Source organism: Paramormyrops kingsleyae, chromosome 2, assembly GCF_048594095.1.
Source record: "Paramormyrops kingsleyae isolate MSU_618 chromosome 2, PKINGS_0.4, whole genome shotgun sequence".
Lineage (NCBI taxonomy): Eukaryota > Metazoa > Chordata > Actinopteri > Osteoglossiformes > Mormyridae > Paramormyrops > Paramormyrops kingsleyae.
In genome coordinates this window covers 22,192,740-22,327,299 of record NC_132798.1, presented here as the reverse complement: position 1 = coordinate 22,327,299, position 134,560 = coordinate 22,192,740, and the positions used below count along the sequence as shown (strand labels likewise).

The window sequence follows — 134,560 nt, the reverse complement described above, 5'->3', positions numbered from 1 at the left end:
AGCAGTCAGAGGCTGACAGAAATCACATGCCACTGTTCTGAAAGGCAGAATAAGGGAAAAAAACACAACGGATGAATGGGTAAACGTACAACGGCTGTGATGGACGGATGAATGGGAAACTCCCAGGGCGAGACAAGGGCCCTGGTGAATGGAGGAATGGGGATCTCCCAGATCGGGAGAGGGGCCTACGATGAAGTCATTGAGGGAGCAGAATCTTGGAGGGGGGACAAAAAAGTGCCTCGGGGCCCCCGGGTGACCGACTCCCCCATTTCCACCCTCCGACAAGCTGACGCTGACATCCACACTCGTCTGCTGATACTCTCACACGTTCACACACCTTCACCCACCCGTACGCCGATGCATTTACACTGGGGGTGGGGGGTGGGGGGCGCCGGCCATGCGGCCGGCCAGCATGTTCCGCATATCAAGCTCCGCGCCTGGTCTGGATGCCTTCCTCCACACTTTAAGGACGGCTTTGTCTGGACCTGGGCCTCTTGCCCAGTGACCCGGTTCCACTGCGCCCCGCAGCGGAGCGCCGCTCTGTGCACTCAAAAGCCGGCCACGGGCGCGGCCTGACTCCAGCGAGCCCATGGCGTGTGAGCGGGCCGGCGTGAGACCCTTACACACTGACCAACCCGTATATTTAATGTACTGTTTTCATCTCATTTTATTTCCATGGCCAAGCTAGCTTAGCTAAATTATTCATGCAGATTCATCCCTTTGGTTCTCCACTATGCTGCCTGTCCAATGGTCATAGACAGTAAGAAAGTAGTGTCATGTGTACAGTTCTTTGGTGTGTTTTCTGTTTTTCATAATTATGCAAAAAAAACGTAAATAAAAAGTGATAATAACACATTTAATTTAATCTTACCTTCCTATCGGAAACTGACCGAGTGTTGATGCAGTTATTCGGCTGCATACAGGCAAAACCTACTGGCCATTATTGCCGTAAATGTAGGTTAGACTAGATATTATTATGACCAATATTAACAAAACACGGAAACTACGGAGATTTTTCCACATAATAATATCATTAACTGGCATGCAAATTTTCCTAAATTATAATTATAACAGACAATCCAACCTTACATAACCGAGTCGCGATGAATTCATAAGGAAACTGGAGTCTAAATAATAGGGAAATATTAAGGCATATTTCATTAAAACCACGAGATCGCTAATCTGCCGCCGCCGATCACCTCCCGAAGAGCTGTAAACATGCGGCTTTGTTTGTATGAAATAGCGGATCACTGGCAGCGACAGGATGGGAGAGGCTGCGCAGATCCGCAGATGGCACACGGGCATCGTCAGGTAGACATGCACGTGCGTTTTTAAGGATGACGCCATATTTTCGAATGCATCCGTGCGGAACTGTATGTGAATTAATGCGCAATTTGTTTTACTTTTTCAGTCTTATTATACTGTATATAAAATAAAATGCTTAGGACTTATCGAGATAACCACTACTACCCGTCTACTGGCTGGCAGTACAGTGCCGTGTGATGAAAGGTAGAGAAGACGCCTGCTGGTTAAAGTTAGAAACGTCAGCAGCTGCATCGGCAGATTTACGGTTAAAATTGTATTATAAGATTAACGTGCAAGGTGTGAGTACCGTGCCTTTCCATGTACCCTTGTAGCCCATGGGGCCTTGGCTGTACCCCCGTGACCCTGCACAGCACAAGCAGTTAAAAGATGGATGGATGGAAATGATACCTTCTTCGTCTAGCCAGATAGATTTTTAAACTTTTACCATCTGTTTTGATGAAAGTGGTAAAGATGCAGCTGGGGACAAAGGAAGCACCAGTTTTACACCGAATCTGTTGTGTTCACCTGAGCAACTCAATCCCATGTCAGTATTTCATAAGCATGCAATTTTATTACGTAGAAAATGTATGTTCAAGGCTGTAAAATGCTGCATTAAGCCCCATTTTTTAGGTCAGCAGACATTGCAAAAAAAAAAAAAAAAAAAAACTCAGAAAAACCCAGAAGAGCCCCGAGGACTTTTTGGCATCATTTATCTGGCTGTACTTTTTAATTCAATCTTTCGTAATGTTTTTCTTTATGTATCATTGGCTAAAATCTAATTCTGATACAATAAATACCTTTTTTCTTTTCAGTTTGTATTTACTGGAAAATGGATTCAAGAAATTTGATAATATTTTTTTTTCTCTTGAGAGTAATTACAGGGATTGCGTTATGTATATCACATTACACTGCCTTAAGTGACTAATTATTCAGGCTTATTTTATTATATTCTGAGAAGTCACTAAATACAGCTGGCAGGGCAGCACAGCGGTTAGACCAGGGTTCGAGTCTCTGGCAGGATTCTACCCCTGTGGAATTTGCATGTTCCCCCCGTGTTATGGTGGGGTTTGCTGTGGTTACTCTGGTTTCCCTCTACAGTCTGAAAACATGCTGAGGTGAATTGAAGTTGCCAGAATTATCCATAGGTGTGACTGGTGTGTATGGGCCCTGTGATGGATTGGTGCCTCATCCTGGGTTATTCCCCTAGCTTGTACCCTAACCCTCCATTACAAGTTCCAGATCCATGCATGCAACTGGGATTGGATAAGCATCTATAGAAGATGAATTTATGGATGGTAATCAATAAATACACTTTCATTCCAAATTAAACAAAAAACTGAATATAATTATCTATTAAAAACACAAGTACTTATAAACAACATGTGATCATTTATTGTAGATTAACATATCATAACATTATCATAATATTTTGAAATATAATTAAAAGCAATATCAGAACCAGGACCTATATACACCACAAAAATCTCCCGGAAAGAAAGCGTAATATTGATTTCACAGTATTTTTCTTTCGTCGCATACAAAAAATGTATTATTTCCATGGAGCAATGCTAAAACTTTCACAAATGACAAACTGGTGTGTAAATGTTTTAGGAACAACAGCATATTCAAAATGTTCAAATTGAAGACATCTGAGGGCAAGAAAAGTTGCGTTACATGTCAGTGAAAACTAAGAAGAAAAACCACATGATGTAGATTGCACAATATTGGGTGGAAGGACCTTCAGTAGCAATGGCATTATAATCTTCAGGCCACATCTCCTGCTGAGGGTCAGAGTGAGAGGTCTGACCCTTGGCTACAAACTCTAGCTCCTTCTGGGGAATCCCTAGATCTATTGTCCTGGGGTCTTCCCAGGGGCTTCCGTCCAGTGGGACATGCCCGGAACAGCTGCCTTGGTGCCATCATGGTCCTGAACTGTCTCGTTCGACTTTTCTCCATCCGAAGGAATAGTGGTTCTATTTTGAGGTCCTTCTAGATATATGAAAAGTGCCAAGAATCAGAAGTGTACCCTGCTTAGAATAGGGCTCTGGGGTGATGTTTGCTGACGTGTGCCTGGAGGCCATAGTGTTGGCCCACCGCCTGCATGGAGAATGGAGGCAGGGGTCCCGGCAGCCCCACCTGGGCGTCAGGCATGAGCAGGAAGGACCCCGACGGCACCATTGACACTCCCAGGTTTCTAAGCTTACATGTCAGCTTGCTGGTGTTACTTTTGGCCGGTTCACTCCCTCAGGTTGAGCACATGCTGTCTTGCATCCCAGCAGGTCATGACGGGCTGATGTGGGAAGTGCAAAGTCTCGCCATCCAGCCACCACATCACAGCCTTGCCTTAGTCCTCAGGTTGTTTTTCTCTAGGAGGTCAAGCTCCATCAGCCCTAACAAACTTTCAGGCCACCAATCTCTTCTGAAATGAAGCTTCTGTGTACACAAGCCACTTCATGGAACAGGAGATGCCACCACTGTACTTTTCATTAGGAACTCTGTTGAGTGGCTGTGTTGGTCAGTAGTGGAGAAAATCTACCATATTATTCCATATTATTCTAGTTTCTCCAAAGCCCAATGTCCATGTTCCAAATTCCACAGAGGAGCTACAATGGCTTGTCTTAGCAATTGCTTGCTCCTTGCTGTCCTACCATAAAGATTGCTTGTGTGAAAGCATGTGAATATTGAAGAGTGAGTACGCTTGTGGTTTCATAGTGGAGTTCGTCACTACGGTTCTGCTCAATCTAGAATGGTACTCTGATGTAGACATTGCTCTGGTCATCTGATGTTCTTTCCATTTCTTGCTGACTGAGTAGACCATTCTGACATGCATGGTTTGAACATCTCAGCTCAGTCTTCTTGGCTGAATCTTTGCTTGAAATTCGCTTCCCAAGCAAGGAAGCCCACAGAGACAGATGTTTTTGATTCTCAAATCACAAGAAACTAGGCAGAATCTAGACAGGGGCCACTGAACTAATTGGGTAGCAATTGCTCCAAATTTTTAGGGCACTCATGACTCAGGGGCCCTTTGAGTTATCCTACCACCTCCCCCCCCAGTGAAATCAATTTTTTTTAATCTCAAAATATGAGACACATAACACTCGGAAGTCAAAGCATGTGCAAAAGTTTTACTGCCAGATTTTCTGATAGCGTCCTAAATTTTCCTCCTCAAAAAGGCAGGTGATTCCTTTGCAGATAGTGACTAAATGCAGCATCATGTGGATGAAAAGTCATTAAAAGTGAGTTTGACGATATTTCCCTGCATTCCTTTTGCTTTTTTAACTACGGACACACAGGATTGCTATAAAACCTGCTTTTGATATGTTACATAACTTCTGGCTTTAATCTGGGATCTTTATCTGTTCTGAAGGAGGTTTTAGGTCCATCGGGGGAAAAAAGATTTAAAGAGGGCTGAAAGAAATAAAACACGGTAGTCATATTTGATAAATATTCCTGCTCTTTTCCTACTTATGCACTTGGATTTAGATGGTGGGATGAGGTCCACAGTGGAGTGAAGCAGTAACAGCAGAATGGAGATGATACTGCGATGTTATTGACGTCTCTGCACTTGGACAGATGACGGGAAGAAGCCGGTCCCTAGCATGGCTTCTCATTATTTGCCTGCAATTAAATTCCCAGGGAGAGAAGAGCAACCGGGATCAATAGGCAGAGAGCGAGACGCTGACAGACTAGCGGGGCTAATTGTGCGCTTCTGAAAGCCGCGCATTACCCGTCACCGACGGCAACGGCGCCTGCCGCTGCACCTGCATGGTGACACCATCCCGGTGCGTGTGTGCCATCACGTTAAGGCTCACAGACAGAAAGTGACGAGAAAAATATGAATGAATGAGGCAAACTGACACGTTTATGGGCCACGGCATAAAAATACTCGCAACTGCTGGCTACAGCAGTATCAACTTTACAGTTGCAAAACTTTAGGAAAAAAAGGATTTGCTTTCCCTCATAAAACCATTGGTTACACATTACATAATCTTACATTGATTATATTCTTTGCTCTATATGTAGGAGATGACAGATAACAACAGGCCCTGCTTGCTGTGCTACAGATGTGTATTGTGCCAATTTATACACATATTCTGCATCTGACACTAATTCCCATGAGACTTTTGGAAGGATTTGGCTTGAGTGGTGGTAAGGCAGAGGAGGGGAACAATCAGAGATGGGGGGAAAAAAAGCCTGTTTCAGGCATTAATTATGATGTGGATGAAACGGCCATTGGCTTCCTTCCTGTGAATCTCCGGAATCTGTAGCATCAGGATTAAGTCCTGCTTTTCACTGCTGCGGCATTTGTGTATTTTTCTTGGCAAGTCAGTCCTACGTGTGAACAAAGATCTATTGAGACTGCAGAGTAACATTTTGAGCGCTGTTTTCTCCGGTGTCCTCCTCGCTTCACGCTTTGACAGACGTGAGAGGTCTTCCCCGGAGAAGCGGTTTGTCACCATAGAGCGTTTGCCTGTGAATGCTGACTTTAGCTAATGCCATCTAAGCTAGTAGCTTTAATTAGAACCAACATGCCACATTGGTTTAATGTAATTGAATTCAATCCAAATACACAAATGAAAGATTTACAGCACACTATGTTGTAAAAATAGATACACAAATAGTATTGAACTGTATTGAACTGTTCAACGTTTGAAGGTCATTCCATGTGACCCTGTAACAGACAAGCAGGTAGGAGTTGCTTGGAGGGATGAATGGATATTTATTTCCCATGAAGTCAGCATTGATGTTGATGTCTGTATCGTGATTTTCTTTGCAGTTTTATTGTTCTTGTGGGATGACATTGACGCCAGGCTGAGCCAGGGTCTTTGTACAGAAATCCTGCCCCATTTTCGGTTGGGTCAGGAGGCTTCAGCGTTAAGTGCATGAAACGCGATACGGTGGGAATCCTAAGTGAGACATTGTTTAGCAGAGTGCTGAACTCCATTGTTGGTGCACTTGTTGGGTTTGGACACACCCAGTTAGAAGAGGTCTCATATAAGCTCTGCTTAGTGTCACAGTGGCAACAGACTGGAACGGCGAATGGCCACCCTGCTTCCGGAAAGACAGAGCCTGCACAGGACCAGAGGCGGCGCTCTGGGGGGGTCGCCGCTCGTGCCACCACTGCTGCTGTGTTTGGAACCAGCTGAAGTGGCCCAGTGTGACCAGCATATGGGACAATAACACTTATGTCACAAATACAATATAAACATCTGTAATTAAACCTGTGATAATGCATCAGGTGTCAGAAAACCACACATTATGGAAAAAATGCTATTTTTCCACAACCTAGCAAAATTACACCAAATGTGTAAATACAGACAAGGGAGAAGCCCATTCCATAGCTTCGCCAGCGTGTGCCATCACCCCCAACGGGCTTTATCGATGAACATGCTGCGATTGGAGGAGAGATCCCTTTTCATCGTGTCCTCCCGCACAAACCCAAAGCAGCACCACATGGAAGCACTTATAAACAGAGTAGTTACTCGTGTTGTGCTTGGATTGGTGGTTATCCTAATTGTTCTGGAAAAGAGAATCAAGTAAATGAATGAATGCAAGTAGACATAAGTATGGTTCAATGCGTTCATTAATGATTGCTTGCTTAATGAAAGTACTCCCCTGTTAATGCAGGTGTACTGTGGCTTTGGTGATTTCTGGAGGAATGCTTGGAGAGATTGCAGGCTGTGTTAATAGACTTGGAGCCAGCGGACGAGTGTCGGATTTCCTGTTGGAGCCGGACTCTGTCATGGCTGGGGTGGGGGGGGGGGCAGCTGATGCCTCCATGTCAGCTTCAGAGATGCGTGGTCTGAAGACTGAAGCCCCCTCTGACAGAGTGCTGCCTTTTCCAGTCGTAGCACCCAGACGGTCGGACTGGGGCGCTGCCAGGACACCATCCACGCTGAGCTAATGTGGCTCAAGCCGTAAGTTGCGTAACTGCGAGAAAAACAAAAACAGTCCAAAAAAAACAGAAGAAGCATGAAATCAGAGCTCAGACATTTTTAATTACTCACGCATCCATAGGAAATGTGCGAATGCAGGAATTAATTAATTAACAGCCGGTGCCTGTAGACCACATTACAGCCACGCTTAAATATGTCATGCAATTTATTACAAAAGAATATGTGCAATTTTTGTATCTATACAGTTTTTTATGGCATGACTTAAAACAGTGCCAGTTTGGGGAAAACCATACAATCTGTTTTGCCTTTCAAGAAAAATTATTGGGAACGGCTGCAACCAGTTCGCCTGAGGACTGCGCCAATGCGACGAGCCGGACACTCCGTCACATCCTCATCTATGAGCCTCAGTCCATAGTAGGTGGTTTCATTTGAAGTGTTGAACAGTTGGAAATGGGCTCTTTGTCTTACTTTTGACATAAAAGCTGTTTATTGAAAGCATGTCATATTGTGTGTGGCTCTGTGGGTTAGATGCTGTGCCTGTGATCAGAAGGTCGCTGGTTTGACTCTTGTGGTCGGCAGAGTAATTTCACAGTTGGGCCCTTCAGCGAGGCTCTTAACTGCTTCATGGACTGGGCAACCCTGCTTTCTTAACTGTGAATCATTTTGGTTAAAAAGTGTCTCCCTAATAAATAAAGGTAAATGTTTACGATGAGATTTGGCCCAATACAGTTCATAGATCAGTTGAGTTATACCAAATTTCAGCCCCTCATGGTAACAACCATCATCCCGTCTCGTGTGATAGTGCCATTCCAATCAGATGCTGGGAGGGGACGGGGTTGATGGCGCTGCCTCGGCGAACCTGAGAAACTCTGTGGCGCTGGGGTTTCTCCACATTCTGTGGAGGGAAAACAAGAAAAGTCTCCTAATAAATGGGACAGAAGAAAGTAACGGTCCTCTGAAGTATCTTTTGTAGAAAAAAAGAAATCAATCGATCAATTAATGGGTCAATGGGATTGTTTTGACAATGTACATTAAGCAGTAACTAATTGCCCAATTGTCAGATGCTTTTAGTACCAGATCCTGGGAATCAATAATGCAGTAAGTTTGTTTTCAATGCAGGGGAACACTAATGCAGAGACGGAGCTAAAGGGACATGGAAACGAGGCCAATGTGCACACATGTCTGTGTGTGCATGTGTGGTTTTGTGTTGGGCCAGACTCACAGCAATGCATCACAGCTGTGCCGAAGCCTGCTCAACGGACCGGTCATACGGAACGTCAAGGGCAAGGTTCTGGCCCATTAATAATCAAAGTGAAGATGGACTTTATCATCTGCTAATTCTACAAAGTCCACGCGAACATCTGCTGATCCCATTGAGATGCTCTCCAAGAATCTCAGCACCCAGAATATCCTTGCAACTCCTTTTGTAGGAACTGACAGTGGTTTCCTGACATTTTGGAACTGAGGGAGGAATCGAGTTTCCGTGTTGCTCTTTCATTCTCACAGGGTATTTGTATGATTAAGAGAAGACGCTCTTCCGTCGGCGATCTTCAGCGTGCTCACGCTATATGAAGGAGCACAAACCCTTAACTTCTCTGACGAGATCCCCATGCAGGCTTGGGAAAAAAAACATCCTTTCATGAATTTTTAAGGGCAATAGCAGACCTCTTCCAGTTTATACTGCATTCATGCATTTTTAAAACAAACAAACATAAAATATAAAAGGATGTCATCATGCAACAAATGATTATGTGAAGTTGCCAAACTTTGATTAGCGCTGGGGCAGAGGAATCCTGCCTGCATGTTCCCGTGTGTGTACCTCTCCACTCTGTGGTCAGCAGCATTCCCGGACAGTGACAGATGAAGATGGACGTCACGCGGCCATGGGCTCTTTGGTAAGCCACTGTTGCCACGGTGGCCTATTCATTAGTCCCTCAAAAATCTCACACCCATTCTGGGATCAGGTGTCACAAGCAGAGCTTCCACAAGCAGTTATGAGATTGGATTCTGCCTGCGGTTTGGGCTGACAGGCATTTAGTGGTGCATTGTGGGTACAGTTTAGAAGTAAAATGAGCTGAGATTAGTGTCCTTTTTACAGAACGCACCCTCCCCTAGGACGGAAATCCGTTAAGTATGACTGCCCCTCCATTCAAGAAACAGACCTGAAAAAACGGGAGGGGGTGGATGTGTTTTAGATAAGCAATGCATTTTAGAAAAACAAGTTTTTATGTATGAGTGAACTAAGTCAAAGGGGTTCTTTGAATAAAAGGAGCATGCATCTCTGTGTGTTTCTGGAAAAACAGCATCTTGCTGTGATTCTCCACCCAGAAGAGCAGAGACACCAAAGACCGGCATGAACCTACCAACAGCCAGGCAGAGTGGAACCTAAATCCCAAACCAAAGGATGCTCCCCACCGCCAGTGGGGTGACTTCATTGTGTTGCTAAAGGTTACTGTGATGATCCCCAGCTCCCCAACTTAACTGTGATTTCACCTAAATATAATTTATGTTATCGACAAAAACACAAGCACACATATATTGAATTAACGTCCTAATCAAAACATCCAAGCTTTATTTCATGCTGACAATGGGTCATAAAACGTAGTTTGCGAGTGAATGTGATGCACGCTGTGTACACAGGTAGGCATGTGGCATTGAGATAAACGGAAGGGGAGGAATTAATTTGGTCATTTTCATCGTTTCTAGACATGGTACCCATTCAAAATGGCTTCTGTTTTGCTTATGTGGATCTCCCTGGCCAGTCGGTGGCTGCCATGCTGTCTCTGCATCTCTCTGTTTACCAAAAAAGCCTCCCCCCCCCCCCCCCAAGGAGCAATTTGACCTGTTCTCTCTGCGACTACCCTCATAACGCATAGCATGGCCGACCTCCCTCTCTCCTACAGCATTATGCAGCTAAATTATTAATTGCACTGATGATCAATTGATGCAGCTTTTTCTTAAGGGGTTAGACGGCTTAATAATTCACAAATATGGCGCAGACCTTTATGCACTCTGGTGAGTTCGCCAAGGCCCCCAGCTTCGTTAAGCAGCGCCAGGTTATGCATTTCCAGTCTGATGCAAGAAGATTGTTACTCTCATGTTGGTTAATCCTTTATCCAATTACCAGGTGCGCGCACCGTGAATGGGGCCCTAATGCGAAACATACACTGCCTCGGAAGTGGCGTGTGAGTGGGAAGCGGTCCCGGTCCAGCCTGTGCAGGTGCGGGGGGGGGGGGTGGTTTTCGTTGCTTGGGGTCTTTCCAGCAGAGAGCCAGCTACAATCAGCCTGTTAAAAAAAAAACACAAGGAAGCTTTCCCGTCTCGCTCAGATCCGGGCAGCCGGCGCACGATGGGGATCGAGCCCACTTTTTATACAAGGAACAACATCCAGACGGAATGTCACGCCGGAACGATGGGATACAGACCAAATGCAGAACGGGCCAAAGACTCTGCCACCTGATGCCCGAAAGCACATTCTTTACGTTTTACAAACTCATAGATAAATTTTTATGGTGGTGAGATGTCTGGTTTTTCTATTAAAATTCTCATTAAAAAAACAGATCACCACACACAAAAAAATACTATTTCTGCTTTAAACTGCAATTCCCAGAAATGTCTTGTAATGTCGTTTCAACATGCTGCAACGTCTTAGAGTCATTTCGCTCTATTAGCACTCCCTCAGTACTCTAGCACTCTGACATCTGCTCATAATTAATCATACTGAAATCACGTGACAACTGATTGTCAAAAAGTCTACATTTCATGCTGCACCATCCAGGGTTATGCGGCTGTAACTGAAATGAATGAATGTATTAATGCTCTTAATTGCATTACTAACAAAATGAATAGAAAGGTATTTTACAAAGGAGATATTTAGTGTTTAACACAAATAAATAGACAAACGCATAAATAAAAACCAGCCTTGAGTTATGTTTTTTCCTGTGAAGATGTTTTGTCGAAGCTATACATTTTAGCCTCATTTTATTGCTTTGTAGAACCCTCAGGAGTGATAGGTTGTGTCAGTTAATGCTGTTTTCACAATTTAACCGCACGTCTCTCCAAAGACAAATGCTCTTTCAACATGGAGAGTAGGAATGGAATGTTGAATTTGAGTTGGGGGTATGACTTTGAGTGAGGCCCATAGATGGAGGAGCAGAAAACTGCCTCCTCATCTATAATTCATTTATTTATGCCTCTCAAACCTGTACAAATTACTACAGACTGTATTGTTATATTAATAAAAGTAACCAAAGTGACATTATCTTTCAGCTCCATGATTGCGTTTGGAAAGTATGAGAAATAGCTTGAGAAGCAGACAATTTAAGCTCACATACTAGACAAGATATTTGTGTAAACCAAGGCATTCGCACATATTCACATTAAAGAATATGGTGATCTGTAGCGTCTCATTCACAAAATGTAATTCTCCATGCACCAACAGACTTTACTGCCCAGCTATGAAGTTAATAATATTTTATAACTTATTGGCATTAGGATTGCAATTTGTGTTTCTTTTTTCCTCATCTATCATTTCAAACATACTTCTAGCTAAATACAAAAACAAGGGGACTTTGGGGGAAAAAAACACTGTCACTGAAGATTTGTTTAACAGAGCCTGACATATTTCCACCTACATTCTCTGTCTGATGAATGGCGTGGGGCGGAGGGGGGTCACGGGCACAGAGTTCGCTTATGAAGGCTGACTTCCTGCACACCCTGCTCATCCAGCTCACTCATGTTTTCATCAGGCCTGTGACAGATGTAGCATTTTAAAAAGGAAGCCATTTGATACTGTACCTGCTGTGACATTCCTAGCATTTCCATTCGGGTCTGTGAAGTAGCCTTCAAAAAATGAACTGTGCACTTTGTAGATAGCTTGCAGCACAAAGCCACAAAGTGGATGAACTTCACATTTAATACAGAACTATTATTATTCATGTTGAAACACAAACTATATATAGAATTAACTTAGATGGCAGACCAATGAACTGTATGAACCCAAAACTCTATGTTAGAGACCCCAAAGAGGAACTGTTGTAATACTGAGTACAATTTTAATTGCTGTTATTAGGAATATAATATTATATTATGAGCTACTTTGCATAACAGCGTTGTGAAAAACAAATACAGGCACAATTTTACAAGTGTAAAATTAACTAGGTAATAATTTTGACCCTCCTAGCTTTTACGTGAAATAGTAAAACCTCATTTACCTGTTTAATTCTGAAAAGAGGCTTTGATTTTGATTTGTTTAGCTCGTCTGAGAGAACTCGCAGACGCTGTTTGTGCACGCTTTATTTCAGCTGTCCGGGGCCATCGCCCTTAACTAGGCTGTTCTTTGTCTTACAGGAACCACGCTGACTGAGAGCTTTCAGGCAGTGATGCTGAGTGCTGACAGTGGCGTGAGATGTGTTGGGGGTGGCCCGCGATACGGAGGCACTTGATTTTCTGCAGGACCATTCAATGAGAGGCTTTATGATAAGCAGTCCCGCTCGGCGTCCCCTGCGGGCTGCCATATACCCAGCTGGTTCCCTTCCATGTGCCAATAAAGGGGCCATCACAGATGACCTGTCTGACCCCTGCATTAGACATGTCAGATACCTCACGACTCTCCCAGAGCCTGTGGAACCACTCAGAGCAGAGTCCCCTCTGCTCAAGGAAAGTCACTGCTCTCCCATAAACAAAGTTAATCCGGCCATTTATCCAAAGCTTACCCAAAAAATACAGACATCCCACCTTTCCCAGACATTCTGGGAGTCTCCTGCAGATTGACAGCAGCTCCATGACACCCATAAATGATGTGCAATGTCCCAGAAATCTCCATTTTTACCTGCAGCACCCCCACTGCAACACCCCAGTCAGCAAATTTTACTGCCAGCATCCCCTCTTTGGCTAGAATCTAATTTTTAACACAGTCATACTGTCCAGGCATTATGCCATGATATTTTGACAGAATTTTAAAATTCTGGTATTTCACGATAAAATTGGTCGAACAGGGGTTGAGGTATTTCCAAACAAAAAATATCACAGTATACGGTATTACCGTAATACCAGCCAAGCACTGGCCAGCGCTCCCACCCACCAAGATGCCCCTCGTCTGCCTCCCTGAAATCAATAACCCTGTGGTGGGATGTCTTTAAATATTGGGAACCTTAGACTGGCTTTTAGCTGTAGTTTCAGCTGCCTGAACAGGCATGATATGGATATTACTTTACATTATTTTTACATTATTTAGCATATACACATACAAGTGAGGCAGATAAGACATTTTTAGCACATATGTTTGTTATGCGGTGTAATAGAGGTGTTCTCTTTATGAGTGCATTGGCGCGTGGCTTTGTTTTTGAGACAGGCAGGGATATGCTGGCGAGACAAAAACACAGGAAGAGCAAAAAGGCCCAGAGCAAGCCAACCTGTTTAGCTCAGGACCTGACAATCCCGCAGACCCAGTTAAGCCATCTCCAGTTTTTGACTTGAACCGGATGACTGACTACCCCAATGTCTATCCATGATTTCAATGTTTCTATGCATCTGTTTTGTCATGTACGCTTTGAGGGACTCAACGATTACGGGAAGTGCGTTCCTTAAAAATAAGCTTGGGCGTGTGTCTGGTTGCACAGCATCTGTGGACTGAGCGAGAGACTTGCGTGTGTTTCCAGTGTGAATTCCAGCATGTGTGTGTGCATGTTTGTCAACGACATGTCACATGCGCTGCTTGCGATTTTGATCTCATCAGAGAGTTGAGCCTCTTCCCAGTCAAATAGTTTCCTGTTTAAAAAAAAAAACACCACATTCTGACCCTCTCAGCCCCAAACTGTTTTTACAGCGTTGAACGTTGATTGACACCAGGCCACCTTTTGGGGTCACACAGCAACAAAACTGAGCGGCAGCAGAAAATTAGCCAAAAGCTCTTCGTATTGAGATAAAACAAAAGGTTTTGGTGCATATTGTTAAATTCCTGCTGCCACTGTGTTCACCGGCATGGCAGTGGTACCTGCGCCACACAAACACACAAAGATAGCAAATCATTCTCAATAACGGGGCCTTTGGCTTGCACACACATTGAATCCAAAATCTGCACTATCCTCGAAGCAAACAAGGAGACAATTCAGCATCATTTTTAGCTTTAAATCCCTGTGATCTACCTTCATTTCCATCCATCTACGCATCTTCTAACTCAGGGTCAGGGGGGGCTGAAGCCCACCCCAGGGAGCACAGGGCATATGGCTGGGGGGCACCCTGAATGGGATGGCGGTCCATAGCATGGCACATGTATGTCTGTGAACCATGGGAGGAAACTGGAATAGCTATACATGATCATGCAAATTCCACAGACACAGAACAGACATGGGACGGCCCGTGTTCACGTCTCTCAAGCCAGTCGGCTGCTTTTCCGATTAAAACAATGGTGGAAAAAAAAGGTCTGGAGGAAGAAGGCCCAAACCCGATTTTGTATTCAAGAGAAGACAAACAACTCCTTGATCATTTGCCATTTACATACGCATTGGTGTGTAAATGTATGGACTGTCCACAGGATCAGGTTTGCTATCTTCATGGAGACAGATGTTGAGGAAATGCCATTCCGAAGATCTTTAAAAACACAGGCAAAAAGGCTCCCCTTTTTATTTCCGAGAACACATCGGTTTTGGTTTTCCAGAGTTTGTCTGCGCTGGAGAGAGTGTGTGTGCGTCCGTGTTCAGCTGTGACTCAGCCGATAATCTGTGGATGGGGATGAGATCAGACCGGGGCTGCTTTCTAAATCACTTCCGTAAAGCATGAAACCTGTAATTTAGTGACAAAAACACATCACTGATGCTGTGTGCGATTAAAGGAGAAGAGAGAAGCTGGCAGCGCACTCATGTGCTGGAAAATGACGGAAGAAATACGCACAATGTATATAAGCACAATTTAGGACAGACTAATCAGGGGTGTCATTCAGTCAATTATAGAATACGCAAATAAGGCATAGGACCCACTCAGGAAGAAAAAGGAGAGAAATCCTACCTGAACAAACAAAACATATTTAAGGCAGAATTAGGCAGCGTTAATTAATAAACCCTGACACAAATAGTGCTTTAACAGAACAGATTCATTTTTTGTTAAGGAAGTATTTATTATTTTAAAGGTTTAGATTAATATTATCCTGAGTTCTTGTATTACAACTAGGCGTATTTATTTACTTCAGGAAAAACAGTTCTTCCATGCTATCTAGTGCTCATATCCAGACAAGGCCACTGAGAGACAAATTAACGGCCCTAAATGGGTTCCTGATAACTTATTTGATCTACTTTAAAATGCTGATTTTTCATAAGGTTGGACCAGCTTCTTAACATCAAACACTTTCTCTCCGGAGGCACCAGCCTTATAGAGAAGTCAGCTCTGAAAGCTGACAGATGTCTTTGCCGGTAAAAACCATAGATGTGATTCCTGCTAAGCTAATTCCGTTAGTGGGAAGCTGCGTGCATTATCGCGCTGTGAGGTGTGTGCTTGGAAAACATTCCTCACATTTACACGCGTACTGGTGCGCTCTTACTATCATGCGGCTCCCTTTCTAAGTCTATACCTTCATCTGAAAAACATTTCCTGGCAGTTGAATTGTAGTTTGCAGCCAGATAATGTAAGCTTCCTAGTTGCCCTGCTGGGGTTTGGACCTGCTACCTTTTGTTAGTCCCCTGTAGCTTGTATAGCTTAATATTTATTTCTGGATGTGTTCCTATTAGAGGGTAATACCCAGAAGTACCTTGACAGCAAAGCATTACTGGTGGAAATATCAGAGATGAGGGAAAATTCTGTCGACTTACACCCCCCGGGCTGGGGTCCATAGACAAGCACCGGGCTGGGGAGGGGTGATTGGGGGGGGGGGAGGCGCAGGAGCACAAATGAGGAGTGAGTATTTTGGGCCTCATGTTGCCCCAATAACAGCCTTCACTGGCGCTCCTTATGCAAAGCAGCCCTGGACAGACCATCCCACTCCCTCCGCCAGGCTCACAGGTGACGTCAGCTGCACCATGACAACCGGCGATAAAAGAACCCGAATCCAGGCCTTCGGTGAGGTGTTTAAATGACTTTGGAGAGAATGCTCGCTCCCTCAAATGCGCACGGAAAGGCTTCTTGCTGGATCCCGAGTAGCCAAAAAGGTCTGGTCATTTGTGAACGGAACTAGATAAACAAAGATTATACAATGTGCAGATATAGATTATTCAAGTTAAGAAATGCAGACTTCAGGCCTCCTTTAACGACTCAGGAAAACCATTATTTTGCTCTAGCTCTTTTACAGAAACATATCCTTGGCCTTCAAAGAAAAAAAAAAAAAGAGGTCTCCTGTTACCATGGCAACATGTTCTCAAAATCGGTCCCCCATTTTTCAAATAATGGTGGGTGATTCCTAGAGATCAGGTTTTATTGCATTTATGATATCCAGACCGCACTCTTAGCCACACATATTGCTTTTTGAAGGCAAAACGGAGGCAGCGAGATGCAAGCCTAATCGGAGCTCTGTGTTTAAGCAGGACACCAAGTGCAGAAGATCACTCTAGATCCCGTGTGTGTCGCTGAAGTCCTCACTCAATGTCTCCCTTTGATCAAGTAGCAGTGTCTACAACCCTTGACTGTATCCGACCGATGGAGGTGCTAACAGAAAGGATTTAGTGCAAAGAAATGCAGTTGCTTTTCTGTGAAATTATCTATTTCTATCACCATGTATTATACATTCATCATAGATGTGTCTTCAGATGATTCACCACCCTTCAGATTTTTATTATTAATACACTGTTAGTGTCTTGCATTGCATATGGGATCATCGGAAGTGTTTTTCTTTGGATAGATCACAATCCTCTTACAGATAAATCAGCTTGATTAGAATCAATGTTGTTTTACAGTGCCACATTCAGAACTTTAACTGCTTAAAAATATTGAGGGTTTATAACACAAAAAAGATAAAAATAGAAAAGACGGTTTTTGTCACCATCAAAGTATAATTGAGTGACATGGCATTTAATCTTCTAATTCCTGCCAGTTGAAAAAAGCCCTCCAGCATACGGATGCAGTTGATATATATGGGGAAGAAGACAAGTCCATACCCTAGTTAATAAGCCAGAGGACCAGAAGTTTCCACAAGCTCTAATTAATGTTGTGTCGGCCTGGAGTCCCTGGAAATGACTCCTGGGAGCCCGGGGGCTGAAGAGAGGATTGGCCCAAACCTACCAGAATTCCTCCTCAACCACAGGGTTTCAAGAGAATAAATAAATAAATACCAGGCCCCTGAAATCACCTGTTTAATATGGCTCCCAGATGTTTTTGTTCAGTCTGTCATGGAAGATAGGAGCCGAGGCTGTAGTTCGATGGAGGGAGGCTTACGATAAGGCAGCACGCAGCCCTGCTCTGTAATTTCGGCCTCTCGATGAGTTTATGTCATGTTGAGTGGCTTCATTTAATGGTGGTGAACCCACAGCAGCCCCCCCCCCCCCCCCCCCCCCCCAAGGAATAGCTCAGAAGTCGTTTTTCTGCCTCTGCAGCACTTGCTCTCTTCATTTGTCACTGCTGATGGCACGTGTCCTATTTTAATTCTGCGGCAAATAATATTTTAATGCCAGCTCAATCTATTACAGTGAGTGTTAGATAGCTGTGTAACGTGAAGTTTGCTAGATTTTTCCTGCAGAATGGCCATGTTGGATGAGACCACTTCTAGGACCCTGGGAAAGGCCTGCTTTGCGCTCCTCTTGTGGAAATGTCTAATTAGACTGCATCTGAATACGCTCAGCTGGATGTGAGGGTCTGAATCCCTCTCCAGGTTCCATTAAGAGGAGCCATAAAGGTCTGTCCCTCACTCGGCCCCGGGAGCCGGGAGAGAGGGGGCAACGTGCTCATCAGTGATGATTGGGTGGCTCTTTGTCCTCGCTCTTTGGGTCGGTAAGCGAGGGACCGGTCAGCAAATGAGAGATGGGCTTCGGGAGGTAAGGGGGTCTGTTTATCATTCGCATCATGCATCAAAATTCCTCCGCATCTCTTTGCAGAGTTCTTGCCTCTTTGTGATTGGCCTGCCTCAAGGTTCATTAATGCCAGACCGCGGCAACGCATCCAGCAATTCTGTGCGTAAGCACTACGGCCACCCCTAAAAGCTGATTATCTCACCTTGGAAACAAGTTATGTGCTGATATGTCCCTCAGTAAAGTCAAGCAGTGTGGTTACTTCCTGCAATTAAGACACAAATTGACAAGTAAAAGAGCGCGTAACCAAAAAGTCTACTCTGCAGAAACCACAGTGCTGGCTGCAGTATGGAGCAATACAGCTATTTGTAAAGAACAGCGGTTTTATTGTGGACATTAGAGCTACTCTGATGTTTCAACAATTGAAATAGACAATTGCAAGAATCTTTTTTTTAATCTTTCAGATGTTTCTACAGTATGTTAACTAACATGGGTTTTCATTTGTATAATATGCACAACTTATACATGCTTATGCTTGTGTTTATGTTTGAGCTGATATGGTACAATTTCTGTTTGTAGAGAATAAAAGGGCAAACATGACACTGAATCACAGGCACATGCTTTGTAAATCTGCACATTTTGGCAGCAAGTGAGGATGACTTGATATTTCACTTGGCATGGGACACTCACAGTAGCAAAAAATGATATTGCTGTGAAAAAGTAAAGAAAGGGGAAGCTTTACCTAAATAGGGTTATTCCTGATAGTAGGAAGTTATTGTGCTAAAGACCACTTCACATAATGGTCTTGTATGCTGATGTCCAATCATAAATCAGAGTGACCCCTAGTGGACAATAGCAGAGGTTGCAATGTGAATATGTAGCACTTCCACCGTGGATGACGGATACCAAAATAAAATCTACACAATTAAACTTTATTGAAAATGTTGAAACCATTCCCAGAATAATGTCTATAAAGCATCATGGTTGTATTTTGTTTTGAAGCTCATTAAGAACAACTTGATTTTGGAATTCTGGGGATCATTGCGTGACCTGAAAACCCTCACTGAATCAAAGTTGACATCTGTATGAAATCTTCACCTCGATTCTAGTCTTTTCACGGTTAAGATTCCTTCCCTGGACTATCCTCACTGCTTCTTTGTTCATTAAACTTCTGCAAAAAATTGTGTTGCCAATGTAACAAACAGAAAACCTGACTGGGCTGACCCATGATTCATTTCAAAGAAAGTGATTCCTGCCATGTGGAGCCTGCATGTTCTCCCTGTGTTGCAGAGGGTGCATCTGTAACGTGCCCTGTGAGGGACTGGCATCCCATGCAGGGTGTCCCGCAGCCCCGTGCCCTGCGAGGGACTGGCATCCCATGCAGGGTGTCCCGCAGCCCCGTGCCCTGTGAGGGACTGGCATCCCATGCAGGGTGTGCTCCAGCCTTCTGCCCAGGATTAGCGGTTAGAAGATTGATTGATTGATAGATGGATGAGTCCTGCTGCCTTGTGGTAGCTGATCTATGAGCTTCTCCAGAGTAGTACATTCAGGAAAAAAGGAGAAGGCACCCCGATATGCCCTGATAGGCGATGACATACTGTAAAAGATCAATCATCTTTCCATCCATCCATCTTCTGTACCTGCTTGTCATTTATAAACTAGTATCTGCTGGAATTCAATCTTACAATGTGTTCTGTGTCTGTAACCAGCCTTTCTAATAATGTTTTGTAAATAGTGAGCTTGTATCACGTGACCTTTTTCCAGGGCCCTTCTGAGACAGGCTCACAGAGAGCTCTGGACCTGCTAACTGTTTAGCTGTGTTTACTTGCTGTGTCAGGCTGTTTAAATCACGAGTCTTTATCCAGCTCCCATTACTGCCCTAGAGCCACCCCTCCCACTCCCCCTTCCAGCACATCCTGGCTTGCCCCTATACCACACAGCCTTGAAGGTGAGACTGTGTAGCCCCATGAAAGTCAAACATTGGAAGGAGGGGGGGGGGGGTCTTTTGATGGATGGCTTTTAGGTCCATTTGTCATGCCTTTCTTGTCCACGTGGGAGTCAGAGCTGTCAGGGTTGAGTAAAACCTCCACACGCGAGCAGATATGACTTTGACTAAGGGAGGTGAACTCCCCCCCCCCTGCCCTCCATACAAATCTACAGCATCGTGGGTTTATTCTCTTCCTGCTCACTCAACTAACCCCTGCACCCCCTCTACCTAAAGAAAAACAGACCAAATGAATAAATTTTTAAAAAGGAAACAAAAAAAAAAAGCTCATTGTGCCATATAAGGGGGCTTTTGCATTTATTTCTCATGGTTCTTTGCACACTTCAGCATGGTGCAGTTACAATCAAGTAAAAAGTTTGACTTACTTGTCCTCCTGTGGTAATATAAAGCTTTTAATGCTACAGAATAAAGCTGTGCATGTCTGTATATCACACAACTTCATTCACAAATGGCACAAACACACCTCCAGGAGCTAAACATAGGCTTTCCTTTTCCCCACAAATAAAACGGAATAAATTAGGGACATTATATAGTCATGCACTCACTGTACATAGACAGCCAAAATACATCTACTGCTAAAACAAAACAGCTATCTGGTAAAACGCACCACTGAAGTCACAGATTTTTATCAATTACCCAGTTAGCATTAATATTGAGCACGTGATATACTCTGGAGTGAATAAGCAGATATACTGTAATGGGTAACCGTAATTATTATGGCAACTGCCTGCTATTTATTCAGCAATACTTTTGCCAGAGAAAAACATATAATCAGGACGTGTAACCATTTTCCCACTGAGTACCTTCTTTGCACAGAGGGTTGTCTTCTGATTCTTAGGTCTGTATTCTGAGGTGTGTAAACATGTTATCCTTCTGCATAAACTGTATTAGAAAAGAAAGAGAGAGAAGGCAGATCAATTACTGGTACTACATCCCATAATGCACCAGTAATGGGCCATCCCTAAACACCATTTGGAAGGGAGAGAGAAGGCCGACGTGGAAACGCTACAATCTGAGATGCACCAGAAGGGATGCTGTGAACCAGGGGGGAGCGTGGAAAGCGCCCTCCCCCCCCCCCCCACCCCGCGCCCGGTGCAGGAGCACAGACACCCCCCCACAAGCCCGGGGATGGGACGGAGGGAGAGTAGCTTCCAGACATTCATGTGAATGGGTGCTGCTGTACAGCCTCCGAGTCCGAGAGGTGCTCCTCGTCGCCAGGGTTCTCCTGAGGGTCGGTCTCCTCGTCGCTCTCAGCGCTGTAGTCCACCTCCTCCATGAAGGACGGTTCGTCCTCCTTCAGCACATAGGTGGTGGAACTGAGGGAAGGAGAGGCAAAAACACGACAAAATGAATAGACAAAATCAGGAGGTGGGGGCCTAGCAGATGGTTACCGTGCCGTACATTGCCATGGCAACAAAGAATGCATCACCTCTTAAGTATATGAGTGCAGCGAATGCTGCTTAACACATCCCCATGGCAACCGAGAGCACATCCAAGGCTGGGAATGTGCCACCTTATTGAAATGGCTTATCAGGTGTATCTCTGCGTGCACCCCCTCCCCCAAGGTGTCCCACCACTTGGGGACATGCAGGAGCCCAGAAACCCCAATACCCTCTGATTCCGGAAAGAGCTCCACTGCCGGCCCGATGAGCCGATCCGGCTTCTCGCCATGGTAGCTGTGATTTTTAGTGCCAGTAAAGAAATTAAAATAAGAGACAGCTGGCTTGCAAAATGTGGCTGGGCTCTCACTGGATTAGGTAACATGTGCCAAAGGTCTCTACAAGATCTGATGAACCCCCACCGACAAATAGCATTGCTTAAGGAGTCAGCCTACAGGAGAACAGTTAGGGTGGGTGCTGCAAAGCCTCATCCAGGGATAAAAACAAACCATAATAATACATAAAAACCCAGCCTGCTGGGCCGCCGTGTGGCATGAACTGGCTCAGACCAGCGGCCTCCCTAAAACTGCATCACACCTCCTCAGCTGCATCCACCACCTGACACGATGATGCAAAGGCCACCCCTGACCCCGACAGGGCCGATGATTAACGCCATCTTCCTAATGGTTTAATAGCACAGGGGACCCCGAAATAACGCACTGCCAAGACGAGCACAGCGGCAGCCAGCACACCCCCATAACCCTCAAGAGACCGACGCCATTCTTCGTTGCCGTAACATAATCTCACTCACGCGGGACAAGCGGCACGGCAAGGAGCATTGCCTCCTGGGGTAAGGAGCTAAAATACTCCTTGGGAGGAGCTAAAGTGATTTGGTGCCATTAGAGGGTGACCTGGCAGGCTGAGCATCGGTGATGCGTATGAGAGGCGTCCTCGATATCAGTATCTGCCTCCAAGGATGACGAGAGATATTTGTTCATGGAGGTTTGAGTGGTTCTTAATATTTCATAGAGTACTCCACAATTCTGATGACTCCACCCACCCTAAGCCCTGACACACGCGCTCTAACCCATTAGTGGGACACACATCTTATTATTTTTTTTCGGATCTTTCTACTCTGAGTTCTCAGACACTCACTGACAGCCTGCTCACCCCCGACCGTGAAAGCAGATCGTGATTCCCTCACGTTTAGCTTCTCGGCCTCGCTAACGTACGCGCACTCCGGGGAAATCACGCTGCCTCCTTATCCCAACACAGGACAGAGTGCCGGCAGCTGTCAACACACTCAGCCACTTGGTACCGCGTAGCCGCTCTCCAGGTCTCCACTGGCAGCCCGGCCCAACTGAGGCGTCCCGTGGTGAACTGAGAACAGGCACAAGGTGCATTTCTACCTGTTCTTCCATTGGCAACCAAAATTTGCACAGTGTACAGAAACTGCGTTGATCTTGTGTGTGAATGAGCAGAATGTGTGTCTGAGTTCCATACGAAAAGTAGGATTTTCCATGTGGGTATGTGTTGGGATTTATGCATGAGCACATTTTATATGCCCATAAACACTTTATATTCCCTGTGTGTGCGTGTAACTGCAGTGCCCGTGTGTCCCTTGCAGGAAGGGCTGTCCTCTGACAGGATGATGGACAATCTGGGGAAACCCAACCGGCCCCTGGGAGCAGCAGTACTGGTTCTGATCCAGGAGCTGAGTGAAAACTCAGATTGGGTTTCCCCACATCTGATGAACCCGGGCCGAGTGCAGGAGGCTCTGAGCGTGCTCATGTGCAGGCAGGCAGGCACATACACACACACACACACACACATACACACACGCACATACACACACGCAAACACGTGCATACACACACACACTCCCGCTCTCTCACTCCCCTCATGTCTCATACCCCATCTTGACCAGTCTCCTTCCTCTTCCCCTCCCCTCTCCAGCACCCACATCAGCTGAGAGTCAAAGGCAGAATGGCTGCTGTCTCTGAGACCCTCGTGAGGCATGAGCAGAGGCCTGTCTTTCCCCACGATGTCAGATCCTGACAAGGACAGCAGGCTGAACATCCTGGAAACTCAGGGCCGGTGGACTGTGCTCGATCAACGCCTGGGTGTTTGTTCCTCCAGTCTCATGTCGTATTACTGAATAAATCATGAGCGTCATTTAGTGATATTCCGATTTAACCGTTGCCATTAAGCAGCCATAAACATTCACTGCGCTAAATTTGAAATGACCCAGGAGCTTTGGTCACACCGAGACTAAGAGCTGCCTGCGGGTGCAGGTCACTCATGCTGCAAAGCATTGTGGGAAACGGCTCCTCCCCTCTCCCTGCATAACTCCCACGCAGGACTAACGCTGCTCTGACAACAGAGAGGGTCTCCCTCCACCCACCCACACAAACACAGCAGCGATCTGCCTCTTCTCCATCCACACAGCCAGACATAGCAGAGATCGCTCTTCCCAGGCTAGGCGTCAGCATCACACTGGGCTGCTTGCGAAGGCCGTGGTCGCCATGGAGATGGGGAAGCGCACCGAAGCTGCTGGTTAAGAGTTAAAACGCAGTGTGACTCACTGACCACACCAACCAGGCAAATAAAATCTCAGTACCATGTCAAAGGCAGAGTGACAGAAAAACAGCATCTCCATCAGATAAAGGGAGACATACCACCAAGCTGACACCTAAAAGTCATTAAAAACAAAATCAGGCTTGAAAAAAAAGAATCAATCATGGTAAATTTCAATCCTCCACGTTCTACCCTGGGTTGGTGGATCTCTGCTGGTTGATGACCATTCCATTCAAGCCCCTCCTTGAATCTCTACATCATCCAGAAGGCAACTTAATAGGGTATTAGAGCAGAATTCACCTTTAATTGACTTTTAAATGAGCGCGATGAAGGGATGGAGCATCACATGACCTCAGACATTTGTAGGGCCTATTCGTAAAAGTAGCCGCACGGAATACTTTTATTATCCTGCTGAGTGCATGTCTGAGAGAGAGACTGGATGTGAAGGATTCAGCACAGGGATATCAGGAAGCCTTTAAAAGCTATTTAAAGACCACGCAGGACAGAGTATGGAGGATAGAGGGCGCTAAAAGAGGCTCTGGCGTGTCTGTGATGTCACCCCCTTTGAGCCCCTTCAGTATGGCCTCCCATCCCAGCCTCTGCCACTCCCTCAGAGATACACAGGCAGCCGCAGCCTTCACTGAGCTTCAGAGCTGCGGCGGGTCTTGACCGGCGTGTTTGGTGTTCCGCCAAGTTGAGAGTAAATACGGGGGTTTGCAGGGGATGTGGCCTGAGACTGTGACCCGCTCAATGAGAGCGGACGGGGATCGAACGAGGTGGAAGACTAGCACACGGCACGGCCGGTGTCGCGTTTCCCTGTCGGTGACCCCCTGTCAGGGAGCATGGGCAGGAGGGCTCACCTCTGACTGCTGGGTGGGCGTGGGGTCCCTCTGGAGAAGTCAGCGGATCTCCGCCCCCTCAGTGCCCAAGTGGGTGTACAGCAGCCAGCACCCGCTCTGACACGGAACCAAGGGCAAATGGACCCAAAGTCTGGTTCATAACTATTCAAAAGCTGACATTTCCATCGAAATATCTTGCATTTTACTCATTGAGATATCAAAACAATCACCCGCTTGCCATTCCAGAGCAGCTTTCAGGCTCTGCCCTGCAGGAGGGAGACTGGAGACAGCGTGTGAACTGGGGGCTGCAGCTGACACAACCACCTCCTTGCCCCACAGTCACAGAAAAGAGCAGGTAAGCCGATCTCTCAGTCCCCCCCCCCCTTTCTGCCTCGTAATGGAGGAGTTAGTGGGCCCTCTCGACCCCGAACTGTACTTTACGATCCCGGCAAATCTATATGAAGATCAAATCGATAAACTCCACGTATGGAACAGGATTTCTGCAGACAAAGATTACAGCCCAATAAATCACACTTTATGATGCCTGTTGAAATCCTAAGTAGGTTTGAGACGATTGATCTCAACCCTGAACTCCACACTAAAAAAACCCTGCATTCAAGTGTATGATGTGATGGGGGGGGGTTCTGAAGGAGGGGGTTTGTAGCTCATAACCCTGAGTGTCACATGTTAACATACGTGATGTTAACACCTAGTTCACTAATGTACTGATCACCACTGATCCCAAGTTAAACCAGATCTGAAGATAACAGTATTTAACCCTAATCATTTGCCCAATTGGCCATGATAAATGTACTAAACCATAATTATTTGCATCATTTTAAAGGGAATTAACTATATGAAATTACAATAATGCAGCAATGTGCAGTTAGACTATCTGTTCATCTGCTTGTTCAAATCTGATAATTTATCTCCTTTTTAACCATAAACGCTCTTTCTCAGAGCTGAGGCTGAATTTCTCATTACTTAGTCCTAGTAAAGATTTAAAGGATGTGAATTACACTCCTCGTAATTTCACCACTCAGCACAAACGGCCTGTAGGGGGCGAGGCAAGCAGCCGCGGGCTCCAGCCCACCTGGTGTTCCTGCAGCTGGTCTCGATCAGGTCACCCTCCGCCTCCAGGAAATGGGAGGCGTGCCGGAGCTCCAGGGGGGACGAGAGCCTCTTCAGCCTCAGCAGCGCCACGCAGAACTGGGCTCCCATCTCCTCTAGCTCCCGGGTGCCGATCTGGAGGCCCTGTGCAGAGACACGGGCGCGAGAAAGGCCCGGCCGCATCGTGAGAATGCAGAGATGAAAGCCTGCCGCACATCTGTGTAAACATTGCCTGGAACACCAAGTCGGTGGCGGGGGCAGCAACCGAGGCAGAGGGGACAATGAACCTCAAACCAGGGGGTGCGTTGCGTGGGTTGGGACGGGACTGTCCCAGATAGGCTGTTTACATTGGCAACCAGCATACTCAAATAGACGGAAAGATCCTGCCCGACGTCTGAGAAAACCGGCCGCCTGCTTGGCAATTCCGATGGACAAAAGCCAGTACGGAACTACAGATAATGTGAGCGTGAATCCCTACGTACGGTACGTGCGGGGTAGCCAGTCAGCTGACCTGTGAGCCACGTGCGTCACATGACCTGGTGAAACAGGAAGGACTCACCAGTGCCAGCACCAGGACCAGCTCACAGACGAGAGCCAGGGTTCCGCAACTCTTGCCTTCATCGCTCACCCAGCACTGCGATATGATCTGGACTTCCTCAGGCTTATTTCGGGTTTTAGTGATGTTCTGCTTTTAATTAGTGCACAAGTCCGCTGTCTGACCTCAGCTGGATCCCGGCTACTTTCCCATTCGTGCTGTTTGCTCTGCTTGCTAGCCAGTTTTAATGGTGATATATCCTGTCTAAGGATCATTCTGAACAGAGGCAGTGTGGTCTGGAAGCATTCAATACAACAAGGTCATTTTCTGTGAGAGATGGATTCATGTGTGTGTGTGTGTGTGCGTGCACCTGTGTGTGTGTTTTCTGTATGGCCTCTGATCCGTGACAAATATCAAGCTGAATTGGCGCTTAAATCAACATCCACTGCTAACTTGCCTTGTGTTTCTTTTCCTGTTCCTCTCTCTGCTGTCCCGGAGAACAGGCAAGAGGGGTACAGAACACAGGAAGGCTGTGGTTCTCAGCCCCAGTAAACATTTAATCGTAGGAAGCAGATGATATTTCTCCTGGAAATAATACATCGGAGACCACGACATCTATCCATCTATCCATTTTCTGAAACCGCTTATCCTGTTCAGAGTCGCGGGGGGTCCGGAGCCTATCCCGGAAGCTATGGCCGCAAGGCGGGGAACAACCCAGGATGGGATACCAACCCATTGCAGGGCAAACACACACACACACACACACCACTCACTCACACACCATACACACCTATGGGCAATTTGGTGACTCCAATTAGCCTCAGCATGTTTTTGGACTGTGGGGGGAAACCGGAGTACCCAGAGGAAACACGACACGGGGAGAACATGCAAGACCACAAAATTCTCAGTAAAAATAAATTTAAAACAACAACAAAAAAAGCACCTGTAGCAAAAGTCAGTATGTTCTGCCTTTAAAACCGTAATTTGCCCCTGAAACCATGGGCTACTGAAATGCCCAGCAAAGTTCGGCACCCTGTGTGTCCCTCTGCAGCCACCATACCTTGTACTTGCCCTGGTCGCAGCCACACAGTGTGCTCTCCATGGTGTAGCTCTTCTGAACGCCGATCTCACGCCACACCACCACACGTGCCGTTGACTCCTTGGATTTCTCCACCACGAAGCTGCAGCTGGCCATACTGAAGGCGGGTGCGATCTGGCTCAGGATCTTCGGCAGGGTCTGGGGGGGTGGCGGGGGTGGGAGCAAAAGGACGGGCAGGGTAGCGAAGCATGTGAAGCAGGGCTTCCCCACACGGTCTGCAAACCCTACCAGCCAAGTTTTGTTCTGTGCCACCACCTGCACCCTCGATTTTACTCGCTCACTTGTTGTCACTATTATTAAAGCCTCGGTTACCTGGCTCACACATGTAGCTGGTTAACTAGAACAAGTATGTTGACTAGCTGGGTTGAGAACCACTGATTGAAAAGGTCAGAGCAGCTATTTAGCTAGAGACTGATTTTTCGGAAAGGATTCACAGCATGATAATCCCCCTAGTGGCCAAAACCACACATTACCAGTCAAAAAGGAGCCTGTTTAAACATTGACAAACAGCAGAACACATCCTTCTGAAAACAACAGCTTTCATAAATCTCTTTTTAGTTAAAAGCATGATTAATGAGATGCCTGTTTGGTGACAGGTTTTAACCCATTAGATAACTAGATTACATAGTGAAGATAAGCAGCAGCTGGGACACGAACCAGCAGCCTTCTGGGGACGGTGTCATGTCACTAACCGCTCGGCTAACTGCCCTTTTGTGTTCACTGTGCCCGTACAGCCCCACAAGGCCTGCGCTTTATGTCCCCTGAGCTTTACTGTCTCACGTGACCCTAACAGGGTCTGTCAGCTGACCCTTACATCACATCGCGGTATAGCATGGCATGTCTCTGTGTCCTGTTCTGGTTAACCATGTGTGTCTTTACACTGGGACTTCTGATCAAAGGGACACTTTTCAGGCCTGTAGATAAACTCTCAGCACCATACGGCGGTCGTTACGTTTAGGAGATGCCTCTGTCTGGAACCTAAAATCAGTTTAATATGTACTCTTCAGGAGCAGCACAGTGGCTCAGTGATGCACACAATACACCCCCCCTCCCATGCCCCCACGCCTCTGGTACTGTGGAGTCAATTCCTGCTTCCACCAACGGGTGGAGCTCCTTGAAGCAGAGTCTGGCTCACCGGGATCAGGCCCCAGATAAATGATTACGGGTGAATGTTATCCTTGTTTAAAAAGGATAAGTACTGCATGATGCTCTGTGTCTTTTAACTGCTTTGTCTGGAATCCACAGGCTTTTTACAATAAAATTCCTCCTAACTACAGTGACTTAATAACCAGTAGTTGTGTTGCCGTTGCGTGGACAGGTGTGAGGGGCAGGGCGGACGATGGGCAGAGGGGTGAGAGGTGAGGGGTGAGAGGTGAGGGGTGAGGGGTGAGCCTGACCCTGTAGCCCAGGTCTTCGTGCAGGTCAGAAGATGTGGCGTTCACGTCCGTCTGCCACACGGTCTCCTTGATGCTGCAGCCATACATGAAAACGTTCTTCTTCCGAGAGTGACCGTGGTAATCACAGTAAACCTAGACATATGAGTGGAGGGGGAACAGTGCATTTAATCACAGGTGGGGGGGGGGGGGGGTAGGCTATCCTTACAATGAACAACTTCACAGAAGAATCTATATTCCAGGACATTGAGTATTAAGTTCCAGAATCGTTATCTGAAATGGAGGTCAGGTTTTGGGGGTTGGGAATGATACATACACCTCCACGTAACATGCTGAACCACACACACTCAGCCTTCCTTGTGACAATCACAAACGCCTAAACCCAGGTCAGTTTTTAGGTGGTGGGGGGGAGGGGACTGAGCATGACCCGCACCTACTGGCACTAAACGTCCACAGCTAGGGACTACCTACCCAGAGAATTTGGATGGAAATCTACTTGTGGGAAAAGCAGGCCCCCGGTCACTGGCATTTGAGGCCTATCTGGTCGGGCAGAGGGAGGCCATCCTTACCAGCGGCACCCTCTGGAGAGCAGACAGGTACTGCAGCAGGCCCTTGGCGTGGAAGATGGTGGGATGCAGGTCAGGGTTGGGCCTCTGCCACTGGCGGTTCAGGTCCTCCCCACTGAGAGAACACCGGTGGCTGGGGAGGGGGTTTGAGATGACAGGGGACATTAAGCCTCATGACAGGTTTGAGTCAGCTGGTTAAACAATAAAGTGCAAAATGTAAGTATGAGTACTTGAGTGTTTACAGTTAGCAAGTTTGCTTTGGCTGCTGCCAAAACACAGCAATTATCAGCGATCTGAGTGATGAAGCTGCAGGGATTTCTGCAAGTAACAAATGGAATCAGGCCATCAAAATGGCTTAACCAGCAGCTGCTGGCTACAGTTTATTTTAAGGAGGGGAAATGAATGAGTCAGATGAATAATAACACAACTGCTAAAGATCTTGATCCCATCCAAGTAGTGGGAAACAGTGGAAACACTGTTACATTTACTTTAACTGGCTAAATGAACATGAGTAAAAATGAGTGCCATTAAACCCATTAGTGTCTACAAACAAAAATCGTAGCTTTCCTTTTCCATCTGTCTTTAATTAATAAGGCACAGCATCCCTCCAGAGATGTAAACTATTTATAAAGACGCTTATAAAAGCTCTGCGTCAGTAAGAGCGTCCCGAGTTCTGCAGATCCCTTAATTCACACCAGCAGTGACACCCATCAGTTCATCAGAGTTGGCAAATATGCAGGCGAACAGAAATGAAGGGAAAGAGCCTCGTTATGCTGCTCTGGCCACCACCACTGAGGTCCGACTCTTTAATCAAGGCCTAACGACTTGCAGGTGCTGGGGACACGCCTAAGCTGACGTCCCGAAGGTGCAGACTCACTTCCCGTTGACCACGCCGTCCGGGTTGAGCATGGGGACGATCTTGAAAATGTAGGCCTCTCTGAGGCTCTGGGCCACAGGGCCAGTGCCCATCAGGAACTCCAGTGTGCCCTTCATCACCCAGCTGGCATTGGTCTCGCCGGGGTGGACCCTCGCTGTCAGGAACACGTACGGCCGGTTCCCTGCGTGGTCGGAGAAGACGGGGAGTCGACGGGGACTCCGTTAGCAAGGCTTGAGCAGGAGTTGGTGTCAGGTAAAGGCCAACTACTTTAAGAAACCCATTGTGATGGGGGGGAGCACTCACTGAACTGGCAGATCTGGTCGTTGCTGGTGGACTGAGGCATGGCGGTGATGGTGAGGAGGGGGCAGCTGTTCCCGCCCAGAGTCTCGCACAGGACGTCCTGCCGTAGGTAGATCTGGGGGGTCCTCAATGCCTCCAGCTTCTGCAGGTGCATCTGTGCGAGATCGAACAGGAACTATGCCAAGCTTGCTGGGCAGAGACCGTCTCGGGGGGGGAAGCGGCGGGACATGCGACCAAAACACCAGGGGATGTGGGTTCAGATCCCAGGAAGGGCCCCGCAGGTACTGTACATGGCATTACCTACTCGTGTTATACCTGCCTGTACCCAGCTCAAATGACAGACACGGGCAGAAATGTAAGTGGCACAAGGCACTTTGAAAGAAGATATATTCACAAAGTATTCCTCCATCTGTGTGCCGTGTGCACCCTAAATGGAAAGCATGTGCATGCAGCCTGCCCACCCCCAGCCCGCCAGTGTCCAGAGCCAACCAGCCGGCACAACATGGGATCTAAAGTGAAAGGAAATCCAAGAATCACTCACATGGACGGTGGCAGGGGAGGAAAAAAATGCCAGGATGTTGCAATTCCGCACGACCGCAAAAACGTTTCCATCACTGACTCTCTTCACAAAGCTGGAAACACCCACGTTAAATTATGGTGGTTTCAATTTGCAGAAGCGTAATTCTGCTGCTATCTCAGAGTAACGGGACAGAGCGATGTGATACACGGAGTGGTACGCACTGCAAATGCAGCAAAAACTGGCCGCTATTTACCACGTAGACTGAGTACATGCTGGTGTGACAGTGTACTTTGAGGGTGGCAGTGTTATTTTGGGTGGGACAGAGAGGATTCGCCGGTGCCGTACTTTGAGGGTGGAGTAGGTGTAGGGGTATAACACTGTTACAGTGTTATTTTGGGTGGGACAGAGAGGATTCGCCGGTGCCGTACTTTGAGGGTGGAGTAGGTGTAGGGGTATAACACTGTTACAGTGTTATTTTGGGTGGGACAGAGAGGTTTCGCCGGTGCCGTACTTTGAGGGTGGAGTAGGTGTAGGGGTATAACACTGTTATAGTGTTATTTTGGGTGGGACAGAGAGGATTCGCCGGTGCCGTACTTTGAGGGTGGAGTAGGTGTAGGGGTATAACACTGTTACAGTGTTATTTTGGGTGGGACAGAGAGGATTCGCCGGTGCCGTACTTTGAGGGTGGAGTAGGTGTAGGGGTATAACACTGTTACAGTGTTATTTTGGGTGGGACAGAGAGGATTCGCCGGTGCCGTACTTTGAGGGTGGAGTAGGTGTAGGGGTATAACACTGTTACAGTGTTATTTTGGGTGGGACAGAGAGGTTTCGCCGGTGCCGTACTTTGAGGGTGGAGTAGGTGTAGGGGTATAACACTGTTACAGTGTTATTTTGGGTGGGACAGAGAGGTTTCGCCGGTGCCGTACTTTGAGGGTGGAGTAGGTGTAGGGGTATAACACTGTTACAGTGTTATTTTGGGTGGGACAGAGAGGTTTCGCCGGTGCCGTACTTTGAGGGTGGAGTAGGTGTAGGGGTATAACACTGTTACAGTGTTATTTTGGGTGGGACAGAGAGGTTTCGCCGGTGCCGTACTTTGAGGGTGGAGTAGGTGTAGGGGTATAACACTGTTACAGTGTTATTTTGGGTGGGACAGAGAGGTTTCGCCGGTGCCGTACTTTGAGGGTGGAGTAGGTGTAGGGGTATAACACTGTTACAGTGTTATTTTGGGTGGGACAGAGAGGTTTCGCCGGTGCCGTACTTTGAGGGTGGAGTAGGTGTAGGGGTATAACACTGTTACAGTGTTATTTTGGGTGGGACAGAGAGGATTCGCCGGTGCCGTACTTTGAGGGTGGAGTAGGTGTAGGGGTATAACACTGTTACAGTGTTATTTTGGGTGGGACAGAGAGGATTCGCCGGTGCCGTACTTTGAGGGTGGAGTAGGTGTAGGGGTATAACACTGTTGCAGTGTTATTTTGGGTGGGACAGAGAGGTTTCGCCGGTGCCGTACTTTGAGGGTGGAGTAGGTGTAGGGGTAGTGGTAGGCAAAGTAGCAGACGTCGTCCTTGTGCTGAAAGGTCACAGTGAAGGTCATGGTGTAGTAGGACTTGCCCTTCTGGCCCCCTGCTGCAATGGAGCTCCGGGAGAAGTGGTTCCTGAAAACAAGACACATCCCGGTGAGTTCCAGTGATAAAAACAATATCATTGTGCACGTTGGTATGGGGGGTACAGATGCACCGAGCTTTGAAAATTCATCCTCAAAATTCAGTGATCTTATACTGCCCCCTAGTGGCTAAGGGAGACTACTGGGAGGCTACATTGGGAGAATCTGTGAAAATCATTAAAGAAGGGCTCCCAGATGTGCAAAGGGAAGGTGGGGGGTTATTAAAGGGTAGCGGTGGGGCCCCTGCTCTGCTCTCCCTCTCAGCCCCCCCCCCATCCTTGTTGGGCTGAGACGGGGCCTCCCCACAATGCTGGCTTTTGTCTTAGTCAGGATGACCACGCTCTCCCAGGAATTACTGCAGGCCATCACTCGGCTCTCCTCGTTAGGTTGAGTGAGCAATGTGTCTGCATCTAATCACTTTAGTCTCGGCGTCTGGCGTCAGGCAGGATTACGGGCCGGGCGCCGGGGCAGGGGGCAGACACACCTGGAGAGTGTGACTGAGCCCGGAAAGACGGGTCGTCCTACCAAATCGCACTGTGGCCGTCAGTGTCTCATTAGTCAGGGGCCCATGGTCTTGGAGTGCACAGGGGGGCCTCTGTCAGTCCCCCCAAGCAAAAGCAGACACGTTTATCCAAAGCGATGTACAATTCAGATTGGGGCTGCAGCAATTGAGGGTTAAGGGCCTTGCAGATGGTTAGGATGACATCACTCTGCCAACCCTGTGATTCGAACCAACGATCTTCCAATCTCAGGCCCAGGGTCCTAACATGCTGAAGCACACACCACATCCAGGGGGCCCAGGCTTACTTGTAGTAGCAGATGTCCGTCCCTGTGCGAACCCAGCATGGCCGTCCATTGATGGCTTCCCGGACAGAGTACATCAACACCTGCATGCCTGTGGGGGACAGTCAGGGACAGGCGTAACACACATGGAAGGGGGAGGGACACCAGTCAAATCTCTCGGTGCAGCATCTGCAAAGCGCCATGAAGGACAGAAAAATGAGAGAGAGGGGCAGCAACGATAGAAATAGTAGGCCGACGGACAGACAGACAGGCAGGCAGGCGGGTGGAAAGACGGACAGGCAGGGAGGCAGGCCAGCGGACAGGCAAGCAGACAGACTACCGGACAGACAGGCAGGCGGACAGACAGACAGGCAGGATGGACAGGCAGGCAGACAGACAGAGACACACAGGCAGAGACAGACAGGCAGACAGACAAGCAGGCGGACAGACAGGCAGGATGGACAGACAGGCAGACAGACAGAGAGGCAGACAGGGACAGACTAAGAGGCAGCTAGATACGTAGACAGGCAGGCAAACAGACCGCCAGACACAGTGGCGGGCCGGTTTAATGACACGGGCCTTGGTCATTTGGAAGTCTGTGTCAGAGGATGCTGTCCCAGGAGAGCTCAGTGATGGATGCTCTGCCTCGGACACCAGATCAGGCCCCCCTTTCCATAAGGTCATGACCCCTCATGGTCATCATCATTAAACAAATGCACTGAAAGTCTGTGCCTGCCGAGCGCAGGCCCTCCCCCCTCCCCCCTCCCACCACCCAGCTTACCGTAATTAAATTGGCTGTTGGACTTCTCGCAGTTGATGATGTTGAACCGATACGGGGTGCCAGCACGCATGCTGCTCACCTCGAAGTAAAACCACTGGTGGTAATGGTTGCTGTTGATATCCGAGTTCAGGATGAGGTCATACTCAAACCTACAATGGCATCAGCAGCGCGCATCAGCGATGGCAGAGAATGCAGGACCACAGCTTTTCTTTTTTTTCCCCACATAAGTACTCTTCCAGTGAACAATAGAATTACAATATAGCGAGGAATTATGAATCATAAAGGAGCGATCCCACTTGAACTTTATACCCACCCCCCACAGCCCCTCGCCAACAGGATTTGGCTACTGATTAGAGCTGCCGCGATTGGTCGACATAGTCGACGATGTCGACGCAAAAAAAATGTCGACATCGATATCTTTAATCAACACGTCACTTAATATTTTTTTTATTAAGTTGTTTTAATTTCTCAAAACACGCCAACCGTTTTCCAGCTCTGTCCAACTTGAGTACTGTCAGATTTTGCAGTTTTGGATTTTATAATTAGGGAGTGTGAGTACCCGTGGATAATATTTATCTAGGAAGCTATTTCTCATTTACGTATGCTACAGTAAGTAGCCACAACAGTGTAATACTGTGGCGTTGAGCAGACCGAGGCAGACACTCGCTTACCGGGAAACATAGTCTCTAAGAAAAGAGCCAGCCTAAGTCCAGAACACGTGGACATGTTGACGTTCTTACACTATAACACAGAAGTCTGACCACCAGATGGATAGACGGTTGTCTTGCACTGTAAATGTGTTGCACTTTAACTTTTTTGCTTTGAAAAAGAGTTTCGTGGAATTTTGGATGTTAGTTGGAGTTGCGCTGCTGATGTTAAAATAAGTGCTCTTATTTGTTTATTTCTTGTTTGTATTTCTTGCTGGAGTTGTCCGTTTTACAAACAGACAAACAGTTGTCTGTCTGTTTTTCTTAGAGAACTTAAATGCCAGTACTTGACCACAGTATCGTCTAAACAAGCTGCCCTGTTTAACAGTTATACTTTGAAAAGGGATATATATCTTTTTCCAGTTAGAGATGCACTCCTTGCTGAAGTGAGCCCTCTTTGTTTGTTTGCAGTTATTGATGTTCAAAATATGCTGAATATAGAGCTGAAGACATTTTCCAAAATTATTTTAAAGGCTTTTACAGAAACTTTCTTAAAATCTGCACAATACTGTGAAAGATAAAATGTTTTGTGATAGTGGAGTGCACAGTGCAATTGTTAAAATAAAGAGAATTTAATCATAGATTAATCAAAATAAAAATAGTCGATAGTGGCAGCTCTAGTACTGATGTCTAAAACCAGACCTGGGCCCCAGCCCCCCCCCCCCCCCGCCAATCAGAGCCTTGTAAACATGCACACTGCAATCTTCATGAAGCAGAACTGTGTCCCTAAGGCACTCCCGACCCCTCCATCTTTAAAACAGGAGTGGAACCTGTACCTTGTTAAAGTGCACATGCAATTCATTAAGATCCATAATAATAAATAAAAATAAAAGCGCTCGTACTTCCTGACTTGGACAGCCTTCCTCAGGTTCCCAGACTCAAACAGGGAGTTGAATTTCAGACATTCTCCATCATCAACCACAGGACAGCTGGAAGAGAAGAGGAGGAATACAGGGAGGAGGTGACAAGGCCTGGGTACGAATCTAACGGGGAACTGATGGCTACACACGTCTTGCCTGCTCCAAAGCACCTATAGAGAGGCAGAGAGAGAGAGCGAGAGAGAAAGATCTCACCTCTGCAAATCCAAATCATACACCACTTTGTCCAGGATGTCGTTGGGGTGAATCATCCTCTCGATGTCTTGGAAGATTTTTGACCTACAAAGAGGAGTCCTCTTAACATACTACATATGCCAAGGGCGTATGAAATCCCACGATTCATTACCGCGTTTTACAGGAAGAAGTCTGCAAAAGCAAATGTACTCCATCTCAGTCAACAAACTAATCAATCAGTGACTTTGACAAGTAACCAGCTAACCGGCTGACCAACCCATCAACCCAAAATCCAGATGAAGATCAAATTGGCTTCACCTCTGGACCCCGTAGAGTCTCTCCACGATGTGCTCTCGGTACGTGGGGGCGATGTGCCCAAAGTAGTCTGGGTAGGCCACCTCGGAGTACTGGGGGACGGACCTGGTGTCCTTCACCATCTCGACATAGAGCTCGGGGTCATGAAGGGGCAGCAGGGCGGCCGTGTCAGGCACCTCCAGGACAGCCTGGTCCCCGGACGAGTGCGAGCTGCAGTCATCCTCGCGTTCCACCTCACTCTCTGCCGCAGGCCTCTGCCCATTCGGGGCCGCACCTCCGTCAAGAGCCACGCGGCCCAGCTCGCGCACCAACGCCTGCTCCAATCCCTCCCCCGGGCGCTGGTCGAGGGCCCTGTCTGCACACTCCAACTGGACCAGATTTGAATCCGAGGGTGTCATATCTGGTGCAGTAGGGACCACAATGCGGCTGAGGGACTTCGACGGCAGCGATGGTGTCTGACATGGGCTGCTGCCGTGAAAGTGATACCCCTGAGAGATAGAGAGGGAGAAAAGATGGAGGAAAATGTCGCAGCACCCCCTGCTGGGCAACATAATGTACAACAGGAATACAAATACAGAAAACAGAAATACACAGAAGGATGAACCACTGCCACGCTCTCCCCCCTGCAGGGTCCCATCCTTCAAGGTCCTGTACCTGAAAGTCCTCCGAAAGCTCAGAGAAGAAGCGCTCGTACATCCGCAGCTCCTCCATGGTCCGGCTGGCCTGTTCCCCAGGCCGCAGCTTGTTAAGGTCTGTCTCGATGTCGTCGTTCTGTCGTGAAGGTTGGGGGGGGGGGGGGTGTAATCACCAGCTTGTGCAAACACGAGTAAATAAAAAGCATACTATTACTGTTCCAAATAGAAGTGTGCAATCATCTGTATGCGTATAGAATATCATCTGTATGCATGAGAAGGCAAGGGACAGTTCAAACTGTATAGCCTATTATTTAGCTCTTAAATTGCCACTGTATGTGTATCATACAATGGAAAACTTCATCAGTCTTTCAATTGATTTAGTTTACAGTATTTCTTAATCATCCTCTTTAAAAACTTTTGAGTGTCTATTAAAGGTATCTGGGAAGTTAAAAAGCAGTGTTTTATAACTGTAAATGCAAACCGGTCCGTTAAACAAAATAAAACAAACAAAAGCGGGAGCCGCGGGGGCCCATGTCACGGGTAAGCGGGAGCCACAGGGGCCCATGTCACGGGTAAGCGGGAGCCGCGGGGGCCCATGTCACGGGTAAGTGGGAGCCGCGGGGCCCATGGCACGGGTAAAGCGGGAGCCGCGGGGGCCCATGTCACGGGTAAGCGGGAGCCGCGGGGGCCCATGTCACGGGTAAGCGGGAGCCACAGGGGCCCATGTCACGGGTAAGTGGGAGCCGCAGGGGCCCATGTCACGGGTAAGCGGGAGCCACGGGGGCCCATGTCACGGGTAAGCGGGAGCCACAGGGGCCCATGTCACGGGTAAGCGGGAGCCACAGGGGCCCATGGCATAGTACACAGTGTGAACAACAGCACTGCTTGTATGGATGTGTATTATGGTTTTTAGGGACATCTTGAGATTTCTTGGGGCAGTTTTGCCCTTTGCCTCAGCTAATTTCCGACGCTGGTGCAGGGTGAGTATGTGCGGACTGAGGTGCCGGGACCAGAGGTCATGAGCGGTGGGGTGATGAAAAGGGTGTCAGAGATGGTGAGACGGGGCACTGACGACAAGGTCAGGTGATTAAATCAATGTGATGTCACTATAGCTATATGAGCTACACACCACTCATGTGGACTCACACAGGAGAGGGTACTCTAGCTAAGCTTAGCTTTTTAACTGGAGACGACTGAGGGTCTGGCTCACCTCCTACACAGCGGAGAGTTTATCCCAGCATTACCTGAGATTTTAGACTTACTGTGACTTTTCTTTCAACAAAACAGAAGCTCGGAAACAACATTTCTCTGTTCAGTTCTGTTTGCTACAAATTTCATAGCTAATTGGAAATGTTTTCTACACAAAAACATACACAAAACTCAATGGAGAGCTCCTACTTATTGTAACAATGTTCAGTTAACATGCCTTGAAAATAAACGGTGATGGAAATTGGCAGATCAAAGGAGGAAGGTCATTACAAGTGAGGCCATGGTTGTGGGTGGAGTCACAGTGGGGGGGCATGGCAATGTGTACAACAGCAAGGCAAGGCACCTGCAAACAGCAATCCCTGTCATCCTCTTCGTTCTCCGTGTCATTCTCAGTGTCGGCGTCATCATTGTCATCGCTCTCATCGACGACGTCATCCACTAGCAGAGACACAGGGACAGGTCACTCTGGGGTCAGTGCTGGCCACGAGCGGGCATCCCCCAGAGCACTGCGTGCCGGTCTGCGCTCTTAGCAGAAGGGCAGTGGGAACACAGGGTGTAACCTAACTGTATATTTCTCTGATGTGCTGGGTGCACAGTGTCAGGCTAATATTGGATTTCTACTGTATCATGGTGTCATCCAGCGGGCAGAGAGTCCATGCTGAAAGACAGAGAATGATTTCAGGGCTGAAGCGCTGAAAGGCTTTTCTGAGTGAAAGAAAGGGGGCGCCATAGAACGCAAACAGGACTGCGAGACATATGCCCACTAGTGTGATTCACAGAATCCTACCAGTGACCGATTAGCTAGTTCAAGAGCAGCATTGAAAATAATCATTTGGACTGTTGTCTTTTGGACAACAGACACTCAAACATGGTTTGAGTTCCTGACATCACGCAGAAAGTCACAGGAGCAGTTCCTTGGTGAGTACTCATTTAATGAGCTGTGCAGCGCCCCCTACCTTCGGGTGGCTGCCGGTACAGCTGGGCCACGGGCCCCTCAGCGGGTACATGGGGCAACCGGTACTGGAAGACGCTCTTGATGGTGGGCACGGGCAGTCGATTCTTCGGGAAGCACTTGCGCATGATAAGGCTGGAGGTGTTGACGAGGGGATCCAGCGTCCGCACGGGAAGGCACTCCTGCATCAAAGGTTAAAGGTCAAAGGTAATCTACACCCAGGAAGGAAGAGAAAAGAAAGTGTGCATTGCTCATGCTCACGGTGGATGTGCTGTAGAGAATCCTCATCCCGTCAGCGTCGAGGAAGGCCTTCCGGCCCAGCTTGATGTTGGTGACATTCCGGATGCATCCCAAGATGCCCTTGCGGATGTGGGCATGCCTGTGCCTTGTGTCGTTACGGTGCCAGTCCTGGTAGATGGTCAGCAGGGCAGGAACATAGGTCCGGTCCACAGCGCGGCGGGAGTTGGCTTCTGGGGACAGCGAGGGGGGGGGGGGTGGGGGCAATCAAGCAGAGACCTTACAGAAAGCACAACGTAATCTATTTGCTGTTAAAAGTGTATCACATATTTTTAAGTTTATTTACTTGCCACAGTAATAAGTTCATACCCAAAAATCCGGTACCCAATGTCATCAATGATCTCGTTAGAGAAACAAACCCTTTATTGACAGAGCTACAATGCTAAACGCTAATAAGCCCACGCATGGGGGCGAAAAACAAACAGAAGAGTCTGATTAAATTCAGAGAGAAGCACAGATGTGCGCCACTGAGGAGCTTTGGAAATCATCAATTTGGAAAAAGTCCCTGTCCCAGACTCACTGGATTTCAGCAGTACTGTCAGTGTGTCCAGCACCACCCTGTCAACACAAAGAGGGACACTTAATAACAGCCAGGGCCTGGGCATGGCACTGAACATCATACATACACACGCACACACACGCCGGGTATACCTATCCTTATGGGGACCGCTCATTCACTTCTATGTGAAAAATACTAACGCTAACTATGACAACCTTAACCCCTACCCTGCCCTAACCATAACCATAAGTAACCAAGCAAAATACAAGAGTTTTTGCATTTTTAGTTTTTTCATAGCAGTCACTGATTTTTATAAAACCGGTTCCCATAAGGGAAAAAAAATTGATATTTAATCACGTTATGGGGGCATTGTGTCCCCATAAGGTATGGTATACCCGCTCGCGCATACACACACACACACACACACACACAATCAATCACACGTAAACCCAGTTGCACTTACAGATGAGTGTAAATCTCTCCTACACACACACACACACACACACACACACACTTTAGCACACTTTTAGCACGTACTTCTGAATGCTGGTGTTCTTCTTACTGTATGGCCCAATTATTTTAAACAGAAGCTCCACAACACCGTTTTTCCCAAGAGACACTGCGTTCACCGCTGGATGAATGAAAGTACACTATTAGTGGCCTGACTAAAAATACACAGCATCTACATCAAAACACACACAAGGTCTATGTTAACATTCAGCGTCTATATTAATTCACTGCAGGTCAACAGTAACATGCAAGGTCTACGTCAACGCACACGGGGTCTATGTTAAAAACATAGATAAAGGCACGCTGCAGACATGCAAAGCATGTAAACATTGAAAGAGACTAAAGGCTCGAGCACTCTCATGTCGGCATGGACCACTGGTGTTCAGCAAGGCTCCCAATAGCCGCAGTACTCACTGTTGCTGGAGTAGACCCTGAGAACCTGTAAACAAGGCAGGAGGAGTTTTTGGTTCTGTAAGTTCTGCTTCAGGAGGTTCACGGTGATGTTGAGGGCTCCGTTCACTCGCGCCTTGACGCCAAACTTCTTGTCTGCATGAAGGAGATGGTTCATGAGCAAAGGGGGAAACCCGATTTGTTTAATAGGTCTGGATCAGTCCTGATACCGATCTGAGATTGGTGCATCTCTATTTAAAAGGGATGGCTAGGTACACAAATGTAGCAGTTACCTCATCACAACCACTAGGTGGCAGTGTCTGTCCAATTAGGCAACACCAAACCTGGGGCCTGTATCACAAAAGCAGAATTTCTTCCTTTGCCTTTAACTTGTTGGAGTTAAAGTAGCCTGAGTTAAATATAAGTGAACAAAGATAATGTCCATTTAAACTGGGGTACCTTAAATCTGACAAGTGATCCGGCTCAGCAAGAAATCCTGCTTTGAGATATTAGCGGTAATGCTAATCTGGGCAAAGCTGATGTCCGCCAGAGGGAGACAGTGCCTGTTCCATCAGGGCACATACTACAGTCCTCCTGTTCCACGGAGGAAGGACACGACCCTCTCGTACCTTTGGGTCCCACCTTGGCGAGGATGGAGTGAAGCTGCAGCATGAGTTCCTCGCTGGGAGGGACATCCTTACTGGCACTGAGCAGCAGCTGAAGCAGGATGGCCGTCCCCCCCTTGGACACCAGCACTCCCACCCTGTTGCCCCCGCCTGCCAGACAATAACGGGGAAAACAAAATGCAAGTCTTCCAGTAGTCAGGTCTCCAAGCACCGACAGAGCAATGTCCCAACAGGTAACAGTGGGAAAACGGAACTGAACAGGAAAACCAAGCAGAGAAAGAGAGGGTAAGAAAGGCTGCGGGGGGCCTGGAAATGATGCACAGGGAGGAGAAGTGAGAATGATCTCGGTGTTTTCATTTCATTAGCCGCTGCAGCTCCAGCCATATACATTTACAATTACTCAAGTGATCAATCTCAGTTAATGAATTATGAACTAGCATAACTGAGAAGGATAACCCCGGATACTCTGCGTTTGATGGGAAGCTGGCCGGTGAATGGATGGATAATAATTAGCAAGCCTCCAACTGGTTTACCATAACCTTTATGGGTCAAGGCATTCTGCTCACCACTGGTTTGCCAAATACTAAAACAAAAAACCATTTCCTTACCTACGGAGACCAGTTCATTTAGGATACACAGGATGTTCAGTACGGTCTGGAGATCCTGCATGTTCTGCTTAAGAAAAACGGGGGGGGGGGGGGGGGGGGGGTTAAAAGCTTCAGGCAGGGGGCCCGTGAAGACACACAAGGAGGTATCGAAACGAACAGCCTCCCTCCCTCAGTCACACACATGCGCGCACGCAGACGAGAACGAGTCCGTCCTGCAAACACTACATCGGACCCAAGCTGACAACCTGATCTGAGATCAATCTGCTCAGGTGTGTGCTTCCTTTAACAAAATGAGGGAGCCCCTGCATTACACGGCAGGTGCCGTTATGTGTAGAAGTCACCATTGGACTGGCACACGGTGCTCCGGGCTATTTTCAGCGCGTGGCTGAGAACACACTCACCTCCAGGGCGGCCAGGATCACCTCCATGCCACTCGAACCCTTGGCCGTCATCTCCTTCTTGGTCTTCTCTGGAAGACGCAAAAAGGTGCAAGTTAGCAATTCACAGGTACTAGACATGCAGTAGTGGATCATGCGCTTTAGCCCACAAAAGCAGTATTTTCAGGTACAATATCCCCGCAAACACGGACAATATGTTCGCTAATACTGTAAAACGACCGCTGATTGTTTTTTACATTTAGAGCAAATTCAAACCCATGTTCCGGGGGACTAACAAAACATATTTACTGGTTTGGACTTTGTGTTCTGTCTGATTAGGGTCAGGGTAAACCTTCCAGAAAACATGCCACCCTGTGCTATTTAAACAGCGTGAGAAACTCAGAATTTCATGGGGCAGCTTTTCTGGTCTCGAGGGATTCCCCGGACAGCTCGAGCTCCCTAAACTCAGCAGTGAGTTCCCACTGTGCATTACGTACCTAAATACACAACTCCAACTATCGCTAAGCTAAAACCTGGACCAGGATCCCCAAAGCGGCCAAAGGGCCACGGTGTCATCACCTCTAAACCGTCGGGTGGATTTTCTTCAGCTTAAGCCATGGACGTGGGGCACAGCACCAAATACACTCCCATATGCCAACACCTCATCTATTTTCCACCTTGCGGGCAATGGCAATAAATCTCCGGGCTGCAAAAACTATGGGTAATTCAGCCTGGTAATTTAGAGCGTCGTAAATAAAAGCCATTTGGAAACAGATCTAACCACGATCTGCGTCTAAGCTGGAAGCGTGAATATAACCTCTGTAAATCTCCTGTCACACTCCACCTCTAACGGCGTCTTTACGGAGAAAGCAGAAGCAGTTTGATACCGAGCCTTCTGATCGCGGTCACCAGCCTTCTGATCGCGGTCACCAGCCTTCTGATCTGCTCACCTTGGGCGCCAAGCGGCTGGCTGCCTGGTACCCCGGCAGCCCTGGAGGGGCCCGTGCACCCTCCACCGCAGTAATCCATGCCAGCGGAGAGGGTGACACCGACTGGCAACTGTATTCCCGAGCCGTTTTGGGCATCGCATGGTTACGCCCACCCCGGAACGCAGAGGTCTGTAAACAAGGGCTGACTGACAGGCCATCTGCAGAGAGTCCACTGGAGAGAGGGGGCAAGGAGAGCCAAAGCTCCCCCCTCCTATACTGTACAAAGATGAAACCTTCTCGAGAAGCACCTGTTGGAATAACCTAAAAACCCAGATAAGTCGCTAATTCAAATCCCAGGGTTGCAGAGTGAATTCACTCTGCTAAATTAGCGAAATGTCCTGCAGTGGCCTTGCTAAGGACTAGGGGTGGGCACTATGACCTAAAATCGTCATCACGGTATTTTTCACTTTTTGGATATTGACGGTATTATACCACGGTATCACTTTTTCCAAGTTTTGGGAGGAGTCCCTTTATGCAAATAAAAAATATATATTTTAGAATATATTAAGTACACCTTAATTGCTATTACAGTTTGGTATGGGAGGTCTTTTTTCGAAAAGATATAAAAAGTGACATATAGTGAAGATATAAAAAGTAACGCCAATGGAATGACAAGCTGCTTCAACAGAAAAAAATGCATTTTACTGTTCATATCAAATAAAACGCAGGTTTGCTCATTTTGGTCAGCTGGCTTGAGTGAGATTTTCAATTCCAGATAAGACTGCACACACATGCACATGGTTTTACATGCAGTTGTATTTCCTTGTAAATAGTTTGTAGGGTTTGCAAACTACCTCAATGCTTTTGATGTAGTTAATTTTAGGTTTATAATCTAATAATATAGATTTGCTATAAGATTTTCTGTGAGCATCTGAAAGCACGAGTGTCACTCCAGGTGTGTGTTGGCAACCCTGAAAACATACATTTTTTTGTTTCACCTGAATTGATTTGTCAAAAAACAAACTTTGATGAACAGGAAGTCACCAATAAACTATGTCTATTTATCTAGCATTTTTAAAAATACATACTGCGTTTGAAAACTTTACAAAGCTTTACAATTTCAGGACAGAGCAGCCACTCTATTAGGCTTTTTGACTGAGGCGTTAGATTTGCTGCTGTTATTAACACTAATGACACATTAGTGCAAACAAAAGAGCTGCGTGCACCAAAGTACGTCATGTTGGCGGTTAAAGGAGTCTGACGTTCACTGGTTTGTTAAATGGCGCTTCTAGTGTTAACGGAGTAGTTCTGCCTTTTTCCACGCGCCTTGCATGAAGGCACTGCCGCATATATGCTGATTTAGCAAATATGTTTTACATCTTAATTTGCTACTATATATACATAACCGGGTTATTTTCGTTTAATATGTATAATTACACAAAATCTGTTTATTTTGAATTTGTTGATTTGCTATCAAAACACGGCATCAAGAGTGTGGTTAATAGAAAATTCACACAACACAGATAAACCGGTTACATATACTATAAAAGACAAGTATTCAGATTACAACTGAAGCTTTGAAGAAAATAAAGTGCTTTATTTTCCATAAATAGGATGGTATATAATAGGGCTATTGACTTATTGGGTGGTATATAATAGGGTTAATGGTATAGTGCAATCCATGTGGTGGCACACAAGCACAGCAGTAATGACTATGACAGCGGTGTATTACTCAGCCCTACTCAGGACCTCACCATGGGGCGTGGGAGGGCTTGCAGGAAGAGGGAGCTTATAGCACCATGGGGACAGTATCTGTCTAACAGCATCAGCAGCGTGGCTAAGGACCCCATGATGCGGCAGGGGGGGGTCTTACAGCTCAGTGCGGACAGTATTCAACAAACAGGATCTGGCAGAGGGGTTGAGGGTTAACAACAGACCCAGTTAAATGTAAGCATTTTAAAACCAGCTGCCACCAATATGGGACAGAATAATCAGGGTGGTGGTGGTAGAAGGGGGAGGGGGGTTTCACCCAATGGGGCTGTAAGCCAAATATGCTCCGGTGGGGTAATGTGGAGCATCCGGTTACATCTGATGCAGTCTGACATCAGGATACTGGCGATGGTGGTCACGCTGTCCCCAGACAACCTCTGGGTGGTACGACAAAGCGGGCCAAACGCAGCCCAAGGTCATCGCAGCGACAGAAAACACAGGCAGCGGCTCTCCCTGTACAGGGTTCGTACACTTTTTGATTTCCGTAACTTTTTCATGACTTCAAGCTAAATTTCCAATAATCGATTCAGAAACAGATTTTTTTTGTTCAGCCCATTCAGGAAAATGTTCTAAGTTGTTACATGATCATCATCGCATGACACCGTTACAAACAAGTACTTTGTGTAGAGCAGCGATTCTCAGGTCGAGGCAAATGCTGAAAGGGTCACAAGGCAGAGGTGGAAAATGTAAGCATTTTAAAACCAGAAAGCTCCTGTGCTGTTCCACGATCAGATTTCCCAGCCCAATCATAGAATTAACCTATATAAACGGTCTGTAAATGTTTAGTGCAAAACTAGTGAACACCCAACCAATCCAAGAAGCCAAACCACAGATGCTTAATTTAAAATTCACTGGCACATCCAATTACATCTGTAGGCATTGATTGGCGCAAACTACAGACTGCACTGCATGGCTGATCATAGCGTTAATTTAAACCTACGGTATATTTGATATAGGGTCGTGACTGAGCTGTCATGGTAAAAATTGGGTTGCAGTGCAAAAAAGGTTGAGAACCACTGGTGTAGAGGAAGCAGATGCTATGATCTTGCATTCATCCTTTGGATATGGATGCACCTTCCAGTGCATATGATTTTACAGATATGCATGTTGCTTTTCTCTCTTGTTCAGACACTATCAAAAAAGTTGCATAGTTTCATTTCTATCTGGTCTAATAATGGTGAGCTGAACAATTATTAACCACACTAGACATTTTCAATAACAACAATAATTATTGAGTTATAAAAGTTAGTGCTAAAAGACTAATTAATTGGGCATGTAGTTATTACCCTAATGTGACATAAGCCCAATATACTGTACACATCGCGAAAGAGCGATTTAAGTAATGCTATACTTAACAATAATAATAATTCCATGAACAACACCACAGTGCACTTTTCATGTAAACATGTAGAAAGGAAGGTTCTTGGGTGTGTGTTGTAGCTGTTAGCATCTGCATGGAATTATAAACTAGAAATGACTTTATACACACACACGCCTTTATTTTCACACTGACTGATTTGAACTTTACATTCTGTATCTAAATTTCTCTGCTAGCTTGTAGTCACAGCAGAGCATCTTTTTCACAGGTAGCACATTAAGTGTTTATATGCGAAATGCACTGTGGCATCTCAAAACACCACACACACGCACAACTGCACACACATACACGTTCATGTCTGTGTTTTGTACCATCTGACATTTAGGCTTCATATGGTCTTTACACATTCTACTCTTCAAGTTAACAATAATTGTTATATATAAAAATATTCCTTTTAGCATTGTCCACAAGACCACACATCTGCAATAATAATGACATTGACACTGACCACGCACGCACGCACGCACGCACGCACCTTTTTTGTTTATAGCATCTAATATTTCAACTTTATACATTCTACAACAGGTTGGGTACCTTTCAAGATAACGTTTTATTTCATTCTGTTGTGACACAATTATAATGCATATATCATGCTTATGTCACATCAGGCCAATTTTAATGGCATGCGTAAATTATTTGTCTCTTTGCACAAACTTTAACAACTTTATGGTAAATTTACACAGATTGTTACCTTTTATTTCACTTGTTCCAATTCAGACATATTATTCAGCATATCAGACAAAACAAGGAACCTCCTTGTTGAAATTTTTACAAATGTTGAGTATCAGTGGTTGTGATTAAAAACTAAAATGTTATCATGCGGTAATAAGAAAACAACAACACGAGACACGATATAGCAAGAATTAATAATGCATTACAGACTGAACCATTTGCCCCTAAATGGAAAAATATTAGCCTCAGTAAATCTTAATACTGAAAGACCTTTTTAACATGTACATTTGTACTGTGTTGACCCAATTTAATGTCACCACCAATTTCTAAACGCATATTTTAATGCCAATGCTCCATAGGTAAGGGCCGTGTGGAGACGTATTTTCTCTCGTTTTCTGTCCCGATGGCCTTTCACAGTCACAACCCTGCCTGCATGGCGGTGTGCGGTTTGCAACCCTATCTCAACAGAACTCAAAGAACAGCGACTAATATGTGCATTTTTAGCCCAGGTAACAGTCCCCACACTTCATAGTCGACAGAGTTCAAATCTTTGCTCATCAGTCCTTGTTGGGCATTATTTTACATTAACATCAAATCTAAAATAAAGGTTTCCTGATCAAAGAGTTACTGAAGGCCAACTGTGATTATGAGTGAAGAAACGTCTGGCTTCAGACAGATGCGCTGGCTGTCGGGGGATTTAGCAGCATTCCCCCGGGACAGGCTGGGGGGGGAAACCCGGTTCCCGGACCGCAATCTTAGCACCAGCTAAGATGGGATCGCCATCTACTGCAGGCAGGGCCACAATACATCACAGGGGATTAAAGGGAGGCAGATGGGCTCATCAACCGTGCTTTCGGGAACTGCGGACAGGGGGGCCAAGGCAAAGCATTGTGGGTACCTTGCGTCTGGATGAGGTGGAGGATTTTGCCAGTGACGTGTCGAGCCATCTCGGCATCACCCGGCACAGCCTCCCCATTCATCCTCTCCAGCTGGCCCAGGAGCATGACGACCCGCGAGTTACTGGGAACTCTGGGGAGAGAAGAGACGGAGACTGCAGATAAAGAGAGACACACAGACCCAGTGTCTGACGTGACAGTTCATCAGTTCAATCCCCACCAACTGCCCCGCCCCACACCAGTGGGGGGTACGATACACATCACCCCACCCTGCCCCATTGGGGGGGTCCTGAAAGCACTGACAGCCCTGCCACACCAGAGGGTCCAATCAGCATTAATCACCCTTCCCCACCTCCGTTTATGAGGACACGCCCCCTCTGGGCCCATGAGCCCAGCCCAGACCACTGGGGGCCACAGATGCTGCCTGCTGATGGATAACCCAGAGCAACCAGAGGAAACACCCACTGCTGGCACACTGTGAACCCTGCAGTTTGCTCAGTGTGACCGAGACCCATTATCAACATAACTGCCCACGTGCCCTTAAAGGGGCACAGGGCAGAGTGTGATGGACACTGGTACCCATCTGTGTGTAAACACGGCTCTGTCTGCTTATGTGGCAGGGTCATGCCAGTCGTTACCTCCCGCTGCCCCCCCCCCCCCCCCAAAATACCCTTGTCAAACTGATAGCGGCTAAATTCAGACGACCCAGAGGGGAACACCGGTGCTATATTTTTGCTGAAGCCTTCATTAATGCCAGCAGCACGTGAGGCGTCCGTAAATAACAGCCTGTCACGCTGGAGCTGCCTCCAGCTGGCCCCCAGGCCCCCGGCCTCCCCCACACAGGGGGCACAGCTCCTGTGAGAACCCCGAGAACTGAGGGCCATGGAGGGCAGCGTCCTGCATCAAACAACCCACGGTGTCTTAAGGCGAGGACACAACCTGAATGACGGCCGTCTCATAAATACGTAATACAGCCGAGGGAGACATGGAGAGGGCCAGGAATCCGAGGCACTCCAAACGTCCGAAAATAACCCATCACTGTCTGCAGGCCAGAGAGTCGGGGTTCTGTGTGTGTGTGTGTGTGTGTGTGTGTGTGAGTGAGAGGATGGGAAACACTGCTTATTAATGGAATTAAATCCAGATTTATTTTGCCAATCTAGTCACTAGATACTGACAGACGTTAAAAATTAATCCCATTAGTAGGCAAATTAGTCAGTACAATTATGATATCAGTGTCTGTGCTGGCATTGACGTCATTGTTTTGTTCCATAAAGAATGAGGGGATGGTATTTAACTACAACAGTGATATGTGACGGTCAAAGGCCACCTGCGTATTAAGCGGAATGCAGAGTAATACGGCAGTGTTTATGTCGGCGGTGCTTGTACTTCCTGCCCCCTACACCTACCTGCCCCTTTCGTATGATGAAGGGGTCGCTGGCCAAAACAAAAGAAAACGGCACCTTTGAGAGAGGCAATCCCTGACATCCTTCCCCACATGGCCGAGCGACTTTGTCGTTCTCCCTACACCGTCCACTTTCCCAAGTCCGCTGGCTGATTCCTTGCTAAATTATGCAGAAACCCGCGTATTGATTCCATCCCCAAACCCCGGAGCAACCTGCTCTCCTTTTATCTCACAATCAAACATTTAACAGCTGATCTGCTTCCAAATTAAGACACTCTGCATTTAGCCCCCCATTTTTGGCTTCCATTATTCCCACCCCCCCCCCCCCCAATAACGGCCTTTAGGTAAAGTGTAACTCTCACTGAATTTCAGAAGCAAAAACATCAAACATGGCCACACAAACAGGGACAAGGCGACCAGTCTAACTTGTTATCCAAGTGTTTGGGTTCCTTAACCTTGCTGTGCTCAGATAACTCCAAGGTCAGCATGGAAACTTCCTTAACTAATCACTTCACAGCGAAAGCTCCGAAGCTCCTGCCATGTGCTGTCTGTCATTCATTGGTGTCTAACAATTAGGAACCAATAAGATGTGTCCACTCTGTGACTGACAGCATACTATTATCCCGCCCACTCTGGGTTATCAAAGCTCCCATCTCTGCCCTTGAGTGTGTTATGCAGATATCTGACAATAGGTGTGGGTGGTAGGATTTGGAGACTTGTTCGGCAGCTCGTGTTTCGAATTCCTAATGAGTCTCCAGGATCCGATACAAGTAAAAAAATGTCCCATCATATTGAAGGCGCTTACTTCACCTCTTAAACAGGCTGCCCCCCTGTAGTGGAGCTGCAGACGCTAGTGCGTGACGCCCCCAGAGGCTGCGCGGCCCTAGGGCGGTCACATGACACCATATTTCAGAGAAACAACTCATACCCAAGCAAAGCTTGGCTTCATGTACTGTTCCACACTAGGCGCTGATGGCTGACAGGGACGGCTACCGTGCATGTGCTGTTAAATTATTTATGGCAGGGGAAATGAAAATGTACACATGGCAGGAATGCAGGCGTGCCTGATGCAGCTCAGGCATCCAAACGCTCCCAGACCGACTGCAAACAAACACCCCCCCCAACAGCCAGCCTTGAAGCCTCCCTGGCAATTCAACAAACTGTCATTTTACAAGATGGGGGGGGGGAGGGGGGGAGGTTAAGCAAATCAAGTGCCAAAGAAACTAATAATCATAATAAATCACTTACTAAGGAAAAATGTTTACATGAGTAATAAACTAACGCTCCAGATTCCTCAACGACTCGCTCATGGCACATGGCCACGTTGGCATGAAACCACCTTCAAATAAACTTCAAATCCCGTCTGTGCTTCTTGTGCTCAGAGTGTATTTAAAAGGTTGTTACTGCAACACAAAGCCTTAGGAGCAAAGCAGGCAAGGCGAGCAGTGAGTCGGCTTTGAGCATGGACTGAATCAACTTTGGAAGGTTTACACAGATAGGAACTACAGAGAGTGGGGTGGGACTTGGCTTGGTGTACCCAATCTGAGTAGGTCAGCAGCTACCACAGACCCGCCGACCTTACTGACTGAACAGCCCCTTACCAACAGTGCCAGAAAATCCTCCAATAGGAAATGTCCTTACTGACTGAACAGCCCCTTACCAACAGTGCCAGAAAATCCTCCAATAGGAAATGTCCTTACTGACTGAACAGCCCCTCACCAACAGTGCCAGAAAATCCTCCAATAGGAAATGTGCATGCGGTACAGTCCCAACAATATGGCCATGCTGACTGCAGTACACGTGTGACCTGAACCTCCGCTGCCTGATATTCTCAATATTCTGCGGGATTTGGCATTGATAATTTTGTATGCAAAATTCAAAATTCCCTCAAAAAAACTGCTAACAGAGAGCATCAGTGTTGCAATGGTGTCTGTGCTGAGAAGCTGGGCAGCGGTATACAGTAGCAACTAAAAGACACAAAAAGGCAGCCAAGCAGACTTATACACACACTGGAAAAAAATTAATGAGACAACACAATCGGAGTGCAAGCTTTGCACTTAAATGCACAGCCTATGTTACTGTGGACTGGCGGGTCAAACAACTGCACACACCTGTACCTTAACTGTTCCTGCACACACCTGTACCTTAACTGTTCCTGCACACACCTGTACCTTAACTGTTCCTGCACACACCTGTACCTTAACTGTTCCTGCACACACCTGTACCTTAACTGTTCCTGCACACACCTGTACCTTAACTGTTCCTGCACACACCTGTACCTTAACTGTTCCTGCACACACCTGTACCTTAACTGTTCCTGCACACACCCATACCTGAACCATTCCCGCACACACCTGTAGCTGAACCGTTCCTGCACAGCCTTGTACTTGAACCATTCCCATATACACCTGTACCTGAAACGTTACAGCACACCGCAGAATCCACTGCCACTTAAGACGATGAGGGGAAATACAGTTCTTACCCTTTTTCGGTAGTCATTTTGGGCTTATTCATGTCTCCCTACGATCACTTCGCCATCGCTTACGGCCTGCAAAAAAAATCAAACAGTTAAACACTTTACGAGAACAGCACACATTATCACCACCATCTCCTGGACATTTAGTAAGATGGTCCAACATATATCTAAATTTCACTTGTTACTGGTACAGTTGTGAGAAAAGTTTTACAAACTCATTGGGGTTATCTGAACTTCTGTATGACTAGCTCTTAAAATGTGACCTTATTTTTATCTAAGTCATAATAACAAAGACAGTTATTTAACAAACACACACGACACCTTACACCGCCATATCTTTATCGAACAAATAATTTAAAACAAGTTAACTGATGAAAAGGTTTGTGAACCTGACTTCATAAGAGGGTAACTGGAGTTTTGGTAGTTTGCTATTCAGAACAGAATTCTGTTCAAGTGAAATTCGTCCTGATCAAAAACGTTGTCAGCAGACCTCGAAAGAAGAGCTGTTGAGGCTGACAAGGTAGGACAGGGTCACAAAAGGATCTCTAATATCAGCCCATGGTCAGGCAGATAGCTCAAAAATGGAAGCAATTCAGCACGGTTGCTGTTCTCCCGCAAGGTCAAAACGTAGAGCCCTCAAGAAATGTAAAAGCACTCTAGGGTGACAGCTAAGGATCATCAAACATGTCTTGTACATTAAAATGTCTGTAGGCATGAGATTACATAAGAATAATACTGAGCAGGAGTGTTGTTTTGGGGGGTGGGGGTGGGGAGTTACCACAGAGACCATCACTCTTGCCAAAAAGAAACACTGCTGCCAGCCAAAAGGCCCGCAGCACTACTGGAACAATGTTTGGTACCAGCACCAAAACCTCATCCTAACTACAGGAAGGTGGAGGGAGTAGGATGGTGGAGGGAGTGTAATGGTGTGGGGTCACTTTGCGGCCTCAGAGCCTGGAAGGATTCCAAGATGTATGAGAAAATTCTGCAGCGGGGTATCAGTAGCTAGTCAACAGCCAGGCAGCTTTAATTTACAACAGACAAGTCAGAGTCCTGACCTCATTCCCATTACAATGCTGTGGTGTGAAATGAAGCAGGCCTTTCAAGCAGGATATCTCAAAAATATACATCACAGTTTCATATACAGGAATGGTCCAAAATACCTCCTAACCATTACACAGGTCTGACAAGCAGCTAAAGAAAGCATTTGCTGGAGGTTGTTGCCAATAAAGCCAATAGGAGATCACATACTTTTTACGATCAATGACCATTACTGTTTAACTTGTTTGTTGAACATGGCAGTGTAAGATGTGGTCTGCTTAGTTTGTTAAATATCTGTCTTAATTCATTATTTTGACTTAAATGAAAATTAGTTCACATTTTATTAAACATTCGTGACGAAATCTAGATAATTGCTAACTTTTTTCCTCACAAACATAATTTCACAGGATTAACGAATGACGAGGATTTACGAATATCTGATAAACAAACAAACCGAATCTCACTGTGACATCAATAACTCATTTATATTTACTGAGAGGGATACCAAATTTTGGAACTGTTCACAGCTGTCACTTTTTTAAAATGCCATAGTCAGCCAAAATTCTAATAGCAAAATAACAACAGCATTGCGTTTTACTTGAATCCCCGAAAAAGGAAGTAATTAGACACAATATCGATTGCTTAATTTTAGTTAATTAAAACATATTTGCAGAAATTAATTTCAAGTCCAGATTTAAACGTAAGATCGTTGTTTTTAAGTAGTTTCGCGGATGAACACAACATTTAGTAAATATACCGTGCATTACACTATACAGATAGCCATTTGATTTCCAAAACCCACATTAAACTGTTTTTTGGAAATATTTATCGAAATATTTGCATATTTGTATTCATTCGTGTTTTGGGAATATTACAGCTTCTGAAACTGACCACGATGCCTGCTGCTCGAAATATCAAGCAACCCAAAAATAACAACATTTTTTATAAACCAACAATAAAAGTCGTGACTGTTTCAAGCCTTCAGGCAGCAGAAAAACAACGAGTCCACGTAATTCCCGCTTTGCATTTCAGAAACCGAGCCGCTTAAATGCCCGTTTAAATGTCCCCAAATGCCTTGAGCGCCACTAAGCGTTACGCCCCTGGTAAGTGAAGGAGTTGGCGGATAAACTGTCACCTCAGCCGGGCCCGAAAATCGCCGTCAGGTCGTCCTGACACGCAATCACCGCAATCTGAGGGTAACTTAGGCTCACTAGCTCGGGAGCATAGCAAGGGCTGTACCTGCTTGGCATTTCACCCAGCTGCCCATCAAGCTCAGTCAGACAGAAATCAGTAAACACACGACTGTGCAGACGAGTAAAGCAGGGATGCATACGAACCGCATAGGGAGGGAAGGAAGGAAGTACCGTCACATTAAAGGTAGAGTTTTCGCCCACCGTACACAAGAAACTGCCGCGATGTTACGATACAAACACTCCCATTCCAAGAACGCTCGCTGTCAATACATATCAACGCGAGACTTTGGTCACTAATGAATTATGGAATATGTGGTTTCAAAGTTACAATTTCTCGGCGCTTAAATGTGACGTACTGTCTGGGGATTATGGGAAAAGATGTTCACGGGTGCTATTTCTACCGTTCAGTTAACATATTGTTTGTGGTATTGGGCACAACGACTCCCACAATGCACTAAACTATGGTAGATTATTTTCTTGCCTCATAGTGCCTGTCGTTTGTTGTACTGTGGATTGTAGAAGGGGTCGAAGCAGCTACAGAACAGCTAGCTTGGTGCGTATACGAATATTTATTGTGTTATTGATCGCATATATTTATCCTATTTATGTCGTACGTAAAAACACAGTGATTCTTATCGTTTCGTCAAACCATTGGAACAGTAGCAATAGCACCACGAACATCATCCTGTTGGCTGTCGCATTAGACTGGTCAGTTAATTAGCTGTTAGATTATTCTGAGAACCGTGAGTTAACAGTAAGTGTTTTACAATGATAAAATAATCAGGTTAGGTAATCTGGTTTATAGCATTCAAGTCTGCTTCATTTCTCTGTTTTCTCCTTACAGTTCTTGGGAAGGACCGCGTGCTCGCACCAAATTAATAGCTACTAAGCTGTCAGTTGTTGCGGTATTTCTTTGCAACAGACTTTGTAAAGATGCAAACTTGCATCCTTTAGATATTGATATCAGTCTTGTCTTCGCTAATAACATTTCCTTAGTTGGATTGTAAACATACAAGTAGTTTCACGATATTTCTATAACAACTGCCAAATACCCGGCTTTAAAGTTTTATATAATTACCTTTTCACATTTTCATGCAATATACATTCATACAGTATCTAGTTATTCCTATATTCCGCCGTAGTGAAACATTTACACTTTTTTCTTTGGTTTTGTCGGGTGTTAAAAATAACAGTCCATTTGTTTCTGCTGTACCACAAAAATTATTTGGTAACCCTTTACATTAACTTCTCCTTCATATTGCCTGTATAATGTATTCATAGAACATTAAGTGCACCTACATAACGCAGTCATTGAACATTCATAATTTGTAGCATGTAAGTATATCTTAACATCCTAACAATACCTTGACAGTTTTAATATATATTTATAACAAACGTTATATGATAATAACAAAATTCGACATTGTGTAATCATAATTTGTGTTATTAAAGTATATATAAAACTGTTACAGTATGTTAGGATGTTAAAGTATACTTACATCTTATGAATGGTAAATGCATTATGAAGGTGCGTTGAATGTTCTATGAATGCATTATGAAGGTGCGTTGAATGTTCTATGAATACATTATGGAGGTGCAGTTAATGTAAAGTGTTACAATCATTTAAATTCATTCCTGACAACAGTATTTTTTTTTAATAGAAATTCATCCATCCATTACCGTGACCGCTTATTCCCCACTGGGGTGGCGGGGGGCCTGGAGCCTATCCTGGGAACCAACCCTGGGCGGGAGCCAACACACCACAGGGTACACACACTCACAGGGCCAATTTAGACTCACCAATCAACCTACCCTGCTTGCTTTTTGACTGTGGGAGGAAACCAGAGCCCCCGGCAAAAACCCATACGAACACAGGGAGCGTGTGCAAACTCCACACAGAAAGGACCCGGGATCAAACCCTGCACCTTTTTCCTGTGAGGCAGCCGTGCTAACCACTGCGCCACCGTGCTGCCCTAAATAGAAATTCTTATTTGTAAATTGTAATTTCTTTATTGTTCTGTTAGAATGTCAACTCGTATATAAAATAATGCATCTGGGTTATATTAAACTTCGCTTTGTTGATACAAAATTCTTTGTTGCTTTTCACCTCCTGACAGTGGTCTTCTTGTCGGTCAGAAATACTAGTTCCTGTTTTGCCAGTGAACTTGATGGATCTGTTTCCAGCTCTCGCCATGGTGATGAAGTCATCGATGGAGGAGGATGAAGCTGGCTGGGGACTGGGTATCCCAGAAAAAATGAAGAACAATGCAAACTGGGTGGACATCACTCAGGACTTCAAAGGGGCCTGCAAAGGTATAAAGTGGTTTAAGGGTGGTGACGGTTAGCAGCTGGTGTAAAGGTATAGGATCGTTTGACTGGAGGGTTCCTCTTTATGCTGCTCTGTTTGTGTAAGCTAATGGCTGCTCAGGGGGACTTGTGTTGTAGTGGCAGTGACCTGAATGTGGCTTTCCCGTGGGAAATGCTCTTCAGAATATCAATTCTTTGCTGTTTCTTAAAACTGAGCATCAGAGCAAAATAATTCCAGCAGCTTCCCAGCTTAGTTTTTTCTGGCATCCCGTACTTGCTTTCATTTCCCAAAATGGAAACGCTGATGCAGCCCTCAAATCATTAGAGTTCCCATCGCCTGACATCCTGACAGTTATCGATGGTCTTTATGTAAGTGTCATACTGCACCATAACGTGATTGTTTTGTGTTCAGTGGATTTGACAGTACGTTGTTTGAATTCTATTTGTTTTTTTTGTCCAGAGCTCAATCTTGGGGAGCTTCTTCATGACAAACTGTGAGTACTCTGAATCTCACATATCCAGGTGTGACCATGTAACTTGTGTTCAGTCCATCTTGCTCAGTTTCAATTAATCATGCATTGATAAAGTACATGAACAGTCAGCAGTCTTTTCTTGGCAAAGAACGTACTCTGGGCTGGAGACTACCCAAAGGCAAGCTGAGCAGATGGTTGCTCTTAGGATCCAGTCTTTGTTTTTCCAATCATATGTTTTAGTTGAATAAATGCATTGGGAGGCAGGTGTTGGCCTTTTGTAGACAGTGTCTGCTGGTGGATAGACGTCAGAGTTAAAGCTCGTGCCTCTGCTCACTGGCAGCTTCGGCCTCTTTGAAGCCATGTCCGCCATTGAGATGATGGATCCCAAGATGGATGCCGGCATGATTGGGAACCAGGTCAACAGGAAGGTCCTGAACTTTGAGCAAGCAGTCAAGGTGTGGCAGCCACTGAAGTTACTTTGAAAAGTGGATGATAGCCACAACAAATGATTTTCTTTACTATTTTCGTGCATTTAATTTCACCTTTGTTATGTTTTTTTAAATACATATTTCTAGAGTATATATGCCACTGATGGTCTATTTTAAGCCATTTTAGTCCCAGTTTTTGTTTGGTATACCTTAGCTATGACGACCTTGCATATTTTTTATGTGGATGACAGAACACAAACTTTCACCATCTGTTAGGTCAAATTTTACTTCCCTATAGAAATCAAAGCAGGTGTCAGGAAATGCCTAAACAAATTCCTCACTTCTTCAATAGGATGGAGCCATCCGAGTGAGCGATCTGAGTCTGCCCGAACTCATCGGGATTATGGACACCTGCTTCTGTTGTCTGGTTAGTGTTTCTGTGTGTTATTTTATATTGCAATCGGCCCTCTGTATCCGCGACTTCCCTATCTGCACGTTCAACCAACTGTGGATCAAAAAAAATTTAAAGATTTAAAGAAAGAAATTCCAGAAAGTCCCAAAAGCAAAAACATGAATTTGCTGCCCTTTGAGCACGGCGCTGAATCCATGTGAATGAAGTGATGTGTAGCCATACCCTGCCGTAGCCTGTGACCAGGTACAGACTTTTTTTCTTATTATTCCCTAAACAATGCAGCATTAAAGCTATTTACATTGAATTAGGTATTATAATTAATCTAGAGATGGATACAGGAGGATGCATAGATCATATGCAAATAATACGCTGTTTTATATAAGCAGCTTTGGTATCTAGGGGGGGGGTCCTGGAATCAATCCCCCATGGATACCCTGGGCCGACTGCATAATTATAAATGTAATTTCGTTTGATAATTTATGCTTGTGGTCTGACTTTCTTCCCTGTTGGTGGAGAGTCAGGAACTGTCTAGAACATTATTGCTGAGATGCTATTGGTCACTACAGATCACATGGCTGGAGGGCCACTCCCTGGCTCAGACGGTGTTCACCTGCCTGTATGTCCACAACCCCGACCTCATCCAGGATTCGGCCATGAAGGCTTTCGCTCTGGGTATCTTGAAGGTCTGCGACATTGCCCGTGAGAAGGTCAACAAGGCCGCCGTGTTTGAGGAGGTATATCCAGAGAGAATCCTGGCACCGTCATTCCTGATTCCCCTTTTGAGGCCACCTGCCTGTTCTGGCACCGCTGATGCCAAGACATCACCATCTCCTGCTGCTTCCTGCATGCTCAGCCTCACATCAGCCTCATGCTCCCCTTGTCTATATGTCACCTCAGTTCTGGTCTCATTATATAATGCTAATATTAATACAAGGCAAACGCTAAAATTACCCATTGGTTGGCATCCGACAGCACAGCTTCTATTGATTGGGCTTACGGAGGAGCTGTTTAATTCATGCCTGGATTCATTCTGTTATGCAAGTTTATTTCAGTCTCTGGTCCACTGTTCTTTATCTGAGTATAGAAGATGTACAGAAGAAGTACAGCAGTATTGATTGTTTCAGTTTATTGTTATATAAAATGTATACTTTACATTCTGTAGTTGCTAAGCAGGCTGTCTAATCCTCTAGGCTAGTGTTTCTCAATCTAGTCCTCGGAGACCCCCAGACAGTCCGTGTTTTTGCTCCCTGCCAGACAGTCCGTGTTTTTGCTCCCTGCCAGACAGTCCACATTTACAGGAGCTGGGAGGGAACTTAAACACGGACTGAGGGTCCCAGTGGACTGGGTTAAGAAACCCTGCTATAAGCATTGCAGCCTTCCAGTCTTTGTGGTTGTTTAACCATCTAAAATCTTTTATGTTTCACAGGAGGATTTCCAGGCGATGACATACGGTTTTAAAATGGCAAACAATGTGACTGACCTACGAGTAACAGGTGATCTTTGCTTTTCAGCTCATCAGTGCAGAGTTTTATGGAGTTTTTCCACTGCCACCAAAAACCAAGCTGTACTCACGCCCTGCTTAGTAGCGTGAACAGACCGAGCTGGTGCCAACACTACAGTCTTATTGGTTGAAATGCAGGGAGATACTGGTGATCTGCATCGATATGCATGGATAATCTGAAGGAAAAAAGGGGCATATACTATATATTGTTCGTTATTAGTAGTATCGCACATTGTGATGTATTGATGCATTCCTGATAACTCGGAACTTGAAAATGTCCAACCACCTGCTTAAAAAAGTACTATAGAATAGCTGAACGGAATGGGATTCATAATGCAATTTACACAAACGAATGTTAATTCTGCTAGCTCTTGATGCTAACATAAGATAGCAATTCTCACAGACTTGCTAGCAGAAATTAGTGCATAGTAAATCATGATGTGCATCGAGTGAACAGTAAAGAGGCATCTATTCGGTTTTACATCACTGTCGCTCTCCAGCCCAGGCAGTGCCTTTACTGAGCTGATGCTTCTGCAGTGGAAAACCAAAGTTACTTAGAACAAGGCTGTAACTAGTGTATCTTCGTGGTAAGGCTTGGGGGCGGCTCGGTTCCAGTATGCCAGTGGAAAAGCACCATTAGTCCTTGCTCAGCCCTGGTAATCAGTCTGATTTCATGGTGATTGATATACACTATATGGACAGAGGTACTGGCACACGCTCTTAATCACTGAATTCAGGTGTTTCATTCACACCCTTTGCCACAGGTGTATAAAATCAAGCACCTAGCCATGCAGTCATGGTTACGTACATGGATGGGGGAGTTTGGTTTGGAAGAACTTAACTGGCCCACACAGAGCCCGGACCTTAATCCCATCATACACCTTTGGGATGAACTAGAATGGAGATTGTGAGCCAGGCCTTCACATCCAACATCAGTGCCTGAATTCACAAATGCTCTTCTGGATGAATGAGCAAACATCCCCTCAAACACGCTCCAAAATCTTGTGGAAAGCCTCCCCAGAAGAGTGGCAGCTGTTATAGCTGCTAAGGGGGGACTAGCTCCATATTGATGCCTGAGGATTTAGCATGGGGTGTCCTAAAAGTTTCTTTAGGTGTAATGGCCAGGTGCCCCAATACATTTGTCCATATAGTGTATAGTAAATAAGTATTATTACAATTATTATTAATTTCATTCTTTAATGATTTTTTTCCGATGCAATTTAGTTATAACTTTGTATGAAATGGGCTTTTTGAGGTTTGTTTAGATTAAGAACTGCTGTTAAGTTTCCTTGAGCCCTTCTGGGTCAATTCTCAGTAGATGTAGATTCTTTATTTGTCACATGTAGTTATAGCTGCTACAACATACAGTGAAATGCTTTTTCTGGCAAAAAGTCTTCCGGCTGTGCTATACATACAAAAGGAATAAGTACTTATTAGTGCATGTAGTATATATAATACACATAAGTATACATATCATTGCACTGTGAAAGTGTAACTATAGAGTATAAATTGCACTGTAAACGGATTGCACTGTGAAGATATACAGTACTACTGTAGACTGTCATCTCCTTTGGAACTGTGACATTTATCATGAAGTCCATTTTGACGTGTAATTCCCTGAGCAGTGCAGCCACGGTCAGTGTTGTAATGTCTGCACGCTCGTTTTCAGGCATGCTGAAGGATGTAGAAGACGACCTGCAGAGGAGAGTGAAGGTACACTCCGTGCCCAGCAGCAGAAATATCATCAAATCATAATTGCAAAATAGTAACTGTTCATGTGCCTAATGGAGAGATTCATAAAATACTTTTATTGTATGAAGCAAAGTGCTTGCTTGTTGAGGAGAATGAGAAGCAGCTCTGTTCGCCGTTCCTGGGCTTGGGGTTCATGTGGGATTGCACTCACAGGAATTAGACTAAGTGCAGGATTGGATGGTTAGCCAGCTGTGGTATCTACAAAGGTGTCCTTTGCCAGACACTGACAGACAGGGGTTAAGAGTTAAGACCCTAAATCTGGTGTTCGCTCCACTTAAATACATCACAGAGCACCTCCGCCCTCCCATTACTATGACCCATCACATTGCCCTTCTATAATTATAACCCTTAATTCTGTACTTTCTCTTCAGTGGACCGTCCTGCCCCAGTTGTATCTTGCCATTAAATGCTTCACAATCCTGCTCAGTTGCCTGATTATTCTGATGTTCCCCCATGCCAACCCTACCCCTCTACCCTCCTCCCTCACAGAGCACACGCATCCGCCAGGGTGAGCAGAGGGACCCGGAGGTGGAGTTGGAAGTAAGAGGCCATCTTTCTTCCGGTCTGTCCTTTCGGCCGTGGGGATAACAGAGCCATAGGAAAACAGGGCTGGGGATTTTCTGTTGGTTTCTAGGAGAAAGACTAAGAAGAACAGAGAGCCATTCTAGCGATGTCTGGCGTGACCTATGGGGGCATTTCTCTGTGAATGGGGGCGGCTGGGTGGAGGTGCCCAACAGGTCTGACTGGAAGGTCCCTTATTACCGATTACAGTCTGAAAATGCTCGTGTACATTCTTGCCAGAGAGCTGATGAAAAGTGACTTTGGATGCAGCTTCTCATGATTTGAGTAAATCATCTTGACTTTGAAAGCTCATAAATTTCGAGTTCCTATTCGTAAATTTCAACTGGAAAGCCCCCTGAAGTGGAATTCTACACAACCCTCAGCTCAGAATTCAAGATGGCTGCGCCCTTTATTAACAGAAGTTAAAGCTGTAGTTTTATACTGTTTGTTAGCACTTGCATCTTATTTGTGGCTCCTTAAATCCGCTGCGTTGGGTGGGCTAAGGCAGTCCATTTGATGTGAGTCATGCCCACCGGTGTTTCACACCTGCCGATTGTGTTCACGCAGCACCAGCAGTGCCTGGCGCTGTTCAGCAGAATCAAGTTCACTCGGCTGCTACTCACTGGACTGATCGCCTTTACAAAGAAAGAGGTGAGACCCCGTAGTCACCCTGACAGGGACCAAGGAACATTAAGGCAGGCATAGCGAGCTGGGGCCTCGGTTCTACAATAAGATACATTATATCACTGTATCTCTTTTGTTAGTGTTTTTACTTAATTATCTTAATGAATTACATTGTTCAAAAGAGGTTAAGATAAAGTATTAGATAAATGACCCTTACTTGCTACTATGCTTGCTGATTAACTCCTGGGTCTGTATGGCGGTCTCTCTAACCCACAGTATGTGGGCATCTTTCCATGAAGCCAGTGATTCCTATAGCTCTGTGTACGGATATGTCACATACGTATACATAACCTTCCCTTTGGAGAGGAGTAGGTGTCACTCGGGTTACGGTGGCTGTTCCCGGGTGATGATAGCGCTCCTCTGACTGTTGCCGAGCGCCGCTTATGAGCAGATCTTCGCTTCTGTCAGACCAGCTCCGTGAGCGAGGCCCAGAAGCTGATGTCCCAGGCGGCCGACCTGCTCCCCGCGATCCACTCCACCCTCCACCATGGAGTCCAGTCGCAGAACGACACTACCAAAGGAGGTTTGGGAATCCTCCAAAACTGACACATACAGGTTCTGTGCAGGGTATTATGGGTAACACACAAGGTGTTATGGGTAAGAGAGGGTGTTATGGGTATTATGGGTAACAACAACTTCTTGTTAAGTCTGTGATGACCACCTCATGGTCCCTCCAAGTCTCTCATCTGGATGCTTCTCATACGGTGGGGTTCTGTTCTATTTGCAACCTGGTTTCCCTGTTCAGATCATCCCATAATGATGGGTTTTGAGCCACTGGTGAACCAGAGGCTGCTGCCCCCCACATTCCCCCGTTACGCCAAGATTATCAAGAGAGAGGAGATGGTCAACTACTTCAGCAAGCTGATCGACCGCATCAAGACTGTGTGTGAGGTCATCAACACCACCAACCTGCATGGGATTCTGGTAGGCATTTTAATCGGACTCATCACAGTACCCCAGCTGCCAGTCAGGGGGGTGCTTTCCGGATCATTCTCTGCATCAGGTGTTATGAATATACTTCTCTCTATATAATCATCATTATACTGTAAATTTGGGTTTGTGATGGATACTCATCAGGTGATGTAGGAAAGCATTTGCTGGTACAGTGCCTCACCCACCACATGACACTCTTCATACTCATCACTGATGGCATTTTAGGGCCTGTAACTGGCTTAGTGTGTGTGATTCCGATTGTTTCAGGATTTCTTCTGTGAGTTCAGTGAGCAGTCGCCCTGCGTCCTGTCCAGGTCCCTCCTCCAGGTTGGTGTTATTTCTAGCAGCCCTCAGCCCTCCATGGTCTCGTTTTGTGGATGCTTAGTGTTGCTCATGTCCACATGGTGTCATGCTGATGTTCTCGCCAACCATATATGTACATTACATTGCTCATGTGGTCAGAACTATTTTTAGGAAAATATGGGTTGGTTCTGGTGGGGGCTGGGGTGCAGCTAAAGTGTAAAAGCTCAGTTTATGCTATGTGGGTAAGCTGTAAAAGCTAACGCACATGTATTTTGGTATGTACGCATTCCAGGTTAAAGACAAGACGCTGAGCTCTTTGTTTAAAATCGCATTTCTCTTTCAGACCACGTTCCTGATTGATAATAAGAAAGTGTTTGGGACCCATTTAATGCAGGATATGATGAAGGATGCCTTGAGGAGCTTTGTAAGCCCCCCAGTGCTCTCCCCAAAGTGAGTGGCCCCAGCTTCTCTCCGCTCGTCATCACTGGCTGACTCTGTGCTGCCTCCTTGACTGGCTCTGACCGCCCGTGTCCTGTCAGGCTGCTCCAATCACGCTTTTCCATTTTCCCATAGGTGCTGTCTGTACAACAACCCCCAGGCCAAAGACTACATCGACTCCTTCGTCACTCACTGCTCCAGAGTACGTTCCGCGCGTGACCATGTGCAGTGTCTTTTTCTTGAGATTGCACTGTATTTGGATTTAAGCTGAATTCTGCACGATCCCTGGTGCATTAAACAATGCGTACAGTAGTGGTGAATAAAACCACAAGATTACTGTCGGCTGCATGGGGGCTAATCATGTCAGGCAAATTGCAAATGTCTGAGCAATTTTTATTTGGATTGAATTCTGATCACTGATTCGTTTAATTTTTCTGGGCTAAAATGTCCAAAAATGATTTTTTAGAGCATAGCGTACCTCATAAGACAAATTGTATTACTTTCTTAGAAGTGAAAACAAGCCATGCTTGTGTCCAAAGATAAAACTGAAGGGAATGAAATGTACATTAGGATGTAGCACAAGAACCACATTCTCTTGCAGTGTTACAATTTCTTATCTTTTATTAATTCGAACCCCAACACATGTGCTGACTGAAAACTGAAAACTGCTAGCTGCTTGTCCAGTAAACAGGATGTATTATTTCATGACCTTATTCAACTTCATATGTTTACTAATTTTGTTCCATTAAGGCTCAGTGATTAGCACTGTGTGTGTGTCTATGTGTGTGTGTGTTCTCTGCTTGTTGTGCCATAGTTAAAACGTAGTAAGGAGATTCTCCTACAGCCCATAGCGTAAGTGTGACTGTGCACCCAGTGATGGGCTGGCATCCTGTCCCGGAGTCCCCGAGTCCTGTGCTGCTGGGGACAAACTGGATGTTTCAGCCAGCGAGCTTCGCATTGCCTTCGAGATGCTGGCAGTGACGCAGTGTTGCATGCTGTCCTTCTGCCCGCAGCCATTCTGCAGCCTCGTCCAGATCCATGGCCACAACCGGGCCCGGCAGCGGGACAAGCTGGGCCACATCTTGGAGGAGTTTGCCACATTGCAGGACGAGGTGCGTGTGTGTCTGTCCCCCCTGCCTTCCCGTCAAGCCCGCCCCCCCCCCGTGACCCCCCCAACGTCTGCTCCCTGTCCCCCAAGGCCGAGAAGATGGACGCTGCCCTGCACAGCATGCTGGTGAAGCAGGAGCCCCAGAGACAGCATCTGGCCTGCCTGGGAACGTGGATCCTGTACCACAACCTACGCATCATGATCCAGTACCTGCTGAGCGGCTTTGAGCTGGAGCTCTACAGCATGCACGAGTACTACTATATCTACTGGTGAGTACTGCTATATCTGCCAGTGAGTACTAACTATCTGCTGACAAGTATCAGATGTGTCTCCAGTACCTCCCAGAGTTCCTGTACTCCTGGCTGACTGTGTGTGTGTGTGTGTGTGTCAGGTACCTGTCGGAGTTCCTGTACGCCTGGCTGACTGTGTGTGTGTGTGTGTGTCAGGTACCTGTCAGAGTTCCTGTACTCCTGGCTGACTGTGTGTGTGTGTGTGTCAGGTACCTGTCAGAGTTCCTGTACTCCTGGCTGACTGTGTGTGTGTGTGTCAGGTACCTGTCGGAGTTCCTGTACGCCTGGCTGACTGTGTGTGTGTGTGTGTGTGTGTCAGGTACCTGTCGGAGTTCCTGTACTCCTGGCTGACTGTGTGTGTGTGTGTCAGGTACCTGTCGGAGTTCCTGTACTCCTGGCTGACTGTGTGTGTGTGTGTGTCAGGTACCTGTCGGAGTTCCTGTACGCCTGGCTCATGTCCACGCTGAGTCGAGCAGACAGCTCCCAGATGGCGGAGGAGCGAATCCTGGAGGAGCAGCAGAAGGGCCGTAGTAGCAAGAAGTCCAAGAAGAAGAAAAAAGGTGAAGTGTCTGGGTGGATCCCCCCCCCGGATACTGCACTCATAGCGTGATGGGGCGCCCGGGATTATCCAGGAGCAGGAAATGATGCATGATAGATGAAGCAGTGCACCCCCTAGGGGCTGCTAAGCGCACTCACACACTGAACCTCACTTCCATTTCCCTCCCCCCCCTGGATAGCGCGTCCCTTGAGCCGCGAGATCACGATGAGTCAGGCATACCAGAACATGTGTGCCGGCATGTACAAGGTAACGTGGAGACGGTGTTCCCGACACGCACGTTTCCGTGTGTGCTCTCACACATGCCGTCCCACACGCTAAGGCTGTCCCTCTGCGCAGACGATGATTGCCCTGGACATGGACGGGAAGGTGCGCAAGCCCAAGTTCGAGCTGGACAGCGAGCAGGTCCGCTACGAGCACCGCTTTGCACCCTTCAACAGCGTGGTCACGCCCCCCCCTGTGCACTACATACAGTTCAAGGTACTGAACCTGCACCTCAGATGCGTGCTGACCTCCCTCTGAGATACCTCACCCTTCCTTCCATTTGTCTACCTTCTAATCACTTATCCTGGTCTCAGGTCCCAGGGGAACATCATAGGGCATGAGGCTGGATAGTGTCTCCTTCATCCACAGTGTTATTTAGCCAATGACACCTTTCACAGTGACGTCCCTGTGGTTTGCCTGAGTGTTCACAGTGATGCAGATGTGATGAGATAATCAGCACAGTGTTTACTGAGGTTACTACCAAACCCTCTACTGATTAATGACTACCCTGCATATCTCTGTGTCCCCCCGTCCAGGAAATGTCTGATCTGAAGAAGTACAGCCCTGCACTGCAATCAGCAGACCTGTACATGGCGGCCAGTAAACATTTCCAGCAGGCCAGGCTGATCCTGGAGAACCTGCCCAGCCCTGACCCAGAGGTAGGCCTCTCTGCTTCATCCATGGGATAGGCTATTCCTAAATGGAGCGTGTTGGAAATTACACTGGGCAGTTCTGTAAATGCATGGTTTAATTTGCCAGATTTCTTCAGAAAAGGATGTATGTGAAACATACTTCAGGTTGAGTTTTCAAGTGAAAAAAAAGAGTGCAGTACTTAAAATTGAACAGAACGCAAGACTACGTTTTCTATGCCAGTGCACTGCCTGAGATAATACACGTTTTCACCAAGGTAAACAAAGATATTCTACTTGTAAAATCTTATCTCACCAAGACATCATATGTAAATACAAAATTAAAATGAAATGTGTATGAATTGGCAAGCAAAGGGCCATCATGGAGTGTTCTAGGTTAGGTTTCAGGTCATCATTGACTACTCTACTCTGGTGAGCTGGTCAGGTTGGTTGAAGGCTAGCGCATGATTATGCGGTAATCATTCTACTGGGTAACTACTTTTCTCTGATTTTGGTGTCAGAATTCTAGCAGTGAGTCTAAAAAGCATTTCAAGTATTAGGGTTGTACCTTTTGTACTTAAAATTAATTTATGTTCAGCGTACATAGTTTTTTGTTCTTAAATTTAAATAAAAGTTTTATTTAATCCTTTACATTGCCACTTCTGCATCTCTTCCACCAGGTGAACAGAATTCTCAAAGTAGCTAAACCCAACATCGTGGTAATGAAACTTCTAGCAGGGGGTCACAAAAAGGAAACCAAGGTACAGGCAGCAAACAGACAGTATTCCATCCTGCATGTAAACAAAGCGAGAGCTTTGGTCATGTTGTTGCACATGTTGTTACTCCCAGAATCCACAGGCATTGTCATGTTAGCATACCGTCCAGCTTGCAAGCATATTCATTACATCGTTACATTCTACACCCCCTCCAATAGTATTAATGTTCTCTTCTGAAGAGCTGTAAATAAAAAGTGAATTTGAGCTTACAGGATTGATTTTGAGTTATGGATAGTGTTTTATGGGGTGCTTGGCCATAAGCTATACAACATCTCTCCAGTAGTGGCGTTTCCATTGACCTACATTGTGTACATTTTCAAGATGCAAACCGAAACACTGTTAATGGAGGCATTCAAATTTTGGTAATTTTGCAAAAATGTTTTGATGTTTGCTTTAGGTTGGCTTGAATTCACAGAATTGCCATGGAAACAGAATTTGCGAATTAGTAGTTTGAAGATGAAATGATAATTAATTCTTCTAGCTCCTGGAAAGTCCACCCCACATCGAAATAACCAGAACTTAATCTCTTGGGATGATAAATCCATGAACGGAGAAACACGCCCTATTTGTAGTTTCATTTTGATAAAAATTTGCATATAGAACTTGATAACGCCACTAGTAATTTACTACACAGGCTGGGCCTCATCCTCTCCATGTCTGGTCTAACCGCTCCCCACCTTCTCTGCAGGCCCTTCCAGAGTTTGACTTCTCAGCGCACAAATACTTCCCAGTGGTGAAGATCATCTGAAGTGCGGAGGGGGATGTCGGTCCTGCTGGTTCCAGTGCCCCCACCCCCCCCCCACCCCACCCCTGCAGAGGAGTGGGAATGTGCCCAGGGTGCCTGGCCCGTACTCTGTGCTCTGTCCCAGTCATCTTTGGTCACTGGATTTCCCCGCACACCAATGTACTGTCCAGCGAGACGCACTGCATCAGTTAGCTGCGAGTGCGAAGCAGACGAATAAAATGTGATGAAACCAACGTGTGTGTGTGCGTGTGCGTGTGTGTGCGCGCGTGCATGCACACGCACGTGTCCACAAATGAAATGTGGCTCAATCGGGAATAAAGCTGCTCCTTGTCCATGAAGCAGGTACAGGGCCTCTCAGGAAAATGAAATCAGCTGCCAGTGGAGTGGAAAGAAAAAGGATACAAGTTGATGGAAGACTGAGCTGACATTGTATTTACCTCCTTAATCAGCTGGGATTTTTATTAAGAAAAATACCATATAGTTATACTGCTAGAATTACATACAGGGTATATAAAAGGCCTGCACACCCCTGTTAAAACAGCAAGTTTTTGTGATATAAATAAAGAAACCAAGATACATCATGTCAAACCTTTCACTTCTGTGAAATCGCCATCTATACAAATAAGGTGGAAAAAGAAGCCTTTTAGGGGGGGGAAATATAACAGGATGTGGCTATTTTCAGAATCAATTACATTCAATCACAAGTTAAATGGTAGTTGGCATACAACTGCCATCAATTAAAGCGACCAACTTCATATGAAGTTCAGCTGTTCCTGTAGTATTTTCCTGACATCTTGGGTCCATCCTACTGAAAAAGTCATGGCCCGCAAAGAACTTGTTGAAAGGTATCAATTGGGAGAGGAGCATAAAAGAAAATTCAAAGTATTAAATATACCATGGAGTACAATGAGGACAATCAACAAGTGCAGGAATTGTGTCACAACAGTGACGCTACCGGGAACAGGATGATCTCTCCAAAAGTGCTGAGAAGACGAGAAGAAAACCGGTCAAGGAGGCTGCCAAGAGGCCTACAGCAACATTACAGGAACTGCAGGAATTTCTGGGAAATACTGGTTACTTCTATCATGTGACAACCAGCTCTTGTATTCATGTCTAAGCTATGGGGTTGGGTAGCAAGACGGAAGCTTTTTCTCACAAAAAAAAAAAAAATTCAAGCCTGGCTAAATTTAGCAAAAACATATATCTAGTATCTCAAATCCATGTGGAAAAATGTTATGGTGTGATGAGACCAAGGGTGAAGTTTTTGACCATAAAATTCAAAAGGTATGTTGATGTTTTTGTACAAAACATATCATCAAAAGGACACCATACCACGGTGAAGTGTAGTGGCGGCAACATCATGCCTTGGGGCTGGAACTGCAGGGTTGGTACCTTGGGAGGCATTCGTGGGCCGTGCCCCCCCCCCCCTTCCTCCTTCCTCCCCAGCACCACCCACTAAGGACACCATCTTTTACTTAATTTCAATTTAATTTTCTAATAAACCCTTTCGTCCTAAAACAAGCCAATCTTCTGATCTCTCCCGAGGGCATGGATATGGATTGTCTGCTTACCCACCACTTTTGCTCCCCCACCCACAACAATTTTTACCCTTGTCTGGGGCTGGGGAGTATATTGTTTTTTATTTTTATTTTTAAGGTATGTCGATATATCTTCCAAACAAGATGACTTCTGCCATTAGGTTAAATTTTACAAATTTAATTTTTATCTTGAATCACAAGTCAAAAAAACCTGCCATTTTAACAGGGGTGTGTATGCTTCTTATATACACTACATTCATCCTAAGGAAAGTAAGTTTTAAAGTTTTTTTAATTGAACCATGTTTTACACCCACTACTTGTTCTTATGAGCTTGTCTGTGAAGGGCAGATTACTGAAGTTTTAATGGGATTCAACATGCCCTAATTTAATCCCTGTCTGTTCTGTTTCTTCAGATCAGCCCTAGTGAGTCACCCCAATCTGAGAACCCATTTCTCCTTTGGCAATGCCTGGTTTTACCCACGTAGATTAACCTGCTCAGTCAAACTCTGCACATGAACTATCGTATAGTTCCAGGACTGTGGCTCGGGCAAATGGAGCAAGTGAGGAGGGGAGTGGTGTGTGTGAGCAAATTCCCCCCCTGAGTGGTGACCGGTGAACTCCAGCAGGACAAAGAATGGCAGAAATGAACTGTCACATGCTTGCAACTTGTATTTTATTCCTGCCATGTCTTAACATGGCAATATAATAACAAAAGAAATCATCAGTCATCTATTTTATTTTATAGACTTGAAACTAGAAGAAAGTGACATTGTGACAAGTCTTTTTTTCCCCAGTTCTCAGCAAAAAGAAAAGACACGATACAAGATTTCCAAAATAGTATCTAAATGTAGAAATCATCCCGTGATCCCTGCAATGCTCAAGAACGTCTCTGCTGGAAGACAGCAAAGCCCCAAGAAGCAGAATTAAGATCGCTTTCATTCCAAGAGTTTCACTATAGTAACCAGAACTGCACCACATTCCTTCGTTCCAGTGATGTGTCACGGCTATAGAACTGCACCCCATTCCTTCGTTCCAGTGATGTGTCACAGCTATAGAACTGCACCCCATTCCTTCGTTCCAGTGATGTGTCACGGCTATAGAACTGCACCCCATTCCTTCGTTCCAGTGATGTGTCACGGCTATAGAACTGCACCCCATTCCTTCGTTCCAGTGATGTGTCACGGCTACAGAACTGCCTAAAATCTGGTCCATCTCATTTATCACACTATATATATATACACATATATATATTTTTTCAAAGAACTTGAAAATCTGCATACTGCTGCTACATCACCAGCTACCAGCATCAGTAAACGTCATGCTGGAAGTCACTGCAATAACTCATTCTTTCAAGCCATAACTCAAAACAGCAGGTGCTGGATGCTAAAATGTAACTATGAGTTTGATTCTGTAAAAAGATAAAAGATCTCTGAATCAGAAATCACTGAACATCCATTATGACCGCAGAATAAAAAGGAAAAAAACCTTCAAAATGAAGTGTTAATGAAAATAACACATAATTAACCTCAACCAAGTTAAATAAATAAACGATGACAGAAAGGCAGGAGTACAGCTGATAACTGGAACACATTAAGGCGTCTTTCTGCTACTAAGAGCAGTCATAGAAAAATGGAAGTTATATAAATTCACGATAAATTCAATATTCTTTCCATTGTGTTTCTCTATACATCCTATTGACCACAAATATCTAATGTGTTTTCTAAAACAATAGAGTTTCTCATCTTCATAGTTAAAAGCAGTAAAAACTGAATTTTGTCTATATTTTAAAAATACATTCATGTTGGCAGCCCGGAGATTGAAGGCAATGCACAGGTCCTACGCAGGTCCTCTTCTTTTTACAGGTTGTCTTCTCTTCCATTTTGAGCCTTTATCCAGAACTGCGATGTGATGGAGCAGCTGCCCGTTTCGACTCAATACGATCCAGCCCCCCCCCCCACTCCCCCCCAAATCTGCATTCCCAACTGCTCCTGCAGTAGCAACACATTATTTAATGATCATAAAAATTCATGTTTCCTGGAGTGATCTACTTCAAAAAAATCTGTGGGTTTTTCTGCCATAAGGACGGCTTCACCCACCAAGTCACCGCATACCTGAGGAGGGCAAATCCTTCACTGCCTTATCCGTTCACCTCGGACAGCTCAGCCTGCTTGTCCGCCTCGAATTCACCTTCATTATCGTCATTGCCGTCGTACTCTGCCAGCATCTCATCCATTTCGTGCTCTAGGCGACCCGGTTCTTTACCTGGGATTGGGAGGAGAGCCCATTTTCCCCGAGATCTGGCGAGGACCCCCAGCAGCCAAAAGGAATATCCCCCCAGGAGATGGCCCTACCTGTATTCCCAGGGAGCTGGGCATCCATATCCCTCATGCCAGCACTGGGATCCACCTCGTAATACATTCCATCATCTTCCTTGTTCATCCTTCCGTTCTCCACAGCTGGGGGCCAAAACCAGGAAATGACATCATTTTTAGAGTGGTGATGTTTCTTCACCCAATAGTAAGATCAAAGTCAAAGTCAAAATGAACTTTATTGTCATCTCCACCATATACAGGTATACAGAAAGACTTAATTTAAGAAGTATACATTGTGTAATATTGGGTAATGTGCAGTATTGTAGTGTGTAATGTAATCAAAGGTAGAAGCTGAGATGTTATGATGTTGTGGCTTTTCTGGGTCCTACAGCAGTTTCCTACTCACATGAGACTTTGGAACGGTACATTAAAGGGGACGGGGGTCTCACCATCAGATGTAAGGTCCGCTGTATGCACATCCAGGACCTGCGGCTTGTTTGTTTCTGTGTCATTGGTTTTAGGGTCCTTTTTCTCGAGCTCCACGCCCACCACATTCTCCTGAGGAGTCCTGTCCTTCGCCTTGTCCTCTGGCCTGGCAGGAGCCGGCTTGTTGTATGTAATGGTGTCCTTCTCAGACTGGGATGCATCTAAAACATTGAATGAATCGACTAGGAATCAACAAATATTCTTTTGGAAATAGAGTGACAGTATCAAAGTGTTACTGTGGTGCGTGTCAACCTTCTTAGCGTATTTGAACAGTGTTACATAGCGATGGAAGAGACACGTACAGCGTCTCAGAGCCACCACCACCCTGGGATCGATCAACAGTACTTTTGTTACACTTGTGCCACTCTCTGGTGTGGCATTTCTCTACAGCCTTATGTAAAATTCAGGGGAAATGCTGCAGCTAATCAGCAGCATGACATAAAGGAAAGAGGCAAAACGGCATAAAGTCATCCTGCAAACAAGGAACTCGTTGTTTACCATGGTCCACAACGTGGTCGGCGTCCAGCTCTGTCGGATTTGGCTTGGTCTGCTTGGAGACTTGGACGTCTGTCTGCTCCTGGATTGACTGCTTCTTCAAGTCATCCTGGCCCGTTCTCTCCACCAGCCCTTGCTGTGCTCCCTTAATCATTTTAGCTTTTGTGAAACCAGGGGAGGCCTAGGTGGGAAGGGAACACAAAACAACTTAGTGCCAGAAACAGACGACAACATAGACCCATTCTAATTACTTGAACACAGTGTGAATTACATCACACAAATAGCGCCATGCATAAGACGCTAAAAAAAGCAAATAGAAAAATCCTAAAGAAGTCTCACAATTATCGCAGTGTGTGTTTGGGGGGGTGGTCCTGAAGGACAGTGATATACAGCATTGATCTTGGGTACTAAAACTCATTTGGCAGCATATGATGGTATGAAACAACCGTTTAAACTGTAAGTGATACACACAGGATGGAATTAAACTGCCCATCTGCACAAAGGCAGGCAAGTCACGCTCTCACATGTTTCAGGTATGGGCAGAACCTAAGCATGAGGTACCAGTGGGTGGAGGGGGTGATCTAGAGCAGCAACGGACAACAGGAGCTACCTGCAGGTGGCCCTGGGGGGCCGGGGTCTCCTTCACTGCCTCCGCAGCCTCCGGCCTGGCTGGCACCTCCTTTGCCACACACTCCTCCTCAAGCCGGCTTTTACACTGCGTCCTGGCCGATCAAACACAGTGCGGTCAGCACAGAGTCAGAGACATGGTCACCGTAAAGGGGGAGGGGGGTTACCATGATTCCAAGGTTCTGAGTGAAAGGGAAGCTAAAAAAAATTGATACATAAATGATAGGTTCATATTCCACCTCCCATCTTAGCACACTGGCAATGAGTCACCCATCCTGAGCCTTTCTGACCCCCGTATACGGTTTCCCCAGAAATCTGCAGCCCTCAAGGGCCCAGACGAGCAGAGAACGGGCTACCGGTGTGGTCCAGGCTCACTCACAGATCGTCGGACAGTTTTTTATCCATGGTGCTTTTATTTCTCTGGCAGTCTTGGAATTCCTTCTGCAGTTTCTCCAGATTTTCAGTCAGAGTGTTATATTCACCTGTGGAGAGAGAAACATGACACTGAGCCAAGTGAACTCAGAGGGCATTTGTCTAACCAGCATTCAGAACGGCAGGCACAAAGGGTCACGGGTCTTACTTTTCTGGCTCTGGATTGTCTTAGCGCTGGAGGAGATGTTGAAAAGCAGGTCCTCCTGGGGAAAAAAAAAATCCAGGATTAATTCCAGAGCGGGGGGCATTATTTGCTTGTGAAAACCTCAATACCAAAGCTGTAGCTACAGAATTACAGCAAACACTCTCACAGCTTTATATGATGGACGCCGGCTTTTCGGCCACAATTTGATAAACAAATTAGTAGTATGCCTAAAATATTAACGAGAAGCGGACTGTTAAGCCCAAAAGTCAGTAATCTGTATAAATTCAGCATATGCTCATGCTTATTAAATTCAGTTAGCGGAGCCACATGCAACACAAGCGATTAGAACTGAGGTCGCAGTGTAGGGAGGGACAGATCAGCAGCCGCGACATCTATTAAAAGAGGAGATACAGTACTGTGGTTACACAAGCTACAAAGATGGTGGCGGTGTGGCGGTACATTTTGCAGAATAAAGTCGTCACGTTTTCTTTTTGTAAATATAGCTCATTTTAATTATTTTCTTCATTGTCTGTTTTCGTTTCAGTTTTACAATAACAACACTGGTCCCAACAAGCCCAATGCACACGAACACCACTGGCACCGTCAATCCACATACAATAAGTCCAGATTTTAGCCTAAACATTTTCAAAAACACTTATTCAATGTAGATTCGAAGGTAGAAGGCAGAAAACTTTATGGCTTTAATAATAAGTGTTTTTAGCAGCTACAAGGACAGAAGATATTAAAACGCTCTCCATACTAATGGTAATTTGATAAACACGAAAAGAGAGCCTTTACGGTGGTTTTGCTTATTCTGGGGGTCCGGAATAGCACCTGTGTGTTTTCTCTTCAGGCGCTCGTGCATAGTGCTGGTGCCCATGCAGTATGCCATCGAACTCAGCACAGTGTAAAACCAACATTTTGTTATGTGATTATTTGCACTACTCCCATAATTACATAGTAATATTAAAGGAAAACGTGTTATAATGAATTCTAGCATTTTAGAAATCATAATGGTAATTTCATTAAAATAAGAAAAATTAAGCGTTGATTTAAAATACTGACATCGAAGGATTTTCAGCGTCGACATCATTGACTACTTTGACTAATAGCAGCCGCCTACAAGAAAACAACAGCAATAATGGGAGGGGACTGGATTTAGTCACGTCAAGTAGGGCTTTATTGTCACACCATATTATTTACACTAAAGTCACTAAGACACAAAATAACATCCGCGGGATCACAGTGCTACATATATACATAATGTGCATGGCCAGATAGGACAATGGAGGGTGGGCAATTATGGAAGCAGCAGAGTGGTTTGTAGGAAAAATTATAAGTAAATATCAAAGATAAATAAAGGAGTACTGGCAAAAGAGCAATAATGCAATAACTGTCATGTTTTTTTGCCATTTGCACCAAGTGCTGGAGGATGACATTTGAATCAAGATGGAAAAGGGAGAATTTTCAATGTCAATAAGACACCGGACCACACTTAAAGAAACAGTATTCTCAATTCTTCAAGTTGGGAGATAATCTACAATTCTTTGAGAGGAACAAAACTCAGACCAAAACTAAACCAATACTGAGTGCTGTGGCTAGATAATACAAGTACAATTTCCTTTTCATCATTATTATTAGCTGGAACAGATTAAACTTTCTAACAACTACCAGGTCCTCATAAGCAGGATCTAGCACAAGACTGCAGGCCATAGAAAACAATTCAGAATTGAAATGTTTACATAGCTAATCCTCAGTAAACGACACTGATGTTTCAGAGGATATTCAGCAAATATTACACCCTGCGATAAAAGGAAGTGAAGCTGATCTCCTCGTTTTATAACCATAATTCTTCTAAAAGGAGAGACACCCCCAAATTGTATGTAATTACAAATGCAGACAGCAGTTTGTACCCATTCACTGGCCCGGTAGTCGTTTTTCTCCCCAACAACAGTTACCATAGCAACACACCACAACTGGGAATTGGGCAGCCAGGTACACAGAGCATGATTCTGATGTAAATAAGTAGAAGATAAACAGCCGTTACAGCCTTGGGGACATGGGGGGTCTACATTAAATGTATTCTTAATGAGTTGAATAATTAAGGCTCATTTCTTTGCGGCTGAATTAACCACTGTATTTGTTGCACGACCGTCTCTAGCACCCACAGTCCATGTATGATGGAACCATTACATTGCTCCAGTAGCCAAGGAAAACCTAACAGCAGTTTTTAAGACCACTGGGTGACACACCGATCTACTGCTGGCTTGCAGCCGACCTGCTGCACAAAAGCAAAAGATTAACAGCACGTTTGGACTGGAATGCTGTAACTGATTTTTTTGGACAGATGGCATGTGGTTGAACATACAGCCAGGCGTGACAGGACGGGTTAGAGATTCATAGTGGCATGGAACGTCCTTCATGCCCCAGAAATTGCAGATCCTGCTGGCTGCATTTAACAAAGGTTCCTGAGTCTTGCCGTAAGCAGGAACATCGATGGATTAATGGAGAAGTGGCATAGATGTACGCTGGCAACAACATCGGCCTAACGCATTATGGGAAATATCAAGGCTTGGTTAAATGCCCCTGAGCTTTCACACACCGTTTGTGTTATTTAATCCTTGCAGACAGTTTAGAAAGAGGGCCTCCCAGAAATGAGTCACTACAGTTTCCAAAAGTACAGAAAGTCCCAGCAACAAGACAACTCTGAATGAATCAGAAATGCTTACCAAGATCTCACTGTACCTATTCCTGCCTTTTCTCCGCAAGAGTCACAGAACATCAGCATCTTTTATAAACCACCAGCATCCCCAACCTTTTCTACCAGAGATCAGTCCTCGGGCTGCAATAAAACAATGCAGCTGAATCAATAATGCCCAGAGCGAATGGGTCCAATGCGTCTGCCCCCTGCAGTACCTTCTCTTGCCTCCAGGCTGCAGTGGCCACCTCCAATCTGTTGATGTGCTGGGCCTCAATGCGGCCTATCAGCTCATTCTGCCTCTGAAGCTCCTCCTGGAACTCCTTCTTCTTCTGCTCCACCGCCCCCAACTCCACAGACATATGCCGCGCTTTGGCCTGCAGTTCGTAGAGCTTTGTCTGTTTGGGAAACAAAGCAGCACCTGAAGCAAACTTCCGCCACTGACAGGGCCTGTCGTTGAATCCCCGAGCAAGTTACCCGGGCTGTTTGGGTTCCACCATAGTAATAACGTCTGGCATTTGCACAGCAATGGGTGACGTCAGAACTATTAAGACTAGTTTAATCATTTCTGTGCAACTTATATTGTTGGCTTGAGCGGGAAGCTATTAATGAACAGGCAGTAAAGGATAAGTTTTGTTTTTGCCTTTAGAAATTGCCGCTGGGAAAAAAAAAATAAAAAAAATCTGGATTCAAAATTTTAATTACACTGGGAACACAGTGATGTCTGGGCATTATCCTAAATTATGCCCCTCACATGCCACATGAAGGGAAGAGGAGTCTATGTCACTAAGTTGGATTTTTGGGTTAAGAAAACATCTTATTTAAGGTAGTCTGGGCTAAATGTAAGTGAAGGAAGGTAGAATCCATCTAAACTGGAGCACCTTAAGTCCGACAAGTTTTCTAGCTAACCAATAGACAGGCCACTGAAACACTCAACCCTAGCTGTCCGGGTTGGTGTAGAGATCAAGAATCAGGTTCAGACTAGTTTGTGTTTTTTTTCTTCTGTTTTTTAACGGATGACATGTGGCTAAGAATGCAGCCGGGCTGAAGGTGGGGGGGGTTAGCGATTCAGGGCAGACTGAATGTCCTTTCTGCATCAGAAATTGTAGATTTATTAGATTTACTGCTGTTTGTCGCAGGTTTATTGCTGGTGTAGAGGCTAAGGATGGGCCCCTGCCTAGCTGAACACACTTCTCTGAGCATTTGCGGTTAAGCCCTCAACATTCTTGGGAATCCTTCCATTTTTCTTCATTTGCTTATAATATGATTAGCCATTATCAGTAGGGACTTGCACATTCTGCACCGGATACCTTGCCATGGGTGCTGAATATATGTTTTAAAAGTTTCCAATACACCCTAGAGTAGCTTCAGTGAACTAATTCTGTGGAATAAAATACGATATACATTTAACAGCAGTAACATCAATAATCTATATCTAAGGACATGTTGGACATGTTAGACATTAAATGTTGTTTTACTGACACAGGTTAACAAATACCTACCCAACTTTGCAAGTCTTTAGACTGTATGTGTGACCTCTGGATAATGTGAGAATACCGTTTAATGTGTTTCCACAACATTAGTTGCAAATTTGTTCATTATTCATTAACTGCATGAAAGCCCTAATATTTTATGAGTTTTATGAAAAGTGGGCTATCAATCACCTAACAAAGCTCTACCAAGACAAAAATGTCCACATGAACCTCTATCAAAAACTGCTAAATTATAGTATGAACTATTAAGCCTAAACACAAATGCTGTTACGGCAGAAGGCAATTTGTCGGCACTGCTTTCTGTCTGTTGGCGCCACTCTCGGCAACAACGAGTTATTTGATGGACTCTGTTGGCAGATAAGTTAAAGGTAGATAAGTTCTACATTTGGGTTTATAGTTCATTTTCAACTTCTAAATATCGCAATGCTATCTTTTTCTACTCTCATTCAGCCTATTCAAAACACGCAATACGTTAAAACTAGTGCTGTCAAATGATAAATTTTTTTTAATCAGATTAATCACAGGGTTCCTGTGGATTAATTTTGATTAATCATGATTAAATATCATTCATTTTTAATCTATATTAATCACATTTAATTTTGCATGAGCAAACAGACTCAAGAAAAAAGGGAATATATATGCACTTAACATGTTTATTGAACATCTTGAACATGAGTCGGATGCATTCCATCTGCCACAGAAGTGCAATACCATGGACCCATATCAAAAAGCAAGATTTTTTGCTTAGCCGGACAACTTGTCGGATTTAAGGTACCTCAGTTTAAATGGTCTTTATCTTCATTCGCTTACAATTAGCACAAACTACCGTAAATCCGACAAATAATCCAACTAATCATGAAGTCCAATTCTAGCCCGGTTAATTGCCATTGTTAGCAATATCAGTTGATAACACATTACGTGCGGTGCTTTACATATAAAACTCTGTAGCAACACATCCACAGATAAGTTGGACGGTATAGCGTGTGCGACCGATTTAATGAGCCACAAATGAGAAGTAGTGCTTAAACAGTATAAGACTACAACTTTCACTTCTGTTGATAAAGTGCGCAGCCATCTTGGATTCTGAACTCGGGATCCTCTGTGCTGCTCCGAGATATTTCTCGGATGTCCGAGAAACACCAAGAGCAGAGAAACGGGAGCGCATGTAGTCACTTCCGGCTTCAAAACTCCGCAATCCGACTCGGAATACAAGTTCCGAGGGGAAATGGAACGCACTAAAACTACCCGAAATGGGTTGACAGAGACATTTCAGTGATTTTGAATCATTCTGCACTGCAGATGGGTTAATTGCGTTAAAAATTTTAATCAGATTAATCATGATGATGGATTAATCCGCGTTAACCCGTTAATTTTGACAGCCCTAGTTAAAACATAATAAAAGTTAATTGGTTATTGTGTACTGAATTATGTACAATGATGTGGCTAAGCGATGGGGTAACCTTTACAAGTAGGGGTAACAGAGGTTAAATGGGACATATCTACGATATATCTAATCTCGCATTATTGGGTGAATCCATCAACCCCAAATGTCTTCTTTTAAGATGTACAGTGGTACCTCAGTTCTCGAACTCATTAGAACTAGGATTTCTTAAAATTCAAACCAACCAGTTCGAAAAAAAATGACCTACAGCCCGATTTGAATCTCAGAAGTCAAACCGTGAATGTCGACCTAAGATAACTTGTACGCGCGGGGAAATGAGTCACGCAGCACGTCTCTCAGCGGAAACAAAGGGTAAGACTTCAGTCTCAGCCTCGCATTCGCTGTGATAGCATCGTGCATGTTTACACTACCTGAATACATAAATTTAGACAGTAAAAATACATTTAGACAATGATAGACAGTAACAGTAATTATTATATAATAAAATATATTTAAAAATAAAGATCATTTAATCATCATTTTAATATTAATAAACCATTAATACGTTTAATTATAATAATATTGTTTTGCCGATCAGGGACAGAACGGAGACAAAGGCGCAGATGTCATGGTATCGGGGAATACGGGGTTTAATTACAGGTAAGGCAGGCAAAATGCACACGGACAATACAATGACCGGACTGGGGAAACAAACTGAAACGTGGACGAAATACAGAGGACTAATGACAACAACCAGAAACAGCTGATTGCAGGGGGATTCCACATGCGGTTAACGAGGGGGCGTGGCACACGGAAGGAGCGGACAGTCGGAGCAGGACACATTGTTTGGATACATTTACTTTCTTACTTTACAAATTTCTGTTTTGATAAATGTGCTTAGATGTGCTTAGTACAGTATATGCTCTTCTTGTTTTATCCGGTTCATTTTGTGTTTAAATGCTAAAAAAACATATTTAGGTGTACATTTTTTGGGGCCGGGAAGCAATTAATTGGTTTTCCATTATTTCTTATGGGGAAAATTCGATCACAACTCGAACGTTTTAAGATTAGATCCAGAGTTCAGAATGGATTAAATTCGAGTTCTGAGGTACCACTGTATTTGCTTTGTAGTTGTGACGTGGTGATATTCTTGTTCTGCTTTGCAATACTGACGAACATCGGCATTCTCATTCACATTCACTCTTTACTTGGGCCCTCATCTTGTACCTTCTGCCATACTGTCAATTAATTGAGGAGGAAAGCTTTAATTGATGCTTTTTAATGATCAAATAATCAAGGTGAATCAAGTAATCATGACAGCTTGATAAAGATGCAAAATATATTGATCAACATACCAATTTTGCTGGCTGATATTTTAACTTTATCAATGTTCATAGTCAGCAGCACCAGAGCTAAAGACAACTACTAAAATAATGGAGATGATTGCAATGAAAGATTAGCAATTTTCTGTAGTGGAAGATGAGCAATTTTGTCGGTTCATTCACAACTGCTTATTCTGAAGAAAAGGAGAATATCCCATTTTCCTCTGGTGTAACTTACAATGCTATATTCAAATCTGTCTTGGGTGAATTTTAAAGAATAGGCTGCTTTTTGTAAGATCAATAGATTTGGATGTGCGGTACTTTTAAAACCAAGTATTTTGGAGTAGTATTTTATTGACTTTTACTTTCACTCAAGTTACTTAAGTATGAAAATTGAGTACTCTTCCGGCCATTCACAAATGCAATTAATTCATTCAATAATTCAGTCAATAATTTCATTGTGCATACTGAACTAATATTGATGTACCAATCTGTACACGGCAAATATGTGTAGGCTACCTTTCCAACCTGTGTGTAGCTCTAAGAGGCACTACACCCTCGAAATCTTCAAAAAAATTCACTCAAAACCACATTGCATGGTTTTCCAGAACTAATAATCAGCAAATTATTCAGACAGTTCACGACAATGACCATCACCAACACCGTACGTAACTGTCACCAAAACGGCCTCAGCTTAATACTCACCTGCAGCTCCTGGTTCCGTGAATTCGACAGCCAATAGTTGAAACCCAGCACGATGATGCAAGTGATGAAAGCACCTATCAGGAGGGGTGGTGATCTTCCACCTCTGCGGCTGTTTCCTAAAGCTCCCATGATGTTGAACAGTTTGGGTTGGTGGCCTGCACACATATTTACATATATGTAATCGTTTTATTACCTTGTAACTAGTCTGTAGGGCTGGCAAACTACCCCAACGTCTTTGATGTAGCTAATTTTAGGTTTATAATGCAATACAGTAAAATCATCTTATAACGGACTTCAAGGGACCTGGCAAAACAGTCGGTTATTACCAAAGTCCGTTATATCCAGAGTTGCTGTATGCCCAGAACACAACTACAGAACCCCATTTACTCATGCCACACCCCACCAGACACACTTGTGGTATAGATTATTATATTGTACATGTAGTAATCCAACTTTACCTGACCAGATGCGTGACTATTGATAATCATGCCTACGTATCTGCGCTGGATATCACTGGCACGCCAAACGCTTTGTAGGCGGAGCTGCATGTCCGTTATAGCCGAACAAAACTACAGCTAAAAGCGGCCCTGGGACCAAACTGTTTGTCCGTTATAAGCGAAATTCCGTTACATGCGAGTCCGCTATATCCGATGCTTTTTTTGCATGTTCTTAAAGGCGCCCGGCCTGGACCAGCGGACCTCGTCCGTTATAGAAGATATTCCGTTAAAAGCAAGTCCATTATAACGGGATTTTACTGTAATACAGATTTACAATAAGACTGAGAGTCTGAAAGCGTGAGTGTCACGGCCGGTGCGTGAGAGTAGGCAACCCAGTCAGCCGCCCTGGGGGGCCCCCTCCCAGCTCCCCTCCCAGGTCCTGGGGGGCCCCCTCCCAGCTCGGGGCCTCAGGCCATTACTTGCCCTGCCTGTCCTGTTGCTGCGCCTCTGCTAATATTTAGTCAAAATATTGTGTTCAGATTAAATGTAGCTATATACAGTGAATGGAAGAAAAATAATTTAATATAATTATTTAATCTATCATTATCTAGGCAGGTTTCCCGTTTGAGCAGGGCCCCCTGGAGCGACGGATCTGGGTATCCCTCCCAAATTGACATGCCGATCCTCTGATGAAATATTAGAAATATAAGGTTCGTAATGCTTGATCGATGCTCTCATCCGAATCACATTCACAGTTAAAACTAATTAAAATCTTTACGTGAGACGTGATATTCAGCGCGTTTCACTGGGAGCATACCATTTAATATGCAGTAAGCTTTTGTCATTAATTTCACATAGTATTATTGTACGTTTCGTTTACCAACGTTCAGATATACCGGCTTAATAAAATACTAGGAAAGCAGTGACTCGACCCAAAGGACCCGTTTTCCCGAAACAGGTTCCTAATGGGAGCTGGTGAGCTACCTGCGAGTGTTACTTTGGGGAAACCCTCAACATCACCGGGGCGCCCAGGCGGACAAACAAAGCAGCCCCTACACAAGCCGAGGCGCTGGGCTAACACTTTCTCATCTCCAGTGATGCATGCAACATTATAATAACTAATTAATTAACTAAACAGTGATTAAAATGATCAGCGAGATGATATCCCGAACATAGAGATTAAAGCTCGGTGCCCCTAGCCTACACAGTGTAGCAGGAGAGCATATCTCCTACCATAATCAATAGCTTATTCTATTGTAGGTTGGCCACCGAGCCACTCCGAACACCCCCTTTATTATTCCCTGGTGCATATCGGTTCATGCATACCTGATTTCAGATATTTGAAGACATACATGAGGTAGGAAGAACCACCACCAGTAAAACTCTCTTTAGATAAGTCAGACTACTTACTTCAGCGGGGAAAAACAAGGAGATGGCACCGGATCGAGTTAAAGTAAAATGTCCAGATTGTTATTTCGATCTTCAGCTGGTTAAAGGTTCTTATAAAGACGCTACAAAGTACCCATCATAACATACAAATACGGATAAAGCCACCGTGTTCAGCTCTAGGCAGCCGAGGGAGCGGACAGGAAGCGTGCGGAGGAGGGGCTACGGAAGTTAACAAAGTCTAAGCCGGCATCTCAGGCCCGGAAAAAGCCGCTCAGTCCACCGAGGAGAAGCTCTCCGACCGCCGAAGGGGCCGCCAGCTGACTGGCAGGCGATCTGTTTGTTTAATCACAGAGCTGAACACTGAATAATGGCGCGAAAGAATTATTTAGGCTCCAAATGGCTTTTAAATATGCGGACGTCAGAATTCGCAATTAAAATAACCTCCGGTTTGAAATTGTTGTGAGATTATTATTGGGAGTCAAACGAATATTCTATTGTTTTTCTTTTAAACGACGACACAAACCCATAAATCCAATACTAGACATCCAGATGCATATAAGACATACTTGAAGTTAAACAGAGAACAAATGTTTTATTATGCACTATAAGATGTTGACGACTTGATTGTGTTAACAAGTGTAATAAGCTATACTGACCAGTTGTAATTTGAATGGTAAATTAACAAGCTATTAAGTTAGAAAAACATTTGGTGTTTGTATGGTCCAACCACTGGATGGCATGCTCAAGCACACATATATACATCCATCCCATCTATTTTCTAACCACTTATTGTCATGGCTGGAATGGACTAAATAAGAAGTGGGGCGCTTTGCCTTTCCAGTCAGCATCAGTCATTGTTGAAGTGTTGTCATACAAGTCCTGATCTGTGTTTAGTGAGATATTGGTCCATTCTTTAAGAAGAAAAGTCTCGTGCAAGCAGGGGAGTAGCTAGACATTCTGCATCCCCCCCCCCCCCTTACATTATACAGTGGTACCTCAGAACTCGAATTTAATCCGTTCAGAACTCCAGATCGAATCCTAAAAAGTTCGAGTTGTGATCGAACTTTCCCCATAAGAAATAATGGAAAACCAATTAATTGCTTAATTAATTCCTGGCCCCAAAAAATTTACACCTAAATATGTTATTTTTTTAGCATTTAAACACAAAATGAACCGGATAAAACAAGATGAGCATATACTGTACTAAACACATCTATACGGTGGCCCCTAGAGACAAAACACACGCAAAAGAAAAAGCAGAAACAAAATGAAAATGCGCAGCAAATTAAAAAAACACACACAAAAGAAAAAGCAGAAACAAAATGAAAATGCGCAGCAAATTAAAAAAACACACGCAAAAGAAAAAGCAGAAACAAAATGAAAATGACAATGCCATCGCCCCTGCATGTTGGGACAACATGTAATTTCCAAACAAGGCCAGGGATAGGTGTGAGGATACGACACAACCACTATTATTTTTAATCTTATTTCCTACTGACAAGCCGAGTCCCAGTGAGTCACTGACTTTGCTTTGTAGATATCCAGCAGAGTTGATGAGAAGCAGGGCCACACAACACTGTCTGTCACAGTAGGTCAAATGCACTTTATGGACAGTGGGCTATGAATCACCTACACAAAGTTCTACTAAGACAAAAAATTCCACATGAAAACTGTTAAATTATAGTATGAACTATTAAGCCTAAACATAAATGCTGTTATGGCTTTTCCACCGCAACAGGTACCATACTTTTGGTATTTCAAGCTGTTAGTTTTCCACTGGCATAAAAACTGGCACCGTCACTGAATGATACCACAGCACAAGGCGGGGAATTTTGCACTGATTTAAAAAATGGCTGTACTATATTATAGGGCTGGATGATGTGCGATATTAATACCAGCATCACATTTTATGCACATGCAATTTTAACATCGCTAGTCAGCTAGATTTCTACATCAGGCTTTTTCTTACCTTCTCTTCTGTACAGACATGGAGTGTCTGTGCAGGGAGTTTAAGTTTCAGTAAAACATTTTTCTCTGTCACAGGAAAAAAAATCTTAGCAAGTTTTGCAATTTTAATTATTATTCCTTTTAAAGATTATCTAGTATATGTTTAAAAATCAGTTTAAAATTGACCTCCTCTGCTTTTGCATGAGCGCTGCATGCATTCTCTGATTGTCAGTTTTGGTGCATGTTTGGCTCTGTCCCAGGTGTCTTTTTTCCATTTGGCCAGCAGTTCCCACTGGCCATCCTGTATTTTGTTCCCCTGGGACCGCGAAGGGTCAAAAATAAACAATTTGGTTAATTGGCTAATTTGGTTACGATTCTCACCTGCTCTGCATCGTGTCTTGTTAGCTGTGTATTTAAGTGCCTGTTCTGATTCTGTTTAATCAGTCATTGTTGTTGTTACTGTGTTAGTAGCTGTGGTTGGTTTCTTAGCTCTGTTCCCTATCCCTAGTCGTGTTTATTGTGTGGTTTCCTTAGTTTGTTCTATATTTTTTTCCTGTTTGTTTTTTGCCCCTCATGGTCCCATTATTTTGTGGTTTCCCCTTTTCTGTTCAGTTCTGTTTATCAATAACTGCCTTTTTTGGAGCTGCTCTGCAGGTCGTCCCTCTTTTCCTGCTTGCACCACGCCCTGCTGTAACACTTTTCAGACTTTTCAGTGAGAGTGCTCTGAAATTTAGGATTCCCCCTCGATTATTTTTATTTCAGTTTTATTTCTACTGCAACACCCTAACACAGAAACACAACAACATGTGCACACACACTCAGTACATAGTGCCACTAAGCAGCAGTTACAAGGACATTCAATGTTACACATGAGACAAGATATTAAAATCATAGTATTCACACATTACAAATAAAAATTCAAAAATAAATCTCAGAAATTTCTTGGGGGTACTATGCCTCTCATAAGGGTGGCTATAGCACCCCCAAGCCCTTCCCTGGTGCCACCCCTGGCACTGAGAACCCAAACACACATTACATTGCATTAAGTCAACCAACACATAGGTTCTTCTGTAATGTTTTTAGCTCAGAACAAGCAAGCTGTGCTACATGTGTCATTTGTCAGGCTCCATACACTATTAAATGGCAACGAAGATACTTTTGTGCTTAAAAATGGTTCTTTAATCAGTATGATATTTTTAAATAAATAAGTTATTTGTTTGGAATGCTTAACTGAGTTAGACCATTTTTTTAGTACATTTGTTTGGTAACTATGATCATAATAGGAATATTCACATTCATTTAAATGACAGATTGGTTGCCAAATATACAAACCGTTAGAGATTACAATTCATTGTTAACATCATTGTTGACTTTGTCCCAGAATTATTGTGCATTTAATTTAAAAGCAAACATTTTAATTTCATAATTGTCAGAGGTTTGCTGAAACACAAGAACTATCAATAGAGCTCAACATTTATGCAGTTAAATATTAATTTTCTGCTTCTATAAAAGGGCAGTTGGTCTTTTGCTGGCTCTATGTTCCAGATGAAAGGAACTGCATCTCGGTGTTAGCCATGGCTTCCCTGATGCTGCCCACCCTCTGTTTGAAGATGAAAGGGAAGGCATTTTTAAAGGACTTTCTGAAGTTGGCCCCCATGAAGGCATAGACGATGGGATTAACCGAGGAGTTAGCATAGGACATGCAGTGAGCCCAGATCTTGATCTTGTAGAGTGCGTAGTTTTTGCGGAAGTTTGGGTAGAAGGCTTGGTACAGGATAAAGAACTGAATAGGACCCCAGCAGACAGTGAAGAGCACCACGATCACTACCACCATCTTGGAGATCTTGGCACGCACTGCCTCTGACCTCTCTGCCAGCTGGAGGGAGAACAGGATTAGTACTCTCATCTACTGGATCAATAGTACTTTATGTCCCTCAATCAATCAGTTAAACTAATTCAATTCATCTTTCATACAAATTATTTTAATCACTAAAAACACACATTGAGGCCATGCAGGGTTAGAATTTGTTATCTCTGTTTTACATTACTGATTAGAGTTCTGTCTATTTCTGTCATTCTGGATATCTGCTTACCTCTTTATGGATACAAGGCCATCTTGATAATTTATTCTGAGATATTAAATACCACACCCACGTCTGGTAACTTTTCAGACAACAAATAATTGTCTTTGCAAAAACATACTTTGTGTATTCAGTGATCATCATCAAAAGAACAAATCATTCAAGTCAGCCATAATGAAGTCCAGACCAATGGGGAGAGCTGGAAGCGAGGGTCTGCTCACCTGATAGTTGTTATCAGTGGGCTCCACCACTGGCTGGCCCATACGCTTCAGCATGAAGGCATAGCAGAAGCAGATAGTCAGGAGGGGCAGGAGGTACACGGCCAGGAAGGTGTAGAGGATGAATGCTTGCTGATGCAGCACAGATGGAAAGGACTCGGTGCAGTATGTCTGGGGGCCAAACCAGTATCCAACATCAAGTTTCTGGTACATTGCTACTGGCACAGAAAGGACAAATGACCCTGTGGAAAAAGAGAGAAGAAATTAATCGATCATCAAGTGACCTTGCAGAAATTTAACCTGGGAGCTTAAATTCATTAGAACCCTACTGTAATTGCAATTAATAACTATCGTTAAAAGCAGTGATGGAACAGAATATTTTTTGCTATATCATAGCATATACTATTTTACGAATTTATATCACTTCCTACTAAATCATTGTGACGGTTAACTAATATGTTGGTGTTAACAGATGTTTTATCCTGCATTTTATTAATTTGCTCAAGCTTTAAGAGAAAGTTTTAAGTGAACATTTAAGTGAACATAAATGAGGTGAGTTAGTGCCCAAAAAATAACATGCATGTCCATCATCAAAGGAGTGAACAATGCTGTATTATCATAATCATTCCTGAAAATGATAAACTAAAGATCTGGAAGCCTCTGGGCCATATTCTGATCAATTTGTCCACATGGAATAAACATTACATACAAGATGAAGCTAAGACATCAAGTTGAATGTCTATTTGTGCCCATTTGCAGGGAAAGGTGAGTACCCATCCAGATGCCCAGGCTGACAGCCATCGCCATGCGTGGGGTCCGATGGCGGAGGGACTGTAGGGGGTACACTGTCACGTAGCAGCGGTCCACACTCATGGCAGACAGAGTTATACAGGTCGCCTGCACTGTCACCTGTCATCAGATTGAGACACCAGGAGATCCTCGCATCATCACTATGTAGGGAAGCAGGAAGATGCAAGGATGGGGTGGGTTGCCATCCCTCACCTGTTGAATGTAGTTCACCAGCCTGCACATGAAATCGCCAAAAACCCAGCTGGGCAATGGGTAGAGTGTGGCAGTGAATGGCACACAGCACACCAGGAATATGATGTCCGTTGTTGCCAGGTTGGCTAAAGAAGGATTCAGAAGAGCAGCAGACAAACAGATAGCAATGGTTTACAAGAATTCTTCCATTTCTGTCCATCTTTCAGTGCTTATCCTGAGCAGGGTCACAAGGGGCAGGAGTCTATGCCAGGCAGCAGAGGGCATAAGGCTGGGGTACACCCTAAATGAGAATGCCAGCCCATCGTAGAGCACTTTGTAGGTGTCACTTAACCTAAATGCAAGTCTTTGGACAAGGAGAGAAACTGAAATACCCTGGGGAAACCCAATCAAAATGGGGAAACATGCAAACTCCACAAACACACACACACACACACACACATCAGAGGCGGGATTCAAACCCCCGTCCTTAGAGGTGAGAGGTAAAAGTGCTATGATAAGCCAATTTTAAACCATTGTACCCTGAAAGAATGTAAAATGAAGAAAATGTGCCACAAATTATATGCTGTTTACATCTCTTAGAAAGAGCATGCTTCTGGAAAAAGTTGTATTTTTTGCCATCACTTTACGATATTTGGAAAAAAGGAATTAAATTTAGTTTGAGGATGTGCATGCATACACAACTTCAAGAATCTCTGTACCAAGCTTAGTGAAGATTGTTGGTTCTCAGAGGACATCACACTAGTATGATGGTTCAAAATACATAAACTGTGCTCTCATGAGAAACCAGGTTCGAGCACTCACCTATGTAGAAATTGGTGACTGTCTTCATCTGCTGGTGCTTGGTAACCACATAGATGACGAGCGAGTTTCCTAGCAGTCCAAGCAGCATGATGAGAGCAAAGAAAAGAGGCACGAGCCAGGCATCTACTAACAAAGGGGGGCTCTGTGGTCCGAGGACAGCAGATGCGTTACATCCAAACCCAGGTAAACAGGGAGTGCCAGACGTGCCGTTTGCCAGTTCAGAGCCAGCTGGAATTGGGTCCACCATCATGACATCTACAAGTCCCAGTGTCCCTGCTCTCCCGAGCTTCTGATCACTGAGGTGCTGTCCAGCTATAAATCCAGGCAGAAGGCATCACAAATACCATCTGGACTAAGAGCTTTGGCACTGGGTCTCAATTACGTAAGATGTTAGTTCTGTTAGCCAGGAATGGGTCAACCTCTGGCAGTAGGACACAAATAATAAAGAAAGTGTAAAAACATGGCTGGCCACTGACTCTCGTTTTTCTCTCTCGTTTTCCCTAACCCCCCCCCCCCCCTCTCTCTCTCTCTCTCTCTCTCTCCTCCTTCTACTGCACTCTTTCCCTCTCACTCCCCATCTCATATTCTCCTTTACCTTCGGATTCTTAACAACTTTTTCTGGTGAGCTATTTCTAATTTGCATACCATTTTACAAAGATGTGTATTTGCATTATTTTCTACAATCTTTCTCCAGAGGAAATTCTGTTTCTATGAGTGCAAGATGTTTAGAAGGCAGCAATTATCCCACACAGAGAGGCAATCAAAACTGAGGTCACAATGACACTACATTATGGGTCTGTTTATGTTTCTAACTGTGATTCACAACCTTTCAAAATAACAACATTGATTAAACTCATTTAAAATTTAAGTGACACACATGCATATTTCATGTTTTAACAATCAATTGCATTGTTTTTTGAAGATATGTGTTTATTTTTTTTGAAGATGTGTGAAACAGGTGATGTTAAATGGGGACAAAATCATGTATAGTGTATAAGGAGGCTCCAAAAAAGGCCTAGCCCTCAAAGAGCTTGGATGGGTCGAGGCTTGCCAATCTGCCAATACATACATCAGCAAATAGTCCAGCACTTTGAGAACAATGGTCCTCAAAGACAATTCAAGTAAATCTTATTTGTATAGCACATTTTCACAATATTACATTGTACCAAGCCCTCAGTGAGCAAGCCAGAGGCGATAGTGGCAAGGAAAAACTCCCTAGAAGGTGGAAACTTTAGTAGGAACCAGACTCAAAGGGGGAATCCATCCTCCAGGGGCCAGCAGAGGATGTCCAGTGAACAAGGTGGTAAAATCCTGATTTACACAATTCAAATTTTAAGATTCGAGTCTAAATGCTGAGGGCAGGCAAGTGCTGGTGAATATGGGCATGGGGAGTCCCTGAACATCAGCACTCCAGTTCCACAAGGAAGTGTGAAGCTAGAGTGACAGACTGACAGTTCAGTTCATCCAAAGCCAATGGCACCGATCCCCACCCAGCTCTACACCTCACACTATAGGTCTAACTGGGAGTGAGCAGTTAGCTAGCGTCCCTATAAGCTAAACTAAACAGGTGTGTTTTTAGTCTAGACTTGAATATTGAGAGTGAGTCTGAATCTCGCACATCTGCTGGGAGACTATTCCACAGCTGCAGAGCTCTGTGAGAGAGCTCTGCCTGTCATAGTTTTTTCGACTCTAGGTATTAATAGATATCCTGCTCCTTGAAATGGGTAGGAATTTAGGCATTTCACCCTCTACAATAATAATAATAATAATAAGTTTTATTTATAATGCACTTTTCATTAAAACAAATCTCAAAGTGCTACAAAAGTAAAATCAGCACATAAAACACACAAAATCAGCAATAAAATGCTCGTTTAAAAAGGTGGGTCTTTAGGCCACATTTAAAAGTGGCTACATTCTGTGGTGCCCTCAGATGCTCTGGGAGGGCATTCCAAAGACGAGGGGCAGCAGAGCAAAAGGCCCGATCCCCCATTGTGCGGAGTTTTGTCCTTTGAGTTTTAAGAAGGTAGGTTGAGGAGGAGCGGAGGGAATGTACGGATGTCTGAGGAGTGAGAAGATCCTTGAGGTATGTAGGGGCAGTTCCGTGGAGACATTGGTAGGTGAGGAGGGAGACACAATATAAGTAAAAGATTGAAGGAATCCAGTCAAATCTCACTGCATAAAAGGTCAAGGCTAAACTCCACTTCTGAATGTATGTGATTTCTGATCCCTCAGATTTCATTAAACATCATGCATCAGTAATGGATATCATGCATAAGCGATTGCTTTAAGACGAGATGAGAAGCATGGCTTCCCTCATAAATCTGCCAAAAAAATTAAATTCATCAATGCATAAATGTAAATTCATTTTATTTTGTGATTAAAAGTGTTATCTATCTTACTAACTGGACCACGTTTCACAGGAGCTGCTTTCACCAACATAAATGCTAATTTTCCCTTTGAAAGCAGGAAAAATACAACCCATTTAGATCGTGCTTCACTGTAAATCTATGGAAGATTCATGTACACTTTTTCTAAATGAAGAATAAACAAAAGCTTATTGGTGAATATACTTTAATTATGTGTTTTGTAGCCCACCTGGACTCAAATATCAAAGATGCGTTGGTTGCATTCTTATCAACGAGAACAATTCCATGATTACTTGTGTCCCAAGTTTGTTCTTGCCAGGTAAATTGGGCAGAATGCCAACACTCTTTGCATTCCCAGTATTGAGAAACACCATATGAGAGCTCCATACATAGTTATTGCTTATGGAATGTTGATTGGGCAGATAATCTTGCAGTCAGCTAACATGCCTCCCAAAAACAAACTTGGGATGCAATGAATCATGGGATTGTGTTCGTTAGCAAGGATGCGACCGATGCATCCTTGATATTTTGGGTGGGGTAAAATCTACATCTAGGGCTTTTTACTGGTTCTTGAGTACTGGAACTGTACTTTCCCAATGGAAACATCCATGCTGTCTGTTGGCAGTATTCATTGATTCTGTCGCATGCAGGGGCACAGAAGCATTTCATTGCAGTCCAGAGTGAGTTTATTGTTTTGTATTTCATCTTTCACCATTAGCATTTGTAAATAGGGCAAATAAAGTCGTCATTGAGTTTTGAGTTTGATTGTTTCATTTTCATTTCTGGGATTTTTAGTAGACTGGTATGATGCTATGATGTTACATACATGTTGAAGTAATCAGATGTGACATGATTGCACATTTTCAAAAAAAAAATTCACAAGGTAAAACATCAAATAATGTGGTGAACAGAATTTACAGATCACTCCTTTGTGTTTTTATTAACATTTTCTATACTGCCCCAACTTTTCTGAAATTGGAGTTGTACCATAATTTCATGGTTTATCTTTGCCCACACAGGTTAGTTTGGGATCACTGAACAATTTAAAAAGATATCTTGCAAGGATATTAAATTTAATAATGTGTTTTAATGTTTTCTAATATCTCTGGAACACTACTGTATGCATGCATTTGGAACCCATGTTTGTGCTGCAGGTCAGCATATGAACATCCATGGCCTGGAAAGAGTCCCTAATGCTACCTAATGTACAAAACCTGACCAGACACCTCACTATCGTGAAGCAAACAAACCACAAGGGCAGAACCGATAACGTTATTCACCATAACTTCTTCCTTCAGCAAGGCATCGCTAATGGTGAAGAGGCTGCTAAATTGGTAACACTTTACTTAAAGCAGTCATTATAATGCATTATAGATACCTTCATTATGCATTATGACACATTCATGAAGTATTCTAAAAAGTTCCCTTTGCCCTTAAAAAGGCATAACACATTATTGCCAAGTTTATTATGCATTATGAATGTGCCATGAAGCTCTCATCTCTAACGCACTATAGACAACTTCATAATACATTATTATTGTCAGTATATGCCATTATAATGCATTATGAAGGTATTTATAGTGCATTGATTAAGGCACACAACATTGTGGCAAAATGGCTTGTAACTCGGTTGGCTCCGGATAAAGTATTGTCACATGATTCTAACATCTTAGGCCACAATCATAAGGGGCAGGGAGCATGGTGTATATCAGCGACTCTGGTTTCATCTCTTTACTGGATTGTTCTTAGTGGTGACGATGCAACTAATGCACAAGAACATCAAAGTACACATAATAGAACAGTGGCAGTAAAGGAACATTGGTAAAAGGGGTTAAATGAACAGAGGTAGGGGCAAGAGTAACTAGGAGCATGGGGACCTGCTGACATCGCATGGCATCCATTTGTTATAGGATTATTAATGTTCTCTGCCAGTGCAACTCTACTCTGTATGGGGCTCTTAGCCTGTAGCGCCTCCTACTGGTCTCTTCAGGTCACATACAAATCCTTAAAAGCCATGTGGCACAGTTACAATCACAGGTTAACTTATAATTCTGATATACATTATGGATTGGGTATGCTTTAAGCAAAATGTTCAACAGCAATATTAAAGAAATTGCTGGCTTATGACCTGCTGCTGATGGTTCATATCTGATACAGATGAGGCAGGAATCTTACAGAATACTACTCGATGTGACAGCATGTATGTGTACAAAAATGACAATGAAGCAACGTTGTTAGAAACTTTATTGACATATTGCACAAGTAATAATACCACACACTGTACGAACACATTCTGTTGTTCTGACACTGAAATAGTCCATTCCTCTTTTGTATATGTAATTTGTGCGTTTCATTATGGGTTATAGGGTACTATACATTCTTTATATATACACATATAACCAGAGGATAAAACAACAGAAATAATAATTAGAAAAAAGGTTCCCTTTCCCCTCAAACATATTCTGGATATCATTCCTCACTCCCCCCAAATTCCAATGTTTCCACAGGTGAACAAACAAGCAGAACCAAGAAAAAGCATGGATGTAACATTGACAGGCAGCATACATCTCATCACTGTAAACAACCCAGCAACCTCAATGGTCTTTTCTTTCCAAGTCACATAGATTGAGGCCAAAGAGGTGCTCGTTTTATAAACCTCTTTCGTTGAGCTATTATAGGCTTTTAGCAATTTAAATCTCAAACCACTCTGTTGACAGCAAGCAAATAACTCTTAGCGGTTATAAAAATCATGGGGAATTATGGTGGAAATTAATTTCCCCATGACGTAGTAAGCAGTAATGGGAGAAACTAAACTTAAAATCCCATGGTTGGCGGTCTTTCCATTTCCCATCAAAACAGACCAACCAGTAGCCTAACAGGTCCCACACCATACAAGCACGAACCTGTATATCTCTTCCCCTCGCTAGAAGGAAGCCCAGCATATCTGAAGCTCTTTGCAAATTCAGCAAAGACCATTATACTGTCATCTCTGGACTACTGGTAAAAAGTTTCATAATCTAAACAAACAAATCAGACGGTATCCCAGAGTGATTCAAAGCACTGATATATTTAGAGTTACCCACTGGCCCTAAACTCAAGTCAAACTCATACATCCAAAATTAAATGCCATGACCATCCAGTTTAAGACTAACATATGAAGGGACCATATTCATGTCTCTGGTTTTGTATTAGACATGCACTCCTAGCTTTGGTGCCTCAGAAGGGGACTTTAGGCCGACATCATTCATTTGTGATCAGTTTGTGACAATACAAGACCTTACAGTGGAAAACCAGACACACTTGGTGCACACAGAGGTCTGGATGCAAGCATGTATATCTACTTTGACATATTCTGTTAGCCTTCATGGACCATTCCTTGGGGGGGATGTTTGATTTAGCTATAGATTAGCATCAAGTTTTTCCATAGACATATAAATTTGTTATATACATAGATATGCTACCTGACACAGGTCTGTGCAGAATTAACTGCTCTTTGCTCTGGATGAGTAGCAGGGGTGAAACTGTCGAGAGCAAAACCACACAGCCAAAATGGGCACAAGTAGTGCCAAAATACGTGATCTACACAATACATATTACAGAAAATAGATACATCCAGACCCCTTCAGTGAATGGGCTTACCCAGAGTCACTTAATCTCTCGTTTACTTGGCAACACCTAGCTGATCTGGAAGATTATGAGGGGGTGAACCAACTGAGTAAGAAACAAGTGGCAGCGCGGTGTGACAGGAGGGCGACCTGCTCAAACACTGAAGCTTTCGCCGCAGCCACACATGCCTTTGATATTGGGGTTATTGAAGACAAACTCGCTCGCCAGCTTGGTCTCCACATAGTCCATCTCTGTTCCCAACAGGGTGAGCTGCGCCTTCTTCTCTATGAAGACTCTTACCCCTGTAGGAAACAGGAGACCATGTTTCAAGTGAAGCACATGGTCGCGGCACCTGCCTACTACAACACTCAGATGTTAGTCACATGTAAACAGCCACTGGAACGTCGAGGCAGAGGAACCCAAAGGGGCGGAGATTACTGTATGTTGTCCTTCACGGAGGAGTTTAATTCATGACCCACAGGTTGCTTTATTTGTTTATATTGGCAAATGTTCAATTCTACCTACTCTGAAACCTCGCTTCTTCCATCATTAAATTCAACCACCCATTTACGCAACGATCCTTCAGTGATACACCTCTAGAGTGAGCCAGGGAGCTCTTCCCAGCCTCTCAGTGACGGAACATCCTAAACAATTACTTTTTTTTCCCCACCGTGTATCAATGTGTTTAAAATTATAGCAAAGCAAATATAGCCTGTTACTGCAACAAAGGCATAACAGAAAAAAAACAGAACAAATGCTGGGGTCTCCCACAGCATTTTGAGAAGTGTTGCAATCAACTGCAACTCACCATCCTGCAGCACTTCCTCATCTGCCGTCTCCTCTTTCTCCTTGATGTAGTTCAAAGTGTATGAGAGTCCATTGCAGCCACGTGTTCGGACACCCACCCTCAGACCGATCTTTGCAAAAAGAGAACCTCACGTAATAGTGCTCAAGAACAACAAAGACCAATTAGTACCAGATTCACATGAACAAACATGCATATTAGCCTAAATTCATTCTAAAAAAAACACATGCAACTATTACTCAACTAACTCTAAATGTTCCCATGGAATGCTTATGGACGTAAATATACACATTGACAATGGCTGAAACACTACTAATCATCCACCAAATGCTAAAAAACATCCATCTTCTATACCCGCTTGTCCTATGCAGGGTTGCAGGGTCCAGAGACTATCACAGAAGCTACAGGTACAAGACAGGGAATAACCCAGAATGGAGCACCAACCCATCGCAGGGACCACACAACCTTCACACTCATACACAAATAATGAGGCAATATAATCATTGCTAAAATTTTTATAAAATTTCATGCCTTTAAAACAAAATAAGGCTTATAGACAAAAGAGTTATAATTGAGAACATTAAAACAAAGACGAGTAGGACACTAGTCTCAAGCACAAACATATTATACGGTGGTCTTCGTACTTAAGTACAGCTCATTTAAACTATGATGAACATTACAAGCATTTTAAAAAATTAAAAATGGTAAGAAACGGCATTTATTTAATACAGATGTTTATAGTGGTGGAGTATGCCACTTTAAACTTTGTACAATGAGATACTTACATATTCCGGTTTGTTTTGTAACAGATGTTTAATCTTACTTACTGCTGATGGCGTCTAAAAACAGAAAAACTGTATAAATATCCAAGAAGATATGCACAAACAAAGTATGTTTACATGATCTTTGCACTGGAGCCTCATTAAGAATTTCCTGCAATTATATTCACAAGCAAGGCTGCAGAAATGCATGCACCCTCTAGAGCTGGCTGTGGAGCAGACTTTTCCAAGCTTCGAAGTGGACATCCCATCACATGGGCGGATGGATAGTTAGATCATGAAAATATATATATCAAACTTAAATATTTGGGCTTGATTCTAGCTTAAATGGTTTAAGAATTTATGTAGTAAACGCTACCTCACCAAAAGGTTTAACCGTAGACCTAAAACTGCATCTGTTCTGGCAGAAATCCAATTCCTTAACCACCAGCTTGCCAATTATTACTCAACAAAATGTAAAATGATTAAAAACTTTGAACTAACACTTGACCACGTACTAAAGGCATCAATGTACACTTCCTTGCCATGTATAGGACAAGTTATTGTCTTTTCTGACAATATATCTGCTTATATGTTAAGAGCTGTGGATTCATGTTATGTCACGGTTCGTTTCAATGACAATGCACGTTTGTAGGTCAATACGTTAGCTACCGAAGAGTTAACTAAAGTTTCGTTGAGGAAAAATAGCTAACTAACAGGGATGGCCCGAAGGCAATCGTTTAAAATACCCAAATGACAAACTATCTGTATCTGCTTGTCGCGTGTCTAGTTTTCCAGATAAAAGTCATACTATTTTGAAACAGCTAGCTAGAAACACTACCCTCTCATTTCAACCCTAATCTATTTAAAAACCAACGAAATCTCATCAGCTAAGCAACTTTCGCACATTTGTTTGCAGAAAGCCAACAACACACTCACCAGAGTTAACGCAGCCCGAGTTGGAAGCAGTTTTCTCTTGCTAACTGCTCTTACTGTCGCCCTTACTACTGGGGCAGACATGTTTCTCCTCTCTCGAAATCTCTTTGAACTGCAATTTGACAAGGTAGCGAAAGTGAATAACACATTATTGCGCATGCGCTGAACGTGAATTCAATAATGTCGTCGGCGATACGGCATGTCAATAACTGGCAAGCTAGTTAGCCAATAGAAAACCACCATAAAACATTACACACTCGCGACACTGCGCGCTGTTATGCAAAGGAAACTGAATCGCTTCATAGCGATTGTGTAATATTTTGAGAGGTGTGAAATAATTTCTTGAATTCTAAAGCTAAATATGATTAAGTATATGAATAGCAAGAAGTACACCAAAGAAGATTATGTAATTGTTTTATTTTACATTAAACATCAAAGCAAAACACTAAAAATAAATACGAGAATTAAAATATTAAAATGTTCACATTGAAAATTTAGATATTTAAGTAAATTGCTGACGTTAATCTATTTAGATTTCTTCCATCACAATATTAGAGAGCTAATTCTGCATCCTGGGTACCCCGCAAATAAATCCGCTAAAGGTATTTGTATAAGAGCTCTCCTTCCTAAATAATGGTACAATACTCAAAAATGTTGCCATGGGATACAACTGCCCAGAACGGCACCGCTGCAGAAGTGCATTTACAAACCTCTGTGCCTTGACTTACAACAATGTAGCCTCACAAAATGAATGCCTTTCAAGTTAGAAAAATTCAGAAAACTCTGTAGTAGAAATGATTCAAACATTTTCAAATATGACCTATATGCTCGGAAGAAGCTCATAAGACGTCAAACTTACAAAAGTCGTATTCTGCGTTTGCTGTTATTTAGAGCAAATTCATAAATTCATCTAAGTGAAGGGATTTGGCTCGTTAGACTCCACAATCAAAATACCTACCCAGACAGCAATTCCCTCTGAACAGGTGTTATGCCGAAAAACGCATCCCTGCCTTATAATGCATGCCGGTGTTCTGACGAGTTGAGCTTTTGAGGGTTAGGGGTTTTTAGGGGTTAGGGTTAGGGTAGGGTGACCAGATAATCCATGTCAGGGAGGACACTCTGAGCTAGGACAGGAATTGTAAATTACCATTTCAATTAAACGGACTTGGATTTCACTTGAGCACCGAGTTCTTGCTGTGTGTTGATTGGTCAGTCTCCTATAAGCATGCATGTGTCACTAATGCTAATGTAAAACAGCTGGATGAGTCTTTCAGTCAAGGAAACAAACCAGTCAAAGCACAAGAAGAGCTGAACTCTTTAGCCGAGCACAGGAGCCTTTTAATTTGGAAGTAGTTTGTAAAATCCGAAGTAGCTCAAAGTGTCCTCCCTGACATGGATTATCTGGTTACCCTAGGTTAGGGTTTTAGGGGGTTTTGGCGGTTAGGGTTTTAGAGGTTTTTTGGGGGTTAAGTCAAGTCAAGTCAAGTCAACTTTATTTATAAAGCCCTTTACGTACAGCAACCACTGACCAAAGTGCTGGACATAGGAACATAAAATATATAAAAATCATAAAATAAATTAACATAACATAAAGTATAACCACAACTAAACATAAATATGAACAACAACTCACACTGGATCAAAAGCCAAGGAAAATAGATAAGTCTTTAGAGCAGATTTAAAAGTGGGCAGTGAAGAAGCCTGTCTGATGTAAAGTGGCAACGAATTCCAGAGTTTAGGACCTGCAACTGAAAAAGCACGATCCCCCCTGAGCTTCCGCTGTGTCCTCGGCACCTCCAAAAGCAAGTGACCAGCCGATCTGAGCAGCCGGGAAGGAGAGTGCAAATGTAGCAGCTCAGCGAGGTAGAGTGGGGCAAGTCCATTTAAAGACTTAAAAACAAATATAAGAATCTTAAAATGAACTCTAAAATGAACAGGCAGCCAATGCAGTGAGGATAACACAGGAGTAATGTGCTCTTTCTTCCGTGTGCCAGTTAAAAGGCGTGCGGCAGCATTTTGCACGAGCTGTAGACGAGACAATGTGGATTGACTAACACCAACATACAAAGAATTACAATAGTCCAACCGAGTTGTAATGAAAGCATGGATCAAGGTCGTAAAAAGATCTTTTGGTAGAATGTTTTTTATCTTCGCTAAACGTCTCAGCTGGAAGAAACTGGATTTCACCACTGCACTGATCTGGCTGTCGAGTCTAAAGTCATTATCTATTCTAAAACCCAGGTTGGTGACAATAGGCTTTCCATTTTGTGCCAGAGTGCCCATGTCCACAGTCGAAGACGACCCACTAGTGCTACCAGGCCCAAAAACTATCACCTCCGTCTTATTGTCATTAAAATTTAAAAAGTTAACCGCCATCCAAGCTTTCATTTCATCTAGACATTCAACTAAAGTTTGTATGGAGTAGGCATCCTTGCGTTTTAGCGGTACATAAACCTGAGTATCGTCTGCATAACAATGGAAAGCAATGTTATGCCTTCTAAGAATGGAGCCGAGAGGCAGCAGATACAAAGAAAATAGCAGAGGGCCAAGTATTGAGCCCTGAGGAACCCCATATAACAGTGAAGCAGTGGAGGATCCAAAATCATTTAGCCTAACACAAAAAGTTCTCTGAGCCAGATACGATTTGAACCACTCCAAGGCAATACCACCAATGCCTACACAGTGCTCCAAGCGAGAAATTAAAATATTATGATCTACTGGAAGGTTAGAGTTTTACGGTTTTTGGGGGGCTATTGATTAGCACTACGGTAGCCTTACTCGACAAAGTAGCTCAACTCGTTTCAGAACAGCGACCAATCGGTCATTTAGAGACAGGCATGCATTCTACGGCAGGGATGCCTTTTTCGGCATAACACCTGTTTTCCGTTTTCGAATCACCAGATTCGCGTAGCAGTCACACTCTCCATGCATATCTGCGCCAGCTTTGCAGCATATTTGTCCACAACCTCTGACTGGATCACCAGATTCGCGTAGCAGTCACACTCTCCATGCATATCTGCGCCAGCTTTGCAGCATATTTGTCCACATCCTCTGACTGACAGTCCTTCAGAAAGGTCCGTATCTGATCCGGGACAGCAGCGCAGACAGGACCCGCGCTTTTTTAAATCTCGCAGATGCGCGTGTAGATGCCTTAGTTAACTGAAGAGTCACACAACAACCAGTGAAGATCTGCTTGTGGTTCTTGGTAAGTGCATTATAAAACTATATTAAGATTCACATCAGATTGACATATAGCTGATAGTTCTATGCGATTAAAAAACATAACTAATGCGAAAGTAGGCTTAATGTAAGAATTGGCGATTGTGGTGAAAGCCTGTTATCAAAATTGGTGAATATCTCCGTTCGCGTGGATGTTATGCGCAATGAGATGCGGGCAATATTTTTGTACGTCTGCGTAAAATTCTAATTTTGGGTTCAGTGTCACCAACATGGCAGTAAATATTATCTAAGCTCATTTCCAGCCAGTTTGTGTCTTCCAGTTCATTCATCTGGTTAGCATGCAAACGTTACTTAAAGTTGCTTAAACTTAGCAGGCCCAGTTGATGAGACCCTGTTTACACGGTTTTTGGGTACATCAGCAAACTTCGTTTAGTTATGTTTGCATAACGTTTATTGCTAGTGTTAGCATTAAATCTTTTTCAGATAAAAGTTTGATAGTGTTTGAACAAATATGTTTTTATTTAGATTTGAAGTGTATTTTATCTATGTGGTGAAACATTAAGTGTATTTTTCCCCCTTTTTTCAGTTTCTTAGTTGTTGTTCATTTCAAATTAAGATTCTCATTTTTGCAGCAGTGTTACTGAGTTTTTTTTGAGTAGTTAAATGTCTCCTATTTCTTTGAACTGTGCTCCATAAGTTTTGTTCCATTCCCTCTGCTGATGCTAGTCAAGTTGAGGTCAAGCCGCCCATCATCTCTTGCAGGTAACCAGCTATATCACATACATAGTCACATTTTGAGACACATAATGCACCTGTACCCTGATTTTGAAACTTGTTGCTTGATCTTTATTTCCACCTGATGCCCTGTCGAATAACACATTAAGATTTAGAAATGACACTCTATAGGCACCACCAATATCATCCAGCACAAATGTTGAATTCCTTTCCTCCTGAATAAAGTCTGAAAACTGTATTCCCAGTTTACTTTGACGTGCTGCTTCCTACTCTTCAGTGACAGACCAAGTAAGATACCACCACACACAAACACAGATCAATGTATATTCTGAGATTAGTAAAATAAATGTACTTTTTTATGTTCAGACCTGTACCTGGTTCCACTGGCTCCAACTTTTGCTGATCAACTTTTCCTTTAACCATCCAAATGTAAGTTGACTGTTATTTTCAATGTCTTGCTATTTTACACTTGGTCTCTACACACACGTAAATTTTTTTTTTTTTTAATTCTTGCATGATGCATTATTTTTTAATAAATACAACTGATATTGAATTAAACAATTTATTCCACGCGAGCTTGTCACAATGTTTTTGAATATATTTTTTACATTTTTCATATGACTGGAGTTTTTGTAATGACAAAAAATGTTATGTGTTCTCTGGATGAGATTGAGCTTCAGAAATGTAAAGAAAATTAAAAAACTGTTTTGAAGACGAGAAATGTGTGGGGATTTTTTTGGGCCATGTCTGGCCCAGGTGTAGCTGAAAAAATTAATCACCAATCACAGAACAGGGCCAGATGAGCCCTAAATGTAAAGGTTGAGTCACAGATCTGAGCCAGATCCACACCAAATATCATTAACAACTGTATTGGGCCAGTACTGGCCAAGGTCTGTTCCTGATCCCCAATCCAAATCCATGCCGGTATTGGGCCGTTGGAAAGAAAGACCCCGGCGCTGACCCGTTTCACGGATCTGCACCAAATTCTGTCCAATATCTGGCACAGTTACCTTTTGCTGTCTGGGTAGGTTGCTCAATCTATCATTGTTCATGGGTGATTTCAAGTACGTTTTAATAAGCCCGAGGAATGAAAAGCTTCTTTGAAAAGACCCTTCTTAGTAAGTAGGCTTTTATCGCCCTCTTGTGCTTCAAATGGCAACAGACAGGAATTTGCTCACATAAGACGGTCAAAAGAAAAGTCGGCGAACAGAACCACAGGGAAGGAGAAGAAATAGGGATTTTATCTGAGTGCATGAGAGGAAAACTGCTTAACAAGATGTTGGAGAGAAGTGAAAACAAATAACGGCCATTTCATTATCAGCAAAAGAGAAAACAAGAAAATGGGCAGAGTTGAAGTTCTCCTGCAGTTGGATGCTGGCTCCAGCTTTACGGTTCTCTTAAACAGCCCTTAGTTTCAATAAGAGTACATGCCAGTGGCATAGGGGAGCATGTGTCCCCCAGTATTTAATTTGGCGTCATTTGTCCCCCCTATAAATAGACCTATGTACTTATATTAGATTGCATGATGACAGATATAAAACTGCCCTACGTCATAGCATACGCTGCTCCTCTGCAATGTCTGTGTTGATCCAAAATGTAAGATTTAACAAGCAAATGCAAATAGGTGAACAGGGAGTTTCATCCAGTGCATGATTAGACAAATGTGGGGCACACGTGGTCAGTACTGTGGTTTGGAGGGCTGGAAAACAATGTAAACTATACCGGTCACAATACCTGATCACAAACCATATCTGAGGTCTCGAACAAGCATTAACATTGTCATAAAAATGTCTTGATGTAGAATGGTATCCTCCTCTAGAGCTCCTGCTTAATCTATGCCAACAGGAAGCTAATTAAGCATTGTGTGGTGGCCACATACACGTTACATATTTTATATACACACACACACACAATTTCTATGGGCATAACCTTAATCCCAACTACCACATCCTTCACTATAAGGTAATAAAGCAAAATACAAGATTATTGGATAGTTTTTTTGATTGCATTCAGAGATGTTTTATAAAATCAAGGTTATCCGTGTGGGGACTGGAAAAAAAAAATGTCCCCACAAGGTTAAAACTTACAGGTTTTCATCACACTGTGGGGAAATCTGGTTTCCACAATGTAAATTACAAAAACACACAATATATTCATTCACATAACCTGAGGTTAAATCAACTAATACTTGTAAAGAAGTACTGTAATATTTAGCAAACTACTTCTCAGAACAGGAAGAACATTGTATTTGAAATCTTAAGACTGAACAAGTCTTGTTTATAACTTGAAGCAAATGCCTCAAGCTGACTAAATGAATCAGAAGTTTTTTTTCTTTCCTTTTTTTTTATTTTAAAAAAAGGTTTATTTTTTTAGCGGTTTTCACACAGTAGTAAGTTAACACAGCAGCAAACAGGTGGAAGACAAGGCTTGTGGTTCTGATTTATCAAAAGCCCAGTACTAATTAAATCTTTTATTCTTTTTACATGAACACTCAGAGACTCAAGTCACTATTTCTGAAAGTTGAATAGTAAAGGTTTATATCACTGCTTAGACAATCCCAAAGGCCTTACCGTACAGCTATCTGAGGCGTTCCAATTTAAGCTATACTGTCTTTTCTACAGACAGTTCATAGTGCATGTGACAAAGTGACCAAATGACTGTATTAAAATTAAAATAAAACAAATAGAAACCTGTTCGGCAAAGAGCATGCGTGATGGCTTTGGATTTAAAATGAATTATAAAAAGAAAAAAGAAAAGAAAAATCAAAACTCCTTCTGGAGGAATTCTGGTTAAAAACATAACACCGGTGAGGTGGCTCAGGTTTCGTCCTGCTTCTCACCATGTGACCTACACACAGACAAGAGCTAAAGGTGGATGGGACTGGGTTTTGGCTTAAAGTAAACATGCTTCTCTTCAGTCCATGGGTTTTCTCCTGGAAGAGGCTCTGCCCTGAGTCAGGTGCCTGTTAGTGAGGCTGCCTGTAACAGATTGCGAGTTTAATAGCCCATTATCAGGCCACAAACACTCCTATCAGACAGTCATACATGAAAAAGGCCAAGTACAGACATAAAAGAATGACTATTAAGTCACCAGCAACACCCCCCCCCTCCATAACAGTCACACCCCCAGGGACAAAAGACCCCATGACCACAAACCTGCTCGGGGGCTCAGAGTCATCTTTGACTGTTTTGGCATCCTCCTCTCCTCCCGGAGGGGTGAACCCTGCAAACACACACAAGAGTGTAAAGGCACAAGCCCGAGAGCAGCAGGTGTCAGGAAGGACCTGTGCAGGTATTTCCCCAAACCTGTCTTTCGCGGGGGCTCTTCGTGAGACCGGATGTAGATAACCCCTCACCCCTGGGGCTTCCTGTGATGGAAGGTTCAGAGGTTAGAGCTACACAGAACTCAGAGCTATTCACTCTTTAAAAACCATAACCCATAAAGCACAACCAGAGACCATGTCGTTTAAGAGTGCCTTCCTGTCTGCTCACCAGCACGACCCCTGTATTTGGGACACTCTTTCATAATGTGGCTGCAGGAGCCACAGATGAAGCATCTCTTCTCCTCCTGGCCTTTCCGCCTGTCGCCATGGCGCAGTGCCTGGTCCCTGACCTCCAGGGGCTCTGGCCGCACCCTGTCCTGGTTGCCATGGTGCCGCCTGCCACCTCCTCCGTCCTCGTAGTTCAGGGGATCACGCTTCTGTCTCACCCTAAAACGGGCACAGGTATAAAGGCACCTGGCTGTGCATGGCCCTCACCGGACGTGGAACGGTGGTACATAAACACGCCCCACCCGTGAAAATAGCTTTCTGAGATACTTCATGGCCACCTTGTACATTCAAGAGAACACAGAACTACTGCTGTAAAACCCTTCCATTGTTACTTTCACATCCTAATTTTACAGTTTTCTGTGCCACCTACTGAATTGTACATAAACACAATAAAGGCCACAATGAAGCAAGCTTACTTTCTGCGTATTGGACAATCCTTCATAAAGTGGCCTATTTTTCCACAGATGCGACAGCAGCGGTCGTTCGGGGCCAGTTCGCCCTCTGTGAGCACCTCGGGGTCAAAGAAGTACTCCTGGAAAATGAACAGGAACTTAGGAAACAGCCCCTGACATGCTGACAAACCTGCCCCCATGTAAGTGATCAGTGGGACACAGCCTACGGCCCCACAGCTGTGAGAGTGATTATCCACCCACCCACTCATCCAGTATAGTGGTGGTTCTCAGTCCTGTTCCTGGAGGGTCCCCTGGTAGAATGTTTTCATTCCAGCCCACACTGCTATCAACCTGCCACATTCATTATTAACTTAAGGACCATCTGAGCCTGATTAAGGTAGGGTTGGAATGAAAACATTCTGGCGGGGGGGGGGGGGGGGCGCCAGGGAGAGGTCTGAAAACCATTGCATTAAAGGGTCAAGGAAGGGCTGCAGTCCAAGGAAGCAAAGGACACCCATAATAGGATGCCAGTTTACAGCAGGGGGTGTGCACTCGCACAAACACACACACACACGCAGCAATTCAGACATGCAGGTCAGCCTAACTAAATGTGTCTGGAGGAAAGTGTAGTACCATAAGGAAGTTTGCTTAACATGCATGGGGGTGTGGAATCTGATCAAAATTGTGAACAAGCAGGCGAAACAATCTCCATTCTAATTCAATATTAAAATCTTAAATAAGCCTCAATGTGTTCTCATTCACAAATATACCAGTAGTACTGTTGTCTAAAATTCATGAAGGTCAGTAGTGAGTGAATATTTAACAATCACCATAGGTTAATAAATTATTGCCCCTTAATTTAAACTTTTTTTTACATTGCATAGAAGCATTCACAACCAGACAAGGCGTTCCTGACAGGGGCTGACAGCCATTGGCTTGTCTTGCTATAGTTCTCTTGTCCAAGTGTGTCCCTCATTTATGGAGGAGCTCTGGGATTAATGCAGCATTCCTTAGTGTTAAAGGTCCATTACATTCCGAAGATCATCTTGTTAGAAAACGTTTAACGTCCTCCGCGTCGCAAACAAGACAATACGACAAGTGTTCCGGATAAAAAAATCCACTATTCCACCATGTTTTTATAAATTCCAAACAACTACATTACAAGGCTGGATGTTTCTGGAGAGATACCCACCATTTTTGAGGGGTATTCAGGAGGGTAGACTTTAATGGGAGTTCCAAAAACCCTTCTTCCATTGATGAAGGCTTTCATGATAAAATTAGTCACTGTGTTGGGATAAACAAAAGTAAATAAATTAAGGTATGGCCATTCATTAATATTGGTTAATCTATAAACAAATCTGTAAAGCACTTACTTCTTCTAGATAATCCAGCACCAAGGTTATGGTTCAGATCAAAAGGATCTATGGTTTTGAAGGAAAAACAAGCCACAGAGTAAATTGCAATAGCTGAAAAACCAATACAATTAAGCTAATCAATGATGGTTCATTGTTAGACTATATTTTTTCTATGCTTCAACCAACAATTGTCAGACTTGGCAACACACACACACAGTTTTTCTCCGTTATGATTTGTGGAACAGTCTGGAATGAGCTATAGAGCTTCTGCGGCATACCCAGTCTCCCCCACTTTCTACCTAGAACAGCTACTTTACTGTCATTCAGAACATACACCGGTTAGTGCACATCAGAACAAAATTACGTTGCATTGACTCACCATCGGCCTAGCAGAGTGTATTAATACTAAAAATCTTAAACTTTAAAAATATAAAATCTAAATAGAATATAAAGTGGAATTAACATAATATATTTTATAGTGTATATTCTAACAGCAGTACAGCAACAAAAACCAGTGTTCCTCGCCATTTCAGATATATTGCACTAGACGTTTAAAAAGAAAAAAAACAACAACAGTCTTGAAAGTGACATGTGCATGGATTGAGAGAGGTAGAGTGTTGGGGGGGGGGTGGAGGTCAACATTAAGGAATGCTAGGAAATCGACATTAAGGCTGCCAGGGAAAAGGGCCCCGATTCACCCACGCGTACAAAGCACCTGCACACTCCACGTGCCCCAGCCGGCCCGGGCTCTCACCCTCGATGACGATGTACTTGGAGGTCCACTGTTTCTTGAAGGTGGTGAGGAGCTGCTCCCTGCGGATGGAGATCACGTGCTCCTTGAAGTCAAACTCCTCCGTGTAGAACTGCAGCAGGCCAAGCCACAGCTCCCCCACACTCTCTGTGTTGCTGTGGTACTCCGGCCAGCGGCGGGGCTGCACGCACGATGGCACGGTCGTGAAAACGTGTCACCACGTCAGCAGACATGTCCCTCCCAAAAGGGCCCCCCAACTGCAGCATTAGCCTGCATATCCCAACATGAGTGATGCAGATTCACTTCACAGGCAAGAAGTGGAGAGTGGTCAGCTCTTTGCAGCAAGCAGACCAAAGACAGTGTTTCCCCTACCATTATATAAGGGCGTGCCCCACCCCCCCAACGGCACCTCCCACCCTCCCTTGAAGGTCAAGTTAATTTTATTATCTATATAGCGCCAGATCACAACAGATGTCATTTAAGGTTACCTTTCCTATAGAACAGGTCTATACATTGTCCTTTTATTAAACAAACTAAATATCCTTAATTTATCTTATTTACACAACAGCTTGTCATTTTTGTCTCTACATCAGTGTTAGCCAATCTTATCCGCAAAGGGCCGGTGTGTGTGCGGCTTTTCGCTGCAACTCCCTAATCATATTACTAATTAGAGGACTGATTGGCTGAGGAGTCCTCACACCTGAGTTTGAACAGCTGACCTAAAGGACCTAAAAACCTGCATACACACCGGCCCTTTGCGGATAAGATTGGCCACCCCTGCTCTACATGGTTGCACGTTTCTCCTCTGCTCTCTGTATCGTGCATGGCGGAGTTCCACCCCGATGCGCGCGCACACTCAAGTAAGCACACTCCCACCAGCGGACAGAGAATGTGCGTCGGAAAATATGTCGCGTCAACCACCTGAAAAGCAGACAAAAATTTCTGCATTCTTTTGACAGCTGTCATTAAAAGAAACACATGAACACCATGAATTCTGTCGGTGTCCATCTGTCCCCCCCCCCCACCAAAGCTGTAAACCTAGGGGAAACACTGCAAGACCTATGACATTCCCACCCTCAAAGCCAGATCTGCGCAGTGCTTTTTGAAAAAGCAGAAAAATAAAAATTATGGATGGAGGGAATCAAAGCCTTATGCAGCTTTTGACCCATTTGGGTTGGAAACAAAAAAAGGGACGGCAAGGCAGCTACACAAATCTCATTTTCTTTAACTTACTAATTCATCCAGTTTATCGAAGAAATAGACATTCCAGCCATCAACTAGGATTTCAGGCTTCTTTGGTCCATCATAAATCTACAAAAGAGATAGGAAGTGAAATTTACTTGAAGCCCTGTTAATTACACAGAGGCCAAAGAAAGGGTTAAAAAGTGAGAATTCATACTGATGAGTCACTTAGACTGCAGTGGTTATTGGGCAAGTAAACAACATGCAGGATTAGTCAATAAGAGAGCAGAGTACACAGAAAAATCAGACAAGTACTTTGTGTGTTTAGGAAATACTGAAATACACAATACACTGTCAGAACTTCAAAACCATCTGTCAGCTTAAGATATTGTCAACACACACACACACACACACACACACACACACACATATATATATATATTGACTGTGCCTTTTTATATATAGTGCATGGAGTTTATAAGCACCAATATTGCAATGCTCAATGTGTTGAAAGCTACAGGAAAAAAAGTCTGCTAACTCAACACACCCAACAAGATATCACACTGTTCTGGCACCTCCCCAGAGGTCTCTGAAAGAGCACGTCACACCCTAAGAATGGAGAATACCTCCTGGAGAACAGGAATGACGGGTGGGCTCCTCTGCTGAAGGAAGAACAGCACCATCAACGTGTAGGCGTAGGAAGAAAGGCTTCCACGTGAGGCATCGCCGATATCGCACACCTGCAGAGGACATGCACGCATATGACAGCACAGCCTAGTGATTAGCTTTGATTGGCTGGATGGCTCCGTTTAGCCTGTAAAGTAACTCAAGCCTCACTACTGTACACACACAGCAAACTGTCTACATGCATCAGTACAACAGCAGCAGGGAGTGACAAAGGGTTTGAGCACCCAGATCATGCTGTGGGGAACCACCGCACTCACTTTTGAGAACACCTTCATGGCATAGCACAGGTACTTCACTCTGGGGTCGATCGCCGCGTATGATGCAAGGAGCCGTGTGTTGTGCAGGGCCTGAAGGAAAGGCAAAGGTGCAAAATGCGCAAAGATTGGCAGGACGTCAAAATGCCAGCATGGCCTAACACACTGTCATCGTCCATAGGGGATCACTCAAGAATGCTGCTCCAGTGGAGTAGGCAGTAGGCTTGCTGGATCACACAGATGTCCCAGCTGGGGCTGGTCACACTGGCTGTGCTGGAAGCTGGGCGAGACTGGCCAGAGTGAGGTAAGGGGGTGTCACATTCTCACCAATGTGTTGTACAGGCTGAGGTCTCCTTCCAGGCCTGTCTTCTCATGGAAGAATTTCACGATGGGGACTTTGGCTGTTGTGATGGGCAATATGTTGCGCAGCCCTGAAAGGTAAACCACCCAAAAAGCTAAAATTACACATAGACTTTGCAAAAACACACACAGACTTTGCAAAAACAAACTGTCGCAACAGCCTACAGTAATTAATCTTAGTTCTGTTATCATCTTTGTCTTAATTGCTGCACACAAGCAAGACATCAGTACAAACATACTTCACAAAAAAAAATGTAGCTCAGACTACTAGACCAGTAACTCTTAATTGCTCACTGAACCAAGAGTGGTCACATCCACTCAAGGTCGGGTAAGGTGATTACAACAGCATCCACAACCATTCTTGGGAAAGTGCTACAACCACAGACTTCCCATGTCCTTGACAGACAAATACACACCTGGGAGTTTCCTCAAAACTCTGGCAAGGCTTTCTATGATTGCGATGCAGTCAAGTCCCTGACAAGACACAAATGTTTCATCACTAACCAGCAAAACAGTCATGATCAAAGCACAAATCACTAGCTACATAAATCAAGCAAAATCCCTAATTTTGAGTTTAGAATCATGTAACAGGTTGCCCAGCATGCAAGTTTACACTATATATCAGTAGAATGGGTCACCTCAGAGGTCTCGTGGCCCTCTAGGACCATGCAGATGTCCAGATCACTCTGTTTGAACCCAAACCCATTTTTTGAGGATCCAAAGAGTCTTAACTTGGCCCCTGCAGATTAAAAGACATTTGGACAATGAAACAACAGGATGCAGAAGGGGAGGTTTAGACAACAGCAAACCCATTTCACTTCTCAGTTTTGATACTATTTCAGCTGAAAATTCAACCTATATGTACAGACGCACGCACACACACACTATATGGACACATAACTATTGGGACACAGTTCTTAATAACCGAATTCAGGTATTTCATTCAGACCCATTGCCACAGGTATATAAAGTGAAGCACCTAGGCATGCAGTCAGGCTTGCAAACATCTGTGAGAGAATGGGCCATTCTGAAGAGCTCAGTGAATTCAACTGTGGAGGGCCAAGTGTCTACACTGCAGCCCATTTTGGTCCAGCAAGCTACTGGGGTGAAGTGCTGCTTAGAAAACCTTGTTTGTTTGTTTTGGTTTACTTGCCAGGATAACCCTAATAGTTTATCAAATACATACTGTTCTCCGAACATGCAAAGCAGTCAAAGCATTCAGTGTCTATTTTCCTTAAATGCAACTAAACAGTTCCCTGTTCTTTTTATTGGTTTTGAATGTTTCTGACTATCAGGAGAGACAGATACAGATTTTCTGGGTGGGATCACCACATTATCCTGCTGAGCTTACCCTCAAACTGAAGCCTTATAAATTTCTCCAAATCCTGCAGGATGTGTTCTCGAACCTTCTCCTCAACTTCATCCGGTGAAAAGTCTCCTTCAGAGATCAGAAAGAAGCATCAAGAAATCAGTGATGCCTTAAGTAACTGGATATAGCCTTTAATCCACTGAACAGTAAAAATACAGCAGTAATCAAGTGATTTCTCGAACAGTAATCGAGTGATTGTTAACTGTGATCAAATACCGAGTAAAACATGGCACCCTATCCATTCAACTTAGGGAAAGGTGTTACATTCATAAAAAGCTTATAAAAACAACATTTCTTTCTTGAACAACTAATTCCTTTCAAAATATTCAGTAAGCCAGGCGGGAACCACACTGCATGAAAAACCACAACGTATGCCAATGTCCACTCCTGCTAAACTCAATTATTCATTAGAATATACAAAGTTGACCAATACAATTCAACTCTTGTTGAACTGGGCAAGTTTAAGGAATCTGGTAAGGACTTCTTAATAATCAATCAATCGTAACCAAACATAAGAGCAACACTACATCAATGAACATTCCTCTCAGATGACCATGTTAAAATACAGTTAGTACATTTAAACATTCAAGATAATTGCTTGAGAACAATTAAGAAATATCTAAGCTAAACACATTCAATTTAAAAGAAACAAAAGTATTTTTTAACAAATTCAAAAAACACATTTGACTTAACCCTATTTGAATAGTGGCATGTATTCACCCAGTCAGTTAAGAGCTTAGCTAGGATGTAATGCCTGGGTACCCTGCGAACCTCCAGATCAACCAATATCTGCTACAAGCAATTCCATCAACTACAGTTCTGGCACAACACCTGATATCTACTTAGCCAGCTGCTTCACAAGGCAGATGAGCTCTGAATCACAAAAGTAGACCCATCTCACCAGCTACAGAACTGACGAAAATAAAATGCACAACCACTCTATCAGCGGTTCATTTTGTTCCCCCCAGTATTCAATCTGTTACCAAGAAATTAAGCTAAAGCGTAACAAGAATGAAGGGACTGAATTACACAAATTCACTAGTGACCTTGGCATGTAAGAGACAAAGCAATGCATGTATATTTACTTTTCAGGAGGATTTAAGTCTTGTTACCTCACATGAACCAACTCCTCTACATACTACTGCCATTTTCCCCACTACTGAGCCACACACAAGAATGGCATTTTTCCATTACCATCAGAAAGCCCAACTGCAAAATGAAAACAAATACAATAACTACAGGGCTAACATGTCGAATTCTACAACAACTAATCTCAGAGAAGTGTGAAAATAGTGTCAGATACAGAAAAAAAAAGAACGATTATGAAGGATTTACTTTGAAGTATCTTAACTAGCCAAATATTGGATTAGCCTGCTTAAAATAATCTGGAAGCCCTGCTCAAAAAAAAAGTTAAAAGCACTTTTTAAATTCTTCTCAGATTTTCAGCGACCTGCATGAGGAGACATCGTTTAACCAATCAGGGGACAGGATGTCAAAAGTGTCAAAATGAAGTCAAAACTTTTGATGTGAAAGACAGAAATGGAAAAACCAACCTTCACAGCACGTTTTGGTGTGCCTCAATGATGTAAAGATGTCTTATAACTTTTGTCTTCGGTCAATATTTATAAAATACATAATGACTAACTGCCTGCAAGTTAAATAGGTGTAGTCTGAAATGAGCAGCTTGGACATGCTGATTAATACTTCACATACCGTACTTCTGGTTCAGAGATAGTCACTTACTGTAGCACTGTATGCACACGTCATTAAGAATTCTAAGGAACTTTGGTGTCATAGGAGGTAGAGGGTCAAGCTCAACCCTCTTGAAATCTTCGGGACAGTCGCGCTTCAAGTGGCCATCGTGCTTGCACAGGCTGCACACGATGGTGTGGGACTGGGGAGAGGAGCAAATTACTTTTGGTGACGAAGTCAGCCATGTCTTTCTGCCACTTCCTCACGTACGTCTCACTGTCTAGCAACTCTTACAAGCTATACCTAAGCTAGCAATGATTCTGCAAAGCCTCCTACTTCTGTGTTTGTACAAAGGTTATATTCATCATCACAATCCTTCCACTTACAGGTATTTTAACATTAGCAGCAGATGAAAGACATAATAGAAGCATACAAGTGACTGAATGAAAAGGGCTTGCCACTGTGTGTGAAGCCCTTTAGGGATAAGACAACAGAGCAGATGAATACCTTGCCACGGGTAAAGACCATCTTGTGGAACTTGTATTGCAGATTACGTCCAGGACATTCTAGGGTTTTCGTCAGATCAACTGCATGTGAACTTGGTTCAACTACCATCCCAGGACCATCTCCTTCTTGAACCAGCCTATCTGTATGGAGACCCTCGCCTTCAGAGAGAAGCTCCTCCCCTGACACCATGTCCGATGGGTACTGCTCTTCTTCTGTGGTGAAACTGTCAAGGTGTTGACAGGTGTACTCTTCTTCTTCCTCCTCCTCGTCATCTTCATCAGACTGGTTTGCCTGGCAGGAGGGTTTCTTGAGATCAGCCAGGATGTCATCAGCACTGCCTGAGTCCTCATCCTCTCTATCCAACCCCTCAGGGTCATCGCTATCACCGATCTCCACAGGTGCCTCCAAGTCAGAAGGACTCTCAGTTTCAGGCTCCTGCTCTTGAGGGAAATGGGGTAAATTAGTGGGGTCCATGTCGTCACTCTCATCCATATCTAACGGGCAGTCTTCTTCGACTCTCTCACAGTCACTTTCAGCACTGTCCGCACAGACCACCCCTTCTTCCACATAGTCAGAATCTTCCAGAAAAGATGCCCTTTCTCCCTCAACAACAACGCGAAGATCGCTGGCAACATCCTCACTGTCTGTCTGCCCATTAACCATGGGAGACCTCAAGCTAAGAGTTTTCAACCCCGACTCAAGCAGGAAACCGTCAGCTGGTAATAGGGGGTCAACAGCACAAGGATCCGATTCATCGTAGCTTCTCTCATCATCTTGGTTTCGTTCACCCGAGCTGTGACAGTCTCTGCGTTTCCTCCCTGCCTTCTGATCGATGAGGTGCGATTTCTGCTGTCCCAAGGGCATGGCAAAGTACTTGTAAGTAGTCTTCAGACAGTGCAGGATGTACTCGTACATGACCTGACTGTTCACTGTACGTGCCACATTCCTTTTCACCGCAAAAGGATCTGAAAAGACATTTCATAGACAACTAAAAACTGCTTCAAAGTGTTGCAGGTGGGTGTCATTCCCCCTAAATAATCACTACAGAAAAATTACCTTCTACAGCAATTCTCTTCTTAGACCAGTCCTTGGATTCGCGGAAGCAGACACAGTTCAAGCGGACACTGATGACACGGTTGGCCATGTCAAACTCCAGCGAGTAAAAGCGCAGCATCTCCACCCACAGCTGCCCCAAAGTCACAGAGCGCCAGCGATCATCTTCGAACACCAAGGGCACCTTCGTATGCACAACGAGTCATCGATTACACAGAGGAGAGAAGAGCAGAAGAACATCAGCTATTTCTGCCAGAGATTCTCAGCCCCAGACACCTCACACAGCATTAACACATGCACATCAGCCACACATCATTCATGGGCACCAGCCGTACAGTCTCACCTTTCCATTTCTGCAGATCTCCACAGAGGGTGCAGTTTCCTCCTGGGAGGGTTTGAACTCCCAAAGCACATGATCGTTCTCCACACCAGTCAGGTGGAAATGATTCAGTCTGCTCATGGAAAACCCCACTATCTGCTTAGACAAAATAACACCATAAACCCCAATTCTGCTTTTCAAATACAAGTATACCCTTCCTCTGTAAACTTAGTTCTACATCTGATACTGTCTAGACAGAAAGGTAAAAGAGGTTAAGGTCCACAATGAGACACACATGCCTATGAGGACGCAATGTGAAGCAGGTTAGGATCTACCAACTCACCCAGGACCCCAGATAATTGGGTAGAAGTGGTTCCTTCCGCTGCTGAAGGAAGAAGATAACCATGAGAGCCAACACATATGGGGGAAGTCCGCCTTCCTCTGGATGGTCGATGTGACAGATCTGGGGCAGGGAACAAGAGCAGCACATCAGAAAAGCAGAGGTGACCCCTTAGAGCACACATCAATTATGCAAAAGACTCACCTGAGCCCAGCGTCTAAACCCCACAACTAGGGGGCGCAGGTGCGGTTCTAGGTTGGCCAGTGCTGACAGGTACTCCGTTGTCAAGTAGGCGTTGTCATTGCCTGCGCTCACCTTGCAAATCAGACCACTGCACAGAAAAAACAGTTTAAGTGCACAGTGTTCATCAGAGTGGCCACTAAAATTACTAGATACACATCATAATCATAAAAACAACTACCCACCCGACCAGTAGCCTTTTCCTTAACCACAGCTTCGCAAGAAGTATAATTTCTTTGGAATTAAATTATTAAAAACATATCTAAGAATATGAAAGTCACTATCTCCAGTTCCCATACAAGTTGCTCATATTGAATGTACATTTGACTGGATCACACCTGCGGCTAGTCATTTATGCCTCTCCCCAAACATACCCAGCCATTCCATACATTTGGTCTTATCCCACTATCAGAAACTAAGCAAATTAAACAATGAATCATCTTCAGTCCATAATTACTGAGCAAGACAACAAGCTGGAAGAGAAAAAAAAATGCAAGAAACAACTGCATGCACAAAAGAAAAAGTATGGTTGTAAACAACCAATGCTGTGTATTGTGAGAATGAGGGATTTTTTGGTCTTAATTGAAAATAATAAAATAGCTCTAAAAGTTGTGAGAATTATGATCAATTGTGTGCTTCAAAAACTCCAAGCTAAAGGATAACTGGCTGCTTTTTGTTATAATCCACCTCACTGACATTCATGCAGAGACTTATTTTCAAAAGTTACATTAATAACATTCCAAGGATAAAAGTCTGTCAACCCAACACCTTTAATTAATAACTGCTGAAAAATATCACCAAAATAAACTAACCAAGTCAGCTGTGAATACGTCTCAGAAAACAGACTGTACAATTCTTAATGTTTTTTTCCCCATTAAACAGAAAATTAATGCACAGACACATAGTGGGACACATCAAGTTTTTGTGGGGGGGGGGGGGGAGAAGAAAAACCAACCTTTGCTTTTCTTTGCAAACTACCACAGGAACCCTTGCATGAAAGTCAGCTTCCAGATCCATATAGACAGCTAAAATCAGGCAAACAGATTAAAACTCTGCATCATGCTGTGTCTGTTTACAACCATGGCAAGGAGGAGGAACCATCAACTCACAGCTTTTTGAGAGCGCCTCGTTGACCAGCAAGAGCACGTCAGGTTGATGCATCTGTGTTGGAGAAACGGTTTCATAAAATTTAAGACCTGGTGCAGGACAAAACTCAGTGAACAACAAAAACCTGATGCTAGAATCATGTCTTGCACATGTCCTGCACAATTTCTGACAATAAGAGGTCAATTGTTTAAAAACTTGTATGACTGGAGTCCTGCAATTCTTTTACTCTTCAAAACCCGAATGAAGAATCAATAGCTCAATGGCAGACTGGTCTCAAAGATTTTAGGAATCACATGTGTAGACGCTAAAAGTGCCACGGTATTACTCACATGAGGTGGGAACTGGATGTCTATGTTGACATCTGAATCTTTGAAACCAAATTTAGTGCAAGAGGATCCATATAACCTCAGTGAGCATTCTAAAAACAAAGAAAGTGTTTTAAAGTTACCGTAGCCCAGATGACTGGGAGAAACATGACAAAAGGCCGGCCCCCTACCAGGCAGGTCTGCTCTGATGGCCTCCTCCATCGAAAAAACGATACGGTGCCTCATCTCCACATCTTTATCATCTAGACCATATTCCACCACCTGTTTCTCAATGGTGATGCCTACAGCTTGGGTCTGAGCTTCTTCTGGTGGTGGGATCTCTATGAGGAGCATCTCCTCAAGCCTGTCCTGGAAAGACCAAACCAACAAAGCACAGTCACTCACAGAGGTCCACCCACTGCATTCTCAATGCCCCAACCAGTGGTTCAAGGAAGACTTCAGAAGATGTAAAGAAATGTCAAATATGATATCATGCTGCCAACAAAGCCTGGGAAACAAGTTGAGGATGACAGCAATACTATCATACTGGGCACAGAGTCATCTAGATGAGTTCTTTGAAGGGGGTGAGGTAAGGCATGGAAGGTTACCCGGGATCGCTTTTTGTGGAATCTCTCTTTCAGGTGTTTAAGGGCGACAGACAGGGACTCCAACAGCGCGTCACACAGGTTACAGTGGTACCGAGCCTTAGGATTGTTCCGAGAACGCTGCAAACACACAACATGGAAGAATCATACCGGGCCTGTCAGGTGACGTCCCAGCTAACATATTGACAGTTACCTATGTGGAGGAGGAAGAGATGGTGACCCCTTCCAGAGAACTCACGTTTCTAAGTCGGAAGATCCCTTCCTTGCCAATCCTCTCTTCAACCCGACGCTCCTTTTCTGAGAGAGCCGATATGTCAGTCACATGAGCTCCTCCGTCCTCATCTCTCTCACTGTGATCTTTCCTCCGCTGCCTCATTCTTCGTTTGTGCCCTATAAGAGAAGCAAAAAAATAAAGCAAGCACTGGGTACAGATACTGCTCCCACCAAGAAATAATGGGAGCAGATCATATTTATTAGTAATACTACCTGTCACATTAACCAAATTCTATGAAAATAATTCAGTTTTAAAAACCCAAACATGCTTATGGTGACCCCTTAGGCTGCTATACCTGAAGCATGAGAATCCGGGTCCCAGTTTATCAAATCCTTAAGGTGCCGTTGCCTATTCCCTGCTTCCAGTGGCCTACCCAAGTCTTCACCATCCTCCTGGAAGGCATTCTTCCTCCAGCTGCCTCCAGAAGGATGTTCTCTCCAGTTTTTCTCTTGCAAGTGGGGCGTCTCTAGAATAGGAAATTTCCGGAACCCCTCTCTGTGCTCATACCTGTTCCTGTAGCCACCCCTACCAAACTCACGTGGACTGCTGTTCGAGGGACTGTATCCACGGCTTCTGGGACTGTTGCCAATGATGATGGCCATGCCCTTCTTATCATGAAAACCCTTCTCGGGCTTACGGTTGTAATTTCTACTGTATTCCAGATCTTCGAAACGAATAGGACTTCGCCAGCTCTCTGGGTCTTCTGAAACATTGCTCCGCTCCTTGCTCTGCTTTGACTTGCGCTTCTTTCCGGTATTTTCCATTGGACCTTTGTATTATGCCTGGGATTTAAAAATTGAAGTAAACAAACAGCAACTGGGTCGAGCGTTATTTGACAGATATAAACCAGGAACAAGAGGAAACACCTCTAATGAAAAGCAAATTCATTTAAGAACACTGTACAAATAATGCTTAAATTCATTAAGAGAAAATTCAGGACTATAAACAAAGTCCCGAAGTATCTAACTCCAATAGCGTATAATCACGGCTAATACATTCAACTCACATTGAATAAAATTTACGTTAGTATCCATCGATGCGCCTAATACATTTTAACGTGAGAACAAATTCTAATATTAAACGCCACGTTAAACGCACGTTATATCTTAAAGGGTATCCTTTTTTAGAAAAAGAACACAACTTCATTACATCACAACCCCGACCTATGAAAACCTAGCTTAATAGCAAATTGTAGCAACAACGTGTTAACTTGTAAATTAAGGCAATAAATATTACTAATAATTAAATTAAAAACGATCTGTTTTAAGAGCCTATAAATGACGCCAAGCAGGTCTCTGCGTCCCCAGCCTTAAGCCGGGACGCGACCATGGCTCGGCAGCTCGCTTACTAGGCCGCCCACTCCTCCAGATTAAAACCGATGGGTTGTTCGCAGGAAACAACTAAATGTGGCGACCGAAAATCTCGCCGACCCTGGGCAAAGACGGGGTGCTGGATATTACAGCCACTATGCTTCCGAGGTACCTGCTCAGCCGGACCGCGCACGGCGCCGAATACACGGTCAGCCAGTACGCTGGACGGCTTTGCTTCGCTTTACTTCTCATCTTTATATAAAAGAGCAATCTGGCTAACAAAGCATTAGTGAAAACGTGATATACCTTCAACCCTACACAGTCAAAAGGAAACAAATTTGCGGTGACATTCAACGCTTGTCGCCAGTGCAAAGTACCTGTACTGTCAATTTCCGTATGGACTGCATGCTAGTCTTGTTGCTTCAGAAAAAAAGCGGCTAGCTGCGGCTTTAACATCCGGACCGAACCCTCCCACACGCTAACGAAACTGGCTTTCGGACTAGCTCTCCACGGATAGCAAGGCAGCCTGCGGGCCTGCACGTTAATCCAGTAAGGACACTAGGAGCTGATTTGCCGGCTGTAGGCTAACGTAGCTAATTGCGTTATTGCGTTTCTCCAGTCTGAACAGAAGAGGGCGAGCGAGCATCACACTGTTCCGGGATTCGTGCATCCCAGTTGCGTTGTCAACTGTTCGCGGCGCAGTTTGTTGCTGCGCAAAAGGACACTCAACATTTAAAAATATATGCAGATGAACCTATTCATGGGGAAAAATCGTGAGCATAGGAATAGAACAATTTTATAAAAATGTTCATTTGTGACTATATGTCTAGTTCCATTGTTAGTTTCTTAATTACTATTTCAATTGTTTCATATAAAAATAATAGGGCTGTTGCTAACTACTATTTTCCCTATCACTAATCTATCGACTATTACCGATTGGTCGATTAATCTAAACGATTAATTTCCATTTCAGTTGATTTTGACAAAAAACAGTCACTGCAGGGCTGTAGATTATGGACGCCGGCTTTTCGGCACTATACTGAAGTTACTGACGCCCACAATTCAATAAGCAGAATAATAGTACGTTTAAAATATTAATGAGGCACAAAAGTTAGTAATCTGTATGAATTCAGTGTATCATTATACTGTACTTAAATTTGATTAGCGGAGTACGCCACATGGGACTGTTTTGTTATACCATGTAAACCAGTGGTCGCCAACCCGTCGATCGCGATCGACTGGTAGATCTTTATCACTGTCCCGGTAGCTCCCGAAAATAAAAACGTTTTCAGTTTTGCAAGCATCTGTATCTCTTAATCCAACTGCTTTATTTTCAATGAAGTGACCAATCAGATAAAAGAAGAGAACCCGTAAATTAACTGTCGCAAACGTCAATATGGATCTCCATGGTGATAGCCCGCGCGAGGTAACATACTACAAACTAGAATGGCGAAAGAAGGCAACATACAATTTTCATCCAGAATGGGAACAAGAATTTCTGTTTACCTTGGTAAAAGAGAAGTGTGTATGTATATTGTGCCACCAAAAACAAGCATTATGTAAAAGAGATAATCTGGAGCGGCATCACAATACCAACCACCCGAAATTTAAAGACCGCTACCCGCAAAAGAGCGCGATTCGTGCACGGAAAGTTGACGAGCTGAGATCTGAGTTGAAGGCCCAGCAATCACTTTTTACAAAATCTGCTGATCAAAATAAGGCTGCTACTGAAGCATCGTTTCGTGTAAGTTGGCATTGAGAAAAGTGATGTTGCATATGATGGGACATAACTGCACTTAGCTTAATTTGAGATTGTTGATAATTTTGTTGATAAAACAGTTCATTTATAAGGTAGGTAGTACCGTCAGAAACTTCAGTGAATAAGCACTTTACTGCTGACAATGGCATTTTTCTTGAGTTCAGTGCCACTTCATATGATCTGATTATATGATGGTTGCTTCCGAGTTAAGTAGAAAAAGAAAAGAACATTTAATGTATATTAAATTCAAATACAATTCAAATACTAAATAAAAGGCCTCAAGTTGGAAGTACAATCTGGGCTGTCTTTTTCTATCTATTCTTCGATAGGTAGATCTTGCCTTTCATTAAGGCCGAGGTCAGGGATCTTCGGCTTGAAAAGGTTGGTGACCACTGATGTAAGCCATAAGCACCGAAGTTGCGGTGAAGAAAGGGACAGTTCAGCATCCATGACATCTTTTAAAGAGATTTAAAAAAATTAAAACTAAGCAAATTAAACAATAATGGTAACTTGAAAAAAACATGAATAGAAAACAATTACGGTGGTCTTGCTTATTCTGGCGGTCGATAGAACAGCACCTGCGTGTGTTCTCTTCAGTTGTTCATTCATCTTGCTAGTGCTGCTGTGGTATACCATAGAAACCTTGCAGTGTACATACTACCTTTTTGTTCTGTGGTAATTTAAACTACTCCTATAATTACGTAGTAATATTGAAGGAAATATTTTTTATAATTAATTATAAATCAAAAAAGGGTCATTTCATTAAAATTATTTTAATATCAATGCTTAGATGTAAAATATTGATGTCGTCGACGTCATTGACTATGTCGACGAATCGCGGCTGCCCTAAAAAATACTCGACGCATGCTTGTGAAGCACCGGTTCAGATAGGTTACATCCATAACGCCATTTTTCAATTCTTTAAAATCACAAAGTTTGTATAAGATGATATAATGCCATGTATCTCTAATATTTAAATTAATGTATGAATTTTGAGGATTTATCTATATTCTAAATGAATCTAAATGTCAATTCATAATGCTGGAACACCCAAATATAAAAATACAGGATTGGATTTGTTCCAGTCCTACGTTAATTAAAATCCATGCAATTCAATGTTTTGGCTTATGCAATATGTAAAGCCCTGAAAAATCACTTGCATCTATAAAAAACACTAAACATATAAGGGTTATAATGTTAGAGCTCAATAAAACCATCATAACATAAGAAAGGAATAGCACTCATCGATTTCCTGCAGAAGGAGGAAAGGAGTGCACACTGATACAGCACATTGCCACACCCACCACATGAGGAACCTCCTCAGGCATGAGAACTTAAGTGCAGCCGTGCGATGCCTCAGCACCACACCAGTATGAATGGAATGGACAAGCATTAAGTTTTAACCCCCAATGTTTCCCTGAAAGTTACAGGATCTGCTTGCAAGGCTGGATGTAGGTTAATGTCATACCCAGGACTAAGCAATTGCAGGTTAAGGCCCTTGACACCCCACGGAAGACATGGTATCTAAATGACACATCAGTACTTTAATATTGCCTTTGAAAGGCCGCACTGCAATCACAGTTTGTACTTGAATGCCAAACTGCACTCCATATTCAATATCGTTACTTGGGTTTATATTCGTTTGTGTGTGACTGTTTTTAGTATAATATTTTATAGAAATGGGCTGGTCTTAAAGAAAACAAAAGTGGCATACAAGAAATGCATCTGTGTGAAACTGGAAGCTGAAGGAAAACAAATTACACTGTGCACCTGGTTTGGGCTTCAAAGGATTTGATGCTATTTTTAATTGTTAGACAATAATAACATAGCCTGTGAAAAGCAAGGTACCCAATGTCAAGGGCTCCCTTCCTTTTTGAGGCACAGACCTGAAACTCAAAACAAATAGGTCTGCTTTATTTTATATTCGTTTGTGTGTTTTGTATGGCAGAAAAAATGCAATGGTGTCAGTATTGTTTCATGTCAATATCATTAGTTGGATAAAGTTGGACAGGCAGTGGAAAAAGCTGAATTAGGTTCATTGACCGTGATTAAGACACCATGTAACATCTACTATGTAACACTAAAATATCTTTTTAAAAAATCGCAAATGTAATAAAGTTCTAATATTTCAGTCTTACGAGTCCCTTAATTTCGTTTTTAAGAGTGACCAAAACAGGTAACAGAAGTAAACATTAACACTTCTGATTTCTTATGCAAGTCAAATAGATACAAAGGAAAGTTTGGGAGACTAAATAAGCCACCGACATCGAGGCAGCAAGGGGTCCTGCTGACAGCTGGACCTCAGTCTGTTTAAGTAATTAATTACACACTACTTTGCCGATAATGTACAGCCCTCCGGTCTAACGGTTTTCCGTTAATGAGTGGGCTACATTCATTGTTCTTTCAAACACCCGCAACGAGGTGCAAGATCAACTCCCTGGGGGAGGTCTCCTTCCCTCGGTTCTGCGCGCCATTGGCTCACTCCTCCCTCGGAGCGCCGAAGCCTCTCAGGGTAGACTTCCACTATGCACTCCGCATGCCCGTCCGAAGACACGGAATAATATTATAAGGGGGAAACTATATATATATATATATATATATATATATATATATATATATATATATATATATATATATATATATATATATGCGCGCCATATTATATATACTGTGAGTAGTTTAACGTTTTAACATGCATGTTACGTTTTAAGTTCCTTTTTGTTGTTTATGCGTTGCCAGGGGATAAGAGGGCATAAATGGACCGCGGTACCCCGAATAAAAAAGGGATACACCTCCCCCGCCTCTTCGTCGCTGTGGCAACACCCAGACGCGCGGAACCTTGCTGTGCAGGTAATAGGATCCGGCGAATTAAGTTTGCGCTGAGCGCTGTTTAACCCGGGAAACCCTTCTGGCCGAATACGTCATCCAAGCCCTTACAGCTGCCAATCAGAAGACAGCGATGTGATGTCAATAAACGCATGTGATATCTTGCGCGATTTCACAGTCTGGGGGTTCAGGAGCACCAGTAAGGGTGACACTACTTGTGCAAGATGGTCGCCTTTACGCACGGAAATGGTAGTACAGAAGTAAACAAATCTGGCATTTTTAAAAGGAAAAGAGAGCCAAATTCCCCAGAAAAAGACGACGTAACGCCGGAGGACCGGCGTGAAGCAGTAGTTATAAACTGCGCAATTATGTGCGCTCCAGTAAAAAAGCCCAGGTGTTTCAGGCATCGAGAGCAAAAAATCGAATCCACGTTGAACGATTCGGGTTTTGAAGAATATCTCTTCCTAAGTCCCAGTCTTTCCGAGGGTTTGATATATCACTGTCCGCAGCCGGATGTTCAGACCTCGGACCGGCTGTTAGCAGACTGGCAGAATTTCATGGACTACGGGGAGAGCTGCTACAACATTCAGAAACTTAACGAAACCGATTTTATACCTATTAATTATATGTCTCGTCAGCCGCAGGTGAGTACATTATACTTAGGTAAACTCATCTTTTGGGAAGGTTAACTTAATTTATGTCCATATTGCGCTGGAAAACAAAAATGGTACAGACACATGCCTTTTCCCATCAGGTCACACCAGAAGCGCGTTGCAGATTGGTGAGCTGGTTGATTCCCGTTCATAGATACTTCAGACTGTCTTTTGAGTCCTGCTGCCTCGCCGTAAATATTATGGACCGCTTCCTCTCCACCACCCCGGTGGCGTCGGACTGTTTCCAGCTGCTGGGGATCACATGTCTGCTAATCGCCAGCAAACTGGTAAGTAGCATTCTCATTGAACGTGAAGAGTGATGTAACAACAGTGGCTACCACAAACATTTTTGTTTGAACTGCTGCTCTTGTTTGCATGCGTATAAGACTTTATATTACTGGACCATTGGACTAAAATATGCTTAATGTGAAACGCCTTAAGTGAATGTAAAATGTTCGTACTGCCGTTAATATAAAATAAAAGTGTATAAATAATCTTGGTGTAACCGATAATAAAAAATACATTGAAATTTATAATCAGAAATTGCACTTGTGGTTATACACTATTATTACCTTTTCAGGTTGAGGTCTACTCACCTCAGATTAAACAGCTTCTTGCCCTGTGCTGCAATGCTTTCACAAAAGATCAGCTATGTAACCTGGAGTGCATAATCTTAATCAGACTGAAGTTCAGGCTTGCAGCTCCAACAATGGCCTTCTTCCTTGATTATTATACAAACCGGCAGCTTGCAGCTCAGACTTCTCCAGAGCAGGGTCCTGCTGGTCACCGGGAGGAGACTGAAAAGCAGGTATCCACAGGTATGGATACTGGAGGAGACTTGGACAATCCGTTCCCCTCGGATACAGGTGAAGAGGTGGAGGGTCCCTGTGCCACAGGTGTGGGAGAAGACGTCAGCAGGCAGAGCCACAGTATGGCCGCAAAGAGTAAAATCCTTGCAAGGACAATATGTGAACTGAGCCTGGCTGACTATGCTTTCGTCAGGTACCCTCCGTCAGTCCTGGCACAGTCTGCCGTAAAGTTGGCAGAGCACTTGCTGGGCAGAAGGCAGCAATGGGACTCAAAACCAGAAGAACCGAGTGTGGACCCCACCTTGCACCAAGAGTGTGGTGACAACATGAGGCTTCTGGTGTCCCTCAACCAGGAAGTCCTGCACACCATGTCTGGGTTTTGACATCATAGGAAGCCCCTTGACTAGTGTCCCTTCATTTCAGCAGTTTATCTATTGACTGTAATACCTATAATTTATTCAGTAATTATGTTAATATTGTATGGATGAATTTATTTCTCCCACAAATGCATTGTATACTACACAGATCTTCTGAGAAGAGCAACGAGAAGTATTATTTAATGCAGTGTTCTGTTACCCTGGCTAGTGTTTGACTAGTCTTTTTTATTGTTTATGTTGATCTGGAGACTGGCTGTCTCGAGATCATTGTTGCAAAGCAAAATTCAAATGAACTCTGTGAACATCGGTACAGTGCACATTTTGAATGTAGAAAATGAATGTGATGTGAAAGAACTTTAATAAAACATCTCATAAGCAAAAATGAAAGTTGTCGTTCCTTTCTTGGTACTGTCATAGTACAAAAAAAGCGAACTATACCAGTTATGAAATTCAATTTACGGTAGATACCTTACAGGGTGGCCAACTCTCACGCATCTTTCAGACTCACACTCACGCAAGAAATCTTACGGCAAATATGTATTATTCCATTATAAACCTAAAATGAGCTAAATCAAAAGCGTTGGGGCAGTTTAAAAACCCTACAGACTACTTACAAGGTAATAAAACTGTTGCATAAATGCGTGTGCATGCGTGCAGACTTGTTTCGAATGTCACTTCATCCAGTTGACCATAGTTGACAACCCAGCCTTACCAATTGACAACACTAACAGAGGTTGCAAACTGTGATTAAAATCAAAACACAACAGATATGAACAGCCTATGTAATGTTTATTAACCTTCCAGTTGTATTAAGCTACCAAGAGCAGGGGCCAGTATCACGAAGCAGGATTTCTTGCGTAGCCAGATGACTTGTCAGATTTAAGGTACGCCAGTTTAAATGAACTGCATCTTTGTTCACTCACTATTAACACATACTACCTTAAATCCGTCAAGTTATCCAGCTAAGCAAGAAATACTTTGTGATATATGCCTTTGTAGCTATGCAAGCTATGTAATTAAACTTTTGCGAGGTTCTCCAGGTAATTACGTCCTATTTCCTCTAATTGTCCCTTTAAATTGAACCTAAAATGACACGCTCTCTCTTCAATATGCGCCCACTCATTGTTGATTTCCTTTAAAAAAAAACATGCTCCACAGTTAAACAGTTAAAGCCTTTTAATATAGGCTGTCTTTGGTTGAACATTAGGCTTATTAAAACACCCATTGCTTTTCGTTTTCATATGCACTTCCCTTCAAAAGCAAACGTGGAAACTACTTAAGTGGGACTACTGTGCTGTCTCCTTTTTACCACATTATAACCAGTGTCTCCCCACTTTTATTATCGAAATACTCCGTTCCCTATTTTAATTGCCCTTAAGTACCCTTTATATAGGCTATATAAAGGTTAAAGTATACAAACCCAAACTCAAAAATTTAATCTTCATTTCGATTGTTGAAAAATGAATCTAAATATGGTTGCTATCATAAACTCAGCTTTTTTGTTATGGCCAACATAAAGCCGTTGAACTGGCGCCGTCGAAGTCAGAACGGCGCAAATTGTGTGTGTAATACTCAGAGCCGAACAATGCGGCGCAGCGGGGCTTGATGCTCCCGTGTGGTTGGCACACTTTGCCCGCTGTTAGGCGCCACCTCTGGCGCTCTGATTGCTTTATGAAGAGACAGACCGAGTTTTCCCACTACCTGTAACATCTCTAAGGACGCTTTCCCTTGGAGATTTAGAAAAACCGCTGCGATTGGACGGAGAGCATTTAATGTATCTACAATTTTCTTCAACCACTGGGGAAATAAATAGCTGCCCTAACTGAGGGTCATTTTATTTTAGGGAAACTTGACATGCTGTCGTTGAATGTCTCCAACATAAATCATGCATAACGAACGAAAGGCTTTCGGCAGAATCTGCCCCAATAGGATGGGAAACTCTCCCTCTCGGAGTCAAGACAAGAAACTTACCAGATACGATAATAGAAAGGTATGGAAACAAAACGCAATTCCCCCGCCACGGTCATTGGAAGGTTATGCTGTCTTTGTTTCTGTCTATAAATCTCTTTGTCCCCTGTCCTCGATGAAGTGCACGAAAATCATAAAGAGCAACTCTACAGTCCCCATTTACGTCGAAGAGACTCCCAGTATCGTTGACCAAGGTAGGCGTTATGACATACGTTTGTTTAATTTGTTCAATTTCTATGTTCACTTATTAATTATACAGTGCATATTTATTTGAGTAGCTGGTTAATTAATCATTTATTATGACTGGTAGCCTTTGCAACGATCGCATGGCAAGATTTGGGGGACTGTTCATCGGTGCTGAGGCGCAGGGATGTCAGTAAAAACATACAGGTAAGACCCTTTAATTGCAGGCTGCAATTGCGAAACACTTAGGCTACCTGTATGACTGGGACACTGGTTGCTTCCAGTCAATTTGGAAAATTCCACACACACTGCAACCTGATCAGCTTTAATTTACTATAGTAAAACTGGTTAAATTCATTGGATTGATGCTATTTTTTGCAGTCGTAACATACCGCAAGTGTTTCCAAAGATCCTGAATAAAAAAGCCTTCGAGTATTAACCATAGAACATATCGTTTAAGGACATGTGTAACTATTAAGAACTGATTGCTGATAGTGTAAACGGACAATGTTTGATGAAACACGCTGGGCTCACGTTGCACGCTTTTGTTAATGTTTGACACTTTGCACAGTGGTGTGTGCAGGAGTGTGCAGGAATGTGCAGGGCAGGCTGTGTGGTTGGCCCGTGCCGCTGACCTATAGCATGGCGGGGGTTCTGGGGGGTACATTAGAACAAGCAGCAGCATCCCCGGAATTTACTGCCGATGTACTTCACTATATCTGTCCCACCACACTGTGGATGACTCTTACATCGGAATTCATGATCAGTTATTCACCAGATAGCACTGTCGACGGGATTTTGGCAAAATATTCGCTGATTTCATAAGCTGTTCAACATGGCGATTCAAACCAGCCTTTATCTACCTTTGTCATATATGGAATATGGTGTTCAGGTAACATATGCCAGTTAAAAAAAATAGTAAATGTTGATTTCTGCGCGGCTTGGATTATATTCACAATTAAAGCAAACCGTTTATGTATATGTCATATGTTGTGTTGTATTCAGGAAGACACGTTGCGATACGATTTTCAAGACTTCGAGGATTGTGCTATCAGCTTTATGCCAGGTGAGAATCGTTATGAATTCCATTAGATGGATAATTATTACTTAGGAAAGTGAAATGAATGTTTTAATAATGTTTTAATAATTTAGTACATTTCCTTTATTTTGCTTTGGAAATCAGTTAATTTTTCCCACAGTGAAGTATATAAATTCAACCACAATTTAAAACCTTTTCTGAATAATACAACGTGTCTGAGAAAATGAACAGCATATTTCCAATTTATGATGTATTATATAACATGTAGTATATTACCTTTTACCCATCCTATCTTGTATAGTCAATTGCAGTTTATCTAAATAAGCTTATGTAAATAGCACTAGTGACATAATGTTTTTTATGTTGCATGTCAGCTGATTCTAGTGTAGTCATCAGTCTCTCTCCTCTCCCAGAATCCCCTGACCTCGAGGCAGGCTTGATTCCCAACAGTCTACTGCTCAGTGATATTCAGGAGTGTGCTGCGCTGCCCGTACCATCTCTCCAAGATGGCACCTTGCAGGACTGCCTGCCATACCCGTCTGCAGGGCTCCCTGAACCCCAAAGCCAGCTACAGCCTCCAGCTCTGGCTGAACATGACTGGAGATGCCTGGCTGACCAGCATCATCTGGCCCTCGGAGACGCTTTGGAGGCCAACAGCCAGGTGTCTCACCTGAACTACTGGAGGCGGCGTGTTTATGTCGACATCATGAAAGAATGAGAATGTGGCACATAGACTTCTCACTGTTGTTTTATAATGGAGGATTTTGTGTTCTATTTTACAGCTGCATCTTACACTAAACGAGAGGAAGGAAGAAATTGCATCACTACAGGAGCAAAACATACAACTGAAGGAACTGGCCAACCAGGCGAAGCACCTGGCCTCCGTCCTTGATGTAAGTGTGCCTGTAATGTGAGCGCATGCTTTCCCAGGTGTTGTTTGTAAACGTTGATTATGTATAAAATGTTCTCTCAATCACTGATTCTCACTGCAGTATTTATCTATCAGAGTTAGTTTTAATCAGCACAGTATCTAAAGGACAAATACAATTTTGAAACCTTTGAATATTTAAGCATCTTTGGTTTAAGGATGTCACTGTTTAGGGCAGGGGTGGCCAATCTTATCCGCAAAGGGCCGGTGTGTATGCAGGTTTTTGGTATAACCTGTAGGTCAGCTGTTCAAACCCAGGTATGTGGACTCTTCAGCCAATCAGTCCTCTAATTAGTAATCTGATTAGGGAGTTGCAGCGAAAACCCGCATACACACCGGCCCTTTGCGGATAAGATTGGCCACCCCTGGTTTAATGGGTGGAGTTGTGTCGTGTTTTTGCTATTAAATGAAACATCACTAGATGGCAATGTTGTGCCAAAGACACATTTTCACGAATCACGGGAGCGATTGGTGAGAATTTGCTCTCCCTTTCTGTAGAGGTTGATGACTGCTAGAGAGGAGCAGGCTGCACATTTTGTTCCACCTGCCAGTGACTCTCCAATGAGATGTGGCGCTAAGCGGAGGAGGCTTGAGGACCAGAATGACCTGCATTCCAGCTGTGAGGACATGGACGACATCCTGAGGGACATAACAGAGCGTTGCAATGCCATGCTGCGGAGGGACACCCCACTGCCGGCCACATGTCAAGAGGAGAACGAGGAGGTGGCTAGCCCCCAGGACATGGAGGGCATTAACATGTACGGATCATTCACCGGGATAAGGACCTCTACTCCACGGAGACACACTCATATGGAGGGCGGAGTTGTGGAAGAGGACTCTGCATTCAGGACCTCCATCAGGGACCACTGTACTATTCGAACCCTGACTTTTCCCCAAGGGCACGCCTTCACCTCCACCACGCCCCAAGGGGGGTACAGGTTCCGATGGGTCCCCAATTAGGGCAGACAGCCAGCTAGCTACATTATCCAGAGCACCAGCACTTGGGCACAAGTCCGTGTGTGGGTAGCATGCACTGCCGCACTTCATAAAACCGTCCTTCTGGAATGCATGAAACCCTTTTCTGCTCAGGATTAGAATGCCCTTTGGAAAGGGATATTTAGGGAGAGAAGAACTTTGGAATTCCTCTTGTTAATCTGAATTACATATTGATTTATACTATTCATTTGTTGCTACATTTGTAATGATTTACTTTTAAATAGCTTTTATACTTTGTCTTTACCTGTTATTTTATAAAAAAAAATATCCTTCTAAATAGTGAAAAAATATTAAATAAAATGTTTATTTTTCACTAATATGAAAGCTGCTGGTTAAATAATTACCTATTTATATGATGTTTACATTTATGCTTGTTCCATGTTTCATTGTTGAGAGACCAGAAATCAGTTTGTTTAAATACAAGTTGTATTTATTAATTTTGTTCATATTTGGGATTTTTAAATAAATTAACCAATTTTTACATAAATAAACTTAATCGTCAAAAAGCGTGATGTTATGACTGTTATTACATATTTTCTTATATTTTAATCCTCCCTGACAAGCATATCAAATAAAAGTCCTCCAGTATCTTGTTGGTTGACTTGTCCTTTGCCCTAAAATGTCTTGTTCATGCACAATGTAAGATTTTGCTGAAATGACTCAACTGTGACACACTCCCTAATTACAGAATGTAACAACATTGTGTATAAAATGGCTCTGTTGGGCCAAAGGGTGAAATGTGAAGAAAATGTGTGTGTGGGGGGTATCTGACTAAATCTATTCATATAAGTATTCAACTTCAATTTTAACCTATAAAATTTTGCTCTGATACTTAAATGGCAACAGACAGAACAGTTTGGTTTCTGTGCTGAACAGTGAAATTGTTTGTACAAATGTGGACAAGTTATATATACATTATATGTCACAATTACAGCTTGCAGATTTCATGATGGCAGGGATGTTACAATATTAAACTCCTGTTCACTAGGATACAAAGTAGTAGACAATTCACTGGCTCTTTTTAGAAGCATATTAACATGCATGTGGTTCCCAAAGTGTTCTTTGATATGCTGTGCAACTGTTGGCCAGGTAATCATAAAGACTGTGTGCCCCCCAACTGAACTGTCATGCTTCTATCCCGGAAAACATCTGCACCACTCCTTGTCGAGCTGATCGCTGCGTCACCCTGTGTGTACTCTCCTGTCTGCTTGAGGTCTACCACACTGGGCTGTTTCCCTGATACCTGTTCCAATTATAGAAACCAAAGCTTTATTTATTTGAATTTACTTACTGAAACATGCATTCGAAAATCACCAAGCACTAGGGCTGGCTTGCTGAATTAGCCATATGCCAGACCAAGAGAATGTGTCTGGGAGGGGATCCACTTGGCCAGGAGTTAAGATGCCTATGGCATAAAAGCTAATCTGGTTGATATTTATATCTTTGGAATTTCACAAAAAGGTAAAAGACATGATTCACACCCCTATCCTATGGCAGCTATGGTATTCAGGGGCCCTGGGCATATTTTTACACTTATTTATTTAGCAGACTTATTATTTATTTAACAAACAACTGAGAAAGTGGGGTCGGTCGGCCGGCCCTTGGAGCATGTGGGCTTGAGGGATGGCCCAGTGGCCACACAGTAAAATCACACTGCTGACCACAGGAATCGAACCAGTGACCATCTGATCACAGCACACTTATGCCACTGAACCGCACATATATTGCAGCCAGTGCTGTCCTCCAGTCAATAATGGATCTCAGCTTCTCTGCCTTCTGCTCTTGTGTGGACATCTGGCATGAATTTTTGATACTTGCCCTCATAAATGTGACACCTTACCCTTCAATGTTGACCCTGTACTAACCATCACGATTGACTAACCATCACGATTGACTAACCATCACGATTGACTAACCATCACGATTGACTAACCATCACGATTGACTAACCATCATGATTGACAGAGAATGTACATTGTTATTAAATGCACATGACCCTACTGACATATATCAACACAGTCACAAATTGTGAACTACAAAGCCACTTACAAAGATTCTACTTACAAAAAACCCACAAGGCACAATACACCTGCATAAATTCTCTGACAGCTTCTTCATTGTAGTATACACAATGGAGGTAATTCAGAGTATTGGAGACTAGGGGAGGACTTTGTCTTGTGGTGCATGTAGAACTACCTGCAGCTCAACATCAGTCAGACAGAGAAGTTGGTGCCCTGAGATCAGTTACCATCCAGGGGGAGGAAGGCAAGATAGCGCAGTATTGAGTATCTGGAAGTTCATTTTAATGGCAGCCTGGACTGGACAGACAACACAGTGCAAGAAAAGTGCTGTGCAAGAAAAGGCAGTGCAGACTCTTCTTTCTGAGAAGGCTTGGGTCTTCTGAAGTGTGCAGCACAACCCTGAAGATATTTAACCAGTCCAAAATGGCCAGCATACTTCTGTACACTGTAGACAGCTGGGGAATTAAAATCAGTTCATGTGATGCTAAGTACCTGAAAAAAATCATTAGGAAAACTAGTTCCACATAGGACAGACCCTGAAGCCACTAGAGATTACTGAATAGAGAATGATAGTGGCAAAATTGGAAAACATCATGAACATTTCTGCCCGTCACTTCCATGGGGAAGCGCCACGGTGCTATGCAGGGGTTGCTGGCGATCTTTTCATCATTGCTGTCATCAAGCACTGCAAAGCCTCCTTCCAACATGCCCCCTTTCACCCCAGCAATAACAAGCAAGGACAGATTTTTTATAAATCTAAAACATCCATCCATTTTCCAGCCACCTCCAGTGTAATCTCTCTGCCCAT

The 134,560-nt window shown here is 43.9% G+C and overlaps 8 protein-coding genes and 1 long non-coding RNA gene across 22 annotated transcripts; 4 read left to right on the top strand and 5 right to left on the bottom strand.

Annotated features, from left to right (window-relative positions):
- Positions 1–20,399: 20,399 nt before the first annotated feature.
- On the bottom strand, positions 20,400–54,763 carry agtpbp1 (ATP/GTP binding carboxypeptidase 1). 8 transcript variants are annotated; one of them, XM_072708014.1, is made up of 27 exons: positions 54,631–54,763; positions 52,259–52,324; positions 48,377–48,507; positions 42,754–42,821; positions 42,353–42,419; positions 41,748–41,894; positions 41,143–41,274; positions 40,756–40,849; positions 40,240–40,277; positions 39,684–39,892; positions 39,427–39,604; positions 38,814–38,908; positions 37,281–37,397; positions 36,630–37,114; positions 36,333–36,416; positions 36,102–36,188; positions 34,553–34,701; positions 33,796–33,883; positions 32,836–32,980; positions 30,812–30,962; positions 30,509–30,689; positions 29,635–29,764; positions 29,069–29,200; positions 27,633–27,809; positions 26,021–26,181; positions 24,949–25,044; positions 20,400–21,448 (listed from the first exon to the last, which is right to left on the bottom strand). In XM_072708014.1, exons 2-27 carry the CDS (start codon positions 52,288–52,290, stop codon positions 21,292–21,294), a joined length of 3,531 nt encoding a protein of 1,176 aa, XP_072564115.1. In that variant the 5' UTR covers positions 52,291–52,324; positions 54,631–54,763; the 3' UTR covers positions 20,400–21,291. The 8 variants fall into 8 exon arrangements, with proteins under 8 accessions (XP_072564115.1, XP_072564118.1, XP_072564116.1 ...); XM_072708017.1 differs by having other exon boundaries at positions 42,353–42,416; XM_072708015.1 differs by having other exon boundaries at positions 54,533–54,748.
- Positions 54,764–54,885: 122 nt separating this feature from the next.
- naa35 (N-alpha-acetyltransferase 35, NatC auxiliary subunit) lies at positions 54,886–68,879 on the top strand. Of its 4 annotated transcripts, XM_023802969.2 has the most exons (24): positions 54,938–55,039; positions 56,148–56,253; positions 56,671–56,799; positions 57,254–57,287; positions 57,607–57,721; positions 58,047–58,121; positions 58,673–58,840; positions 59,533–59,599; positions 61,277–61,320; positions 61,849–61,899; positions 62,488–62,571; positions 63,013–63,127; positions 63,350–63,528; positions 63,805–63,864; positions 64,184–64,290; positions 64,414–64,480; positions 65,292–65,390; positions 65,477–65,655; positions 66,100–66,236; positions 66,414–66,481; positions 66,572–66,712; positions 67,033–67,155; positions 67,806–67,886; positions 68,590–68,879. In XM_023802969.2, exons 3-24 carry the CDS (start codon positions 56,679–56,681, stop codon positions 68,647–68,649), a joined length of 2,175 nt encoding a protein of 724 aa, XP_023658737.1. In that variant the 5' UTR covers positions 54,938–55,039; positions 56,148–56,253; positions 56,671–56,678; the 3' UTR covers positions 68,650–68,879. The 4 variants fall into 4 exon arrangements, with proteins under 4 accessions (XP_023658736.1, XP_023658737.1, XP_023658739.1 ...); XM_023802968.2 differs by lacking the exon at positions 56,148–56,253 and having other exon boundaries at positions 54,886–55,039; XM_023802971.2 differs by lacking the exons at positions 54,938–55,039; positions 56,148–56,253 and adding an exon at positions 55,048–55,194.
- Positions 68,880–70,840: 1,961 nt separating this feature from the next.
- Positions 70,841–84,417, bottom strand: golm1 (golgi membrane protein 1). 2 transcript variants are annotated; one of them, XM_023802978.2, is made up of 11 exons: positions 84,128–84,417; positions 82,281–82,435; positions 77,598–77,777; positions 74,685–74,739; positions 74,484–74,586; positions 74,088–74,199; positions 73,481–73,658; positions 72,946–73,143; positions 72,536–72,640; positions 72,296–72,446; positions 70,841–72,172 (listed from the first exon to the last, which is right to left on the bottom strand). In XM_023802978.2, exons 2-10 carry the CDS (start codon positions 82,407–82,409, stop codon positions 72,322–72,324), a joined length of 1,185 nt encoding a protein of 394 aa, XP_023658746.2. In that variant the 5' UTR covers positions 82,410–82,435; positions 84,128–84,417; the 3' UTR covers positions 70,841–72,172; positions 72,296–72,321. The 2 variants fall into 2 exon arrangements, with proteins under 2 accessions (XP_023658746.2, XP_023658745.2); XM_023802977.2 differs by having other exon boundaries at positions 70,841–72,446; positions 84,128–84,415.
- Positions 84,418–87,046: 2,629 nt separating this feature from the next.
- kiss1rb (KISS1 receptor b) lies at positions 87,047–90,607 on the bottom strand. The gene is made up of 5 exons (XM_023802981.2): positions 90,156–90,607; positions 89,355–89,479; positions 89,126–89,261; positions 88,356–88,594; positions 87,047–87,929 (listed from the first exon to the last, which is right to left on the bottom strand). The coding sequence occupies exons 1-5, from the start codon at positions 90,403–90,405 to the stop codon at positions 87,588–87,590; spliced, it is 1,092 nt and encodes a 363-aa protein (XP_023658749.2). The 5' UTR covers positions 90,406–90,607; the 3' UTR covers positions 87,047–87,587.
- Positions 90,608–94,748: 4,141 nt separating this feature from the next.
- isca1 (iron-sulfur cluster assembly 1) lies at positions 94,749–99,681 on the bottom strand. Its single transcript, XM_023802989.2, has 5 exons — positions 99,585–99,681; positions 98,630–98,738; positions 97,718–97,771; positions 96,936–97,044; positions 94,749–96,429 (listed from the first exon to the last, which is right to left on the bottom strand). Exons 2-5 carry the CDS (start codon positions 98,708–98,710, stop codon positions 96,281–96,283), a joined length of 393 nt encoding a protein of 130 aa, XP_023658757.1. The 5' UTR covers positions 98,711–98,738; positions 99,585–99,681; the 3' UTR covers positions 94,749–96,280.
- A 5,315-nt stretch (positions 99,682–104,996) lies between these two features.
- Positions 104,997–120,820, bottom strand: tut7 (terminal uridylyl transferase 7). Of its 3 annotated transcripts, none has more exons than XM_023802965.2 (29): positions 120,500–120,820; positions 119,179–119,665; positions 118,848–118,999; positions 118,613–118,729; positions 118,196–118,373; positions 118,029–118,117; positions 117,702–117,753; positions 117,548–117,617; positions 116,557–116,683; positions 116,356–116,475; positions 116,037–116,168; positions 115,697–115,877; positions 114,641–115,605; positions 114,185–114,335; positions 112,424–112,510; positions 111,711–111,811; positions 111,489–111,546; positions 111,040–111,143; positions 110,716–110,805; positions 110,398–110,511; positions 109,823–109,900; positions 108,593–108,770; positions 107,857–107,904; positions 107,676–107,767; positions 106,508–106,623; positions 106,033–106,250; positions 105,847–105,908; positions 105,697–105,763; positions 104,997–105,519 (listed from the first exon to the last, which is right to left on the bottom strand). In XM_023802965.2, the coding sequence occupies exons 2-29, from the start codon at positions 119,645–119,647 to the stop codon at positions 105,455–105,457; spliced, it is 4,281 nt and encodes a 1,426-aa protein (XP_023658733.2). In that variant the 5' UTR covers positions 119,648–119,665; positions 120,500–120,820; the 3' UTR covers positions 104,997–105,454. The 3 variants fall into 3 exon arrangements, with proteins under 3 accessions (XP_023658733.2, XP_023658732.2, XP_023658735.2); XM_023802964.2 differs by having other exon boundaries at positions 120,571–120,819; XM_023802967.2 differs by lacking the exon at positions 120,500–120,820 and adding an exon at positions 119,890–120,073.
- A 769-nt stretch (positions 120,821–121,589) lies between these two features.
- Positions 121,590–126,993, top strand: LOC111839247 (cyclin-O). The gene is made up of 5 exons (XM_023802976.2): positions 121,590–121,619; positions 124,692–124,802; positions 125,288–125,422; positions 125,533–125,718; positions 126,012–126,993. The coding sequence occupies exons 1-5, from the start codon at positions 121,590–121,592 to the stop codon at positions 126,621–126,623; spliced, it is 1,074 nt and encodes a 357-aa protein (XP_023658744.1). The 3' UTR covers positions 126,624–126,993.
- Positions 126,994–128,333: 1,340 nt separating this feature from the next.
- Positions 128,334–128,948, top strand: LOC140587696 (uncharacterized). The gene is made up of 3 exons (XR_011989373.1): positions 128,334–128,607; positions 128,707–128,779; positions 128,896–128,948. It is a non-coding gene; the product is annotated as an uncharacterized lncRNA (long non-coding RNA).
- Positions 128,949–129,642: 694 nt separating this feature from the next.
- On the top strand, positions 129,643–132,309 carry mcidas (multiciliate differentiation and DNA synthesis associated cell cycle protein). Its single transcript, XM_072709222.1, has 5 exons — positions 129,643–129,660; positions 129,774–129,834; positions 130,221–130,468; positions 130,590–130,700; positions 131,234–132,309. The coding sequence occupies exons 1-5, from the start codon at positions 129,643–129,645 to the stop codon at positions 131,693–131,695; spliced, it is 900 nt and encodes a 299-aa protein (XP_072565323.1). The 3' UTR covers positions 131,696–132,309.
- The last annotated feature ends 2,251 nt before the right edge of the window (positions 132,310–134,560 follow it).

Coding starts and splice junctions, on each gene's coding strand:
- kiss1rb (XM_023802981.2), bottom strand. CDS start 90,405: ATGATGGTGGACCCAATTCCAGCTGGCTCTGAACTGGCAAACGGCACG. Junction 89,262..89,354: donor TGGTGAACTACATTCAACAG/GTGAGGGATGGC, acceptor ATCTGATGACAG/GTGACAGTGCAGGCGACCTG. Junction 87,930..88,355: donor CCACTGATAACAACTATCAG/GTGAGCAGACCC, acceptor TTCTCCCTCCAG/CTGGCAGAGAGGTCAGAGGC.
- tut7 (XM_023802965.2), bottom strand. CDS start 119,647: ATGGAAAATACCGGAAAGAAGCGCAAGTCAAAGCAGAGCAAGGAGCGG. Junction 118,730..118,847: donor GGATCTTCCGACTTAGAAAC/GTGAGTTCTCTG, acceptor GTGTGTTTGCAG/CGTTCTCGGAACAATCCTAA. Junction 117,618..117,701: donor CGAGGCGCTCTCAAAAAGCT/GTGAGTTGATGG, acceptor GCCTGATTTTAG/CTGTCTATATGGATCTGGAA.
- agtpbp1 (XM_072708014.1), bottom strand. CDS start 52,290: ATGAATAAGCCCAAAATGACTACCGAAAAAGG. Junction 41,275..41,747: donor CGCCAAGGTGGGACCCAAAG/GTACGAGAGGGT, acceptor TCCTTCATGCAG/ACAAGAAGTTTGGCGTCAAG. Junction 30,963..32,835: donor ACACCTACTCCACCCTCAAA/GTACGGCACCGG, acceptor GATCTCGCACAG/ATGCACCTGCAGAAGCTGGA.
- isca1 (XM_023802989.2), bottom strand. CDS start 98,710: ATGTCTGCCCCAGTAGTAAGGGCGACAGTAAGAGCAGTTAGCAAGAGA. Junction 97,772..98,629: donor CTCGGGCTGCGTTAACTCTG/GTGAGTGTGTTG, acceptor TTCTGTTTTTAG/ACGCCATCAGCAGTAAGTAA. Junction 97,045..97,717: donor TACAAAACAAACCGGAATAT/GTAAGTATCTCA, acceptor CTTTTTGCAAAG/ATCGGTCTGAGGGTGGGTGT.
- LOC111839247 (XM_023802976.2), top strand. CDS start 121,590: ATGGATCTCCATGGTGATAGCCCGCGCGAG. Junction 121,620..124,691: donor ATGGTGATAGCCCGCGCGAG/GTAACATACTAC, acceptor ATGCGTTGCCAG/GGGATAAGAGGGCATAAATG. Junction 124,803..125,287: donor CGCGGAACCTTGCTGTGCAG/GTAATAGGATCC, acceptor CACTGTCCGCAG/CCGGATGTTCAGACCTCGGA.
- naa35 (XM_023802968.2), top strand. CDS start 56,679: ATGGTGATGAAGTCATCGATGGAGGAGGATGAAGCTGGCTGGGGACTG. Junction 57,288..57,606: donor GAGCTTCTTCATGACAAACT/GTGAGTACTCTG, acceptor GCTCACTGGCAG/CTTCGGCCTCTTTGAAGCCA. Junction 63,128..63,349: donor GAACGACACTACCAAAGGAG/GTTTGGGAATCC, acceptor TTCCCTGTTCAG/ATCATCCCATAATGATGGGT.
- mcidas (XM_072709222.1), top strand. Junction 130,469..130,589: donor CTTTGGAGGCCAACAGCCAG/GTGTCTCACCTG, acceptor TCTATTTTACAG/CTGCATCTTACACTAAACGA. Junction 130,701..131,233: donor ACCTGGCCTCCGTCCTTGAT/GTAAGTGTGCCT, acceptor CCCTTTCTGTAG/AGGTTGATGACTGCTAGAGA.
- golm1 (XM_023802978.2), bottom strand. CDS start 82,409: ATGGGAGCTTTAGGAAACAGCCGCAGAGGTGGAAGATCACCACCCCTC. Junction 74,740..77,597: donor CAGCCTGGAGGCAAGAGAAG/GTACTGCAGGGG, acceptor TTTTTTCCCCAG/GAGGACCTGCTTTTCAACAT. Junction 74,587..74,684: donor GACAATCCAGAGCCAGAAAA/GTAAGACCCGTG, acceptor CTCTCTCCACAG/GTGAATATAACACTCTGACT.